Below are 142,654 nucleotides of genomic sequence, written 5' to 3'. Positions count from 1 at the left end.
ACCAATTTTTAAATTTTAAAGTATTACCTTCTGGCTGGAAAGACATTTGAACATTTTCATCGTTTTTACTCACTTAAAGGCAACTTTAACAAACCCTTTCTCCCACCATGCTTCCTGCTCAGGAGGCTGCCAAAATCTACCACACCAACTACGTACGTAACGCCAGGGCTGTGGGTGTGCTGTGGCAGGTGTTCACCATCACCTTCGCCGTCATCACCGTGGTGGTCTTCATCCAGCCGTACTGGATTGGGGACAGCGTGAACACCCCGCAGGCTGGGTACTTCGGCCTCTTCCATTATTGCATCGGGAATGCGCTCACCTCGGAGCTCACGTGCAAAGGCAGCGCGCTGGACTTCGGTTCCATCCCATCCGGAGCTTTTAAGACGGCCATGTTCTTTGTGGGGATCTCCATGCTGCTGGTGGTGGGCAGCATCGTCTGCTTCAGCCTTTTCTTCTTCTGCAACGCAGGCAGCGTCTACAAGATCTGCGCCTGGATGCAGCTGGCCTCCTGTGAGCTCTGAGTGGCACCAAAGTCTGTAGCTGTAGAAACTTGTAGAAACGATTTAGGGGGATGCGTTTTGGAAATATGTATATGTTTATTATTTTTTATTTACATTATTCATTAACACCATAACCTGCAAAATATAGACTATTCTTGACTGATTATTTAATTAGTAGTAAAATGGTATGCCTCTGTATTTTTGAGTTCGTCTGGACTCGAGAATTATCAGAAACAGATTAAAATCTCACGTGTATACCTCACATGCATAAATAAGAGGCTATGACATAGGGCAAGGTTGCAGTGACCTTTGACCTCCAAAATCATATCATTTGTGTAAGTTTATGTCAATATTTTACAAAAAAAACAATCCCTCAAAGCATTTTTGAGAGATCTAATTCAGAAGCATGGGATGGAAATGATGCCTAATGACCATGACCTCCAAAATGGAATCGCTTTATCCTTGAATCAGAAAGGACATTTTAAGCATAAGTTGAAGAAAATTTCATAACCCTTTAACTGGCAAGGAACCATTTTATGGTCACTTCAGTCAACTTCTTTCAGGGCTTCCCCCCAACTCTCACAGTAGAACCAGTATGATTTTCTCAGCCAATCAGTGGAGATCAGTTAACGCCATGACCTTCAAACTTTAAACAGTTCATCCTTGAGTCAGAGTGGATATTCGTGCATAGTCATACAAAAATCACATTCCGAAAGATATGCTCACAAGAATGGCCCTGACAGAAGGTTGGACAACCTTTAACATAATAACTGGTCCTGGCATGATATCATCACATATAACGACCACTAAATGTAGATTTGAAATAGGCTATGAGCTTTGATATGCAACAGTTTGCATTTTGTTCATAGTTGACTTCATCAAAGCTGGAACATATGACATTTACCAAAATGGCATTTTGTATGTCAACTCCCTTTGTTTCCATCCATCCATCCATCCATTTTCTATACCACTTAACCATTTGGGGGTCGCAGGGTCCCTTTGTTTATGAACACTAAATTGTATCAACTGAATTCTTCTTGGGTTGCATCTGTGTGGCTGGGCTCTGTCTTATATTACTGCACACCCATCTAACCTACATAGCCAGAACATGATTGTGAGCAGTTAGTCTTGTGGGGCGAATCTTCCACCCTCCTTACTCTTGAATTTAGCCATGTTGCCTGATTTGAACTCTTTAATGCCTAAATTCACATAAATGTTTCAGAGTTCAGCATGATAGTGTTTTCATCTTGTTATGTATGGCAAAGTTATAAGCCTTATCAGAATTGAAAGAAATATACAGTGAAATATTAGTTTTTTTGCCAATCTACAAAACTTGCATGGCAAGAGGTATAAAGGTGTATGTAAAACAGACAGAAAAGTCTAGCATTCTTTCGAGCACATAGACACAAAACCTGCGGCATAGCAGGTGTGCAGATCATGAAAAAGGAGAGGAGAAAGTGTAACAGCACACCTTCAGGTTAATCTCATTATTTGTCTCATTACAGACTCGTCCTTTCAATTGCAGCTACATCTGTTCACAAGCTGCTTCATGTACCAAAAACAGAATCATATTTTCAGAGTGCTTTTGCATGAGTTTATAGCTGATAGTATGTCTATAGAATAGTATACTGTAAAAGTATAGTGTAATGCTAGTATAGTATAGCAGTTTATAGCATGAGTTTTTAGTAGTTTATCTTTAATTTCCCTCTGGATTAATGAAGTATCTATCTATCTATCTATCTATCTATCTATCTATCTATCTATCTATCTATCTATCTTATACTTCTATGTGCCACTAAAAACGTTATTATCACTACTTCATCAGTGGTGTCCAGACAAACCACTTCATTTGAGAGGGAATTGTACATTTTACTTCATTTAGATAACAGCTGTTAGGCTGAGACAGAGAGAGCTTTTTAAAGGTATAAATGTGTTAAAGGCTCAAGAAGTGAAAGTGAAGTAGGCTAATGTTTCTTCTGGTCACTTGATAGTCTGCGTGGCTCTGCATGCTGACGTAGCAGTCTTTTAGAGTCAATAATAGATGTACAAACTCATCTATCTGGAGTTAAGATGCTATAAAAGTGCTTGGCAGCTCACCTGTTTGTGTTTGTTTGTGTGTACCTAAAGTGTACATGTTAAATTTCTTTGTTAAATGTTTACTTCTCTTCTTTTTTCAGCAGTGGATTTTGACATGTTCACATTCCAACAGCAGCTAGATGCTCTCATTCAAATCAGCTTAAATAAATATCTGTTTACAAAGAATTCCTAGATTTAAATTGTTTAAAGTTAGCATATTTAAATGAATGTTTAGCAGAATTCCTCATTGTGTGTCTTTATCACTGTCAGGTACATGCATGGTGATCGGATGTATGATCTACCCTGATGGCTGGGACTCCGATGAGGTGAAGCGCATGTGTGGCCAGCGGACTGACAAATACACGCTGGGTAACTGTACGGTGCGCTGGGCCTACATCTTGGCCATCATCAGCATCATGGACTCGCTCATTCTCTCCTTCCTGGCCTTCAGCTTGGGCAGCCGACAGGACAAGCTGCTGCCCGAGGACTTCCAGGTGGAGGAGAAAGGTAGGGGTGTGGTGGGAGAAGATGGAGGCTTGAAGAGGATAAAATGAGGAAGTAATGTTTCAGCTTGGAGGAAAAAGATGTACAAGGATAATTAAATGAACAGGTTAAGTTTTCAGAGTGAGCGCTATGTGATCAGCTTAAGGAAAATTTAAAAAGAAGAAGCAGAGTCTGGACTGCCTTAAAATCTCAAGGATGTCAGAAAATTCAATATTGGCATTGATGTTCTGTCATATTATCTGCTACAGCAGCATGTCCTTGTAGGTTCTCTAGTTTATAAGCTTCAAATCAAATGATCTGTTAATGGCTTGCTATAAGAAGCTATACAAGCATTCATGGTTCCCAGAGGATTCATTCCTCTGTAAGGTTGACATGCATAATACCAAAAAACAATTAGATGAATTGCCATTGCCATAAATCCAGCATTAAAACTAGTACACTTTGTAACTTAATGTCACTGTTTGTTTGCAGCACAGAAATGTAGGTTTGCCTTAACTAGTAGGAAATAATGGATAAAAAGTATCAGATTTGATGTTTGAGCAGCAAAAGACATATTTTAATGCAGTGTTTTTTTTTTTACAGTGCTGTCGTTTGTGCTGTATTTTCTCTTAACAGACCAATGACTGAAAGTAACTTTTGCTAATTGACAAATAGCAATGAAAATATATGTAAAATATCACAAATACTGTGATAAGGTGGTAATAAAAACCCACACCCTGAACCTATAGCCTTTGTAATATAGTAGTAGAACTGAATGTTGAATTGGTACTTTATTGTTGGACAGCTATTATGACCTCTGCTCATGGAAATCGAAGGGGCAGGGGTGTATTGAAGAACATATTTCTGAGACCAAACAGCCTTTATAACCCTCTGCTTCTCATCTCTTACCTGGAGAGGTAGGTCCAACCTGTAGCAGGGCCCTGTTTTTATACATTAACTTTGATGGAACATACTCACCATGTGAACAATAAACAAAGATGAAAAAATTACAGGATGTCTTGTTTAACTTATTACAGATGTTCTCAAATTGTCCACCACTGTAACCATGAGTTTTGTGCCTTGCTGACACAACATTATGCTACCTTTAATTAAAAACCTTTCTCTTTCATTGTTCTCTCTTTGTGCAGATAACGCCTAGACCTCCTGTGGACAAAAGGGGCAGAGACCGTCAAGACTTTTTCAGACAGGAATTTAAGAACTGCTTACTTTAGAGATTCAAAGTGTTTTCAGAAGTTTAAATACCATTATAAAGATAACTTACTTTAAGAGACTTACCCTGCTCTTGAGATTTGAAGTTCATCAAAAGACTTGAAATAGCCTGTATACACTTTTAACTTGGACAGTGTGGTCTTAGGTTTTATGAGAACAAGTGAAGACAGTCTGGGATCTACAGCTGGTCATCATTGCTACTTCTGGAAGGATAAATGTAACAAATGCTAAAATGACATTTGTGACACAACTGAACATGTAAAATAAAGATGTCTTTTACACTTTGACAGTAATTACCTGACTGATTAATTTTGTCATTGCTATAAAAAAGCAGTTCATTTGGCATGCTTACACATAAAAGTGATGTTTAGAAAGAGTTAACATTTCAGTTGTCATAATTGGGAAAATACAGAACCTTTACCGGCTTACACACTTAACATTGACTTTAAGAAGTTTAAACCAGACCCAGAACAGGGGAGAGTTTAATTGCCTCAATGTGCCATGGCCAGGCTTTCGTTTTTTTCAGAGTCTGTCCCTTATGTCACAGCAGAGATGCAGACTCACGAGACAAAGCAGCTTTTTCTGATTTTCTTTTATCCAATTTGGTGAGCCCGTATGAATTGTAGCCTCAGTTTCCTGTTCTTATCTGTCTGGGGTGGTGCCTAGTGTGGTCTCCAGCTGCTGTTGGATATCATTTTCAAGGTGGGACATGTTGTGCGGTCAGAGATGCTCTACCTTGGTTGTAATGAATGGTTCAGGTTATTGTTGCCTTTTTATCAGCTTGCATCATGCTGGTCAGTCCACTGCTGCTCACTGAATATTTTCTCTTTTTCTCACCGTTCTCTGTAAACCTTAGTGATAGTTATGTGTGAAAATTCCAGCAGTTGGTGAAACGCTGAGAACAGCCCATTTCGCAAAAAACAACCATGGCACGTTCAAAGTCACGTAAATCATATTTCTTTTCCATTCTGATGGTTGCTGTGAATTTCAAAGGATCACCTGCATGCATGCCTACACGTATGGATTGCTGTTACGTGACTGGCTGATTAGATATTTGCATTAATGAGCAGTTGAACAGATGTACTCAATGAAGTAGTTGGTGTATCTGCATATATTTATAATGTGGCATTGAATTAAAACACTGCAGATATAAGAAGCAAACATGTCATAAGATTTTGAAAAATATTTATTCTTATTGCCTACAAAAAATGACAAATTAAGAGGGTAGACATGGACAGAAGAGAAGTCTGTAGAAAAACAAGCAGAATGGATTGAAGGGTTCTCAAAGCAATAACTACAGCAATAAGTACAATCTATCAGTTTAAGATACAACACCTCCATGTGCAAAGGAAGAAGAACTTGAAATGAAGCTCGGGTTTTTGCACAACTGGAAACTATAACATTCTTTGTGGCATCTTTAAAAGTGTGAAAGGAAAGTTTAGATTGGCTTAAGTCTAGGTCTCTTTTAGAAACTGTTCAAAGCTTTCTTTGTAAAGAGAGAGGGACCAAATCCAGACGCTTTGGTACACTGAACTGTGCACCAGATATTCTAATTAAAGCAGGAGATTTGTGAAGCTTTTATAAACAGGCAAAACGTTGCCCAGGTACAAAACAGTGTGAAGCTGTCTCATGCTGACTCTTGATGTACAGCAGAAGTTTCTCACATTATTCTGCAGTTTTCTCAGAAAAAAGCACTTGCCAAATGCTGAAGCTAAAAAATATGGATGATGTTTTATTCAAATGGTTTGATTTCTGATTTCTCTTCCCAGACCCAGTTGAATTTCTAATAATGATATTTTATCTGTATATAAATGTACAAAACTTGATCAGGTTAAGCCATGACATTACCACAATATGGTTACTACTTCCTCATCATGCCTGTTAGCATTATGCGGTCATCGACTCTCTTTTTTGGAAGATTTGAAAGCAAAAAAGCTGGTACAGCCAGCACGGCAGCTGAACAGAGACAGATTTGGCTGGTATGTGATGACTAGTTTGATGGCAAATTTTAACTCCCTCCTACATCCTGCGTTTTTTGTATTTGTAGGCAAGTGCAAATCCTTTTTCATGTGTTGTTAAAAATACAAAAATTAAATTGGATTCAGAGAAAGAGCTGGAGTAAGAAAAACAAGAGTGAGGTGGATAAGTAAGCAGCCAGTAAAAAAATGTTATAAATAAAGGGAGAAGCCCAATAGTTCCTTCTATCACCAGTGTTATCCAAACAGGACCAAGACTCTGCAGCAGTCTCTCTTTTTATTGTGTTCATGAAAGTATGTGTAGGCGGCCTCTGAGGGCCATGACAGGAGGATGCAGGCACGATGCAGTCACAGGGTCTGTCAGGCATGAATGTGTTTGCTTACTGGATGGTTTTAAGCCCAGGATCTTCAAACCTTATGTATCCTTTCACAATGTGAGACTGTAGGTGTGCACAGGGTGACCTCTATGATGTGAGCCATGGGTGTGAGAGGCACTGGGCTGCTGTGGCCCGCCTTTCAGGCACCAGGTCTAGCATGGGCAGCAGGAAGCTACTGAAGGTGTGCGCCTCCTCTTTGGACCACTCGTACTTTTCTACCAGCACGTCAAATAATCCCCATGGCTTCAGCTTGGTGATGTGACGCAGGTCACCTGGGAGGAAATACAACTTTTAAATTATTGTGCAACGTATCAGAGTTTCAAAACAATCTGCAGTATTTTGATTTTGTACGGTTTATGTTAGCTGAAATACATTTGTTGCACCACCACAATGAACTAGAAATAGCAGCACTAGATTTAATTAGCAAGTTCTGTCCTCAGATGAAGCAGATGGCTGTTCCATGGAGCCTCCAGGTGCTCCAGTCTGAAATATCAACTTATGGACCCCAGTGTATTCTTAGGCTGCACTAGATTAAACTATACCACATGGCATGTGGCAGGATGTTTACCTTTCTTGGTGAAAAACTCCTTGGTGTATTTGCCTGCCAAGATCAGCTTCCTAGGAACTTTACCGAGCAGCTCTATGATCAGCGCGATGTGATCTACAGGGAGGAAAGAAAGAAACAGCAGATGAACATGACCAAACATCTCAAGAGGCTGAAGTCTTCAGTGTATCCATTACATTCAAATTACCCCCCATTAAATCCTCATGTGTGTTTGGACAAAGATAGAGGAAGCTAACTGACCTTCATCTCTGGAGTAGTCTTCTCCGGAGTGGGGCTCAAATAGATAATCTCCAGTGGCAAGCTCAAAGGCCTATGAACAAACACATACACTTTAACTTAATAATCTGAACATTACATTTTCAAAAAATTTGTCACAATCATCGTCATGTATAAAACACTGGCATTGTCTCAGTGTTATCACGTCGTTGGGGTCATTGGTTTCTGAATAGGTACTATAAAAGCCCAGTGACTGCCTGCAGGTGTCAAACTCAATCACAGCAGGGACCGGATTCTGAAATCAGGTCTAACCTGAGAGCCTAACAAGGGTCAACGTTTAAACAGAAACTGTCAACCCCTTTTTTACCAGTGATAAATTATGAGGGAAAAAAATTAAGACTGACGATGAATGATTTTGAGATTGAAATATATATATATATATATATATATATATCAAAAAATACATTGAGGATTAAGTTTAAAGCCTTCAAATCTGAGCGAGAAAGTCAAACATATTAGTTCAAAAAGTCTAAACACAAAATTAAAAGTCAAAATTATGTTTTTAAAAGGCAAGTATACAAGATAAAAAGCCAAATCATGAGTTTTAAAGGTAAAAATATGAGATACAATTTAAAATCATATGTTTTAAAGGGTCAGCATATGAGTTTAAATTTTACTTTGTCAGTAAAAGTTCAAAATATGGGATTAAAAGTCAGGACAAGGGGTTGAAAAAGTCAAAGCATGACATAGGATTCAAAATCATGACAATAAAAGGTCAAAATATTACTTAAAATTTAAACTTGTGAATGTAAAAGTTCAAAATACGAGCTAAAATGTGAAAATTATGAATTGAACAGGCCACACAACAAAAACTATAATCCAAATAATCTCTGTGCAATAAATAATATTTACATGTATCATTTGTACACGTCTGTATATATATATATATATATATATATATATATATATATATTTCTATATATATATATAGAAATATATATATATATATATATATATATATAGAAATATAGTTGTGCGAACAAATATCTCCCCTATCCAATGCATAATATACACAACATGTACACGACAGCTGTAAATACTATTCATATTTTGTATGAATGCTGCCGTTTATTTGGAATTTCCCCTTTGTGGGACTAATAAAGGAATATGTTATCAAAAATATGAAATAAAAACACAAAATCCTGAGTTTAAGTAGTTTCATTTCATTTCGTATTTGTAACTTTGCATCTCACAATTTTTAATTTCTTTTTCAACTTGGGCCAATTATTATAGAGACATGATATGATCTTGTGGGCCAGGTATAATTCTACCATGGGCCAGATTTGGCCCCTCAGGCCTTGAGTTTGACACCCCTGCCGTACTGGAAATGCTGTCTCCAACTTACTTCTAGCTAATCAGGAAGCAGAATATCAGGGGGGACTGGAGCCATACATACAGCCAAATGTATATGTGATATTTAGATTTGGAAATTGTAAGATCTTGGCTGCTGTGACATACTCGTCTTGCTTATGATCCAGGTAGCATATTCCAAACTTAACCCAATTTACCCTTGGGATTAACAAAGTATTTCTGATTCTGAAAATAGCAGTTTAAAATCAGAAACTGATTTTTTAAAAAGTCTAATCATGTCTAATTATACATAACTCCTGACCTTGAAAAAAAAACAAAAACAAATAAATGTAAGTTATTTTAAAAATTCTGGCCTTTTTAGTCTAGAACAGTTGAGAAATGAACTACAATGACCAAAAGCAGGCTGTACATTTGTGTACTTCTTCTGTAAGAATGGGCATATTATGGGGCTGAATGGGGAATTCTTTCCTTTTTTTTTGGAGAACTGCAGTTCCTCAGATGGACACTTGAGTACTGCAGCACATTGCACTTCAGTTTTGGCTTTACTGTTAGACACTTGAGGTTGCTACTTGGTTGTTCCCAAACTTTGGTTGTTTGAAAATATTTTGGGGAAAAAAAAAGTTACCAAACATTTTACAGAGTTATGAATTCAACATGTTTATGAGAACTAATTTGCACACACAATGATGGAACTAAACAGATTTCCTCACTTTTCAAAGCTCTTAATATTTTTACAGGGACTAAAAGTGTTTGCAACAGTGTGCATTTGTGTTTTACCATGCAGGCTGTGCTCCAGATGTCTGCCGGTGTACTATAGCCAGCTCCCATCAGCACCTCAAGAGAACGGTACTGTCGTGTCTGGATGTCGTCTGTGAAATGTTTGTTCTGCAAGTAAAAGGGAGGAAAATGCTGTGTCACATTTTAACAACCTGAGTGGGTGTTTACAAGGCATTTTCCATCTGGTTTAAAATCCCAGTGGGCAAAACTTTCAACGTCACAGTAAGACGCCTTCACTGAAAATACAAAAGTGCCAGTGCATAACTGCACTCACCACCCAGCAGGCGTTTCCGAGGTCAGCAATCTTTACTTGCACCTTGTCTGCATTGAGAGGCTCCAGGGGGTTTACTAACAAACTGCCTGAGGATCCTGTGAAACACACGAAGCAAAGGAGAAGGTAGATAAGAAGCAAGAATAACACAAAAAGAGACAAATAAAATGGTGGCACACAATACCCATTTACCACTTTTTAGTACTGTCCCTTGCGATCTAAATTAAATGTACACTAAATGCTTTTGTCAAACTATAATATGGATCAAGCACAAGAGGAGGTTTTTGACTCCTCCTTCTAATCCGGTCCCTTTTTTCACTGGGGTGTGCAGACTCAAGTACCTCTGCATGCTTTAAAGGCTATGGGTGGATATAACCGGTCACTTTTAGAATTATATAGCATTATTACTGTCATTAGGTGTTTTCAGATAGACATGGTTCTGGTTCTAGCTCTGGTTCCGTTCTGAAGTCTCAGAACCTTGGTGCTTTCTGGTGAACCAGCCTGTGTTCACACCAGTGTGAGCAGAACCAAAGTGGGAGGACATGATGGCCCTGCATCGCCACGCCCAGCTCCACTTTTGCTTAAGTTTTTATTGCCTTCCTGGATTTCCTTCTTCAGTTACTTGAGTTCATTAATTAATTGCTAGCATTGTGGTGAACCCACAAAGCAAAAACTGGAGTGTTGAATTTTTAGTGTTAAACATTTCAGAGTTGATTTTAACCCCCAAAGTGTAATTTAACTACATTCAGAATTACATGGCCTTCAGAGTTGGACTAAGTCGACGATGTTGATCCATTTAGTGTTAATTCAACTTTGTAGAGAGTCAACTGATCTAAGCCCTGCCCACTGCAATTTCAAATCAGGGTGATTGAGTTTTCCCATCATGCTCCACGGCAGTGTTTAGATGTGTAAAGATGTGTTAAGATGTTGGGTGTTGTACAGCAATCATTGCCGGGATTTCTTAGCTTTGTTTCTGGTGGATTATTGTCTTTGATAATAAAGAATTCTGCACCATGAGTGAAATGGTCCACTACATCGGTCAGCTACTGGATATGGCAAGAAATGCGTCTGTACTACAGCTTGAAGTTAGCTTGCAGCTTGTTGCAGTATCTCTGTGCCTGTCTCTCTATTAAAGTTGGTCATAAGAAACCTGACTTCGCACGGATATTTACAATGAAATGGAAATATCAAGCATGAAGAGTGCATTTGTGTATTAAAAATTAAAGTTGTAAAAATATCAAAATAACACAAAAAATGATTAGAAATAACACATTATTATTGTTTTAAGTACACTTAAATGTGTAAAAAATGAAACAACACTGTGTTAAAAATTAATATGAGTGTTAAAATATGAACACTTTTCAAGGTCTTATTTTAAATCAGAACCTGTGAAAATCATATAAACTCATATAAACTGGGAGTTAAATTAACACTGACTTCACCATCTCTTCCACAGCTTCAGCATATAACTTCCTCTTCCTGGTTCTACTCTCCAGCTTCACTTTGAATTCTGTCAATGCCCAGATCACAACCAAACATTTGGTCCCATCAGCAGACCACCTTTTCTCCATTTTCTGTTTGTCTTTACAACCGAGAATATGACATGCCCACTGATGATGTCATGGTTCCCAAGAAAGAACCACTATTTTTTGATACCAGCTGAGAACCAACTTTTTAAGCTCCGAACCAGTTTTTTTCTGGTTTGAACACGCCGGCCGGTTCAAAATTAGGTTCAGGAACCAGAACCGTCACGGAGCCCTCCCAATCTGAAAGGCCTAACTGAGAAGTCAAGAGGAGCACAGATTCTGAAGAAGTTTTAGATTTCATGATTTGAGACATTTGAGACAAGCTGACTCGACTACTTCTGGCTGTAGTTCTGTCCCTCAGTGTAGCAGAAGCTCTAGCATGCAGTTGTGGTGTTAACTGTGAATAAATACAAAATTTTGCATTTCAGTCTTAGGTTTGTGATGCACAAATTCTAAAAGAATTCCATGTGATATGATTTCAGAACTCTTTTTAGCTAACTGTTGCTCCCTAAATTGCTGAAACTAGAAGACACAAAACAGTAATTCTGTCCCTCTTTAACTCACCATTCTGGCCATCTTCTTCTTCTTCTTCTCTTTTGGTTTCCCCCCGAGTGTCCATCTCCTCCTCCTTCTTCTCCTCCTTCTCTGTCTCCTTCAGCTCTACGCTGACAGATTCAGGACACAAAGAGGCTGGGAGCTGCAGCAACTCTGTGTCTGGTTCCTCTGGTGAACCATTGCAGGTCTGATGCTCTTCTTTATGACTTAATGTGTCCTGGGAATCTGTGTTACTGTCAGGTTGGTTGGCGTTCTGTTGATCCTGCTGCTCCTCTGTCAACTGCTTGGTCCCTTGATTCTCTGGACTTTTCTCGCATTCTGGTGTGGAGGCACAGCCATTGCAGTTCACCTCCATGTTCTCTTCCACCTCAGTCTCCCTGTGTTCCTTCGGCGCGGGCATCTGCTGCAGCTCTTCGTCAGGAAGCGAGTCTGCAGCAATGCAGATTATGGGTTATTCAACTCCAGAATGACAAAAAAAGCCTCCTCAAATCCTTGTTAATAATACTTATGATACCTGAGCTAGCCAACTGGAATATTTAAGAATTAAAAATGAACTTGACTAGTGAATGCATGGTATAAAGTAGAGCATAAAACTTGTGCTGTCAGAATTAAGATTAATCACACTCTGTCACTATACAACCGTCCGCAGTAGCTTCTTAAATTTGACAAGAACATGTGCCCAAAATTCTCTTTGCTCTAAATGTATTATTTTAAAGATCATCGTGATCAAAAATTGCAGGCAATCTACCCTCAGCCTCTACTCCCTTTGATTATTTACCAGGATACACACGTGTCATCTTTTCCATTTATCCCTTTTAACCAGGACACAAAATTCACATGTACATATGATTAAGTCTGGATGAGGTGCTGCTGTGCTTCTACCTAAAAGACATGGTGCAATGTCAGGCAATTTTGGATAGTCATTGTTTATAACTGCAAAGTCATTTACTAAAATGCACTCTTAAAGGGGCAGGAGATAAAATATATTTTGGTTTTAGCCTCTTAGGCCTCAACATGGATGATGGCTGGCATTCTGAGTGAAGGGAATGGCATAGATGCAGACTACTGCAGTATTTCAGATGATGAGAACAAGGAGCTGATGAAATCCCAGGTTATGATGTGACTGTGCACCTGCCAGCAAATGCACAGTGAGGGACATGTTGGAAGAGGAGGAAGATGTTGAAGATCTGATTTGATCAATTCATGACAGGCCAATCGGAGCAACAAGAAAAAATGACATTCTGCACATTCAATACTCTTAAGCTGACCGGCTACAGGAGTATCATTACCGCTGCCTCCAATTTTTAACAGTGGGGCTTCTCTGTGATGTGTAGAAACATATTCTCTGCCAAGACAAGCTTTCAGCTTTCTACAGCTACATCTGAGCTAGTAGCTACTGCAGCAGCCACCTTTGGATACGCCAGCAAACCCCACCCATGCTGAAGCAGACCGGGATAAGAATGAAACACATTTTCTGTCACGGAAAGCTTTCAGTGTTGCTCTTTGCTCTTGTTTTGATAAAAAAAAAAAAAAGTAGTTCAGTTCTGACAAAACTGCTGCTGTGGCTAAGTCCGAGCTAATCAACCCACTGGCAGCCGTTGTTTATAACCATTCACAATGAACCCATTCCCCCTGTAACGAACACAATTTCATGCTGAAGCAGGATGTCAGAAGAGCAAAAACATTTTTAACATTATAAACTTGTTGTGTTGCTTTTAGTGTTGTTTATTTCATAAAGAACGCGATCAGTTCCAGTAAAACTGGTGCTATGCAAAAGCTACATCTGAGGAAATCAGTGCATGGAGGCAGCCATTGGAAACAGCTTTGAATACAACTAAATCTGGGCCAACGCCACCACCTCGTTCTCTTCAACTGACAGTGAGTGTTCCGAAAAGTGTTCGGTTCAACACAAATATTGTGGGTTGGAGCTTTTCAAGATGGATTTGCCAGATGACAGACAGAGTCTAGCAAATTCATCTGCTTTGCAAGGATAACAGATCATGACGTCAGCAGAGGTCCACTATGCTCCATGAACCGCCATAAGATGTCACTACTCCTCAGGTGATGCAACTCTGTATGGCTCTGAAAGTAGAGTCAGTCACTCAGTAACCCAGACAGTCACTCAGTGACATACAGACCCATGTATAGTGCTGACCTCAGGCATTCAGCCAAAAAGTTTACATATCAAGAAACACTAATACCAATACCAATATATCTGTGATACAGCCACATCAGCCCATTAACACTGGAAAGCATAGGCATATAGTATATTAGTCTGGCTTTAATTTGTAATATCTAAATTTGATATGTTATAGAGAGGCCTTTATTTTAGGTGATTAAATACAATTTAAACTCTAATTTTGGATTTTTTTTACAACTCTAAGTCTTGAGCTGTTCTATACCTGTGACAACATGGTTAGCGATGTCCTGCATGGTTGCCGACATAGACAGTGTGGCTGATGAGGTGGTGTCTTCTGTGGTCTCAGTTGTCGTTGTCGTTGTGGTCTCCTCCTCATCCTCCTCTTCTCCTCCCTCCGGTGCTGTTTCTCCCTCCATCTCCTGTATCCTCTTCTCCAGCAGCTCTGCCTGCTTCTTTTGCTTCTTCTTCATCTTCTTCTTTTTGTTCTTTGACATTTTGGCCACCTTAGTACACAGAACAAGAGAAGAGTTGACATTTCTATGCAGATTTGTCTTTCACAGGGTTTTGTAAAGTGTCTTTAAAAAGCGGGACTTACTGGTTTGGGTGCTGGAGCTGTGCTCACTAGAGGAAACAAAAAAATTCAGAGGATTACATTAGTGGACAACATATGTGGCGTAAGCGTCGCCTCTCTGTAATTAGTATTCTGTTCGGGTGGCTGAGTTGATTTACTACAAGCTTTGCTAATAGACTGTCTCTGCTGTGGCGCCTTGCTTGGTGGGAGTCACACTCACTCTCCTCTGAGCACGCTGGTAATTTCCATAACCAATCCAGTGGTGACTCATTCTGACACAAAGCTAAATGCTCCTCTTTTAATAGAAACCTCCAGAAGCTTTTAAGTCCAAATCCTCAAGTTTCAGAAGGCTTACATCACATTCATAGAGGATTAAACCCATACAACAGGGAAATCTGTAAATTCACAGTTTATGAGTGGTCTGTGCCTCTTTACAATACAATGTAGAAAATAGGTAAGTCAAAAACCTCGAATAGAATCATTATGCTGTACAAAGTAGGCAACAGTCCAAGGCTTAAAGGCACTGGAGCTGCAAACCTCTTGTTGTCAGCAACATGCCGATCAAAGCACAAACAAAGCTCAGCAGAGTTCTGAGAAAGGAAAAGGTTGTGACCTGCAGATCCAGAGGGAGGTGCAACTCCAGACTTCTGCCACTGTGTCGCTTCAGCAGCCATTTTCTTGATGTAGGGCTCGTTGACGGTCAACAGGATGTTCTCTGGTTTGATGTCTGTGTGGATGATCCTACATTTGGTGTGGAGGTAATCTAAACCCTGCAGGACCTACAGAGAAAAGAGCCAGAATTACAACAATATTAGTCCAGTGATCATAATAAAAAAAAAATCGTATGTTTAGATGTGCACTACCTGTCGTATAATGCTTTTAACACAGGGCAGTGGCAGGCCTTGATAATTTGACTTGATGATCCACTTGAGAAGGTGATATCCAAGCACCTCAAACACCATGCACACATCTGAAGACATACAGAGTTAAGGACTAACAGAAAATGACAAGATGACTAAGATTTGAGAAGCTACACTCCCCTCCAAAAGTACTAAGCAAGTGAGGCCAGTTCCTTTATTTTTGCTGTAGACTGAAAACATTTGGGTTTGACATCAAAAGATTAATATATGAGACAAGGAATCAACATTTTAGCTTTTATTTCCAGGTATTTACATCTGGATCTGATATATAACTTAGAATACAGCATCTTTTGTTTTGAATCCACCCATTTTTGGCTGACCGCTGAGGTCAGCCCTACACATGGCAATGTCTGTGTCTGAGTAAGTAGTCAGTCAGTCAGTCAGTAACTGACTGAGTGAGTGATGCTAATTTATAAGCCTTAGAATACAGAGTTGCGTTTGCTTGTACTGAATGCTGGCAGTGATGGCTGCCTCCACTGTGTTAACTAGAGCTATACATACAGAGTTGCGCTATGGGTGGGGTTTACTTTTGCTGAAAACCCTCTAATCGCTGCCTCCACTGCTGTAAATACTCAGATATAGCTTAAGCCTCTGTTTAACCAGAACTGGGCCACATTTTTGTATGACAAAGAATAAAAACATGACTATGTGATAGTTGAGCAGGAAAGGGTAACTTGTTGTGCTTGTATAAAACGGCTGCTAGCCGAATGTTAGCTCAGCCTTAGCCAGACCAATATATTTCTTCATCACAGTTAGCAGTGCGAGCAACACGGAAAGCTTTCTGCATCAGAAAACGATGTTGACGCTTTTCTGCCGCCCCACTTTGGCATGGCTATGTGATAGTTACAGGGAAAGGGTTAGTTGTTGTGTCCCAGCTAATGACTCTAGCAGGCCTGCTACTCATTAGCTGTGACTGAGCTGCAACAGAGCTTTTGTCTGAACCAGACATCATGTCTTAATCCAAACAAGTGCAGAGAGCAACACTGAAAGCTTTCTGCAACAAACAAAAAGTTCTCGCTCTACTTCCAGTCTGTTATGACATGGCCTTCCGATTATGGCGGTTTCCATATTGTCCGGCGTTAGCTGTTAGCTTGATGTCGCTGTAAGACCGCTGCTGTTTACTCCAACCTGGAACACTGTTCTTGTACTTTATTCGGACTCGTCATTTGAGACTCCTGCACAACCTTCGGTTTTTAATTTTTTCATCATGATCTCCTGTCCCCCGTCACTCTTTCTCCTATCATCTCTTTCTCTTTGATCGTTAGTGCGTCTCTTACGCAGCAGCGTCAGCTGCTCTCCTCTCATTCTCGTCTGCTTTCATGCTGCATAACAACGACACACAAACATGACGCTCACGCACACACCTACACTGAAACGCACGTTAACATGATGGTAGTGTAGACCTCAGGTTTCTATCTGTTGAGGGCAAAAGTTTCAGAATACTGGAGATAAAGACCTGATCTTTCTCTTCTTAAAGCTCCTCTCTGACCACAGAGGACCAGCGCATCAGCGCTGTGTGTGCGCTCCAGCTGTGTCTGTGTTGCTTGCGTGAACCAGGGGTGTGCGCTATGATAAAAAAATACCTCATAAATATTCCATTAATACTATATGATTATGGGGAACAAATTAATGTTAAAATCTCTGCATTTACGTTGTTAAGAAAACGCTACTTTAACGTCTTTATTTGCAGGGAATATGATAAATGTGCTGTTAAATGATAACAGATATAAAAAACAATAGGAACGGTGAAGTAAAAATTCATCTTAATTTTACATATATAAAGACCCTTACAAACCTGTCTGGGGAGAATTAGAACTGTTCATGAAACCTGCTGCAGTTTTTCTTTTATTTTAGAATAAACAGTTCATTAACAGTTAGTGTTTCATTGTCAGTATAAACTTACTACCATTAAAGACTTAGATCTGAAAAAAACACATTTAATCTCCAGTGACACCATCTGTCTCTTTTATTGAAGTATGACACATGTCTCTGCAGTGTTTTATATGTACACAGAGAAGAGCCTTCTGTACATATTTAAAAAAGTTGAACAGTATCAAGTTTTCTTGCAGCATACATCAATGCTCTTAACTTTCCCACTCACATATTTGGAATATAACGACTTTAGAAAAGCTCCAGAGTAATACAAAGGCTCTGCCATGACTGAACAATCCTTCACACTGTTCACAGAAGTTAACTAGATTAACCTGAGGATGTCTGGGCGTGCTGCCTGTACACACAGCAGCAGAGTGGAGGCGTAGGAAAAGAAAGTGTTGTTGCATCAAGGACTGCGACACTTAAAGATGTGCCACAGCCAACAGCAAGGGGACACCAAATAAACATCTGTGAACCACTAATAACAGCAGCAGGTGTGAATCTGGGGGGTGTAATAGAACAGAGACTTTGGACTGCTTACTGAGTAGCAATTGTACCTTGTCACTGCTGTTTAGATTCAGACCCATTCAGTCTGGTAGATAAGCAGCAAATTCATGACGATCTTAAAGGAAATGGAGAGAAAAGAGGCCTTCACTCTAAACAAAAAGGATGATGTTATTTAATGACTAGCCTGGACGGGAGTTGCATCAATGCATATTTATTCAACACTGAACAAGCTATTTTCTCTCAAGTGTGTATAAACAGTATTTCAAGGTCATCAGAATGAGACAAGAAAATAGAAAGACATCACTCATTTAAGGCTGTGCTGCACCAAAACCTTTCACGATGCTTATTTCTACTTAGTTTTACACTTTTCAAAATATAGTTTTAAGAACAACCAGCACAGTATATTATTAGAAGACTATTTAAAAAAGAATACAAAGACAGTTCTGTATACATGAAGTTTGATCCTGAACAAAGGATACGAGTGCCATTCATGCCAGATATTTTGAAGTCATCCAGAAGCTGCACCACTCTCTCTCTGTTGGGGTCATTGGGATCTGTGTTTCTCACCTGTAAAATGCACACACACATACATGCACACACAAAGAAACATAAGCAGGTTTGTGTAAGTAGTGTCAGCAGGATTATCTAGACTTTGAGCCAATGTGAAAATATATCATGAAGAGCGGTGCCTGACAGATTTGAGTAGCTTGATCTCATCCAGAGCCGTTTCTGTGTAATGCTCAGCACTTTTCACAACCTTCATGGCCACAAAGCGCTTTTCCCTGAAAGGCAAAGGAAAAAAAGAAAAAAAAAAAAAAAACACTCATCAGAAAATACAAAGCTGCAACAGATAATGTTACATTTAATACCCAACTTGTCTAAGAGTATCACAAAACCTTTCAAGGTTTTCATTCATTTGAACTTCAGGAAAAATACATCATGCACTTCATAGAAACTAAAACTAAACTAAACTCCTACAGGTCTGTGAGAGTCTGTACTGCACAAGTGTACCAAGATCTTTCAGATCTTTCAACTTATGATCTGTTAGTATCACATACACTATATTGCCAACATTATTCACTCGCACATCCAAATCAGTGAAATCGGGTGCTCCAATCACTTCCATGGCCACAGGTGTATAAAATTAATCACCTAGGCATGCAGACTGTGTCTACAAACATTTGTGAAAGAATGGGTCGCTCTCAGGAGCTCAGTGAATTCCAGCATGGTACTGTGATAGGATGCCACCTGTGCAACAAGTCCAGTCGTGAAATTTCCTCACTCCTAAATATTCCACAGTCAACTGTCAGTGGTATTATAACAAAGTGGAAGTGATTAGGAATGACAACAACTCAGTCACGAAGTGGTAGGCCATGTTAAATGACAGAGCGGGGTCAGCGGATGCTGAGGGGCATAGTTCACAGAGGTTGCCAACTTTCTGCAGAGTCAATCGCTATAGACCTCCAAACTTCATGTGGCCTTCAGATTAGCTCAAGAACAGTGCGTAGAGAGCTTCATGGAATGGGTTTCCATGGCCAAGCAGCTGCATCCAAGCCATACATCACCAAGTGCAATGCAAAGCATCGGATGCAGTGGTGTAAAGCACGCCGCCACTGAACTCCAGAGCAGTGGAGACACATTCTTGACGTTCTTCTGTAGCCAATTGCACTTCTGCATCTGACAATCCGATTGACGAGTCTGGGTTTGGCAGCTGCCAGGAGAACGGTTCTTGTCTGACTGCATTGTGCCACGTGTCAAGTTTGGTGGTGGTGGTGGTGGTGGGAGTGTTATGGTGTGGTGTTGTTTTCAGGAGCTGGGCTTGGCCCCTTAGTTCCAGTGAAAGGAACTCTGAATGCTTCAGCATACAAAGAGAGTTTGGACAATTCCATGCTCCCAACTTTGTGGGAACAGTTTGAGGATGGCCCCCTCCTGTTCCAACATGACTGTGCACCAGTGCACAAAGCAAGGTCCATAAAGACATGGATGACAGTTTGGTGTGGATGAACTTGACTGGCCTACACAGAGTCCTGACCTCAACCCGATAGAACACCTTTGGGACGAATTAGAGCAGAGACTGAGAGCCAGGCCTTCTCATCCAACATCAGTGTGTGACCTCACAAATGCGCTTCTGGAAGAATGGTCAAAAAATCCCATAAACATACTCCAAAACCTTGTGGAAAGCCTTCCTAGAAGAGTTGAAGCAGTTATAACTGCAAAGGGTGGACTGACGTCATATTAAACCCTATGGATTAAGAATGGGATGTCACTTAAGTTCATATACGAGTCAAGGCAGGTGAGCGAATACTTTTGGCAATATAGTGTACGTAATACAAACATTAGAAAAGGCGTGGCATTCCTAGTCTGTCTAGCTTTGTTAAATAAATATGTGAATCACTGTATAAATGTCAAATTGTTATGTTAAAAGAATAAACTTACTGGATGTCCCAGGCCAGCCACACAGTGGAGAAGTGCCCCCAGCCCAGTTTTCGGATCACATGGTATCTTCCATTAAACAGATCTCCAATCTTTACATGGTGATACCCACCTGAGCAAAAGCAAATAAACGGATACACTCAAAACAATGACATCTAATTCCGTTTTTTAATGTGTGATGGTATTTACACAAAGTTGCAAAAGAAAACTGTAATCCAAGATCATGTGTTGTTAAGTGCATGGTATTGCTATCAAAAAAGGAGAAAACATGTATATTTACTGGATTTAAGTTCAGAAAAATATACGATTGCTAACCTGACACGCCACAAAGACATATATTCATTGTTTAGGATCAGAGGTTGCATTGGACTGTTTTGTTGTCCGTCATTTTGGCGGAAAGGGTCGTAAAAATTCTGTCAAACCATTTTTAAAATCCGTCATTATAATTTTGTCTTTGATAACTGTAATATATTTCTATATGACTTTATTAGTAGTGTTGAAATAATGAAGCACCCTTTCCCAACTTATATTTAAAGAAAAATCTTTGACGTTATGCATTTTTAATGGCATTAAGAGAAAGAGGAACACAGCAACACATTTACTCCTCGTCATTTTTTACACAGTGACGATGGAACAACAACCCCTGCCTACAAGCAAGCAACTATGAATTGCGCCGTTCAAGATATCACGCACAGTTTTAAGGATATTTTTAATATCAAGATGTAGTTTGACGACCATAGCTGATAAGTTGTTAAAAGGCTGCACTGTGGAGATGGAACTGTTTTGAACCATCAATCACCCATTTTAATGACTTGGACTGATACGAAATTTTGCATAAAATCGAACCTGTTCTGAAAAAACAGAACGACAATTTCAGCGTCAGTATGCAGACATAATTAGAACATAAAACGGACTCATTGTTCAAAGGCCTTAATACTCTGCATGCTGGCCTGTATCCCTCTGTGACGTACTGAGACACCTGCAGCAGCCTCTCTGTGCTGCCAGCATGGAGACCGACGCACTTTCACTAATCTACAGTGTCGAGGTCAGTGAGAGAGCCCACTGGCTACAAGATATTTTTGTAGATTAAATAACCTCCTTGATAGTTCATGTGTGCAAAATGGAAAAGATCTATTCATCTGTCTCTGTGTGTGCAGTGAAATGCAGGCTCATCCTCATCATTGCAGTCCATCAAAATGACAGAGAGCCATCAAAATTCTCCGTCATCCTTCAAAAAAATCTGTCAATGATGGAGAATATTCGGTTAACATGACCTCTGCATAGAATGTATTTCACATCTAGTCTGAGTGTGGATAGGGCAGAACCTTTGAGAAAATTCTCTGAGGGTGACTGGACGAACATTGTGTCCATCACAATCATAACAGTCAACTCAATGATGAGGTCATGGTAGACAATTTCATGTTTTTAAAGACTTACATAAAGATTGTTATACTTTAACATCTCAACAGTGACTCTCTAACAATTAAGTACAGTATCTCAACCTCCCAAGTCCCTGCATGTACATATGAGGACAGCACATTTTAAGTGTCCTACAACAAAGTTTGAAATTCTGCTATTAGTATTTTTGTGAGAGTTGTTCGGCATATCCATTGAAGTTTAAGTAATTTACTTGAAATACTGGGCGAAATTGCTATGAAATTTTCAGGAATTTACATGGGTTACTTTACAGAATTTATTCTGGAAATTTTTTAAGTGTTTTCATGGAAATTTGGGAATATGTTTGTATTTTTTGGTGTTTCATTGGAAGTTTTTTGGGAAATGTGCTGAGAAAAATTCAAGTTTTTTCAGAATTTGGGAAAATCTTCTGGATGTTTAAAGGAATATGTTTAGAAATTGTAAGGAATTTTTGTGTGACTATGGGAAATGTTTTTTTTAATATATATTATTTAATCACTTTTTGGGGGGCTGGGGTTGCTTTGCAATTTTTAGGTGTATTCATGGAAACTTGGGAAATTCATCTGGTAATTTGGGGAATATGATTGGGAATCATGTTATTTTCATGGAATCTTGGTGAACATATTTGTACTTTTTTGGCATTTTTTGGCTTTGCTTTGAAATTTAAAGGGGAATTGGCTTTGCAGTTTGGGGAGTTTGTTTAAAAATTTCAGGTATTTTCATAGTGATTTTTAGTAATATATCTTGGAACATTTAAGTTTTTCCATGGTGACATTTTTGCGTAAAATTTATAATTTATTTAATTTAGGGGAATTTATTTAAATACAGGGGAAATTGCTTTTAACCTATTATGTATTTTAATGGGTCAGTATTGTTGTTTGTCATCAGTGAAGCCATCTGGTGAGTCAAACATGCTGAAGCCAGTCAGAAGAAGAGCAAAGACATATTTTTCTGCCAAAAGAGCTTTCAGTCTGGTTCTTTGTTCTTCTTGTAAAAGTCTAGTTCTAATAGAACAGCCACTATAGCTATACCGGCAGTTGTCATTGTTTACTGGCTTGCAAAAGAAATAAACCCCGCCCATAGTCACTGCCTTGTTCTCCTCAAATGGTGCTGATTGCTCCATACATTCTTAAACTGAGCACAAACATTCAGATTGGAGCTTTGCAAAATAGATCTGCCAAAAGACAGACACGGAGCCTGACCAATCAATCAGCTTTGCAAGGTTATTTGATTACTAAAGAGAGTCTAAAAGTAAGTGCTGTCCTACCCCTGCAGTAGTCATTGGGGTCCTCCTGCTCATCGTCATCAGAGCCCAGGATCTCCTCGTCCTGTTCTGGGAGCGGAGAGTCTGCCTGGCCTGGTTGAGAGCTGCCTCCACGACCATGAGGCTCTGATCTGACGGACACAGACAGAAAGGGAAGAGTGCTGGTGAGAAAGAGAAGTAATGTGAAAGGAGCAGAAAAGACAGGGAGGGAAAGAAAGTGACAGTCGGAAAAGTTTTCCAAGTTTTTGTCAGAGCAGCTTAGAGAGATACAGAGTGAAAGTTTGACACCGAAAAAAAGGAACACTTGATATTGTGGATTTCATGATAATCATTTTCAGAAAGAAGGGATTTTATTAAAAGGCTTACATCTACGTGTCAACAACAACTAAAATGCCATGAAGAGGATGAGGATTCATTGTTAAATTACCAAGAGCATAGGTGGGCAAAGATCAGGAGGGGATTCTATGCAGTGACAATATTTTAGACACAGAGAGCAAAGTGAGCATTTAAGAGAAAACATGATGCTGTCGGGGCTCAAGGTTGTGACCTTGCTCTCAAAGTAACATGTAAGATCAGGGAAATTACACTCTGAGAGAAGATAAATCACTATCACTCACTGCTGCGTGACTTTTAACATGCCAAAACTAAAAGCTACTTTCTGGGAAAAATCAATGTATTTGTGGGAAGGGATCAACTGACAGCATGCACTACGGGTATATGCTAATGCAAACTTAGAAAGCCTTGCACAGAGACAGCACTAGCCTGTGAAGGGTACAGACACACTGCAGCACTAAAGTGGATCAGACCAGATGAGTGTCCTGGTTAGAGGAGCTGCAGCAGAGAGGGACTTTTTCAACTCAGTCAGGGAGTTTCACTTTTCCTCCTTGTTTAAATCCAAAGTCACTCAAGCTGTTAGGATTAGCTTATACTAGCAGGGGTAAATGTTTAAAGGATGACAACTTATGACATGATTGTAAAAAGAGCAGGAGAAAAAGAGCTTCAAAGCAGTTAAATACAGCTGTTAAAATCTGCTATCATAAATATGGTTCAGATCTTTGCTACCACAAAGCATGTTTGAATTTATCAGCAAATGATGTTTAAGAGCTGCAAAACAGATCAGACAGCTATATTTCATGTGACCCTTGGCAAACAGCAGGACTGATTGTGCCTAACTAGCTTAAAATAGCCCAAAGAGAGTAAGCTAACAAGGTTTCTAAGTGTCTACAGGTTAAAACATGTAAGGTAATACTTCCTTTGAGGCGATAACAATTTATGTGCATACTAGAAAAGCTTGTGGTCCTTTTGCTTTGAAGTATTATTAGCTATGAATAACTCAATTCTATGAATATATCCATTTCAGAAGGACATAATGGCATTTATCCCGAGAGAAATGGGAATTCATTTAAAACAAGATGTAACAGTGGGAAAAGGAGGAAAGGGAGTGATGTGTGATTTTATGTTCAAACCCACCTACTGCGCCTGGAGCATTAGCACTAAACCCATCCATATTAAGCAACTACACTCTGTCAAGCAAGACCTAATATGATTAAACATTCATGGTATTGTTGAATAACTGATGTCAATTTAACAAAGCTTAAATGGGCATGCCTTGTTGTGTGAATCTAAACGTGTCGGTATAAAATATTCAGGCAAATCCTGCAGTCGTTCAAAGAGGAAAGCTTGTTAAAGAGTAACAGAGACAATGTTTGTTTCAATTAAAATCATCACACACAGGATTCATGTTACAAAGTAAACAAGTAAAACAAGAGGATCCTGCAGATGGTAATGATGCAGCATGAAAACTACAACCTGTCCTTCAGCACAGGACAGCATCCAGTTGCACCAACTAGGATCATTTCATACTGCGTCAGTAATACCACGAAGGACATGCCAATTCAAAACACTGGCATATATCATCCTCTTTTCCATGGTTGGTGCTCCATTAAAGAATGATGTTGAGATGTTGGTTTGTGCACACTCTCGGAGCTGTCTATGGTGCTGAAAGAATAGACTGCACTTAAACATTTACAAAACAAGCTAGGACTGGATAATATATTAATATAATGGGCAATATATTTCAGTCAGTCCTAGCCCAAGAATATAAGAATGTATAAACACTTATAACAGTACCGACTCAGGGTGCCTCAAAGCCTAATCTGTTTGGTTCAGCTGAAATTAACTTGAGTCTGTTTGTGGAAATGGTGTGATTTGTTTGAATACAAGTGGTCACCCAAAGCCAGGTGTAAACCAAACAACCATACAAAGACCATTTAAAAAGATGGGTCTGGGTTGACTTTTACTCAAACTCCAGCAAGGTTTGTTTGTTGTGAAAACATGAACCAATCTTCAATCTGACCTACCTGAAAGAAGATTTGCATTTGCTGAATTAAATCAACAACTATAGCGACTCAAACAAGTGCTAAAGACCAAAGACGAGTTAACTGATGCACTCTCTCCACTCAGTGGTTCATATCTCCACATAATACACAGGTATATCATGGTGTCTAAAAGTGAAGGTTCAGTGTTTCAGTGCAAAGGGGAGAGAGAAAGAGAGAGGCAGCAAGAGGGAGCTGCAGCCGCAGCTCTGGATGGTTAGCCACCATTTAAATGACTAGGAGAGATGCAAAAGAATGGAAAACACTAAACCAGCCAGCCAGTCAGTATGCCACCATAATAGGCACAACGTGAGATCATTCCCCATATTTAACATGTAGCAATTCTGGATGAAAACAAAAAAACAGACTCAGTATGCAAAGGCCTTAATTTTTTAACTTCATCTGCTTTGACCAGCTAGTAGAGATGAAGACAGGCAAAATGTGAGAGACAAGGATAAAAAGAGAAAGTTGAATGGACAGTTAGATGCTTTTGCTGCCTGCATGTCTTACAATCTTTTTTATTTAACATTTCTAACATTGTATAAGCCTCCACAGAAAAAAATGAGGTTACATTAAGCTACATTTTTGTGAACTTTTGGACCAGAAACTTGTTTAAAGATTTTTTATGGTACAAAATTAGGCCTGCTGAATATGAGAACTACATGCCATGTGTGATAGATTTGTTTGATATTCTGAATGAGTGATTAAAAAAAAAAAAAAAAAAAAAAAAAATCAAGAATGCATTAGAGCCCGACCGATATGGGATTTTTGGGGCCGATGCCGATACCAATATTGGGGGCTAAAAAAAGCCGATATCCGATATAGGAAAGAAGAACATTGATATGCACAGTATATATACTGTCCACACAAATGTGGACATGTGAATAACCAGTTGCATTTATCTTTGTTTATTTCACAAAGATGCAACTTAGACAACATTAAAATGCTGTATAATAGTCTTATACTGTGGCTGTGGACCATATTAGACAGGAAAATGATAAATGGAGAGCCATATTTACATCGTTGTGGCAAATATGCACATAGAACATGTTTACAATGTGTTTCTTGATAACCCTGAGGAAGGCCATAAGCTTAGATGTGCCTGTTTTATAAAGTTGTTCTCTAAAGATCTACTATCAGTGAAACTTTCTGTCTCCACACTGGTAGAATATGTCACAGGAAAGATAAACTTTGTATGAATGCTTTTCTGGTTTGTGCTTTTCAAAGTGAAAGCCCAGTTTAGCATTGCTATAGAGAAACTCCGTTCACTTGTACAGAATGCTTTTATTTTGAAAAGTTCCCGACACACTTCCTCTGTACACTAAATCAAGTAGCTTTTAGCAGTGTTTACTGAGGTAAAACTTATGAAGAAAGACGGGGTTTTGAGAGCAGGGAGATGCGGCTGACATGAAGAAAACTCGCGCCCTGTGTAAAAGCCGCACCGGCAGGAATTGGAGCTGACACGCGCGGCACATGCGAGCAGCAAAACACGATCCCAGTCTGAAACGAGCGTAAGTCCTCTGCTGCAGTCAAACTGCGCGAGGATGAGGCTGCCTGTGAGTGCTTAGGGACGGGGAGAGGCCCACAGCAGCAGCGCTGCTCACTGAGAAAAGCAACAGCGATATATGCTTTCATGTCAAAGTCTCCACAACTCTCCAGTAACACCAGATAAAGTTGCTAGATTTGTCAGTAGTTGCTTTTTTGAAAAAGAGTCGCCAGAGGGGTCTGAAAACTCGCTAAATATACCAACAAAGTCGCTAAGTTGGCTGCTGCACTCTGTGTGTGAGGGGAAGGGGACAGGCACTCAGGCTGAGTTCAGCATGGAGACACAACACAGGGCATCAGGAGCAGAGACAATCCCCACAAAAAAAGTTAATATATCGGCTATATTTTGGCCGATGGTGATTAATCTGTGAAACGCTATAATCGGCCAATTAATCGGCCCGCCGATAAATCGGTCGGGCTCTAGAATGCATATTACTATACATCAAATAATTTGCCTATTTGTTTAAGTTCAGACTTTTCTTTACATGTTTTTTGTGAATGCTCATGCCATGAAAACACTGTTATTGTGATTAATAACACAGCATTAGCACATATGTGGTTTCTCAACAGATTGAAATTATAAGGTTTTCTTCTTACACAAAAAATACTAAGTCAGGAAAGCTCAAAGAATAATTTTACAATGACTACAAAGCAGCTCTCAAGCCAACTAAAAGTTGTATTTTTTATTTACAAAACGATTTCTGTCTAAAATGTTTCACTGTCGTAGTGCAGAGGGTTGAGAAAACACTCTGCAGGTATTAGCAGCATCATCCTGCTCTTTGCATGCAGAGCACAGGCAGATGTTAAACTTGTTTTTCTCTATCCTCTGTTATTGAAATAAACACGCAAAGGCCATGCCTAACAAAGCTTTTTTCAGTCATCCAGAGAGCACAACTGTCCATCTCATTTGTACATGTGTGCTGCTCGAGAAAAACAGTTAATCCCGGGTGGTGCTGAGGAGGATTTGGAGCTAATTAAAGCAAGTCGCATACTGTATGATCTCTTAAAGCTTTGAAATGAACACATTCTGTCGCCTTTATAATAAAACTTGATAGCTCATACACTATCAGTCTTTTTTAAACTGTAATTTTAAAGTTGAGGCATCAGTCTGCTAATTTGGATTGAGGATGTGATCTGCTTCAACAATTTTAAAGTCACGAGGATTAGCATGACTGAATAATCAGTTCATTGGCTTAACTCTGAGCAGAAGGACCACTTTGGAGGCATCTTAGCAAATCATGCTTACAAAGCTGTGTCATGCTCAGCCGCCTGAACAAACTCGACTGTTTGTTACCACTCCTGAGGGGGGAAAGATGGCTGATAATGACAGGGAAGTCAGAGAGCAACAGCCAATAGGTCTTTGATGAACACCAATATTAAGAGTTATGGTGAATGAAAAGAAGCTTAACTTCTGTTTCCACCCCAACTCCAAAAAAACACACAATAATGTTCCACAGCTATACCCAACTGAGAAAACAAGAGGGAAAGAGATGTTTTATAATAATTCATTCTGTGTTTATGGGTCTACATTTCAACCCATCTGCTGTGCGATTCTTCTCCCAGGCATTGTGAGGAATTGTGTTACTGGAGCATGCTCAAAGATCTTATTTTAAGGGAATGTTTCCAGCCATGTTTTGGGTTTTACTTGGCTTTGTCATACTGTGGTGTGACGACACAAACAACGCTTCCAAAGGTTACAGGCGTCACAGTTGTATTTCATTAAGTATCATGGTTACATAAAGAATAATGTGCAGCCTCCAGTCTTTCTCTGGCCTTGACTGAGATTGTGGCTTATGAATCTTTGGCACTTTCTTGCAGAAGCTTTGTCTGCCCACACAGTGTGCAGCAAAGGAAAATGACACTACATTTGTTTGTTTGTGCACATGGATTCAAACTGTAGCTAGGTCAACCTCCTTTTATTTTCATCCCATCTGCTTGGAAACAGTCAATTCACCATTCAATAGCCTGATTTGTGTCTAAAATACCAAAACCACTTAGCATATATCAGATTTTGAGTCCACAAAGACACAAGAAAAAAGTTGTGAAAAAACATATAAAAGACCTCAAACTCAAAGTAAGATGAGATGATGGCAGGGTGAAAAATATGTCTGCACATTATACAAAACTAGCTAACTTTGATTTTTTTTCATTTAATGATGCCTGCTTTTTTTAATCTGCTTCACACCTGACCTTATCTCCGGGGTAGCTGCAGCACTGACAATCTACTAATCTGAGCTTGGTCACTAGAGGGGGAAAAAAATTAAAATATAAAGTATGAAGCTAGAAACACTAACACATTGACCCCAATCCCCCAAAAGAAACCACATCTAAATAAAGTTGCAAAAGAAGACTATTTTCAGTAAGTAGGGAGCAGAATCAGAGTTGGGGGATAAATCATGGAGGTTAAAAGGGACAAAAAATGTGAGTGACTAAAAAATGAACCATTTTGAACAAGACATTTGCATTAGTACATACAATACCAAAAGAAAGCATGATCGTGCCCCTCAAGCTGTGCATGCAAGTTTTTTCACACTGCAGTACATTGACACTTGGACAGAGACAGTTCAATGCCCTCTGATTGCAACACTGCATGAATAAAAAGCAGGATGCTTCAAGGACTTTTAGATGCTTTAAACACCTGCACCTGTCTAAAGATGCCCTCTAACTGCCCACACTAACACACAAACACATCCAGCTCTTACCTGCAAGAAGCACGGATGCCCATGGGACGTGATGAAGGGAGCAGAGGACAGAAGAGAGAGCAGGTGTTTAAAAAATGTCACTCCATCCAAGAAGGAACCGGAGCGATTAGAGAAGTAAAAGAGGTGAAGGGGATGTAGAGTGAAAAGTAGAGTAGGAAAAGGAGATCAGTGTTGATAACTGAAAAACAGAAATTATGGAAGAAGGGTTTGCAGAGAGGAAAGAAGAGACTGGAAAGGAGCAGTGAGTCTGGAAGACGAGTGCAGAGATGAGAGGAAGAAGTGAGAGAAGATGGGAAATGAAGAAGCTCTGCTGCAGGCTGAGTCCTGGAGCACACGGCACCACTGCACACTGGCTGACTCTGTCTCTCCCTCACTTTTTCTCTCACTCGCTCTCTCTCTTTCTCTCTCTCTCTCTCTCTCTCTCCCTGTCTGTCTGACCGAGAACTCTCCTTGGCTGTCGTCAGCCTCTGGCCCCGCCCCCTTCCCTGACAGCTGGGAGATGATTGGGTGATGCAGACCAGCACTGCATTGCAGGTGAGGAACAACATCAGCCCCCCCTTTCTAACCAAAACAACACCATTCCTCTTCCTCATTCGCTGTCCATCAACATCATCCTCCTCTCATACCTCTGTCAATCAAACTATGTTTTACTCATCCCTCTGTTTTTTAAACAGAAATGATGCTCAGGCTTTCTGCAGTCCACACATTATGCACCGACCTCTGCTGAGCTTGCTTTTTCTGTACAAATGCTAGATGTACCAGGATGTGCATATCCTTTGTATTACTGTAACAATCCTTAATTATGAATACAAAGGAAGAGAGAGAGACAGTGAGAACTCAAGGAGAAATTTCATATAATTTAGATGAGACAGCGCTGTACTCTATGCCTTTTTACTGACTGACATATATCCTCACACATCAGTTTACAAGCACTGAGGTTTGCAGTGAGTGCAGGAGATGAAAGCAAGAAAATATTTGATTCCATGTTGATTCCACTCCTGCTTCCTCCCACAGTCCAAAAGTGTGCTATTTAGGTTCAAGAGTGACTCTAAATTGTCCACAGCTATTGCCTGGTAACAAGTCCAGGATGTACTCTGCCACTTACACAATGACAGCTTGGATCAGCTCAAAGATCCTGGCAACAGAACAAGCGGTATAGATCAGGGGTTCCCAAACTTTTCAGCCCGTGACACCCAAAATAACATTGCCAGAGATCGGGGACCCCTACCGTCCCTTGAGGGGGCTTAAGTGCACAACGTTGTACAAAGCATCATGTATAAAACTTGCATCTTAGGTCATTTTTTTAACTTTTACTCACATTTAACAGATATCACTTGATACCAATGTTTTTATTTAAAATTGAACTCTTTTAACAATATTTTTACAATAATAAATGTAAATGCATGATTTTAATTTACATTAAATTTGTCTTTGTTTTTTAGACAGCATCCCATGACCCCCCTTCACTGTCTTGCGACCCCCTGGGGGTCCCTCCCCCACTTTGGGAACCACTGGTATAGATAATGGGTGGATTTAGTGGTAGAAATATTCTTGTACAGGACATGCCCTCTACAGGTTAAGACCAGGCTACTGCAAAGTTGACTTCTCTTTTGGCTGATCTGGTGGCAGGTGGCTTGTGTGGCAGAGGTTGCGTTAACCGTAAAGTCTCTGTCACAGACTTATTTCATTTAAGAATGACAGAGAATTTGAAGGCTGTCCATCATTTTGACTGACTGCAATGATGAGGATGAGCCTGTTTGAGCACACGCACACAGACAGATGCATAGACCTTTTCCATTTTGCCTACATGGACTATCAAGGAGGTTATTTAATCTATAAAAATATCTTGTCACCAGTGGGCTCTCTCACTGACTTTGACACCGTAGATTAGTGAAAGTGTTCGGTCTCCGTGCTGACAGCGCACTGAGAGGCTGCTGGAGGTGTCTTTCATATCACAGAGGGATACAGATCAGCATGCAGAGTGTTAAGCAATGAGTTTGTTGCACACACTTCAGTTTTTAAGTGTAGCAACACAAGTTTTAACTCCAATGCCACATTTCTAATGACAGTGAGCCACACTTCCCTTTGAGAAAGGTAAAACTCGTGCAGAACTAGTTGACATCCTCATCACTCCTGAGCACACATCTGACATGACAGAGTGTGTCAGTGTCTCCCGGTTTCTTCTGGCTGTGTTGTTTCCACCCATCCAGCTCCATCAGATCTCTTGAGCAAAATAAACAAGGGCACAGAGGGGCTGAAAGCTCTTTGGGATGAAGTGTCCAGTCCAGCCCAGTTCAAACCAAAGATTCACGATGCAACAAGACGGTTTTAAACCATTACTGACGACAGTCGCAGCTGTCTGACCCGAACTGTTGCAGCTCAGAGAAAGCCGTCTGATGGCGTTAAAGGCAATTCAGCTTGTCTTCAACCAGACATGTGGTTGAAGGACGTTGCAAAAATATAAATGTGAAAAAGGGAAATATAAATCTTGTATTCAAAGGCTATAAATGCCAATTTTGTTAGATAAAGTCATGTAATGAATTTGTAAATGATAAGGTCTATCTTTTTAGGGGGGTTAAACGCAGAAGCTTCAGTCTGTAAACACTCCTGTCTCCACCATCGGCTGGACATCATGCTTTTGTGTACAGTTTATGGAACAGACAGGAGTGTTAAGGGACTTGTATTTCCGTGTGAAAAATCAAGCGTAAACCATTTGTTCAGGCAGGCCATGGTGTCGAGTGCTTACGTACAGTGCCGTGAAAAAGTATTTGCCCCCTTTCTGATTCCTGAGTTTTTTGCATTTTTATCACACTTAAATGTTTTGTATTATCAAACCAATTTTTATATTTCACAAAGACAACCCAAGTAAATACAAAATGCAGTTTCTAAATGATTATTACATTTTTTAAGGGGGGAAAGAATCCAAACCTATGTGGTCCTATGTGAAAAAGTCACTTCCCCCTGAACCTAATAACTGGTTGTGCCAGCCTTGGCAGCCATAACTGAAATCAAGTGTTTGTGATAACTGGTGATGAGTCTTTCACATCGCTGTGGAGGAATTTTCGCCCACTCTTCTTTACAGAATTGTTTTAACTCAGCCATATTGGAGGGTTTTCCAGCATGAACTGCCCGTTTAGGGTCACACTATAGCATCTCAATTGGATTGAAGTCTGGACTGTAACTTGGCCACTCCAAAACCTTCATTTTGTTTTTCTTGAGCCATTCAGAGGTGGACTTGCTGCTATGTTTTGGGTCCTTGTCCTGCTGCATAACCCAAGAGCGCTTGAGCTTGAGGGCATGAACTGATGGCCGGATGTTCGCCTTCGGGATTTTCTGGTGGACAGCAGAACTCATTGTTCCATCAATCACAGCAAATGGTCCAGGTCCTGAAGCAGCAAAACAACCCCAGACAATCACACTCCCACCACTATGTTTGACTGTTGGCTTTATGTTCTTTTTATCAAATGCTGTTATTTTTACTCTAGATGTAACGGGCCGCACACCTTCTAAAAAGTTCAACTTTTGTCTCGTGAGTCCACAGAATATTTCTCTAAAAGTCTTGGGGATCATCAAGATATTTTTTTGGCAAATGTGAGACGCGCCTTTGTGTTCTTTTTTTGTCAGCTAGATTTCAACCACTTTGCTTTTCATTTGTTCTTGAATTTCTTTGAAACGTGACATGATGCGTTTCTTTTTGAGATCTTGTAGCCTACTTCACTTTGTCTGACAGCTTCTATTTAAGTGATTTCTTTATTTTACAAATCTAGCAGTAATCAGGCCTGAGTGTGGTTAGTGAAATTGAACTCAGCTTTCTAAATACTGTGGTTAATCACAGTTAATTCATGATTTAACAAGGGGGGCAATTACTTTTTCGTACAGGGCCAGATAGGTTTGGATCTTCACTCCTCTTAAAAAATTAAATAATTATTCAGACATTGCATTTTCTATTTACTTGGGTGGTCTTTGAGAAATGTAAAATATTTTTTTGATGATCCGAAACATTTAAGTATGATAAATATGCAGAAAACTCAGGAATCAGAAAGGGGTAAATACTTTTTCACGGCACTGTATAATTGAGATCAGTTGATCTTACACAAGCTCTCATAAGTTTTTTTTAAAATACAAGCTGTTCTATATTGTTCACATTGTACATATTTGATGTTAGTTATCTCTGCCCAAATTCTATATTTTTTATTGATATATCTCACCAGGGTTAAGAGAGATATGCAATTTTGATCCTCTATATGTCCTGAACATATTGCAGAACTGACAATAAAGACGTTGAATCTTGAATCAGCTGATGGCCAGCTGATTTGCCCTTTAGTTCGCTACTGGCTAATTGCAGTCATGCTGCCATATTTAAACTGCTCTAGCCTGGTTATGCTTTGCTTCCTCTGCCAGCTGCTTAATGCAACCTTCCTCCTCCCCAGCTCCTCCTTAATTCTGCTTCTGGCTTATTCTATACCATTCTGTTGTCACTGATGTCTGCCTGCTCTGGGGTTTTTGCTGCTTCTCTCCCTGCCTCAGGCTTTCTTTGTATGCACAGGAAAGGCAAGAACATGGGTTGCTCCTGCTTGAAGCTTTCAACATACACTCACTGAAGGGCAGGGGGAACCCAGAACAGCCACGCCCCAAATATTAAGAAAAAACAGCAATGAGAGGAAAATTAATAACTGCTACCAATGAGAAAATTTGTTAATCCTGGCAAAGTTGTCCTGGCTGAACTTAAAAAAAATAGCTGCAATCATTTCCACAGGCAGATGAATGTGAAAAAGTGAAACAGAAATATCGTTTGAGAAGAATCTGGTTTATCCAGCTGAGTACGCAAGCAGGATGCACAGCGTTATACGAGATGATGAGAAATTGAAGGCTGTGGGATCTAAATTTGGCCATGTAAATTAATTATTCTCAGCAGATATCTTTGTTATAACAAGACTAAGCAAAGCATTTTTGTATTTTCGTGTGCATTGAAAGTTCGGTGCTAAATTTGTTGTTGATGACGAGTTAGTGATGAATATGGGCTATACAGCCCGGTGTTATGCATAATAATGATGATAAAGACACAGGAAAAAGCACAGTTAATGTGCAGCAATGTCCCTCTTGTATAGATAGATTTATTGCACAGTCACTTCAAAATAAATCACTTTAAACTGAGTGACTGTGTGAGTAGTTGCCATGGTAACGATGCATCGCCCACTTTAGTTGTAGCAGTGTAAAGTGGCAGGTGTTTAGAACTTCACAGAGTGGCCAGTTGCATGCAGTTGCGATCTTCAACTCATCTTGTTGCAAATCTTTGGTCTGATCTGGCCCTAAAATGTCAACATCCTCCTCCCCTCCCTCCAGATAAAATCGATGCCAAGTGCCAGAGCAGCAGAATGAAACAGCAGCATGAGGTCACAGTAGTGAGGGTATAATGCACACAAAGTGTGATGCAGCACATTCACTTTAGTACTAAACACCTGCTGGCAGATGCAAGTAACAGGCAGGACACAATGTGGTTAATATCATACATCTTTTCTTGTGAAATATTTCCAAATATCATCAACTAACATTCAGTTAAACCTTCATGCTAAGGTGAAAGAGTTAAATGTTCATGTAGGAGGCAGAGTTTAATGTTTAAAATCTGTCTCCACGCAGAGAGTGAAGGAGAGGACACTATGGCTTTGTGAACTTGAGCACAAGTTAAACCACTGCCAGTTTTGTGAGGTCAAAAAACAAAGATTCCTTTCACAAAAATCGGAAACATCATCTTCATTGCCTGAAGCCAGCTGTCTCACTTCAACAGTCAACCCACAAATGTTTTAGTGCATCTGTGCCAGCAACGGGACCATGAGAAAGAAGTTAGGTTGCTAACCTGCAGATAACCTGTCAGGACAGAGAGCACGAGAAAGAGGCAGAGGGACAGAGAGCTGTAGTGGGCTGCAGAGGATAAAAGATTTGGGTTATGTAACAAGCTGCAGCTATGGCTGGGAGAGACGAGGGAGACATAAAAGCAAAATACAACAGAGAGCAAAGATGTGGTGAGTGCTCTGCAATGCTGCATATTCCCGTTCAGTCACCTGAGTGCATGCGTTCAAAAATAACATCAGAAGCACAGACAATAAGAATGAAAGTGGTTGTATGTCTAGAAATCATGCATGGAACTACAGTGTTGTAATGTAGAAATAAAATGAAACGAAACAGAAATCTCTATTAGAAGCTGGAAGCACAAATCCTCCAGGGAAATCATCAGCTCTGCTATTGCTTGCCAGCAAAACACACACTGTAAGCAGGTAGTCAGGCACCTCAGAGAGCAACAATAGTCAGCATCTGCACCTTAATGAAAAATGGATCGATACATCAATAAGTCAGCACAACTCTATGCAAATGCTCACTTGCACACTTTAAAACGACTCTGAAACCTTCAGCTATCACAAATTCAACAAGTCTGACACACATGAGCCTAAATTTTGCTTTTACATCACTCTCCTTCAAACTTAAATAAAACCAGCTCTCATGCTTCTACTCACTTGCATGTGAGACCGCTGGCTAGCTTCACCACAGCTGTATTGATGGAGAAGATCCAGTCCAGTAGCCACATGACCCAGATAACACACAGCTACAGCTTTGTTAAAGCAGGCTGTAAACTGAAATGAAGTTTGCTCTTGAAGTAGCTGTGCTCTCCTCTCCCCTGACTCCAGGATTGAGCAGTGGCTGCTGCGTCCTCTCGGCAGAGCACCCACAACAGAACAACTGACACGAGCAAGTGGGAGGGAAAGAGCGTGATGGGTGTAGGGGCAAGAGAGAGAAAAATGAACAAGACAGAGAGAAAGGGGTTGGTTTATGCTGGGATTATCCCCACTAGCCTAGCGATCACTGAGAAAAATATGTGAAAATTGTTGCAAAGGCTAATTTCCCAAATTACATTTTGAAGTGTTGCAATAATGACTATTATACAGGTCTTTTTAAAATTGGAGAATTATCTAGGAAGACTATATTCTTCCCAATAAAATATGAACACACTTATTTCCCAAAATTAACATTTATCCCAGAGGATAAACAAAGCATTTATGATTCTGATTTGATTTATATTTCTTGTTTTTTGTCTCTCCATCAGGGATGGATGGTTAAACTGTGAGGCAACTTTCCCAGTGGGTTGAGATGTGAAGAATTTTGTGCATGCTGTCCTTTAAACAACAATAATTCATTCTTGCTTTTTAGCCCAAGGGTTTGGTGTGTTCATGCACAGAAGCAGAACTGTGTTAACTAACTTAAAAACCATCTGCTCCCTTTTGCCTTGCACATTACAGTTATATTGTTTTCTCCAGTATAGTTATTAGGTGTCTAAACCCACTCGTAGTCATCTGAGCATCCGTGGGCCAACAGAAGCCAACACAACTGCAGCCCTGAGGAGAAACCTAAGCCTAATAAAAGCTGGACAGAATGTGCTTCCAGCTTTAAGTATAATTTAAGATGTGATGATGCTGCCTGGTCAAAAAAAGCATGACCTTTAGACAACCCAAGTGCTCTCAGGCCATTGTACAACAGGGTGATAACTCGGCCTGCATGGTGTGAGAAAAATATGCTGTGCAATAACACTGTTCTATAACACAACAAGGTGTGAAAAACAGATATTAAGGGTGGCTTTTAGCTATATCTCAAATATAATGTGTATCCCATTCTTATGTTTTCATAATACCTTATTGCAGGTTTTTCTCCTATGTATAAAGTTTAGAATAAGCTATTTTTCACCACTAAACTGGCATTAGTTAATCTGTGCTAAGAGCTAACGTATGATTTATCACACTGCATCAAAATAGTGTAAAAAAAATATGGGGCATTGTGCCCAGGTTATAATAAAATAATTAAAATGCATGCTGAGTGAGAGGAGTGTTTATTTATAAAAATATTTTTTCATAATTAGTTTATACGTTAATGTTCTTATTGCAAATGCTCATAGAAATGCAATTAGGATTAATTGTGCAACCCTAGTGACAGTCCTCATAAAAAGGCTTGAGAGGAAACTATCATCAATTGACTTCTAAATATGTATATAATATATAAGATTTTATTAAAATCATTTGAATGCTCTTCTGTCTGTTAAAGTGTTTAACTGTAATTACTTGATTTGTGCAGAAATAACAAAAAGACTTTTGCACAGCTACAGCATGAATGAAGATTTTTTTAGAGAAACAGAAAAGACTGGTGTGGCATTAGAGATGACATGGGTACATTAAACTAACGTGAGAGAGCTAGAGGCAAGGAAGTAAACAATTACCGCTTTTTGAGGTGGGACATTAAAACAGGGTATATGCAGAAAGCCTGAAGTCAACTTTAATACTTTTTAATACCTTTTTTCAAGACCCTCTCCAAACTTTAAGACTGCAATGCATCTTCAATTTCTAACTAACAATTTATATATACTGACCTATCACAGCAGACAGTCTTAATTTGTGATCACTACTTGTAATTGTGAATTTCTGGGCAGTCTCCCAGTCAGGAAACATGGATTTGAAACCTTTAGAATTTCCATTATTCCTATTCGGGGACTGATGTTTGCCTACAGTGTGGACACACCACAGGTACTCTATGCCAGTGGTTCTCAACTGGTGGGTTGGGACCCAAAAGTGGGTTGCAGAGCAGTTTTCAGTGGGTCGCGACTCCATGTCTGGGAAAGAAATGGTGGAAAAAGTCCTGAAGTCCTTATTGGACATGCATCGATACCTTTGATTTTTACCTCTTTTACTGTGAAATTGGGTCAATTTAAGTGTTTGATCAATATTTAAACTAATTTATCTCCTCTTCTTGCAATAAATGGCCAACTTTTTTCATGATAATTAAATAATTTCACAAGCTCTCTAGAACATTGGCAAAAATTCATCAGCTTTGTCCCTTTGTTTTATATCAAGTATTTTGGTCCAATCATGCTCTAAACCGCAACATATTCAATTAAGTAAACATGCGTTGTTGAAATTATTTTGGAAACTTGGGTCACCATCTTTCATCTGCCCAGACTGGTGGGCGCTGAGGCCAGACCAGTTGAGAACCATTGCTCTATGCAGTGTGATGGAGTGCCTCCCATTGCCACTCGGAGGTCAGAAGGTGCAAAAGTGCAGGAGTACGTTTTGCAGGTGGGACTGCCTAAGACTTCCTTCTGACAAACGATCATCTTCATAATCATTCCAGGGTGGGCCCTTTATCCATGTCTCAAACCACTTCTCACAACATTTACATTTCCACATCCTTCACAGACATAGCACATAACCATCTTCCTACAAACAACTTTCTTGTGTGCACTGACAAGTTAGCAGGCTGGAACATATACAACTGAAAATTACATGAGATCTGGCAGAGTCCCAGCAGAATCAAGCTAAAGCAGAGTAAATAACACTAAACATTAGAAAATGACTTAGAAAAACTCAAGCCTGCACCCACTTTTAATAAATGCACAAAATGGAATTATTTGTAAATTTACTACCTTTTAATTTTGCATTCAAGACAAAACACTTTTTAAAAGGCCTTGGTTTTCACTTAATTGATTAATCTGCTTTTTATACTTTTTAAGACCTTGCGGACAGCCTGTAAAAAACAGAAAACAGAATTTAATTAACTTTTTCTGGAAAAAAAGTGTTTTTCATTAATCAATTTTCTGTAAGCTAAAAGAAGCAGGTGACCTCAATCTGATTAGGTTAATGTAAAAGTTATTTGATTTATGCTTTTGCATTTCAATCACATGGTAGCACAAGCCATGGGTTTGTGAAACCTTGTATCAATGCAAAAGCCTGCATACATCGCCTGATGTGCACATTCTTAGAAATGCAACTTTGGCTTAAAACAACACAAACCACAAGAACTTTTGAGTGCCAATCTATTAGTAATGTCTACAGCAGTGATACTTAATGTGTGGCTCTTGAGCCACCAGTGGCTCTTTTGTGATGATTTGTGGTTACGTTATGTCTTAATGTGAAATATTATTCCCTCAGAAAACCTTAAAAAAGGGAAACTTTGACCTCAGAAATTATCCATTGCAAGTTGCATTAATCAGTTTGTTTCCCACTCTTATACAGTGGTCAACTTTTAAATTTGTCTGTATATTTCCATTGCCCTTATTTCCAATTTTTGCCACCTTTAATCCATTTTTAATGCTTTGCCCACTTTCGTCACTTGTTTTAGCCACTATTATTCAATTTTTGCCCGTTTTCCCCCTTTTTTTGGCTTTTATCCTGCTTCCTACTGTTTGCAATTTTCCCCATTTTTTCCACTTTTCATCCATTTAAGCAGCATTTTGCCATTAAATACCATTTTTCTTCCCAAATTTTTGCCACTATTAGCTTCTTTTTACTCATTATCCCTTTTGCTGCCTTTAGCCCAATTTAATCAATTTCCACCCATTTTTTGTCATGTTTTTGCCACTTAGACCATTTTTTTTCCACCTATAACTTCTCATATATCTATATCTTCTCACCCAAATTTTGCCACTTTCTGCCCTTTTATTCACTTTTTCTCTACATTTTTGTCACTTTTCATCCATTTAAGCTGCCTTTTGCCATTAAATGCCACTTTTCTTCCAAAATTTTTGCCACTCTTAGCTGCTTTTTGCCTATTCTCCCACCTTTTGCTGCCTTTTGCCCAATTTAGTCACTTTCCACTCATTTTTTTGTTATGTTTTTGCCACTTTTTGCCATCTGTAACTCATTTTAGTGTCACTTCTCACCCAAATTTTGAGACTTCCTGCCCTTTTTTTGCCACTTTTTCTCCACATTTTTGCCCCTTTTCGCCGCTATTTGACCATTTTGCCCCCTCTGACTTATTTTTATTTCCACTCTAACCCATTTTGCCACTTTTCACCACTAAGATTGATGCTCTTGCAAAGGTACTTAATTTGGCTCTTTGGCTGAGCAGGGTTGGGTAACACTGTTCTACAGGGATTGTGTGTACAAACAGCTGCAAAAAACAAACCAATTCACCAAATCTACTTGCAGAAGGAAGTCAATTTCATCATTCATGTATCTCCCAAAAATTCCCCTGTCCATTGGTGCAACTGATTCCATCATTTGTCTTGACCCATGCCTCCTCTCTTCTCTCCTTTCCAAACAGTTGCAGTATGATCAACTGTTTCTCAAAATTAATCTGCTTCAGCTACCATATAACATGCTTATTTCAGTGGCCATGGCTCCCTGTACACTATTAAGCCGAGAACAGACTAGAATCAGATACAGAAATTACACTGCCAACTGGTGTTTAGGCAGAGAATTGAGGAGGAACACAGACGGACCATCTCATAAGTCTGTCGTGCTCACAACAGCAAAGACAAATCCAGTGCAGTAAACATTCAATACAAAAGAATAAGTCAGGTTAAAGTCAGATTTAAGCTGGTTCATTTGAGTCAGTGCTGAATTTAATCCACTAGTAAAGTCTATTTATCCCAGGATACTCCCAAATGTTTCTGTGCATTTACTTGTCTCTACTTCAGTCCTATAAACTACTGTCCAATCCAGATATACCCCACATGAGTCAACGCATGCTAAACCAAGCATGAGTAATAAGAACAAGGTTTCCTAACCTCACATGTATGCTGTTACACTCATAGCACTCACATTCAGAATAAATACTGACTGCATGTACAAATGCAGCCAAAAGATGTAGCTTAGCGTGTAAAGCTGTCTAACCCCACACTTCTATACATGAACAGACGGGACGTGGATGTGAAACAAGCAGGGGATTCCTTACGACTTACTTTTTCCCAGGTTTTCTGAGCTTTGTCCTCTTCTTCCTTGCTTGCATTGCGAGTACTAAAATTAGAAGAGAAATATATTACTTGGAGGTTTAATAACAAGAGCTGGTTGTTGTATTGTTTTTCACCTGTAAAGGGCTGTTAAGTGCTTTTCGGGATAGAGTACATGGTGTAACCCCAGCAGGTGTAAAACAACACTCGTAGTTACGAGTATCCTCAGGAACTGTCAGCGGCTAACAGGTTACAAAAGTGGAGTCACAGCCTCTCAAAGAGCAGGTTTACCGGCCTTAGCGGAGTGATACTCCATTAAAGAGGCGTTTATAAGTTAGCAGCTAACAGTAACGTGGTGTTTCTTACTGCGGATAACATACATATTTGCTTCATTGTAAAGATGACTTACGATATAAAAGTTACAACTTGTGTGGAGAATATGTCCTATCTTTCTCTGTATGCGTGATAAAAGTTTTGGCGCATTCTTCTCGAGGAGCAGATGCTAGTTTGATGGCTAGAGCTAGCATACACACATACACACACAGGAGCGCATGGTCTTACTTTTACTTTCTGACTGTTACTCGGCTACTTACTACCGTTAGAGTAAAAAAGATGATAAGTTATACAGAAAATAGTGATGTTAATAAAGTGTGCGTGTTTAAGTAGTAGGTTTAAAACACAAAAAGAGCAGTTTGAATATTACCTTTTCTTTCCATGCTGGTAACTAGGCAAGAGTGTTGCGTTCAGGGGCCGATGGAGATGTTGGAATTCTATAGTGCACGCATGAACGACGCAGCAGAGTAGAGCTATAAGGGCGGGAGTGTACAGAAACTGGACCAGTGGTCATTCCCCCAGAAAATTATTAGTGGGGTTGCTGAGTAATTGACGATTAACAATTTGTTTTATTTGTTCAGGTGTGTCTTTATGCACTTATTTCTCATGAAATTCTCTTTCTTTTTGTGGAATAGAAAAAATAATTAGACCTATTTTATTTTAATACCAAAATGTCTGGCTTTTCCCTCCTATTTGAATTTTAACAAAAGTGTCACCATTCACAGTCTAATAATACCTCTGCCAAAGTAACTGAAATTTTCAGCTTTACTTTTGATTATCTGGATTTGAAAATGATAGAGTGAAAAACTTAAAAGGACATGTTTAACTCTGAAATTCAATATCTGAGTACATTCACGTTATATTCTTAGCAAAGCTTGGCGTTCTTATGTGTTGTTCACCCTCTTTCTATGTAAAACTACATAGAAGGAGATATCGATGTGTTGTTGTTATTCTTTTTTTTTTTAATTTATTAGAAATTAAGACAATGAAATATCACATTTACATAAGTATTCAGACCCTTTGCAAAACACTTGAAATTTAGCTCAGGTGCATCCTAATTCTCCTGATCTTTGCAAAGGTGTTTCTACACCTTGCTTAGTCATTTTGTGGTCAAATTTTGTGGTCTCTTTTTGAAAAATACAACTCACACAGAAGCAAGACAACTACAACAGAAATACATGTCAGTGTGTTTTCAGGTCTATGCCCTAATGCCTGGCAACTTCGTCTAAGGTGGAATTCACTCAAAAATTCTCAGACTTGGGGCTTTTCTGTTTCTGCCTTTTCTTAGCATGTAGTTCTGGGATACTGTGTGTTTGGCACAGAACTTCAGATCTCTCATACAGCTCTATGGCAAATGCATCTGTGTGTTTGCACCTGAGTATGTCAAAGACAGCCTCTTTACCCATTAAAGCTTCTGCCAAGAAAGGTTTCCTTCTGAAGGAGCTTGTGAAGCCCAGTTAAAGACAGAAGTGGCTGAAACATCAGTAGGGCATAGAATGTTGAGAATTGGGAGAGCTTTGCTTAATACCAACAATTATGGGAGATGCAGCGACAGAGAGACACTCACAAATGGCATGTAATGTCTCAAGAACTGCATTGATCAATCACTGATAGCATGACCGAGTTTTTGATTGTGTCTCCAGCAAGTCAAAAAACTCCACAATCTCTGGAACAGCCCTACAAGTGTGGCACAATGCTGGGTTATGCTTGTGAGCATAACAGTGGACATAGATAGCCTCATAGGAGCCTTCTCATGTGTGCCTGCATACCTCTTGTGGGCCCACTCATGACCACTGCACCGTCTTATGTTTGTGCTGCACAGTTAAGATCAACTTATTGCAATACTACCTCATCATTGTGCCACCCTATACACCAGTGGTTCCAAACCTTTTCCAACTCAGGGCCCACTTTTAAGTCTCAAAAGTTTTTGCGGCCCACCTCTGACCCCATAAATATGGAGGCCATATTGCATTCTCAGAGCACTTTTTTTATTGAAGATTGAACATATAGGACTGAACTGAATACAGGAGCAACATGTTGGAAGCTCCACAGTCGCTAACACAGCATCTGTAACATGTTGCAACACCTTCAGTATTACAGTTTTCAAGGAGCTGTCCACACAATAACCTCTAGATAACAACAAAAGTTCCTATCTCTCATTTGCTTGTCACATGTCTAACACTTGAAGGAAAAACAAAACAAAATAATGAAAAGAATATTTGAACATTTTTGATATCCTTTTAAACGTAACTGAGTTTTAACATAACACATCAACACCCCATACTATTTTGGAAATGATATGGCGGCCAACTTGCATGGTGGGCCGCGGCCAACAGGTTGGGAATCACTGCTCTACACTATAATAGTGGGAACTATGAGTTTGCTTCTATGCAGGTGATGCAGGATGGCATAACTACAGATCATCCTCCACCTTCAGCCTTGCCTGGTCCTCACATTTAATCATTGTCGATGCCAAAAACCTGCTGTTGCACAAGCTGTCTTAGTGTTTAAGGTGCTAAATGTCTCATTTTTAGTTACCCATATTCCTTTACTTCTTTTTAAAATCCCCCTGGTTTTACCCTCTAGACTTGGTGTTTTTGTCTCAGTCTGACCCCCTGGATGAGGGATCCTAGGTGAACAGGAGCAGTTTAAGTTACTGCTTTGAGTAGAGAGGTGAACAGAGGAGTGACATAAGCTGTCCTGGGTTGGTTGAAGACCAGACGTGCTGCTACGTTCTGGATCATCTGCAGAGGTTTAACTGCGTATGCAGGGAGGCCAGCCAACAATGAGCTGCAGTAGTCAATGCGTGATATTATAAGAGACTGTACCAGGAGCATGCTCTGTCAGGTAGGGTCTGATCCTCTTGATGTTATATAGAGTAAATTGGCAAGACAGAGCAATCGAGGCCATATAAACATTGAAAGTTAGCTGGTGATCAATCATGACACCCAGATTTCTGAGGTGGTGTCACTGAAGCAATCAATAGAGGGTGTGACCGCATTAACTGCCTCTCCTGTTGCTGAGAGAGTTAAACTCAAAAGCTCAGCCTAAACAAAACCTGACAACAACCGACTTCCAACAACAACCCAAAGCAGTTCCTCTTACCAATTAGCTTCTCCTTTTCTATCTCAAAGATCAAAAATTGTTCTGCTGACATATGAAAATCAAACTCTCTTGAAGCCTGGATTTCAGTGAAACTCCACCCCAGCTGTTTTACCTGTAGCAATCAATAGAGGGTTTGAACCACATCAACCACCTCTCCTGTTGTTGCAGAGACAGTGAAACTCAAGTGTAAATCCTAAACAGAACCTGACAATAACCCACTTCCAACAACAACCCAAAGAAGTTCCACTTACCAACTAGTTTCTCCCAGCCCATCTCAAAGATCGGAGCTTGTTCTGCTGGCATACTAAGATCAAACTCTGCTGTTGTCACTGTAAAAATCAATAGAGGGTGCAACCTGCATCAACTGCCTCTATTGTTGCAGAGAGAGTGAAACTCACAAGCTCAGCTTAGACAAAACCTGACAAAGACCCACTTCAAACAACAATTCAATGCAGTTCCACTTACGCAGTAGCTTCTCCTTACCTATCTCGAAGATCAGGGCTTGTTGCATAGTTAATTTTGAACTGCATGCAACAAACCCCTGAGCGAGCAGGACAAGACACTACCCACAGATGCTGCGTGCAAAAGGCACAAGTTGCTACTCTAAAAACTTGCAATCTCTGCCAGTATCGGCAGTGAGATGTCAATAGACACAGCAGTGATCCTGAGTCTGTACTCACTGCCACAAACCATGTCTCTTGCCAAGAAAGCCAAGAGGCTTTTAGAAGCAGTCTGGCACTTATGTGCCAACACACTATTCCCTGTGCTACTACCCTAGGAAAAGACAATGTACTCTTAATAAAGACGTCATCGGCTTACCTTTGATATGACTGAAACAGCTGACTGGAATCCATGTCCTACTGGATCACACAAGACACCAACAGACATGCAAACAGACATACCCGGAGCTTGGTACATGCACATTCCATCTGTGAAATTTGAGTTCCTGCGCACAGTGAAGTGATGATCAACCACAACCTGGTAGTGGTAGGTGGTAGTAGGTTAAAATAGTAGACACATGCACACTAACCAGTCAGCCATCTGCCTACAGGTTGACCTGAGGAGTCTTCTCAAACCCAAATCACCATGCCTGGTATCAGGGACTGTAACTGACTGTATCAACTCAATTTTTATGAATCATGATATCTCTCTTTCCTGCAGTGTAACAAAATAAAATATGCGAACAATTTACAGATCTTTAATTTGCTCACAGTTTCTACAAATTGGGCTGCAATGGGTGATTCAGTGAAAATGCTACAACAATGTAACCTGGCACGCCAGATGGATGTGTGAAATACATCCATCTGGTAAACCACTCATACACAGCATTTGGGAAAGGGCAGAGCCTTTGAAAAAAAATACTCGGAGGATGATTAGATGACGTCAAGTTCTGATAAAACTTGCACTTTAGCAGCATCCACGCTAATGTCTTCCGCCATAACTGCACCAGTTTCTTGTTGCTGCTTGCTTAAGTCACCACTCTGCCGCCCCCAAAAGTACTGCCCGTGACCCTGATTGGTCATGTCACTTTCTAACCGGGCCCAAATGGTTCAGGCAGGGGCTTTGCAAGATGGATTCGCCAGTGAGAAACACAGAAACGGGCGTATCCAACCGCTTTGCAGGGTTAACAACAATGTTGTTGTTGTCCGTTTCATCTAAGAGTTCAGCATAATGAGAATATTTCCTAGATGTAATGCTTTCCACTCTTTAATCTGTTTACTATGTAGCCGTCAATGTTTATCTTCTGCAGGCGCCTTCCCTCGTGCTAACCTGAAAACATGGAGAGAAACAGTGCAGATCCCTCATGATTTTATCCATTGTATTGTATAATAGAACTGTTTTCTTAGTAATGGATTACTTTTATGAAAAAATTACTGATCATTTGAATAACGAAACAATTGACTTAGGTTACTTGTTAAAGGGGACTTATTATGCAAAAATTACTTTTTCAGGCTTTTCTAACACAAATATGTGCCCCTGGCCTGTCCACAATCCCCTCAAGTACAAGACAAAAAAAAATCCATTCCCTTTTCCCTCTTTTTCACCACCTTTCAGAAAATGTGTGCTGAAATAAGTCGAACAAGCTGAAGCACCTGCCCCCAGGTTTGGTTGGCCCTCCCCCACTTAGAGGAAAGTTCCGCCCTCCTCTACTGATCTTCTCAGTTATCAGCTGAGATGCTGGATAGCTCAGTGGGTTAACCTGCTGACTACAGTCTGGGAGATTGATGGTTTCGAATCCCAGTCAGGTCCTAAACCTTGGATAAAAATGTCTGTAACATCCATCACCTGAGAAGGGTGTGGTCAAGGCCGGAGTCAAACAGCCATTTAAAGCCACAGACACAGAAATGGCTCGTTCTGAGAAGGGCTGAAACAGAGGGGGTTTTAGACATGCAAAAATCCAATACTGGAGTGTTTTTTTCAGCAACAAACTTCACAGGTATGTTTTGGGGGCCTCTGAGAAAAATATAAACTTGTCTTGAAAGAGTAAAATATGTCCCCTTTAAATAAAAAAAAGTAATCTTACTACTGACTAGATTATGTTATATGACATTACTACCATTACTGCTTTCAATCGTCTCTCTCACTCACCTTTCTTCACAAAAATGTTGGTCTCAAAGTAAAACAAGGATTTCTAAGCGGCAGCACTACCATAACAGTGCAGAGCTAAAAGCTTCACTTGTCAGGGGAAGAAAGAAAGATCCTGCACATTCCCTACACTCACAAGAAGCTCTGTGTAAAACAGTGATAAATATGTGATGCATTATTAAGTAGACAGTTTCAACCCCAGTCTCAAAACACACAATTCACACGTCACGTTTAATAATGTAAAGCTGATAAGACACACAGAGGAATTTTGTTATCGCTGTAAGGGATTCGGGCCAAATCACAGAAGTAATTCTGGAGTTTAATTTCAGCCATTGATTTTTATTCTAGAGTTTAATTTCTTCAACTCACATGGCAAGAGGCTATCAGTAATGCTGTTTTTTCAGGTGCTCAAACTTACTTTGTTTGCTCTGCTTTCATTCAGCAATCCTAACCATTAGGTTTTAATTAACTTGCACTGTGTTGCCTCCCAGTGGTAAAATAATGACACTACAAGTCATGACACACAGTACACTGTTACAGATTGAAAAATAGTAGCCTTTAATTTCTAATGGTGGTATTTACAGGTGGCGTGCTGCCTTGGTGCATGTGGTAAAGAACATTGTAAAAAGATATAAACACATTTCAGGCAAAGGAAGCGTAACCAAATGAACTACCAACACTGGGATATGGACAAGATAAATAATGTAATGTATGCAGTTGTTTTTAAAACAACACAGATTCAGGCTTCAGCATTGTGCTTCAGCATCTAGTGAGTAAACGTACACTTTTTCCCACAAACATGTGCCTTGCTAGATCATTCAAATGTATGACAAATAGAGTTCAAAAATAATCAATTGTACAGAATCAGAGTAACACCAAATCTTGATTTAACACACAAAGAATAAAATAATTCATGAGAAAAAATATTACATGAAAACAGGGAGATGCAAATGAACTAGTGAAGACACTTCTTAATGTTAGGATGATAATAGTAAGAGGTTTTGTGGAAAGCATTTGTCTCTTGTGGATGTAATCTGACTCCTCGAAATGATGACAAGCAAAAATTTACTTTATCCATAAACGTTTGCACTCTTAGACCTCTTCGGACCTCAGTGTTTACTGATTAGTGGGATGTATGCCAATACAATGTGGACATACTGTAAGACACATTTTGCTTTGATTTTGCTGTTTTTGTCAAGGATTTGAAGTCAGGATAACCTTTGAAGGCTGTACCTTAAAGACAAAAGCAAGAAACGATTATTGAAGGACTTCTCTTGAACACTTATCAAAGAGATTAAAAACTACGTGGTTTGCTGCAATATAAAAACATTGGTTCTGTTACACAAGCTGTAGCTGCAGCCACCACAGCTTTACTGATGTTTGAGATTACTGATGACACATTTGGTTTCTGATACAGTAAGCTCTCTATAAATATTTTTTTAAAAAAGAACCTAAAATTGAGACAAATAATATTCTCTTTGACGCTGATATACAAACAACATAACAACAGATCATAAATAAGAGGTTGACTGGCACCCCAACATTCAATAAACATTAATAGTACTGCGTTTTATAAATGTAATATGATAAAAGTACATTGCCTGTTGGTGTTGTGGTTGGAAACATTACATTTTATAAACTGATGAGCCAAATCTGGCTTGACCATGCATAAGTGGTGAAAATATTGGCTTAAACATTCTTCTGCAACAATACATCAGAAGTGCTTAAAGGTGAATTTATATGGATGGAAAAAAAGAAAACAACAGAAATGTTCAGAAAGGGGAAAGGATACACAATAACCAAGTCTCCATACTTCTGTACTTCTATTTGAGTGTAAAGGGGGGAAATCTAAGCCTTTGTTTTAAACATTAAGCCTTGAATTTTACATTTTTAAGTTGAAGATTTTACATTTTTATACTACCCTATGCATACTTGAATTAAATTACAAAGTGTGTAATTTTTACAGTTCTAAACCAAACTCTAGTGATATAATTCATACTGTCAAAGGGACTGTATGAGGTGTGACTCATCACTTTACTATTACATAATTACTGTAACTGGTTTGACTGAAGTACCTATGTACAGATAATGTTTGACATATATACATAATTCTATGCACTGATAGAAATAAGGTTTGATTTTGAAGTATGGAGGAAAGAAAAACTTGAGACTTTTCGCAATTGAAATGTGAAAGTTTCCCACAGGTGACAATAATTACTGCTAAGGAGAATTTTTATAAAATGCACATCAAGGGTTTTGCATCTTTCATTTTCTCAAAGATACTAACGTGAAGTTTCCAGTTTTTTAATTAAAGAGGGGATCAGTGCAACCAATAAATGTCTGAGATTAAAAAAAAACCTTGCTAAAAATATAAGAGGGGACTACGAGTCTGCCTTAGTGCGCTGGGGTGTAGAGATTACAAAAGTAAAAACAGCAAAGTAAAGTCGGGTGATAGAAGGAACAGGATGCCAAGTTTTATCCCTGATATCGCAACGTCCCCCGGAGATGAATGGCGGCAGGCACTTGAATGTCATGGTTGTGTGCATGTGTGAAAAAAGTGATGGATAGTCACATGAGATTGATAGTCCTTAAAATAAAAGATGGAAGAAAAAGATGCCTTCTCCTCCTCCTTCTCATGACTCCATCTCATCTCCATCAAATGTCGGTGGCACGAAGCTGATGACCTCCTCATAAGTTAGCCCTAAGAGAAGAAAAAACATGTCATTATTTTCTAAACAGTTCAGTTAGAGTCCTTTAAGTTGGCTGATACACACCTGTACGCAGGATCACCACTTCTTAATTTTGACAGGACTTTCAGCTTTTATGGATGACTAATATTGGCATCTAAAAAACTTCTCACTGTGTGCCATGGCATTCATCTCTGTGTACAGATTCCTTTGAACTTGCCAGTCAATGTGCTGGAGGCACAAGTGAAAAATGTTCCCCTCTCCTAGCAGTCCAGTACTAACATGACAAAGCATGCAAGCAGCAGCGCTTCTGTCAAGGAGCCGGATGCTCTCCTAACACCTGTTCCTGCAAACACTGCCGCTGAATGAGAGGTCAACAATAACAATATTCAGTAACAATAACTTTATTAAAAAATGAAGCTGGACTGTTGGTCAAAGGATCAAGGGCAGTATTTTTGCTGGGCTTTCACCTATGCCTGCACTTTTTAGGAGGATTGGGATTTACAAAGAGAACAATGCGTGAAGATGTGCGTCAGTAGAGTTTCATAAATCTGATTTACTTTTTGGGTTGGGTAGAAGTACGCTTTTAGTCAAGATTCTATGCACTGTTTTACTAATGAGACCCCTGGTCTGTTGTATACACTCTTTGCTTATGTAGGCTCACAATGGTTTCATACTCACTCTTCCATTCCTCAATTTCCAGCTCACGGCTTTCAAAGCTCTGGTCGTATGGCTCTGCTTCAGGCTCATCGTCTGGATCATGGTACTGAGCAAAGTACGGGTGAGCCAAGGCCTCAGACGCTGTGATCCGCTTATCTGTGTCCAGCACGAGCATTTTTTCCAGCAGGTCCACAGCTTGAACAAGACAGCACGGATTTATATGTGGAAGGGGAAGAAAGGAAGAAGGAAAAAAAATAAAAAATTCATTTAAATCATTATCAGTGAGAGACTTCGAGGCATGATCCCTGCAAGTGTCAGTCAAACAACTGTCAAACATGAGGGCTCTGATTGGACTTCTCAACAGCAAATTACACATTTTCTGTGAGTGCACATTTAAATGGACCAGTGAGATTTATGCAAAGTCCATTGCTAAATTAGTTAAGTAAATGGTAAATAGACAAGAGCTTTTACAGTGCTACTGATGTACTCCACATTCACACACTGGTGGTGAAGGCTGCTATGTAAAGTGGCCAACAGTATTAACTCATCCTCTTCATACAGAGCTACACACATTGACATGCTAACACAGCAGTGGGAGCTATATAAGGTCTTGCCCAAGGACACGCTGACATAAGACTGCAGGAGCTGGGGATCAAACCCCAAACCTTCAAGTTAAGAGACAAGTAAGTAGACCTACTGAGGCATAGTCGCCCTAAGAGAAGGGTGTGATCAGTCTGCCATCACATGTCAACAAATGTTTGTATGTTGAAGAAGTAATCAGTAAAGTTTGAAATAGAATACCTTAAATACAATAAAGAGAGCACCGATGTGACAGATAACCTGAACGTATGTAATAATGTACCATTTAAAGCCCTCAGACACTCACACATAGCAAACTTAACGCCCTCGAGTGATCAGCTCTGGCATCTGAGTCATATTTGGCTGAGAATAATCGTTAACTCTGAAGTCACACTGGGCAATTCGGTTTCAACTTCAATCACAATTTTTCCTTCCCATGATCACAGAAACAAGATAAAAATGATTGAGCAATTACTGCACCACATGTCATGTGATACTAATGTTGTTATACTAAAGTATCCTGGTTTCTGTTTGTGCATGTAGACCTTATCAGAAACCAATATATGCCAGTATCCCGGTTTTGAGAACCCTGGTTTTGGTACCTGGAGAACTCCAAAAGGAAACAGGATACTGTGCCATGTATATGCTGCCATTTTTATCAGCTACCTGTGCAACATGACTTTGGTTTAACTGTTCATTATACTTCTGATACTTTGAAATATTGACAGCTGGTCAGTTTCTGCCCAGATAGAGTGAGTGACAACCTGACTGCGGTGTTGTATTAAGACGCTCATATGTAGATGAACGATGAACTGAACAGTTTGATTTTTCAGCCGCTAATGAAACGTGACCATAGTTTAAGCACGAGACAGAGAGTGATGGCTCATGCTACGAGTTACTGAACATTCAGAGTAAACCGAAGTTTGATAGAGGGCACTTGGGAAGCATCCAAATAAGTCTGTCAAGATTCCCGGGCCTAAAATGCAGATGTGATAGCTTTCCAGTGTTGTTTTCAAAATAAAAGCTTAAGCTGCCCACGTTTTAACATAATATTATTATTCTGAGTCTGTTTCTGGGTCTGTTATTTGGTGAAAACATTTAATTACAACATTGTTTAAGTCTGTCTTGGAGTCTCGACTAAATTTTCTTAGTGATTAAAAATATTTATGATCACCTCATATTCATAAAAGCTGGAACATTTTTAAAAGAGGTAAATATATAATATCTTTAACCTGATGTTGACTTCTGATCGGGTTATTATAATTCTATAATATAATATAATTATATACTAATTAAAAGTTGTCTTTTTTTCTCAGATTTAAAAAAATGCCATGGTTTGTGTTGTAAAAATAACATCACAGACACCTGTGCAAATATGATTCAGGGATCAGAAACCTGGATAATAGTATTTCCCATGTATACAGGTATATGAATAACAAGGTTTCTCTGTGCGCATGTACATGCAGTATCCCAAATATGATCGAAACTGGAATATGACTCATTACCAGGATACTAAAGTCCATGCAAACACAGTCATTGACTTGATGAAACCACTAGAGGGAATATGTGAGTCAGGATTAGTGCCAGTTATTTTGTGACGCTGAAACAGGAACTTACCTTGAGGGTTGGCACCAATAAACACATCAGCAAAGTTCCTCTTGGGCGTCTGGGGAAGTGAGTTAATGTAGTTCCTTGCCTGTGAAAAACATTACAAAAAGCAAAACTATGATTATCTTCCTGTTATATGGAAGGGAAAGGGTCAGTTGATATTGAACCACAAAACCTTACAAAACATGATTCACTAGATATGCCTGGTGCAGAAACTAATGCATTTTTTCCAGTAAAGCATGCTTCAAGCACTCAATTAGAGTGCAAATCTCCCACATTTCTCCCACATTTGCCAAGCTTAGTGCCCTATTTTTCAGAACCAATATGTCACCACAGACAGCTCATCAGAAAACACTTGCAAAGCACTCTGGGAAGCCTTGCTGAGACAAGCATGGTGAGTCAGAGAGGAAACTGGGAGTGAGTGGAGTGAGAGCAGAGAAAGCTGACTTAAACACAACAGATCAGGTCTGACTGTATCTGTTTAACCAGACTGGCGGTATGTCGGCTGGTGCCCTGACTCCTGCTGGGGGTGTGGTGTTTGAGCTGGGACACATGAGATGGCAGAAGGGGGCGTGTCTCACCTCATGGCTGGGCATCCTGCTTATGAGGGAGGCTGGGGGCGTCCCGGTCAGTCGCATTATCTGCTGCAGCTGGTTTATATCTACAGCGCCTGAGTCAAGGGGCATCGTAACATGGTGGTCAAAGAGTAGGGGGGTGTGGGTGAAGTTTGTGGTTGGAGGGATGGGATGAGGGGGGCTGATGGAGGATGAAGAGGATGCGACAGAAGAAGATTAAGCTACAGTTACAATTGTCAGAGATTTCAGAGTGACTGACAAATCAGAAGATTTGCTTTACATGCAAGACTCAACGCCTTGTACTGTACAGCAAATGAAGCCTCAAGAAAACACACGTTCAGGAGAAAACAGGTGCAGCTTTGGAAAAAGTAGAGCAAATACAGAGAAGTAGACCATCCAACTCTTGCAGCACAAACAACAGGCATGAGGGTCAGTGCAGAGAGCTTGGCAGGATGGTGTTTGACACTCACAGACTCTGAAGAGACTTTCATCGAGAGCTCGGGCCCTGGGGTTCCAACGATTTTCATTATAAGCTTCAACTGATCAATGTCTACCACACTCACATGAAGGAAAACAGGAAGGGATGGAGGGTGATGGAGAGGGAGTAGAGGAGTTCAGAGGTACAACAGTCAAAGCTGTCATCTGTGCCTGGAAATGTAAGACCAGCCAAGGTATTTACAGCTACTAAAATGTACCCATGATAACAATGGTATAACAAAGTGATACATTCTGAATGTCCATATTCCTCTATTTAGAGGTAGATTGTGCTTGTGACAATAGCTGCTGTGCCATGCCACAATGGGTTACTTTTATTATGTTTTTAAAAATTATAATTTAGTGGGCTGTCAAAATACATGGAAGCCCAAAGTGAACATATACCCGAACAGTTATTCTCCATTTTCCTATTCTAGAAATTTCCTGATGTTTCCCCCTGATCTTGATTTGCTCACCCCATTATCTCAAGACAATACTGTTATATTTGCTATCGAGAAAAGATAATAAATAACATGTATGGATGCATGTCAGCTTGGGGCTTCTAAACTCACATGAGAAAAAGCTCATCTGCACTTTAAAAACACAACGAATTCACAACTTTCATGAAAAACAGAAACGCAAATCACTACATTGAAGAAGCCAAAAGCTGAGTATGTATCTAATGAGTGAATCTCATTTTTTAAATGGCTATCAAAATGATTTGAATCAGATTCTTTTTTTCCCCATGAAATCATCAGTTAATCACTGCCTCTAGCCAGAATTATAAGCTTAAAAGGAACCTTGCGTGATCAGACAAATTCACCAAATTGGATAGATATCTGTATCTCTCATATGTACACAGAACAAAAAAAAATCACTAGATATCTGCATTTTGAGTAAATTTTGGGCTTATAACCTCACCAGGAGACCGCCACGTTTTGGTCTGCACTGGTAGTGTCACGTCATTTGGACAGACCGCTCTGAATTTGTCTGATCACGCAAGGTTCCTTTCAAAGCAAGCTGAACTGCTATGAGTTCCCAGTGATTTAGACAAAGCAGTGATCTATTATACCAAACAACAACAGGTTAGGTACATGGTGCATATCTTTTATTTCATCTGGCACAAATGTGCAGGGGCTGGGGGCTTTTGTTCTTTACTTTTATCCACTTGATCTAAATAGCTCCCACCTGTAGTCTCTATAGATGTGTTCAAAGACCACATTACATTAAGAGAGGTAGAATAGGACTGACTAACAAAGATTTGGCTGCTGAGGACAGCTCCACCAGGAGATGACTTACAAATTGCTTGGTTGGAGGCAAAAATTCAAACAAACACAAAACAGGAGCGTGATTTCTACCTGTTTCAGGACCTTAGTGTGTCGCCTTCAGGTGCGTCAGTGTGTGGTGGGGTCTGTGTGTTTCAGATAAACTGTTTAGTTTTGCCACTGTGCATGCGAAGCTTTGTGGGAGGAAACAGGAAGATGTGTGCATTGTATCTGAAGAAACATGGAGACAACAGTGGGCAGAACTGAGTCATAGACCCCAGAGGACTCACTCTGATCACATGCACACACACACACTTAAGTATTCTGGCACACTGCTTACAAAAGTCAATACTTTGCTCAGCTCACAAGTGTGGCATTGAATATAGGGATTTCTAAATCTAATGCAAGAAATATGAAGTTCTGATCACACATATGTACACAAAGAGAGCATCCAACAACACAGCTCAGTCACATATACACAACACCTGCAGGACAGGTACACTTGTTTCATCTTTGCATGTGGAAGGATACGGTCTGTGCCAGGGAAGAGCGTCCGTCCTGTAAGTAGTTCAGCCATGATGCAGCCCACTGACCAAATGTCCACTATTGCAAAAAAAAAAAAAAAAAGAAAAAGAAAAAGAAAAACATCTTAAGAACATGATACTTTATGTTCAGTATCAAATATATCACAAACACTCATTTTAACTGTTTTTCACATAATGTTCAGTGGGAGGATCATTAATAGTTATGTCAAGTTATTAATTTGATAGGTTTTATCAGTATCTCTTCTGAAAGCTAATGTTTAGCTTTAAATGTCTGGCATTATATCATTGTGTTGTTGATTTGTGCTTTGTATTTGCTGCAATTCCACCCCAAAACTCAAGTGTACAACCTCTGTTTTTAACCTACACATTCAATTAAAAAAAAAAAGTTAAAAGTTCTCAAAACTATGAGGTTAAGAAAACAGGAACCCTGTCAATGATGACAAAGTAACTGACAGTGCCACTACATCTTAGACCAGGTCCTTAAAGCCCTGTTACACAACTGATCTGGGTGCTTTGGCCACTACTGAACATTGTTGTCATGTTGTATCCACCAGAAAATTGAAAGCTGGCCTAGATTCTCTATAATACCCTCATCATTTCTTATGTCATAAATTCATAACAGGTTTCTCTCAGAACAAAGACCAACATATATCAGGTGAAATTACTGATTTTTATCAACATTTTATGAATCATAGCAACCCTTGACACAATGACGACAGAAAGCTATTTTAGTGTAGTTTCAAAGAGTGAAATTCAAACATGTGATGATGCATTTAGTTACACTTATAATCACTTTGACATAATCTGTGTGCGTGTGTGCACCTGTCATGTTGTAGTGCATCCAGTTGAGCATGATCTCTGGGGCTCTGTACCACCGTGTTGCCACGTAGCCCGTCATTTCATCATCCGTGTGCCGTGCCAAGCCAAAATCCAAGATCTGAGGAATGAAGGGGGTTTTATTTTGAAGGAGGTCGGAGGAGAGAAAAAACATCTTACTTTCTAAATCATATATGGTAACACTTTGTTCAATTGAACTTTCTCTCACCTTGAGTTCACAGTCTTCATTCACAGCCAGATTACTGGGCTTCAGGTCCTGAAGAGTAAAGAGGAAGAAAGGGAAATCAAGACAGAAAACGGAGAGCTATTGTGTCAAACAAATGATCTATAGGATGATGTGAAGTATTAATTATAATTCTGGACATCATAAAAAGAGCAATAAGGGAGTTTTAACAGGTTTTTAGAGACATTTCCTCTTAACAAAGGACTATACTAGACTAAAGAATATGAGTGTAAATATAAAAGAGTCTGAACTTACTCTGTGGATAATGTCTGCAGAATGGATGTACTGAGGGCAGAAAAGAACAAAATAATGTTTATTAAACTGAAATCACACTTAATTCAAGCACAGCACAGCTGATTGTCAATTTATTAGCATCATTTTTAAAGATCCAGTGAGAAACTTTAAATCAGTTTGTGGGCTAGGAGGTACCGATCTCATTTCATCTTTTTGCATCTGCAAAAAGTTTAGCAGGCTTTATTTTAGCCTTCTACAAACTTTGGTTGAGCCACGTCAGCATCCCCTGCAATCACAGTGATATAAAATAAGCCCACCACTGCTCCTTAATGTCTCATTTAGTTTAAAAATACTCACAGACAGAAGTCAGAAGTCACCTGAACCTTGTGTTATCAAACATGAACTTTTTTACTGTTTAGATTGTTCCTTCGCAACGTAGCAAGTTCCTTTTCTCTGTGGTTAAGTTCATGTTTAAATCTTCAATCTAACTATAAATGCAGGCTTGTTTTGAAACTAGAAGTCAGCTACCCTTAGTCCAGGACAGTAGAAAAACCCAAAATGGCACAAAAACAGATTTGAATACAAAATAGAAATACATTTTAGGACGTCATAAATCATAAAAGGGGGTGATTTCCTAAGATTAATCTAAATTAAAAATGTTAATCTTTTTGACAGCCTTTGTTTTTTTATAAACAAAAACAAATCCTGCTTTTTTTTTCAATAGTCAGTTGTTGTATCACTTTTTGAGGAATCACCTGTGAAGATTGTGAAAATAAAAGGTTGCTTAGGCAGGAGTCAGTTTGTATCCTTGTTTTACAACCAGGCATCAAAGATTACAAAAAGAAGTAGTCAGCCTTGAGGCTGATAAATGAATTATGATTGTGTTAATTTTAGCCATAAGCCATGGGTAAAACTAATCCAAGTTTTACCAATCATTTTATTGCTACACTGGGGGAACTTGTTGTAAAATATAAGGATATTTCAAACTGTATTTTTATTTCAATGAAATAATAGAACAGCTGAATTTAAAGCCCATTTTACAGTACATTTTGTGCACCATAGACTGCACAGTAAGCAACCTTTTCTCAAAAAATCTCTCACTTGGTTCTATTGATATAGAAAATTCTGATAAAAATGAGGTCTATTTCTAAACTGTGACAAAGAAGAGTTTAGGAGCCTAGTGTAAGTCCAGTCAATAAGTCTACAATAACAGGGAATAAGACAGAATGTCTAAAGTGAGCTCTTGTGTCACTAACCTTTAAGCCCCGTAGGATCTGGTAGATGAGGAACTGGACGTGGTCATCGGTCAACTTTTGACACTTGACTATGTTGTTGAGGTCTGCACCCATTAGGTGTGTCACCAGATAGCTGTGAATCATAGGGTACAAAATAAGACGAGAGGGATCACTTTTTCCTCTTGGGTTTGTCTTCTTTGGATATCTGTTTATTATTTTCATGATTTTAGTTTTACTTAGTGTGTTGTTTTTGTTTATGAAAGGCTTTGTTCCTTTCTAGGAGACAAATCTGCAGTATGACTACATAAAACTACAAGCATTGAGACTTCTTTACAAGTATTTAATGCATCTTTTGCTTGAATCAAAGAATATACAGTTGTTCATGCATAATTATAAGTGAGGGAGTGTAGAAAGTAAACTAATAAAAAGTAAATTAAGGATTTTCCCAACCTTATCTTATTCTTGATAGTGGATAGTTTTAAAAGTGCACAGAACAACTTAGTTTAAATAAAGTTAGTTGTTTATTATATAAATGCTTAATCTAACCTCATGCCCTAGTAAACCAGTCACTGTCATCTTTGAACACATGTGCATGTCTGCTGCTCTTGACTGATTTGATTTTGTTTTACATTTTATTAACAGAGGTGTGATGAGATCTCATGAGTCTAAAACGTTGTGAGATTCCTTGTCAAGTTGAAAAATGTGTTACAAGATTAACAGGAAGACAAGAAGTGGTTCAATATAAGCACTCTTCTATAGCTCCTGACACTTTAAAATCATTTGTGTGGAGCTAGTAAAGAAATAGAGCACAGCTGATTCTCTGTGATCCATTTGAGACACCGCTGACACCCTCCTTAACACGTGCACTCACTGGAGCTACACACTACCTGCGGACTAAGAAAAATAAGTCATCTGTGAAATAAATCTGTTGCTGCTGAAGACCTGTGTGTAGTCACAGTGAGAGGAATAGTGTTCAATCAGTGCATATATGCATGCAGATTCTCCCTCAGAGTGGCTTGTTAAGTGATAATGAGCCTTACTTCCTCATCTCTTGCTCTTCTCCTCTCCTGGTGCCTCAACTTTCCTCTGTTTATCTCACCACATCTGTGTCACTCATCTATCTCTGCTGCAAGCCATATCAATCAGAAACTTAACATAAGTAACAGCCCCCAGCTCTGCTGGATTGAAATCTGGTGACTGTGGAGGCCACTGGAGTACAGCCGTGTTCAATCAGCTATTTTCATGTTCAAGAAACCATTTTGACAAGATCTGAGCTTCGTGACATGGTGCATTATCATGCTGGAAGTAGCCGTCAGATGATGGGTACACTGTGGTCATAAAGGATAGACATGGTCAGTAACAACTCAGGTAGGTTTAAATGATGCTTAATTGGTACTAAGGGGCTCAGACTATGCCAAAAAAATTATCCCTTACACCATAACACTACCAGCAGCAGCCTGAACTGTTGATACAAAGCAGGGTGGATCCATGCTTTCATGTTGTTTATGCCAAATTCTGATCCTACCATCTGAATCTTGCAGCTGAAATTGAAACTCATCAGACCAGCCTGTCTGACACCAACAATCATGCCATGTTCAAAGTCACTAAAACCCCCTCTCTTCCTCATTCTGATGCTCAGTTTGAACTTCAGCAGCTTAGTCTTGACCATATCTACATGCCTAAATGCACTGAGTTGCTGCCATGATTGGCTGATTAGCTATTTGTGTTAACACGCAATTGAACAGGTGTACCTAATAAAGTGGCCAGTGAGTGTATATTCACTGTGATGATGAGTACAAGAGGGTTAAAAGTTGAAGCTTTTTAAAATGGACTTGCAAACTTTGAATTTTATGTGTTTTACTTGATTTAAAGAAACATTTTCTCGTCATATATTCTGCTATCAAAGTTCAAAAACAGTGTAAAATCATCTCATGATTTAAGTGTCTCGTCACACCCCCATTTACTAACGAGCACAAGAAAAATGCCAGAAATATTTGATGTATAACTTCAATGATGTGTAAGCCTGCTAACATGTTTGTGTAGCTCAATCTCACATTTCCACAAATGTGCAACATGCTGATGACGCCACAGCGTGTGGAGAATTCAAGGACGCTGATTGAGTATTCTGTACACACATAGACACTGTAGCCCCAGAGACTGCCAGATGGCTGTTACCATGGAGACTACCAGTGATGTGTGTGGTGCACATGTCCACCCTACATTCACCTTGGTGAAACCTGCTACATGGATGACTTCATTCAAGTCATGAGGAGAATAACTACGACTAGTTTGTAAACCCAGTTTCATTATGATGTTAATGCTGCAGTCATCTGCTGTCTTAAAGCTTTTCTTTTGAACAGAGGGAGACTGAGAAACAAACTGAGTAGTAGAGATGGAGGAAAATCTTAAAGACAAGGGGTCAAGGGTGAGAAAAATTTTACTTACACATCGTTGAACTCCTCTAAGGTCATCGCTGGCGTAAAGACATCTAAAAGACCAATGACCTGGAGGCAAAAAGGCACAAACCACATTTATTCTTGTGAAGAAGATTCAGACAATCCATCAACATCTATGTGACATTTCTTCATTTTAATTATCCCTCTTAAATGGACCTTAAGTTTAAGTTTTATCTTAAGTTCTTTACTGTAATATTATTACCGTCATTCAAACAGGTACTTTTTATTCTATATTTACAATGTACTTACTGCTTATACTCATTATGCTGTAAATGCTGCATATATTGTATATTATATTTTGCACCTTAACTTTTCACTCACACATGCTTTTTCTATTATTCCATACATACTTATTAGTGATTAAACATCCATACTAAAATACCAAACTGCCCTGTTTATCTGTATATGTTTGTGTTATCTATACATCTTACTCCTCCATGCTGTACATATAACTACTAGGGATGCACAATATCATCAGCCAGATATCGGTATCTGCAGATATCAAAATTTCTGCCAATATCAAAATATGATATTTTGTCTGTGCATATCAGCATATATTGACTCTAATTCTTGCTATTTGTACTAAAAAGTTTGTAAAGTTTGAAGCTAGAGCAACAGGCTTATGCAGGCTGAGGCCTTTTTCTTTGTTCATTCTCAATCTTTAAAGTTCAAAGTGTGTTTTAAGTACTCAAGTTTGTTTCTATGTTCATCCTTATGTATGGAAATGTCTTCTGAAGACTGAAATCTTAGGTCTGAAATACATATTTCAATATCAGTATCGATATTGGCTAATTTAATCTGTAAATATCAGCATATTGGATATCGGCAAAAATTCCAATATAGTGCATCCCTAATAACTTCCCATGTTTATTGGACCATTTCTGCATTACCATGTTCATGTCATACCACTGCTCTGTATAGACCTTTTGCTTTTGACGTTATACAGTTTGTTCCGTCCAGCCCCGCCCCCACCTGAACACCAAAAAAGATGTTCTATGTATTGGAAGCAGTGCAACAGAAATGCATCAGTCCACAAACGTGTTGGTGCAATGCCAGAATTTCCCCTCTGGGGAAACTCCTTTGAGAAACTTTAGGTCTGTGTCAACTTTGGTGCCCCCTGTGGACAAAGTGGTTCCCCCTAACTCTGATTACTTTGTCCTGTTGATGTGCAATTAACATTGTAGAGTTCTGCTGTGTTATCCTGCTTCAGCTTCAATGCCCAGTGAAAGCTAATACAGTATGTGTAATGACGTATATGAAGTTGGCCTTGTGCTCTGCTCTGATTATGAAGTAGTTAAATCAAATATAAAGGAGCTGGTAACATTCTGGGGTAAAACAGCAGAATTATCTATAACAGATTGTGTATCAGGCTTACAGGACAGGCACCAGCAGCATGTCAAAACTGTGACTGAGTGTGAAGAAAAGCTCCAGAAGCAATGTGTTGCATTTGTTTTATTCAGTATAACAGGCCTTAAATGCTTTTCACAACTAAAACAATCACTTGACATTTTGAGCATGTTGTCTTTCTTTTCAATCATTAATATTACAGCAGCTATGAATAAAGTGTAAAAGTGAAAAAGTATGACAGGTTGCATAGGTTAGGTTAGGGTTTGAGCTTAGCAAGATGGAGGAGAAAAGAATGTAAATGGAAACATATAAGGGGATAATCATGTGTGTTTGTGTGTCTCTTCTGTTCATGTATGAGCACAAATTCCTACGCTGCACACAGGCAGACAGTTGCCCTGAGTGCCCTCCCTGCCCCCCGCCCCCTGGAGAGAAGAGACTGAGGTTTGCTAGGTATTGTAAAAAAAAATAGTGGAGCACCCCGCCCACACAGGGCGCAAACCCACAGCTGATTGGTGGGCTGCTGCCACAACAAACAGCTGATTGGTCCACACAGGCTCTCGAAAATCAAAACCCAGGGAGTCTCCTGGCAACAGCATGAGCAATACACAGAATCCCTCTCTGAGTGAGGATGAGGTAGGTATTAAAACACAGGGATGATTAAAAAACAAAATGCATGGCTTGGGCATCTTTGTCTGTTCTGACTAAACTGAGTGTTGCAACAACATCACCGTTAATAATCACAACCCTTCATAGGGAGACTTCTTTTGGACGCTGACACCTTGCATAATCTGGAATTAAACCTGTAAAATATCATTTTCCAAATAAATATACAGTGCATGTTATCTGTTGCACTAGTGCACCATGCAATACAAAGCTGCACTGCAGATATTTAAGCTGTTCATGTAGTGAACTAGAAAAGAGGATCTAGGAAATATGATGTGTGAACTCTAAAACAACATTCACAGGAAATTAAATTAACAGGGCATTTTGCCATTGGTCTCTGCCCCTTTAAGACCTTCTGCAGTTGTTTTGTTCTTCTGAGGAAATATCATCTTAAACTGCATCTCTCTGCAGATGGCAGTGACGACACTCCTACCGTGACACTAATCAGAAAGCCATGATAACATGCTATTTCTCCCTATTATCATGTCTGACAGCAAACTACTGACTAAATCTTTACAATTCAAACATGAAGCATCAGCAGCCACATCACATCTTACTCACTGGCTCTTACACATCATTCAGCAGTGTAGTTGCTCCCACACAACACACTATCTCACATCAGCTGCTCTTCAGCTTGAGAAATCAGAACCACTAACATTATGTAACAAAGGAGGATCCAGAGCGTTTGGTTTGAGTGTTTACTGGATACTGCAACAGCACATAAGAGGAAGAAGTGGTTTTTGTGTATCATATGAGGAAGGACTGACATGATACCAGAATCTTAAACCCAGATAAGATACTGGCAAAAATTGAATTATTTGTATACTTGTTTCAATTCAACAGAAACAAAAATAGAAGGGCTGCAGCAATTATAGAAAATACAATTATCACAATTATTTGGGTTGATATTGAGATCATGATTATTGTACCTAATTACTCATAGATTTTGAGGCACCTGCATCTGTATGAGTTTCAAATGATGATATACATTTTTCATTTTGCATTCAGGGGGCAGTCACAAGCATATAACAAATTCTGCGTGTTATTTTGCATTGTTCCAGGGGTGACTCTCTAAGAGGACTTAGGCCATTGTGCCTTTTTTGTTGACTAACAGCTGTCTTGCTCTCATCTAGTTTAGCCCCCTCAGCAAATTGTACATTAAGTTGAAACTTCATTAACTGCCCAGCACTACTCAGTGTTGGGACATTCAAATTCCTAAAAACAGTGAGCAATATCCAGCACACTGTAAATTTGTTTTGCAATTTGGGCAGTGCTCTCTCTTTCATTCACATCAGCTTTTGGTTAAAAATGACTGAAGATCCTATGATCTTTCTACAGCTTTAACCCCTGTTTTTAAATTATTTTTAATGGGGCTTTTTGTCTTTTTTTGACAGGACAGTTGCAAAGAGACAGGAAATTAGGAGGGGGATAATGGGGGAAGACATGCACCAAACAGCAGCAGGATCGAGATTCAATTCTGCAACCACTTATTCAAAGACTGCAGCCATTTTATATGGCAACCTGCTCTAACAACTGAGCTAAACCATCGACCAAAGCTTTGGTACTTTTTTTATGATTTAAACATTTTTAGCAGTTGTCAAAAAACTTTTAAGTGTCAAAATGTTGACAACCTTAATACATGGGCAGTGTGTGCAACTACAGTGAAGGTTGAATGAATGAAAGTATTATGATTAAAAGCTGCTGCAGCAACAAAATGAAACCTATGAATAAAAGGTGTTCAAGCTGCAGTTGTAAACCTGTTTGGTGAGCCGCTTCACTAAACACAGTCAACAATGTGCTTCATTACTCACAAGGAAACCTTTTTAACTAAGTATCCCCACGCTGGAGGCCAGTGTAATTGTTTGTGTGTTTTTACAGGGTCAAACATAAAAGAACTTCCCTCTTTAAATGTACCTACACTGTTTGACTTCTTTTGTTACTGCATGCTCTATAGTTTTTGTCTTCTTACTGATGAATTCATGTACATTAGAGCACCAGAGTTAGGGCACTGCCTGCAGAATATTTTAACAACTCTCTCAAACATCTTGAACTCTGAGTGTCAGTTTCCTTTTTTTTAGTCCCTCATCATTCCCGAGTCTGCATGGCTGCCACACACACAGCTGCATTCCTAAAGGCGGACCTAAAGCATGGATCTGCACAGACTGAGTAGTTAGTACATACTGTGCAAATCTTGTGTGTAACTTCATGTGCATACATAGCAATCCTTTCTGAAGAGCTAAACTACAAAACAATGCGTATATTATTCACAGGAGGCCAGAGGGAGGAGAAGGAGGGGGGGTTGTTGTTTGCAGGTGACTTACATTCTCGTGCTTCATGTGTTTGAGCAGCCGCAGCTCTCTATAGGTCCTCTTTGCATGGATGATAGACTGGAAGGGTCGAGACAACTTCTTTACTGCTATCTTCAGGCCTGTTTTCACATCAAATGCCGAACTGAAAGACATACAAAGAAGGGGTGCAACTTGTTAGATTTGTATAAAGGAATAGCCCTATATCAGGCTAAAAAGCATGGCTGTATTCAAGTTCTGTGCCATTCTTTTTTTGATTAAGAATGAGATTTTTTCCCAGAATGTGTTGGTTGCTTTAACCCAGTAAACAGAGAAAATAATTGTGTAACAAGTAGCCTTAAATTTCACTTCTTATTTTACTCTGCAGCCTGAGGCTGTTTGGCTAACATGACTGAACCTGCTGCATTGTTAAAAACAGCACAAAGGTGAGAAAATACAACAAGAGTTGACTGATAGAAGAATAAATAGGACAACATGTCAGTCAGTGAGTATTTTCTTTCAAAAAGCAATGTTCAGACAGAGATGAGGACAATTATACTTCATATTTTCTAAGTTCTCCAGGAGATCTGCTCACTAGTGAAACCAATAATAAACGGTCTGATTTAGTCCATGCTGTCTGTGGATTCTTGATATCTGTTGTACCTTCAACAATGTTTTTCAGCCTCTTCTGGATGTGAACTGCTGGCCTGAACACATCAGACTTTAGATTAAATCAGTCATTTTGACAGCATTTCTGTAACAAGGATGTAACCACAGAAGCATTATGAAATATATCATAAAGGAAATCTGAAAGAGAGAAATGACAAGCAGAAAAACTGCTGATAAATGCTGATGTTACTTTGCGTCTAGAGCCTTAATGACAGCTTGTTACAGTTGAATTTAGCTCAAAGAATCAAAGTTAACTTTGAGTCAGCAACTCCCATGTAATTACGCCTAAGTTAAGTCATCATTCATCCCATCATTCATTATTTTTCTCTGTCATTGTAAGGGTGTAACAGAATACAATATTCATCACCAAAGAGCCAATGCAAAGGAAAAGAAAATAATACAGCTGGGTGTGGCTAAAAGGAATGTGACAATAAGACAAAAATGCAACACAACAGCAGAGAAAGATCTCACCTTCTGCCAGCTGATGTTAAATAATAAATGATCCCAACCCTGACAGAGAAATTGTGAGGGTGGTAGAAAGAGAGGCAGATGGTACTAGCCCCCCAAATAAGTGTGACATTGCTACATTTCCTGTATCTGTGAGGAAACACAACCCACTTACAATAAACCACTTTTTTCAGGTCAGTAGATTTAGTGCCATCATTAACAGCAGACTGCAAAATGAGATCAACAAAAAACATATTTTTTGTCATGAAAAGTGCTTCTTCCTCTTTTATAGGGGAGGACAGCCCAGGTCTGGGTCAGGCCTGTGACTTCTTCCCTTCATGTTATTCCCTATTATCTCTCTCTCCACAGTTTCCTCAGTAGGCAAATAACACTATCTAAATATTCTGGAATAGAGATTGTGCAATGTGGAATCTGACAATTGAAAACTTTTGCACTTTTAGATGGCACAAAAACTACCTCAAAATCTGGTTCTTCTTTATATCTAAGAAGTTGGCGGCACCCTTTGGTGAGACCAATATACAAATTTAACATGCTGGGACACTTGAGGTCATTACCACAGGTGCAGCTATCACCCACAGCACGTGACCTGACACAACTGGAAATTTGCACCCATTCATTGTGTATATTGTAAATGCAACTTCACTGCTCAAAATGTACTGGGATACAAAGCAGACAAGGCCGGAAGCACCACTTTTCAGCTTCTCTCCCTCATCAGGTCATAATTATGTGTGCAAAGAAAACTTCTTAAGTTAAAAAAAAAAAAAAACTCCATGAGCACTGATTTGATTTAAAGGACTCCTTGGGTAGAGACAAAATGTGGAGAGGAGGTGGGCGGTGTGGGTCAGTACTTCACAACTGTTGCTATCAAAGGCTGAAAGCTCAGCTACCATACCACTAGCTAGAAGGATTGTAAATTCAACATGAAAAAAGCAGATGTATGGCAAAAACTACGTTTAAGGGTATAAGTATGACATTTAGAAAAGTCCTCTTCCGTCCACACATACCGCATCATGTTGTCTTGGGGTGAGCTGGTCATGTGACACTGTACCTTACATCCTGTGACCTGCAAATGCAGAAAAAGTGTTTCCATTGCATTTTTGTGATGCATTTCTATATCTAAACATCTGAAAAACCTCCTCATGAAAGCATTATTTAAGAGGTTTTTTCGAAATTCAGGTGTTTTCATTGCCAGTCTTTTACCACGCGTGTTGGATTTTGTGCATTTCTAAGGGTAATGGAAACACAGCTAATGTCTCACAAGCTCCTGAAACTTATAATATGGGCTTTACTGTACAAGTTAGTGAAACCAATTAATAATAATAATAGATTTTTATTAAGGTGAGCCAACAATGTGGTTCAAATGTAGTTTCTAGGCTGTAATGCAGCCACCAGCCACTACAGAGGGCTGTAGCTCTGGTAAATGGACTACATTCGCCACTCTGCTGCCCATAAGTAGACCAGCACAATAGTCAGTGCTAAACTTGAGCATTGCACAAACAACATGGGCATGTGGACGTCAAGCTGCAAGCAGTGCTAGCACTGACAACAACAGTCACACTGAGGTAACAAATATGATGTAGATTACCCACAAATACCGCAAACCTGTCTTAAAGTTCTCAATTTTACTTTGACATGGTTTTTTCTTAATTCAATGAGAAGTCACGTGATCATCAAAAATAAATGCTCTAAAAATCTTTTTCAGACTACTGACCTAGTCTCATTCTGCACCGTGATCACTCAGCTTAGAGTTGAATTCAAGGACATGTCTAACACAACTAGAGACTGGAGAAGAGGGAGTCATTTTCTCTCACTAACTTACTGAGAGATTCAAACTTTTGACCCCTTCACCACAAGACTGAAAAATCTGTGTAACCGTGTATTCAGTACTCACACAGATTTACTGCTATTGCTACTATTGGTTGTGCTGTACAGTAAAAAACAAGGCCCTGAGTTCCAAGCATTCATTATGAAAACATTAAGATAAGCAGTTTATTTGTTCCAGTAAGTGAGAGATTATCTCCCTCACTCAATGAACCCCATGGTCCAGGCCTACAGAACAACATGCAAATGTCTCACTTCTGAGGGAAATCCCTTACACTGTCTGTAAGCGTAGTATACCGAAGCTAAAATCACATGCATACTGTCTTTTAAACTGCAGCTAATCCACAAGACAAACAAGATGGGTCTAAGCATACACCATCCAATTAGTGTGTAATAAATGGGAGTGCAATAAGAGGTGGTCATAAAAATGTGGGCTGTAAAATGGAGCATTATGAGATGTAGATCTTAGCAAAGGAGGGATCGTCAGCACAGCAGTGCATCAACTAGCAGATACATGGCTGAGCACACGGGCTAAAGGCATGTTCAGATGTTTTCTGTGATTCTCTTCATCACAACATGGTCACTACAAATACCTGTGATATTTGGAGAGACACTGTTTTAAAGGGCAGTAGTAACTCTGCAACATTTAAACAGAGGCCTGGAAAGATGACGCTTTCCTTATAAGCAAAAAATGCTTTCAAACAAGGTGTTCATTGAAGTTCCAGTGTGTATGGATTTTGGTGGCCCCAAAGCATTAAAACAATGCATCATGTTTTTCCTTTACACAAGTATGAAGTATTCTTGTTGCAAAATGTAATACTGTTTTGTCTGGTTTGTACCCCACAGCAGCAGTTTTAGCCATTAAAGATAGCTAAATAGAGAGTCCATCTTGTAGCTGGGTGTCTCAGTTGCATTTGTATGTCATAAAGTGGCATCTACAATAATTTTCATCGATTTAACAACTAGCTAACAGACTCCTCGTGGGAGCTTGAATAACTAATTCTCAGAGAAATAAACTTTAACACTAGAGTAGTGTTCTGCATTTTTTGTGCAGCTTTTAAAAGAATGAGGCAATGCATTGATGGTACTGTCACTGTATTTCTCTGTCATCCGATCTTATCACAGGTTTACACATGGGCACATTTATGCTGACAAACATAACAGGAAGTATGAGGTCATGCCACACACATAATAAGCCTCAGCTTCACTATCAGAGATCTGACTGAGTGCTCTAACAAGAAGTTAGAAATTTAACAATTATTAAGTTGCATTGTCATAATAATTAGCGGGCAGTGACGCAAACAAGTAACCATTGAAAGGGTCAGGGGGTTCTTCGAGTTCAATATTGGACCATGTCCTGGTAGCATAGTTTAGCTGCTGCTTTGTATCCGTGCAACTCATTGATGAGAAATCTTGTGATGTTTTCACTCTTGTCACACCCTTACTGAAGGGGCATTTATTCATTTATTCAGCACCTTTTTCAGGTTCACAACAGTATGGAACCAAACATTTTACATGCATGTATCCATGCACATTTCTGAGGCCAGCTTGATTATGAAATGTCCATATAACACACACTCTCTCTGTGTAAGATCGGAAATTGCACCAACCGTAATAAAGGCCTGTAGTTATTAAGTTTTTTAATGTCTTTATGGTTATGACAGGAACAAACAGCTGTGCGATGACAGTCAGAGAGAACATCGTGAGCTCAAATATAACAGGAGGGGAGAAGCAGATCTTTATGGTGAAAAAGTATTTTAAATGTTAAGCAGTGAGCCACTCCAAAGTCTATCTGCTACATCTTCCTCTTCTTATTCGTCTCTGCACACACATGATGAACATATGATTTTTTCAGCATGGCAGTGTTTCAAAACAACCACGCTCTCTGTGAGTAAAAAGAAGACAACCTAGTTACCTTGGTACGAGCAATAATCTCTTCATGTTTCTAACATCTAGTTATAATTATCTAGGGGCATACAAATGCAGTGATTTTCCCAAGAGCGGTGACAATGTAAGTGAACCACCCTCCTATATCTCCCAGATAAACTGGTTTTGTGCTGTTTGTGATCAAGTGATCATCCCAAGTCTGGCAATCAAGACTGGCAAGTTATAAGTGCCTTTTTTATCTTTAGTGCTTTTAAAATGCTAAGATTAGTTGATTTACAACTGCCATTTACAAACTGTCTGGTTTGTTTACTGAAGGGATTTCATGAAGAAATTACAAGGTGTTGAGCAGACTATGAACACATTTTGTTCCAGTATTACAACCTGAACAAGTAAAGAATAAAAATCTCTTTTATTAACTGAACTAAAAATTAAAATGAAGCTTTGCAAAAAATAAAACTAATTAAAACTGTGTTGTGTTTTTGGAAAACTATTTAAAATTGATGGGATGCACTGTTTTTTACGAGTGTCTCACTAGAAACTGTCTGCGCTTTTCCAAGCATTTAAGGACAAGGAGGCCAGGCAGAAAGATTCCACACTACCTCCTGTCTTTCCTACTTTGGTTTGAATTTCAGTCTAGCTCATAAACTAACTCGTGTTTTTACAGTTGTGAAATTAGATGTGACTATCAGCAGAGACAGTGTTGTAAGTTGTCTATTTATCCCCAGACAAAAGTCAAGTCCCTTTCCTTATCCTATTCTGTCCCATCAACAGAACTGTGCACAGATCCATCACCTGTTGAGTTAAGACCATGGTGTGACTGCAGGGGCACTCATGTTTGACAAGCAGGGGTCAATCAACAACTTTCTGAAGGGGGGACTAAACCCTGATCCTGGCCACCTGAGTCTGGAAAGTCTGCAATGTTCAAGAATTAACACAAAAGGAATTTTGGGTCTTAAGTCATTTTAAATATTAAAACATTAATAGCTAAAAGAAAAGAAAAATTAAACAGTGTTTGGATATTTTCTTAAAATTATTTAATGGTTACATTTCTCACCACTTACCTTTGAGAAGTTTACTAAAACTAGCACTAAAATGGATTAAAAGAGAACAAAAAGTAAGTATTTTTCAAAAAATGACAATTAAACTAGTCCACCAACATTAAAAATGAAATAAAACTGAACTGAAATTGAAAACATAAAGTTGAAAACAACACAATGCAAAAACAGCACTCACGTTTTCAGGTTATTTTGGAGCCATAAAACCCTTCTTCCAATAATTAATGGTATTCTTGCCCACTTAAGTCACTATTAGGCCTGTGCTCAAACATTGATATGACAATATATGTATTGTCCCATGGTCCTTGCCAATACACATATCCATACAGATGTAACAGAATCAATACCGCATTAAATGCTGTGATGGCAGTTTTAAAATACACATCTCCATGGTGTAGTTAATACACAAGCCAACAGATGACAACAGACAGTGAAGTGCATCATTCAGCGTAGCCTCAGTCCTCACACCAAGAAAATGTTTCAGATGTTCCTCACTCTGGTATGGCCGGCCACACACCACACGATTTTTAGCCTGATTTGATGCCCCCCCGCCCCCCCCCCCCCCCCCCCCCGATGATAGTGAGGATGTATCCCGACCTAGTGGAGGCTAGTCACAAACAATTATTTGTCTGATCATAAATATTAAACATGTTTGATATTTATGATTCAAGGTCATTATGCCTCCGACAGCATACCCACAACAACCAGTAAGGGGGAGCAGACCAGGCAGCGTCACCAGCTGGATGTTACATACTTAAACTGCAAATATAAACACAACTGTGCCTTAATTTCCAACAGGATTTCATTCATATTCCTTTAATTGTTTTATTATTTTTGTTGCAACTGTAACACATGCCAGAACAGCCTGTTGTGATGGGACAGGATGGATGTAGTTAGTAATCCAAGTTTGTTCTTCTTCTCATGTCATGTTGATCACAAGGTTTTTGTGAAATCTTGTGTATGGTGAATCTTTATTGTTAGGTCGTTGGCAGGTGTGTGGTCTCCAGTGGTATGGCAATTTGGCCAAGTTGTCCAGTGTATACGCTCAGATGAAAAATCCTTTTAAATTGTTCTCATGTCTGTGGTCTCCCACGTTCTTAAAATCGTCAGATTTAGAAATCATCTAGTGTGTAGCCAGCCTTACATGGATTATCTATTGCCAGCAAGACAAAAAGCAAAGGAATTTGGGGTTTCTTCACCAGAGAGTCAGGAGTTTGACATGAGTCATGCAAGCAGTGCAATAAACAAGCTAAAACACTACTGCAACACCAATCTTCATAGGCACTTAACACCAAGCTAATTAGCAGTTAGCAACAACAGCCAGGCTCACTAGGCTAATCTGTATCACCCCCAACCAGCATTGAATAATGCCGTGAAGTCAAAATTTCCATCATCTTCTTAACAGGATCGGGATAAAGTGCTGCATAAAGCACCACTTTATGCTTTTTTTTGTAAAGACATGATATGAACAGCGACACTGATAACAAAGGCCAGCTGCTCAAGGACTGTGAGTAATGCTGGTTAATCTTCATTCATCACAGAAACTGCAGCACCTCCTTTTTACTGTATGTAGATGTGAAGCAGAAAGCCATTCTTACAAATGCAATACGGCTTATAGTAAAGTGAAAACAAAACAGTATGTAAAGTATGAAAACCAAAGGATCTGATTTTATGTGTCTTAAAGAGTAGGAGTCGTATAACTATTAAACTATCCCTTTGCTATTATTGTCTACAACAGGGGTGTCCAAACTATGGCCCCGGGGCCAAATGTGGCCCTCAGCCTATTTCTGATTGGCCCTCAGCAAAATCTAAACAGGAAACGAAATATGGCCTGCATTTGAACATGAAGCTTGACTGTATCGTATTTCTTTGTTTCAACACAAGGCAGTGTTGCCATGCTATTTCTGTAAACAAACATTTTGACAAGAAGACTTTATTGATTTTTGTTTGTTGTGACTAAATGAAGACAACACTGTTAACGGAAAACATATTGGCAACCAACATAACAACAATATTTTGATTTATAATGCCTTGATGGATTACGAAGGCTTGTACCAGTACTGATGGTGTTTTAGGGGCAGAACCAGTAGTGACCAGGGCTGACCAGGGCCCCCTGAAATCTGACTGGTCTCCCTAAAATCCTTAAGATGACTGGCTATTTGCCGTGTCAGCCATTAACTAGCCATTTAAGCATACCCAATAACTGAGCATATCTTAACCATCATAAGATTGGTTTTACTAACTTTACAATCCTCAGGACGAGGCATATGAAAGTGTCCCCACCATCCTTATATATTTTCGTATGCGGCCCCCAGTGGAAAAAGTTTGGACACCCCTGGTCTACAAGAAAGGTGAATTCTGGGCATGTTCTATTAAGACATGTTTATTATCACAAATCAACACTTATAGCGATATGTATCATATTTTGGCCTCCGTGTAGTGATGAAACCGTATTGTGAGGCAGTGGGAAATACCCAGCCCTGGTTTTAATGCATTTTGTCGTAAGGAACACGTCTGAATACTGGAGCTAAATTGCTGGTTTTAAATGTAAGCCTGCTGTTGTTTGGAGCATTGACAAGTCAGTGCACATGTCTGCTGCTGGGTTAAAACCAACTGCGTCAGCCAGAAATGGCCACAATATTACACCTTCTCACCCAATAAGCCTCTCCATACAATCCTCTCTTAATCAGAAAAATATCTATTGCTACATATTGTTTGCAAGGACGAAAGAAATAAGCTGTTAATAGCACATAAAGGCATGACATCAGTAAAAGGCAAACTGATGAAGAAATGCATGTACAGCTGCATGCTGAAACCAGTGATAGAGACTCAGCTGGGGCCATAAAAAACACCTTTGAAATCCCTCCCTGGACAGAAAGGGGTAGAAATTCTTTCATGCAGTATTTGACTGCAAAACATTTAAATACACAGAGAAAATAAAAAGCGAGGGCTTTGCTCTGAAAACCTGTTGTGTTCTTTGTGTGCTTTCTGCACAAAATCATTTGAAGTATTAAATGTCAATGTGCAATGAGAACAAGGAAATGTCTGAAGAATTATTACATATCCTACTATTGCACAAGTTCCAAATTCTGCTTCTGATGATTCATCTCATGCCATTTGTCAAAGCCCAGAGAAATATTATCATTATTTCATCAATGTCTCAAATATTTAGATGTTGTCTTTAAGTAATAATTCATTATCCTCCATAAGGCATGGGTTTAATATGCATGCATGCCTCGTGGGCCTGAATCTGCTACGCAGTGGTTTCTGCTCCAGTGGGAAACACACAGACTACAACACGAGGCTCTAAGTAGCACATAGTCCATACTGTATTCCAAATCAGCAGCATTTCCTATAAAACATTTTTTCCACATTAATGCTGGATCTCCTCAAAGTCTGACATTTAAAAATGGAATAAAGGCCATTTGGAGAAAACTGGTGGGGTTTTTTTTGTTTTGTTTTTTTTTTTTATAAAAGTCCTGCAAGTTCAGTTGCAGGCTGGTGTGGAAAACAGTTTAAAAGAACGCGTTGTACATGCTTTGTATATTAAGAATCTGTGAGGAATTCAAGCTGAAAGCCTGATGAACGTTATGGCAGCAACAACAAAGAGCTGGTTGGCTGAGCCAATGAGAGTGTGTGTCCAGCTGACCAGCAGCCTTGCCATGCTGGAGGAGCTGCTTTGAGGTTATTTATACTTTTCTTCTGAAGGGTTTTAATGGCACCCTGCTTTTTGGATGGCTTTGCTAGCAGAATATATATTATTATTCAAAAGGCTTTGTGACCCTGGGCTTATGTTGGCAATGTAGTCTGAAACAGTTAAAACTAAGAGGAATCTCTCCAAAAAGACAACTACAAAGTAAGATGTAGTTTGCCTTTTATTTGGCCCAAATGCCGAGAAATCAGATTACTCTACAGTTTATAAAATTTGATCTCTGCCTGAGAGAGTATTTTTAAATTGGCAAGTATATGCCTGCATAGTATACAGAAATGAACGATGTGCATTAAAATGGTTAAATACTGCACTAGCAATATGAGGTGTGATAAACAAAATACATCTGATTTACAGATATTTCCAAACTCATTACAGCCCAAACCAAGACACATTTTTATTCTAAAGAATACAAAGTATCATGAATGCAAAGAGACTTAGTCAAGAAAAGCTGAGAAAGGAGCAGGAAAGTAGATGGTCTGGTCTGGTAGTTGTTTTATATTATAGGCCTGTTTAAATGGTTCAGCGTTAAAGCTGGGCCTCCTTAAGTGTGTAGCACCATAGGCATTCACCTACACTTGATGATACACTTGAAATTTTACCAATTTTTCAGGCTGTTATATGGCATATACTCCTGATATATACACCTCATATACAGGTTGTAAATATCAGCAGACATTTTCATATCTGCCGTTATTTATCTTTCTAGACGACCTCTGCTGATGTCAAACATATCAATAATACTGTGTTAAATCCATTTTTTTAGCCACTGAATTGGAACCAAAACTTAGAAATAACTAGGGTCGAAGTATACTGGAAAAAACTAAAAGGAAATATTAGTTTTCATGATACATTGCAGTGGTGGCATACGGAGCCCCTTAAGGGACATGGGAGAAAAAAATGGGAGAAAAAAAATTATTTGAAACAGTTCACAAGATATCGCAAAAGTTTTGCAAGATCTCGCAAAACTAGATTGTAATGATGGGAGAAAAAAACAATTTTTTGAAACGGTTTGCGAGATCTCGCAAAAGTAGATTGAAATGACGCAGCAGTAACTATTTCCAGGTCAAACCAACCAAAACAACAGAGGGCAAGCATCTGTGGGGGAGATTCATTGAATTTTACTTCAAAATTGGCTTAAATATAAAGACATTTAATCCATGCTTAGTCACAGGCATGCGTTTTGTCCCAGAGACAGGCATTTGAAGGCATTTTAGGTGAAAGGGGACTTACTTGGACCTGGCGTACCTGGTCGAATTCATAAGCAACCAGTTGCAATCCTCTGGACTGCTGCATGGTACAGATGGGTGTGTGCCAAATGCAGAGAGCTAATATTATGTGTCAGTAAAGAAAATGCACTAATGGGTTTGAAAAAGATGGATCCAACAGGGCATTCAATAAGACGATCGAGTGGTTTAAGAAGACGGAACGACTTTGCAAAAGGAGCTCACTTCATCTGGCACTTGGATTCATACGATAAAATGAAGCCATATGGAATATATATCAATGGGAGCATTGGTGCCTTTTCAAGGAAGGTCAAATGACTTAATGCCTACACAACATTTGGCACACACCCATCTGTACCTGTGCAGCTGTCTGGAGGATTACAACTGGTTGCTGATGAATTCGACCAGGTCCAAGTGTTATGACGAGAGTCACATTTCACCCCAAAATCTAGCTATTGCGAAAATATGAAAAGCGTGCCTGCGACTAAGCACGGATTTAATGTCTTTTCATTCAAGGCTAATTTCAAACTTAGGTAAAGTTAGAAAGATATTCACAGATGCGGCCTTACCGCCATAATAACTCAGCAGAGAATCCTCACATTTACAAAAACCCTCAATCACCATACATATTATGTCTATGATTTTAATCTGCGGGATCTCGCAAACTGTTAAAAAATAAATAAATTCTCCCATTTTTGTTTTCTCCCATGTCCCTTAAGGGGCTCCACAGTAGCATGTCTGCTTCAGGTCATGATATTAATTTTGCAAATTCTGCAATGCAATTATTGCACATGCACACATTGTAATAGTAAAACATATAATGTTCATGTCTCTACAAAATTTGACAATCATTAAAAAATGTTTAAAAAATAATATTGTGAGAGTTTTGTGCCAATGTATCGTTACAGTATTGTGTGATACATATTGTTGCATGAGCTAAGTGTATCACTCAAAACCTAATCAAAATAGCGTTGGTGAAAGCATGGCCATTATACTCACAGCTCCACCGTGTAGTAAACATGTACCTCATATCAAACTGAGTAAAGAATAAAACATTGTTTGCTTACATTTAAAAAGTTTGTTTTTTGGCATATATCATACTTTTGGGAAATGTTTAATGATAAAAATTTCTTCATCTAAGCTCTATGAGAGTGTGCAGCTTTTCTAAGGTCAAAACATTAATGTCATGACTTTAAGTTTTCTGTATAAGAACAAGAACAATGGATGAACGTGCAAATCAATGGTATCTACCATTTGGTCCTATTTTGAAAACCAGAAGTTAATTTGTGTTGCAAAATAATGGGTCTAGTGCACACAGATGTATATGTCTGCCAAAAGATTTGAAAGCGCACAAAACAATTTCTCAATACAAAGTGTCTGCAAGTCACCACTGTTGGAGAAACAGAATGGACTGATCCCAGGAGATCACAGGAGTGTGTTGTTTCTGATATCAAATCTTGGTTTTGTGCATCTTTTTCTCTTTTTGACACACAAACATCTGGACATCAGGATCACAAGAGAAAAAAATCTGCTTTTGAATATACTGCTTCACAAAAAGAAAGATTGACAATCATATGAATTTTTCAAATGGCAATTATAAATTGAACACTGATGAGCAGTGCTGAGCCCACAATTTCATCATTGTGATTTTGCATACGCACTCTAGAACCAAGTTCAGTTAAATTCTGGCAATAACCCTGATCCCCTTACCGTCAGGTTGTTTATTAATACCAGTAAACTGGATTATTCTGAAAACACAGTACATCTGAATGCCGCCAAAGCACATGATAATCTTAGTCCCTGTTTTTATGAACCATTCATTTCTATATCCCACATGTAACCTGGCCAGATGAAAACAAACTTAGTAATTGTAATCTGTAAAACAGTAATCCTATGTTGTTGTTTTTTTAATTAGCAAAAATTGAAGGCAACATCATGCACAGTGTCCACTACATATTAAAGCAATGCTCCACTTTTCTTTTGGGGAAGGTTTTGGTTAAAAATGTGTCTAAAGATTCTGTACTTTTTGATACAAATGGCCTTCAGAGTAACAGAGAAGCAAAGAAAATTCTGACAAGCCTTGAACTAACTATATTCCAATAATATTAGCAACAGCCTTCAAAAAGCAATATTTTCATCCGTTAGTTGATTCAACCGTAGAGTGTGACCTCACCCTTTGTTTTAAGCAACTATAATTGCATTTTATTGTATTTATCTAGAATTCTGCATTATACAAATACTGGACATATCCACGTTTCGCACGAGCTCGTTGTCTTGAAGTCCAAACAGTGCATGGTTTACCTGCTAAACACCACTCATAATTACCAATACCGCGCATAACTAAGCAGTTACCATGTGGGGCGACACTTTAGATGCGAGTTTAAATTAAGGTTCAAACCCATTCCATCCATGACTTCATGATGACTACAAAATCGTCACAGCTGAGGCCACTACCTAACCTCGGGACTGTGAGTCATAGGTGTACTACAACGGGACAAAGGGTGACATCATTCTAGAGTCATCATCCTCTTCGGATGGGCTCCTATAGAAAAGCTCTCTCGCTATGCACGAGGGGGGCCTACTTTCTGAAAAACACGTGACCTTCTGGTACTCTGCAAGCTGCACCCAACTAGAAAATGCAAAGTGCATGCAATGTGCGGGTGTGTAAAGTGCCAGGTTGTGCGAGTATGACTACAATACTCCTCTGGTGTGAGGCGATTGTTTCAGTAGTTGTATGTGGAGACGAAATGTTCAATCGCGTCTCAGATGATGCAAGCTCGGGCATGCATCCGCTGTGCCTTCTTCGTAACAGACTGATAAACAATTTAGCAGTAGCTCTTCCACACGTTCAACACTATCGCCTATCTAATCGTGACACTGAAAGCGACCCTGTTTGCTGACTGAAACGATGGGTGCAAAGAGGTGTTGACAGGACGAGAGCCAGGCGAACAGCAAAACAAAAAAATATGCACGAAAACAAAAATAATCCCCACCCGCCGAAGAAAAACGATCAGCGCCGAAGCGTGCACGATGTGCCATCAGTTCAAAACAGCCAAGGTATGAAAATGTAAACAAGAAATACATGTAAGACTTTGAGTATCCCCCTCTCGCAGCCTTTACAGACTGATAAGCAGCCCGTAGGGAGGTTACTCTGACGGGCCGATGTGGGTGGTGGAAACCCGCTCGGTCGTTGTGCAATGAAGCTATTTCGACTGTGCTCTGCAACAACTGCTTACCATACAGATCCGTAAGCACCAGAACCGACGGGAGATAAGTGCTGGTATCGCTCTGGGACTTCCCACACTGTTTTGTTGAGCTCCTGTCGGTAGAAAGTGGGTCTCTCCTTCTGCGACATTCCTGCGGATTTACCAGCCGCGCAGCGACAAAACAAGCCAGCGGAAACTTCTGCCCTCTCTCTCCTCTCCTCCCCGTGTGGCACGACGTGGTGTGCTGCTGTTCCCTGCTAAAACTCAAACACCGAGGCGGAGAGGAATCTCCCGGAACTTCCAACAGCACCGTCGGTGCAGCTGTTGCAAGAAAATCACCACTTCTCCGTGCACGTCGGTCCCCTTTGAGACAACTTCCTTCACTAGCTGAACTCTGGTCAGGAAGCTCACTCCCTCCAGACGAGCTTTCGTTTAATTTTTTTTCGCCCCGTTCTCTTCTAGGGCGCGCGGAAACGTGAACGCGTACGTCGCTTCGTCATTGCGCGTTCGCGGTAACCTATATTTCCTCGCGAGAAGTGGGTAACTATTGGGAAACCAGGGGATATCCCGTCCCTGCTGTGGACATGAGTGGGAATCTCCCTCTGTCGGTCACATAACATGTTTAGCCTGTTTGAATGACTCATGGGTAATTTATATGCACACCCGTGTTAAAAGAAAGCGAACTAATAAAGCCCCTACTAATCAGGCGTAAACAATCCAGCATAAAAGCATCAAAATATGCAAAATAACACACTGATTGACAACTTCATCACGAAGATGCCTTTATATTTTTGATTGGTTAAAAAATTTTGAGGCAATTTAATTATAAGCCCTTCAATATAATGATTATAAAATAATTTCACATTAAGTACTGATATTTTCTCTTTGGTGCAGAACATTCCTAGAAATCCTGGCATATTTCATGAGCTGCATAATTATTGACACATATAAAAATCATTTGTGTGTAATTAAGGTGGGGCAAGGAATGCAATCCTTTTTCTAAGTGTTTTATAAATTAGTATCTTTGTAAATAATCACACAGACAAGGCCTTACATCATGTGAAGAAAAATGTCATTGTAGTAGAGAAAACAGCCATAAATATCATGGCTTGATTCCATTTCTGTGCTTTTATTTTTAAGATCTTGATTTGGACAAAGACATTGTTTATCTTATCAATAAGATCTGTGGTTTTTCTATGACATCAAGTCAAATGGAAGTGTGCATGTAATAGGGCAGTAAAATAAATTAATTAAAAAAGAAAGAAAACATGACTCTGTAAGACATCTCCACATGTCTTACAGAGTCATGTTTTCTTTCTTGGGCGTTTGTAGCATGGCTATTAGCGGAAAAAGTACGAAAAGTTTCGGAGGGTTGAGAGATTCGAAGTCTCGCTTTTTTTTTCTGCGCACCGCATGTGGCTGTGGACCATATTAGACAGGAAAATGATAAATAGAGAGCCATATTTACGTCGTTGTGGCAAATATGCACATAGAATATGTTTACAATGTGTCTTGATAACCCTGAGGAAGGCCACAAGCTTAAATGCGCCTGTTTGATAAAGTTGTTCTCTAAAGGGCAACTATTAGTGAAGCTTTATGTCCCCACGCTGGTTGAATATGTCACGGGAAAGATAAACACAGTATAAATGCCTTTCTGGTTTGTGCTTTTCAAAGTAAAAGCCCGGTTTAGTAGTTCTGTAGAGAAACTCCTTTCACTTGTACAGAATGCTTTTGTTTTGAATAGTTCCCGACAAACTTCCGCAATACGCTGAATCAATAAGCTTGTAAGGGGGGTTATTCAGGTAAAACTCGTAAAGAAGGACAGGGCTTTGAGAGCAGGAAAATGTGGCTGACACGCAGTAAACTCGCGCCCTGTGTGAAAGCCGCACCGGCAGGAGCCGGAGCTGACACGCGCGACACACGCAAGCAGCAAAACACGCTCCCAGTCTGAAACGGGAGATCAGGGTGAGATCAGCATTACTGCATACAGGAACTACAGCCAAGTCCCAGGGAGATAAACCTCAATTACACTTGGTCTCTTTTTAGGAACTTAGTACAAAGAAAAAGGCAAACTAAGTTTGAATGGCTTTAAGTGACCAACAGAGGTGTTTGACTCTTTCACTAAAAGCTTTGTTAAGTGGAAATTATGTCAACATGATCAAATGTACAGTAAGCCCACCATGATGGGGACTAAAACACAGTGGGGATGTCTCTGGGGTTTGTCTGCATGACTCAGAGTCTAACAACCAAAAATGACCTAAAGTATTAATTTCAGAGAAGTACATCATATTTAATTATTCTGAGCAACTTTTGTGTTCTATCAACTGTTGCAAAAAATAATCTACTACACCAAAGCTACAAAAACTCTAGTGGCATGGGATGACCTGTTAAGACTGTGAATATCAATTTTGATCTTACTTTGTTATAAAGATGAAGACACAGAAATTGTCTGATTAATATTTTACTTAAAATTGCATTGCATCCCTTTCCCCAAACATCTTTCTTTAAAAAATTAAAAAAAAAACAAAGTGGCAGAAATTAACCTTAAGTTATAGAATGTAATTGAGATTGCATGAAAATCATGTGGCATTGCATTTAAATCTTCAGGCATGTCTGTTATCCAATTTACATGACAAAGTGACACATTACTTTTCTTTCTTCAGTGTCCTACAATTGTAACTTTGATACCAACATGACCAACAGTTTCATTTGTAACAACTTGACATATAAAATATGTTATCTTTTATAATAAAGTAAAAGCAGCATATGCCTGGGCAAAATGCTTATTTCAAACTTAAAACAAAGTTTAAGAAATGCCAAATAGCACTGTTAAGTAAAGATGAGTTATGCAAAAAATGGAAAATATGATGTACACAATAGCATCTTCATATATTAGCTTTGTTTCTCTTCCCCCTCAAACCTTAACAGAAGTGACAGATAAAACAGCACAGCTGGGAGCAAGCAGAATTGATCAATTTCAGTTTGATCACACATAACCTGGCAAATCTCTATTGGTCATATTCCAAATATATACAGCTAGGCTACTTTCAGGTTGTATACAGCTTTAATTAGTTGTGCACACACACTGCCCCCATATCCTCTGCATCCTTCATTATAAATATTCATGGGTTGTGGATGGAGACAATAAACAGTGTTACGGTACAACAGAATGATGACATGTGACCCGGCAGGCTCCCTGTGGAGTATATTCGGGATGCCCTTCATGTCTGTAGTGCACACACATCACTAAGGGAAGAGTTATGTACCCAGTCACCAGAAGGGGGCAGCACCGGCTAGTCTTCCACATGGGGCCACCCAACAGGGCCTTTGAGGTTTCATCAGTCATGTAATCCAAGAGATGTCCCACAACAAGGATTATTAGCACATGACCACAGAGATGGGTCCATCCCCAGCCAGCACCAAGCTAGTCTTCTCCAGTCCATTCTCAATCTATCATTTTAAAAAGACAATGTAGAAAGCCATGGCCAAACAGGATACTGCCACAGCGATGTGAAGCCGTGTCCCAATTATTGCAGCTGGGAAGAAAAAAAGAGGATTAAAATTATAAGTGAAGAAAAAAAATGTCCCAAATAAAAAACATAGATCAACACAAGTACAGTGAACCATGTCAGATGTGTTATCAATGCGTTAGGTGAGTGGTGTAAACATGAAGCTTTAACAAGAGAATGTAGTCTGTAAATATGTAGACTTACAGTATTTACTGCTGTTGAAAAAAAACCAATAAACAAAACTGATATCAAAGCTCTGATTTTTAGTTTAGATTTTTGGGAGTTTACCTCCACATGTGACTTTACACCAAAGGCAAAAGTCCTCGCTATGGTAGGAACAGAACATATGGCACTAACAACTTCATTACAGCTAAGGTCCGTTGAATTATAAAGACACACATGACCAGATACTAATGAGCCATAAAGCTTTTACTTTACGTCTATGATATGTCAAAATGATTATGTATGCAAGAGCTGTTGTTTTTTTTTTAATCAAGTTCAAAGAACACGTAAGCTTTTGATCGTTAAGTTTGCACTGAATCATTCTACAGTCTGCTTCAATTAAAAGTGACCATTGAGGTTTTTAAACAACGTTACACACATTAAAAAAAACAAAAACAAGGTAGGTTAGAAGTTATTTTATTCACTGGTTAAGGTGCTGCAATACATTGTCATCATGAAAAATACATAGTACTAGGCTAAACTCTGTAGATGTTTCAGCTATATCATCTTGATGAGATTAAAGCCGAGATAATCAATGATGGGTGACTAACACATATTTTCTCCAGTTGCATCCCTAACCCTTCTGCACTGTGAAAGGTAGCTTTATCTTCAACTGACAGAAAATGACCAAACACACTATTGACATCTTCCATTTTCTTAAATCTTTATCAAATTAATTGTTAGTTACCATAGCATAGGCATTTCTTATTACTAAGGACAAGTTTTAATCTTTATTTAAGTACCTTTGTAGAAAACACCCCACACTCCTTTCTTCTCTGACAGCAGCCAGCTGTTGAGTCGAGGGACCTTTTTAAGGTACGCACAAGTGCAGATGAACAGCAGCCCAAATACCAGGATGCCATCGAAAGAATACACTGTTAAAACAGGAAATGAGTAGATTAGTAGCGTAGATTAAATTAGATTGGTTATGTTATTGTTCCTAAGGGGAAATCTCCATGAGCCAAAGTGAAAAGAAAACAAACAAACAAAAAACTCCATGCAATGTACACATATATAAAACACACCAGATAAAGCATAAAAATACAATACAATAAAATATAATATCTATTGTCTTATTCTGAGAAAAGAATACAAATAAAAGACTAGAGATTGAAAAATTCTGAATTATAAATAAAAACTAAAGAGTAAGATATTGTGACTAGATTAAATCGACCAGGGTCAGGTTCGGTGTAGGCTCATTCAGCGATGTGGCTGATGTTGGAAGGAAAGATGGGATTAAATGGTTACTCTTGCTCTAAAATGCTCTAATGGCTGCCTAAAGTTAATCTGCAACATCAAAAGTCTGTTGTTCTAGTAAGTTGACTGAATAATTACTCACCTTTTCACAGGGCAAAATATATAAGCCACGTCTTGGAGAGAAAATCAAATTAAACAAGATCTATCTATATAAAATAGGAATAAGAAAGAAGGGGCTGTAGAATTAAGTGATTCTTGAGGCATTAATAGATATGCTACTCTTTGTGATAGCTGTTAAGTATATAAAGACAGACTACCTCCACTATTTAACAGTAGAAAAAGGAGCAACAAATACATGTATTCACCATCAATTCTTTCTGATTTCCTCAGGAAAATGCAATACAGCTATACAACCCGTAGTTCAGCACGCTTACCTTCTGAACTGCTCTGACTAAATAGTTACAGAGAAAGACGTTTATTTTTCTGCTGCTTCCGTCAGTATGTCCAATATTTCTAAAGTATTTAAATATTCTGCTGCTGCTTTTCAACCCAGTCACATTCACAAGCAGTGATGTTGACTCCAAGTCTCGAGTGGCTTGAAGTTGTACCAACCCCAATAATTACGCACAACGGCAAAAGACAACACATTTTAAAGAGATGAACTGAGGAGTTACTGTCACTTCCCTGCCACCACCTTTATTCCTTGTCTTATCTTGTTATCTGTGAAATTATGATTCTAGCATTAGCTCCTAAAACCTGACGTTTGCCAAAGCTAGTTAGCAAGAAACATTCTAGCTTCTCTGAACACAGTAATATCAGCACAAAAGGTTTAAAGACAACATACTTTGAGAGAAGATGGCAAACCGTGGGCTAAAGCTGAAATGTAGTTTTCAAAAGTAGTTGAGAATAATTTGTTTAGGTGCTACACACAGCGCAGCCCTGGGCCACGTCTACAGCTAACCTAGCTTCAGTGTTAGCCTAACTAACATCTGCAGCTACCCCCGCATAGCTACTAGCATAACACAGCAAACCTACCATTTGTCATATTCGCTGTTTGCTCTGAGACGATGTTGTATCACTCCTTTATCTTTTAAATTAGCATTTCATCATGTATTACAAAGGGAAAATATAGTTAATGCAGCCACTTCGATTCGCAGTCATTCGGTTGACATTTCCGGTTTCGTTAGTTTAGCATCTTCTTTTCTGTTTAAGATTTGTTGTTGTCATTACAGCATTACTGCCACCTAGTGGAATGTATGGTTCTTATCGGTTCATATGTTGCAACAGTATATTGGACCTCAATTAAAAAAAATCCACAAATTGCTGTCACTGATCATCAAAATGTGCAGTTTAAATGTCATATATTTATATTACTGTATTATATGCTCTATTAAAAAAACATAGATCTGTGATTATTCTGTATGTTTCAGAGAATAAAATTTCCTTTTTGTTGGGATTTACCCTCATAGAATATTATGTAACTCAAACAATTTAACAAAAAATACATTGAGGGATTAAAAAACACATTTTCTTTGCCTTAATGTGTGTGCAAGGAGGCAACACCCATGGAGGACAAGAAATACATTTCAAACAGTCTTATTTCTGCTTCAGTTCTGAACCAAAATACTCCTTGGCTGTACCGTGAGACAAATTTGGGATTAAAATGAGATTCCACCATGATTACAATGAGTCAATGTGATGATAAAGCCACCCTTATCCATTCCTAGAGCTCAAAAACAGAGCACTTTGCATATACAACCAGCCATTTCAAAGTGCTTTCTGTCTGAATAACTTGATGTTCAGGTAGAACTGAGTAAGAGTGCGGCAATGCGTAATTCCTCTTTTTATTACATGAACATTTGCTCTCCACATTGTACATGTTTCTAAATTTGCATATCTTTGTCTGTAATGGACTGAGTACAATTATTTACAATAAGACCTACTCCTTTTTTCCCTATTTTCTGTTGTTGTTTTTTTATTTTGCATCAAAAGCAACATCATATGTCATCACTCTGTTGTATTAACACTTTGCACCTGCTTAATCCGCTTGATTCTATGCTTGTTTCCACAACTGTGCATCTTTTATTTTGATCTCAACTATAATTTCAAGGCAGCTATGTAACTCTATTATGCAACTCAAATAGATACAAGATAGATTACAGACCTAAGAGTAGCATTAAAAACAGATCATCTACACACATGGCTAGATTGAGCTAGAGCTGCTAAAACTAAATTGGGTTTGTTGGTATTTTATTTTCCTCTCAGCTAATCATACAATACACTATTGTAAACTCCTTTTTCAAAACAAAGAGAAAAAATATGCTCCAAAATGGCAAAACTGGAATAAAAAAGTGCCCGAAGCATGATCTCACACTGCAGCCTCTACATGTAGAGTTAATGAAATAATGATCATCTATTGTGACTTATTTTTCCATGATTGCTGGCGTGATGGTTGCAGCCCTTCATCAAGGGCTGCAACTCTGCCACAGGAGGTGTGATAATACTGGGCACAGCGCCTGCCGTTCCTCATCAGATACATGTAAATAAATAACCTTTAAGTAGATCGTTCAGTATCCTTTCACTTCTACCATGTAGTAACATTTTAGTACAATAACAGCTCTCCAGATTTCCTGATCGGCACTTTATTTACTTCCTGTCTCAAGTCAGAGAATCCTCTTAGGTTTGTTTAACATTGACCATGTTAAAGCATCAACACCTTGCTAGAGATCACAGCTAATCTTTCAACAGAAATCAGTGCTTTCACTTCATTTTCATATTTTTCCCTAAAGCATTGGTGTTCTAAATTATCTGAATCAATTGCAAAATGGCACTTTGGGAAGGAATTTGTATGCTGTTGTCAGGGTAGATATTTTTTATTAAGTCTTTCTTGTTGCATAAGGGTGTTGTGTGTATTGGTAAATGCACAACCTTGGATGTTCACACAGATGTTTCCCATCTTTCAGTGCTAGCTGGAAAAGAAGAAGTGAATACTACATAGAGTTTAGACAAGCATTTGTCAGTTAAGAGGGGATTCATCTTTGATTGTCAGCTTTTTCAGATTTTAAATGATCAAAACGTGTCAGACAAACTTTAAGAGAAATATTTCAGGCCCCTGCTTTGTTTGCATCAATCCTTGGAAACAATTCTGTTTCTAATTTGATAACCTGGGTGCATCTGACTTTGATACCTAATTCACATCAAGAGTCACAACAATACATTTATAGGTTTTAATAAAACATTGAAGACAGTCCATTTACAGAAAACAAACACTGAGACTTGACTTGTACCAAATAAAAATCTGCAAATCCGTTACGGTGTGAAAACTCAATTCTGTTCTTCACAAAACTGAGCAGAAGTAACAGTTTTCTTTTTTGCTCCCAACATTTCATACCTCTTTAAACATTGCTGGACACAGCTGTTGAAATCCAGAGGAAACGTTCATGCGGAAGATAAAGAAATGCAACATTGAATATCCATGGACCTTGAAATTAACGCTCTATTTTCAAAAAGTGATAAAGTGCCAGCTGTTTGTTCATCTGAATCTGTGCAGAGCTGCAAACAAAAAACACAAAACATCTTAATACCATATCTCAGAAAACACATCTGTAAGAGTCACTGGTGCCTGTAAAAGCCATCAAACTATTCACATACGCTCCAGTATCAGGAAAAAGAAGGCCTGTTGAATAAACCACATTCAGACATTTCTCTTACACATTCAGTGCACTCTCAAACACATGACGCCTTGTGTACCGTAAAGGCAAAGTTTTACAGTGAAAAAGCAAACATTTCTCTTCCCCGGAGCAGTTTATAAATATGAAGTTGAATCACTAGCAGCAACAGCAGCTACCGTGCTTCTGTCCCAAATCAATACCAGTGTGTTTGTATTTTCTGCAGAATAAATTAACAATAAATAAAATACAAAATTGCTTTCACAATAAATGTGTAAAAAAATGTCCCATCAGTGTTACCCTGGATTCTCTTTTACAATTAAACAACCTTAAAACATAGTTCATAGTCTTGGAAAGTATTTAGTAAGAGGAACAGCAGGAAAAGTGCAGACAGGGAAGATGAGGCCACCAGTATGACTGAAGGAGCACGTCAACAAGGGTCCACGTAACGAGGCCAAAGGAGTTCACCTGTACAACACAAGGCTTAAGGGGGAATTTCTTGAGCTAATTCTCTATCACTACGGCAAAGATGCAAAACTAGTTGGACATCATTGCTGAAGGTTTTATACTGTTTAGAATCACATTCTCTTGAAGATACAACTCTGTTAAATTACCTGTTCTCTGCACAGTCATTAAAAAATAGATTTTTTGACAATCACATCTTGAATTCATTTTCACAAGCAATTTTTCAAGATTCCATGGGACTTATTTAATTCCGTAAAGCAAAAAACAAGAAGTGTCACAGTCATTTCCAGGTGTGGCTCAAAACATGTCTAAAAGGGGACATATTATGCAAAATCACTTTTTGGGGCTTTTCTAACAAAAATATGTGCCCCTGGCCTGTCCACAGTTCCCTCACGTACCAGAAAAATTCAAACCCTCCCCGTCTTTCTCCACCTTTCAGAAAATGTGTGCTAAAATGAGCCAATCTCAGATTATTTCCCCTCATGATGTTATGTGGGGAGTTAGCACTGCCTCCAGGTGTGGTTGGCCCTCCTCGCTTGGAAGAAAGATCTGCCCTCCTATCCTGATATTTTTCTCAGCTGCCAGCTGAGAGGATCAGGAGAGCCACATCCATCTCCTGAGAGGGGCGCGGTCAGGGAGTCAGATAGCTCATTAATATTTAAAGCCACAGACACAGAAACAGCTCGTTCTGAGAAGGGCTGTAACAGAAAGTTTTTATGAAAAACATGCAAAAATCTAATACTGGAGTGTTTTTACTGCAACAAACTTCACAGGCATGTTTTGGGGACCTCTGAGACCAGTAAAAACTTGTCTTAAAAGGGTAAAATATGCCCCTTTTAAGTAGATCTGCATCCCTACAATTTATTTTACTCCTTGATTTACAAGCAATTTTTTTGACATCTCAAATATCGATGTCCTTATTTTGAGATAACAATGATTTCCCCAGCTCATTTCCACAGTTTTAGAGCAACCAACTGAAATTAATCTGCTGGACAACCAGTGTTGTAATCCTGCAGTACATACATCAAGATCTTGAGAAAGTAAACAAAATTGACCTAGTGTAGAAAAAAAGATATATGAACACATGTCCACACAGAGCTTCTGTGTGAACAGATTCAAATTGAAAATGGAAACTTAAAATAATTAAAAACAAGGTCTAAAATAGTTTTAGCTGAAAGGAAGGGCAGAGCATGGCCTGGCCTTATATAACAAGAAATAGTAGTGAAATTCATATTGTTTGTTGTCACTATCAGAATAAGTATTTCCAGATTTTAAATGACATTTTCAGCAGTTACAAGTCATATATTTTAACGTCTGGGGTCCATTACAAAACTTTAACAGTATCTCTATGAAGACTTGACTGACCATTTTTGCTTTTTACTTTTTCAGCGAAGTCTGTCATTAAACAGATGGCACCTTTAATCTCATTTAAAGAACATATTTAAGGAATGCCATCCTTCCTTTGGCAGCACTGTGAGGGTGGGACACTCCAGTCATAAATATAGGACAATCGCAACTTGACTTCCTCTTTGCAGAGCCTGCCATCTCGCTGCAGAGTCTGGTGTTTTTCTAACATGTCCTCCAAGCTCTGCTTATGTGTCACCAAGTATTTGTTGTTGCAACCACGCGATTTGTACTCTGTGTCAAAGCGTGGGTCATGTGTCCTCCGAACATCCACTGGTGCCAGCCAGGCTCCCAGTGACACATCCTCACTCTGCCAGGTTTTTAAGTAACCCACGTTTATGTGAATATAATGCACCAGGTCCGCTGAGAGGATGTAGCCCCCACCCAGTGCATAGGGAAGGTAGTAGTCACAGAGCTCCCATGAGCTTTCACGCCATTTTCCAGCTGTTTTCACCCGTCCCCGCCCTGAGAAAAAGCCCCAGTACAACCGGCTGGGCTCTTTCCCCTTAAGCTCATCCTTCAGGAGGTCCAAGCGAGCAAATGTGTCATCATCTGCTTTGAGGACAAACTTAAACTCTACGTTCTGGTCCAGCCAGGAGTACATGTGCAGCAGCTTGAGTGTTAAATTCTCATAAGAGTCTCGCAAATCAGGCAGTAAGAGCAGGTCCTTGTGTCGACCCTGCTCTGTGTTCAGGTTCTGTAGGTCCTCACTGGGAAGCCCTTGAGTTCCCACCACAAACATGGCCAGGACATCAGAGTCCCGCTTAGCCAGCCAGGTGCTGCGGATGATACTCCTTCTCTCTGTGTATTTTGGTCCAGTTGTGATGAGGACCACCAGCATTGCTGAAAAGTCTTTGGATGGGGAGGGGGGATTCTGATGTTCCTGATGGGACTGTAATGCAATTGCACGAGGGGCAAGGCCTGGAGGATCCTGATGGCCCTGTTTCAGAGTTTCAGAGGTACATTTGGCCAAGAATACCAGAACGACAGCAAAGCTGCACACAGTGCCGATGACAAGGGCTGTCTTGTGGCGGCACAATAGACGTACCAGATGCATGGCGATGAGTCTGGAGAGAAAAAAAAAAAGACATCATGGCACATAAGTCAAAGAAGTCTAACATTTTGACAAGCATGATCCAGAAAACCGTGGAGGGGAAAATGCAGGGTTAACAAGCAAAGTGTGACATATTAGGGATAAAACTTTACTTAGTGCTTCTCATTGTTAACTAAATTAAATATAGTCTTTTGTATTACCCACAAAGCCCTAAATATTGGCTTGTAGTTGTTTAAAGATGCTGGTATGGATAGTCACAGATTTAAACAACCGTTCATGACCTAATCGGTAAATTAAGTGCAATGACAGCGTTAATTTGTTCATTTTCTTAGTCATATTTATTTAAATTCCCATTATTTTAAAGTTTGGTAGTGAGGTTTTGCAGAGTATAATACCATCAACAAACAAGTCCTGAGCAGCACACGCAGGTGCGTCGCATCATTTACTCCTGTAATAAATAGAAATACGTATGAGTTACCTTTGTTTATTCACAGCACCAGTCCAGTGTGTGATACAGGCAGCCACACAGCGGGCCACAGACAGCAGCTTTGCAGGGCTAGCGCTAGCTACCGTAGTAAGACCTTCTGCGCACTTGGTAAGCTCACTCCGCTGAATACTAACATGCCCACGATGTTCATATTGGTTTAAAATGGAGAACAAAATCAGTAAGATAAATATATCACGCAGGTAAAGCAATTCGCCGGGCAAGTAGTGCAAGTTATCGACGTATTCATCTTTTTTGTCTCGTTGAGAAAAAGCAAATCAGTTCTTTATGGCTGTGACGAAAGCGGAAACGGAACTGAAGCCGTAACAGAGAGAAAAAAGTAAAAAGAAAAAAAAAATACGTTTTTGTTTCTCAATATATTTTTAAAACGAATTTTCAATAACCATATCATATTTCAAACTTCACGCCCTCTGTTGATTTATTTATTTTTGCTACGTAGTAAAGAAACAAACGAAAAGAAAGGTAATTTATCAAATACAAATATATATTATAATATATATTGATCATAAATATTTAACTCGGATAGGTCTTTAAGAAAAATACATATCATAAGCGAGGAATATATTAAGGTAACAGCAGCATCAGGATTCGAGCGCAGCTGCTGCCTGGAGCATGCGCATTTTGCGTGTGGCGTTGCAGAATCAAGTTTGGGGAGATAAGCACAACAGAACCAGATATTACGTTTCCTTGACACAGAATAAAAGCACAGAAATAGCCGAAGCAAGAGGTTTTTATTAACTGTGAAATTGTCGAAACCTCACCAACGTATCTAATTTACGTTATCTGGCAGCATAGTGTGTTGCAATAGTACAGCTTCGTTTTCGCATTGTGAATTGGCGGATTACATGAAAGCTCAGAAATCTATGTACTTTGCATGTATCTGCTGCATGTGTTTACATTTCATACTACCATACGATTACAACTAAATACGATCATACCTTTTTATATAAAGAGAAAATACATGGTGAAATTCACGTATCTCGAGATTTGAAATGGTTAACAGATACTTTATTTTGAAGTAAATTTGCGGAAGTTTAACCTTTCATTTCGCTAAAGAGACTGACGAAATGCGTTAGCTGAAAAAATAATGGCCTCATCGTAGTAAACTGCCAGTATGTCGTTTGTAATTAGCTTAAAACTGAAGCCGTGAAGCGACCCGAACATGTAGCCTACTGGTTTAATATATCTGTGTGTTACAGACTGCTTTTGTAACGTTATCTGACCGGGAAGCTCCTGTAACTGTCACAGACGTTGGACGAGGAGGACAGATGGAAGCGATGACGGTTAGCAGGACCAGCCGACATCCTCGGATATGTCCAGCAATTCTTGCAGTTTTTCTGTTAATTTTGACTGTGCAGGTTGTAAAAACATCCTCCGAATTTGACCCCTACAAAATGTTGGGTGTCAGCAGGAGTGCGAGTCAAGCAGAAATCAAAAAGGCTTACAAGAACCTCGCAAAGGAATGGTGAGTGATTGACAGTATGTCCCCCCATATGTTGTCACATCTTTGAAGTAGGAGATGGGCCTATTCATTGAATATCTGTGCATTTTAATATATCTAATGTAAACGCTGAGCAGACCACTCTCTCAACCTCTGATTTTCTTTTGTCCTGTATGGACTCTTAGGCACCCAGACAAGAACAAGGACCCCAAAGCTGAGGACATGTTCATAAAGATTTCCAAATCATATGAGGTAGGTGTCATGACTCATAGCATGCCAGGTTCTATATGTCAAACAAACAACTCATGAAACTCTTGAAAAAACAGCTTTCTTCGTGGCTCACTTTTTAGTTTTCTTTTCTGTTTTATATACTCTCTACAATCATAATAACAAGATCGTCCCTGTTTCCTCTTACAGATTCTGTCCAATGAGGAACGGAGGTCCAACTTTGACCGTTATGGACAGATGGATGAAAACCAGCCCTTTGGGCAGTCACAGCATCATGGTTTCCGTGGCTTCCACAACAGCTTCTATTTTGATGAGTCCTTTTTCCATTTCCCCAGGTACTACATGGTCAGATTTGTTTTGTCCTTCATTGTGGGCAGAATCAGTACCAGCAGACTATGGACCAAACTGAGTTTGCCAAGATTTCTTCTTTTTTTTCCCTGTATGCCCCCATATGCTTATTCATAATTATTTATATCTCAGCATTTTACCTCGTCCAGTCCACTGGTTGGTTGTCAGGTTTTCACTACTTCTTCACACCACATGTTTTGAAACAATAACATCTCTGTTAACTTAATAGTTTTCTTTGTATAATCTGCAGTTTCAGCTGTAGATCTCCACTTATGTTTTAACCCAATATTTATAGCAGCAAGAGACAGACAGTCATGTCTACATTGCACAAATATGTTGCTGCAAACATATTGGTGCAACCCTGACAGTGTGCAGGAGTTTGCTTACAATTTTGGCAATCAAAAAGAGGATTGTTCCACATATAGGATGCAGAGGACCTATTGAAAGAAAAGTACCAATATCTTTCATCTTTACAAGTATATCCAAATTTAAAATTTTGGTATTTTGGCAACCTTGATCAAAAGTTATTAGTATACTTAAGGCTCCTTGTTTGTCTTTGCTTTTTTGTTATGAAGATCAATAAATACATAGAAAGATGACTGATGTAGATGGAAGATTTGTGGTTGCAAGCAATCATTGTCCTATTCTTAGTCTTCAGTCATGTTTAGTGGACTTAAATCTCAAAGTCTATGTATCTTATTAGCCAATCTGATAGCAATTTAAAGGCAATAAATGCAGTTTTTCCTCTTGTAAATTAGTATTAGTGTAAGTATTTGTCTTCAAAGACTCTAGCTTATTGAAAAATCCCAAAATTATTGAAGCGTAATAATCAGATCCTGATTTGATTTGCTCAGAATCAAGCCATTTTTTTCTTATAATCCAATTTTTAGACATCATCACAATTCTAAGAAAAGGAACTATTTAATTCAATACTTTGATAGATTGAAAGTCTAAATGGTGCAACAATGTGCCACAAGATGTAGAAAGGATGAACAGAAATTACTGACAGTTTTCCTCTGAGGTCATGGCCTAGAAGCACAGCACCCTGTGGGTTTTTTCTATAAAAAGGCTCACTATCTTGTTTCCAATCCTCATCTTCCAGGTCCAGGGACTTTGCAGACAGCAAGTACCTGCTTCACCATGCACAGTTTAACAGCGATGTCCTACCAGACAGCCACAAGAGGCCGTACCTCATCAAAGTGACCTCTGAGTGGTGCTTCGCATGCATCCATATAGAGCCTGTGTGGAAGGAGACAGTGCTGGAGCTGGAGCCTCTGGGTAATCTGCTCTCTTTAGACACCCATGGGTGTACACCCACACACTCACAGAGTCAGAGCTGGTTTTCCTTAAAGCATCATAACAGGGTTGAGGTTGATGTCTGCTCCGCTGCAGGCTGTTAAATGTCATTCTTAGTGTTAAGAGGCTTTACAAAAAGTCATTTCTTTAATTATTCATCAGGGTTTATTTGTTATTTTGGTTTCTTGGAACACCGATTAAAGCCAAGGGAGGGAGAGAGCATTGTGTAACAAAGTGCTGGCACTGGGGGTAAATTTAAAGTTGTTGAGTTAATTTTGCAAAGTACAACTGCAGTTACAAGTGCCCCATTGGTTTAATCTCATCCTTGGTCTGTCATAACCAAGTGGTTGACCCTCGAGAAATATCCTGCATATTTATGTAACCCAGTGGACCTTTTGTTAGTCATCAGGATGTATCACAGGAGTTGGTCATACATTAAGCTTTCTATAGCTAAGCTGAATGTGTTTAGAAAAAAAGTATAGAAATATATTGCATTTGAATTTGAAGCCTTAGTTTAAATCAGCAGTTTAGCTGCCTTGGGGCTGAAAACCACAACAAGCACATACAATAAAAAGTCTGACACATTATGACCTTATAGGGGGACCGTTAAATACACTTGTCCAACCCATCTTGTTGACATGAACTTTCTTTTTTTTTGTATGCAGTTGTTGAGAACCTGATGAAAGTGGTTTCCTTTTCAGTCCTGCAAACTGATTAGGAATATGCCAGCCTGCATGTTCTGGTATGCAGGTCCAGGTATGCTGCTCGAGATGAGTACTAAATTCCAAAACATCCGGCCAAATCAAAACACAGATTTCAGTGCTTCATCTTGGCACTCCACCACCCAAGCACAACCCCCGGTCAGTCCAAATGAAAGGCACAAAATGACTTTTTGAAATTCTCCTAATTTAAGTGATGGATTCATTTAAACTGATGGATTGGCCAGATTTCCTGTCTGTCATTGGGCGGATCCATAATGTCAGAAAATGATTTGACCAATCAGCTTCATTTGAGAAGAATGAGGTGGTAGCAAAGGGCATAATTTAGTTGTTCTGCAAGCAAGGCTGTAAACAATGGTGGGCAGTGATGAGATTATTATGGATGCATATACAGTGTAACCTTGCAAAGCAGATAGATACCCCCATTTCTGTGTTTCTCACTGGCGAATCCATCTTGCAAAGCTCCTGCCTGAACCATTTGGGCCCGGTTAGAAAGTGACAGGATCAATCAGCGTTGGGGGCAGTACTTTCAGAGTCGTGACATAAGCAACCAGCGACAAGAGGCTGGTGCAACTGTGGTGGAAGACATTAGTGTGGATGCTGCTAAAGTGCCAGTTTTACTAGAACTTGATGACATTTTTCGTTAAAAGAAGAACAATGAACAGCATTGAGTTGTTTTCTTCTCAAAAATAACAAAAGTCGTGTACTGACATCATGTCTAGAGTTGCCATGGTTCGTGGCGTTATGCAGTTCTCTATGGAGTTTACTCTTTGGTAGGGGTGCAGGCACGCAGCTCGGTAGTGGCTACGTCACGTGTTTTTTTGCCCTGATTTGCCCATAAAGATGTGACAGACAGAACATTCATCCAATCACCCTCCGAGTTTTTTCAAAGGCTCTGCCCTTTCCCAAACGCTGTCTGTGGGTGGTTTTCCCGATGGATGTGTGAAACAAATCCATCTGGCGTGCCAGGTTATCTATAGTGGTAGTTTTATTGGGTATGGACATTATCACTTTATTAGAATTGCACTAAAAGCTTTTCTTGGTGGAAAAGATGTTTTTCTCCTCTCCAAAAAAGAGTGCAATTTAATATCTAGCTTCACTGATAGTGAAGAATCATGTTTTCACATGACTGCCTGTTGAGATTGTTTTATGTGGTTTACTAAACTTTGAAAGATTATGAATATTTGAACTGGTACCCAAGTTGATATGAAATACATCTCATGCCATGGATATGTACGATAGTCCATCTTGTTGGTGAGGTTAATTATTATTATTATTATTATTATTATTATTATTATTATTATTATTATGTCATTAGTTCATTCATTACTGAGACCATGCTCAGTAATGGCTTTGCATTGAACCACAATAAACCAAAGTCCAGATTAATACACAGCTGGTTGATTCTATTGCTCTGTGTAGTTTATTGAACACCTCTTTTATAACTGACAAAAATAAGAACAACTGAAGGCCTCTTAATATCATGTAGGCTTGGCTCTGGTGCTTAAATTTATCACTATATTGACGCATACGCCTCTGCTGAACTCTAAAAGCAGATTTGTGCATCATTTATGAGCCCATTCACTAGACAGCCCCCCACTCATTTTAAAGCTGATACTTTCAAGTGGTTGTTTGGTGAAAGACAGGACTTGCTTCAAAACATTATCCTATTTTATTGCATCTATAGCAGAAATGCAGCAAAAATGTTATTCAGTCAAGATCAGCTACGTGCAGACCAACCCAATAGAGCATGTCACTCCATTGTTCATCTCTCTACATTGGCTTCCAGTAACTGCTCACGTCAAAGTCAAACTTCTAATCATTGCTTACAAAGCAGTAACTAAAACTGCCCCTGTTTACCTGGAATCCCTCATACAGGTCTACAGGTCTCTTGCCCACTCCACTTGGCCAGCAAAAGACAATGGGTACTTTCATCACATCAGGGCCTTTAGGTCACTAGCTCCTGCACCAGAACAGGACCATTCTTGGTGCATCCATGTGTGGAAAAACTGGTGTTGGAAAAGTAAATCAACAAATTTGGCTCAGGCTGACCAAAAGTCATAGTGGAAAAGCCCCATAGCTTGAATCTTTTCTTCTGTTTCCCTCGATGGTGGAATGAATTACCCTTAGCATAGCAGCGCCTTCATCAGATTGGACTTGAACACCTCGTGGCACTTACTGATCTTGTTTTCTCCTGTCTAGGTCTTTGCTCTCAGGTGTATGTTGCTTTGGTTTGCTAAATGGCATTGTAACGTTCTAACAATGATGCCAGTCTAGTGTTAAGAATATATATTTTAAATTGATTTGGATTCAGATGGTACATAATGCAAATGTAAGTATCTTGTAAAATATGAACAACAGATAGACATGTAAACTTCTAATTACCTCCGCCAAGAAGGTTATGTGATCGGGTGGGTTTGTTATTTTTTTTGTTAGCAACATAACTCAAGAGGTTATGGACAGATTTTGATGAAAATTTCAGGAAATGTCAGAAATGACATAAGGAAGAACTGATTAGATTTTGGGACTGATCCGGTTCACCATCTAGATCCAGGAATTTTTTAAAGGATTCTTTGGGAGATAGGGCTAATGGCAGAGGTCTACGCTGTTACCACTTTACACCAGGAGATGACAGACATGAGTAACTTCAATCCCAGCAGCATTTGTGGGTGTGTTTCTGTTCAGAGTTTTGGAGTTTATAGAGTTTGAAAGGTGCACGCCCGGTTGAGGAGACGAGTCGGAGCATAACAGAGAGAAAGACAGCGAACTGTAGCGAGAATACTCACAATGCTGGGAGGAATAGAGGAATATTCACCCTCTACCATGACTTCCAGTCGTCCAGTGAGACCATGGGTGAGACTGTCAGTGCATCTGTTGGCACCGGCAGGCAATTCTTCCACCATGACAGTCCACCCATAGTGAAGCCAATGCTTTACCTCACTGTGTTTCCACCCCATCGGGGAGGGAGTACTTGGCGATTGCTGTGGTGGGGGGCGCATGGGGACAAATCCAGGAATTTTTTTAAAGGGTTCTTCACATTTGGGAGATAGGGTTGATGGCGGAGGTCAGTACTCTTTGAGTGCTTTTCTAGTTATACATGGGTTTTTAACTACTGTAACTGATTTTTTATGCTTACACCAGGTGTTGGCATCGGCATTGTGGATTTGGGATATGAGCGCCGCCTGGCCAACCAGCTGGGAGCCCACCGTGCACCCTCCATCATTGGGCTGGTGAACGGCAGGGTGACCTTCTTCCATCAAGCGGTGGTTCGTGAACACCTGCGACAGTTCATAGAAGATCTGCTGCCTCAGAAACTGGTGGAAAAGGCAAGTACAGCTGTTATACTGCTACAAAAATTTGTGTAATCTTTTTCCCCATGAAATTACAGATCTTAAATTTAAGGCCTCATAAGATTTAAAGATATCATTTGTCAAGCGCAGTTGACAAAGAGTGAAGTGCAAAAAACAAGCCTTAAACTCAGCCCCTCATGACACTTCTACCTATTGATATTAAATTTTGTACTCATTTTCAGCTTTGTGGGACACACAAGAAAGTCTCTTATCATCACAGTAGATTTCATGAAGTCCACCATTTTGAGTCAAAGCATAAAATTAAGTGGGGTTTTTTTGTTCCCACATCCAGGGGTCCTTTGAGGATGAACTCAACTGAGGGTGTTAGTCTGTGGCAATGGCGAGCCCTCAAACTTGCATATTTTTCCTAAAACAGGAAATAGCCTGTTACTCAGCTGTGAATTGTTCAATCTGACTGAAACTTTCAACATACATATGGGGTCCACACGTGAATGCATTCATATTTTAGACATCATAGCGCCTCCTAGTGGTGGCAAAAATACCATGACTAACAGCACAAACCACAGTTTCAAGCCATTTCAAGATATTAATATGAAATTTGTGTCAGGAGGGTCCCAAATAGATGATTCAACACTGTGCAAAGATCTGTTACTTTTTGTCAGAGGGCTTGGCCTCAGTGGGGTCAAAACCAAAAATGTTCCTGTTGTGTCTTGCAATGAATTTTTAAACAGTCATAACTCTGGCAAAGCGCATTGTATCTTAGACAAATTTCATGTGCTTGATAACTGTCTGGGCCTGAACACATTCATACTGAAAATTTTGATAAATTGCACAGCACCACCCTCTGGCAACTGGAAGTCACTGTCTGTGAATTTTACACCACAGTTCCAAAGTGGTTGCCCAAATCATGCTAAAAAATGGCCCAGGGGGCATGCCAAGACATTAACCATGGTCTGACAGGTCAAAAGCAACATTTTTTGTTTGCCATGAAACAGGAAGTAGTTTTGTTCAGGTGCTTAACATACATTTACAGCCATGAAATTTGGTAGTAAAATCCTTGTGAGAATGATATCGGTTTAGCTGGCGTGTGTGACCAACAGGCTCAATAGCGCCCCCTACAGATTTTAAAAGCTCAGCCCCCACTCCATGTTTGACCTAGAATTTTGAAATTTGGTACAGTGTTCAGTGTCAGTCAAAATATTTTTATTTTGATATAAAATCCGTGTGACTTTATAAAACATCTTTTGCACATTAGAGAAAATACAGTATATTTCAAAAGGTCACCTGTTGCTAAGATCACCTTATATCTTTGAGACATATTTTGGTCCATTGTACTGTGTGCTCTTATTTAATGTTGGCTGTGACAAAAACCTATTGTGCACCAAACTCTGTTATGCACCAAGGTGCAAGGGCCCATTTAGTGCTGCTTGCAGGCTTGCAGCCCTAGTTTAACTATGTTCTTTTGTTTTCTTCAGGTCACTGACAACAACTATCTGACTTTTCTGGATAACTGGCATGCTGAAAATAAGCCAAGTATTCTCTTGTTTGACCAAGTCCCTTCTGCCCCTCTAATGTACAAAGTAAGTTTAAAGACATTTTGTTATTCCATTATTTTATGTATTTGTTTCATATATGTACAACTTTGAATTGCACATCTTACTTCTGCTTCATTCTATTATTACATTCCCATGCATGCATGCTAGACTACCACACAGACACACCCAAACTTTTCCTCTTACAGCATCTTGTCCCACACACACTCATGCCATCCTCACAAAAAGTTTGGCTTGATATTTAAGCAGCTGTGAGTACATCCAGGCAGCCCAGCTGTCTGTGTGGGAAACACTAGACTTAATGTATGAGGTTTTGAGTAGCATAAAAGTGCATAAGCTGTGTAGATAAAAATGTCTTTTCAAGAATATCACCTGCCCACCTTCGCTCTCCAGTTAACAGCGTTTGCCTTCAGAGAATATGTCCGCTTCGGCTATGTGGATCAGGGTGAAATGCATAACACTCGAATGCTGCGTCAGTTCAACATAAACACATACGCCCCCACCATGCTGCTCTTTAAGGAGGATACAGAGAGGCCAGTCGACATCATCCAGGTACATCTATAACTGCTTGTAGTATGAATCGTTGTTGAAGTCTTTATTAATTAAGTCTTTATAATTTTTTTCTGACAGTGAAACATTTCAAGTTTTTGGAAAAACTGCTGAAATATTTTGCACCTTTTTTTCTCTCCTCTCAGGCCAGAGGGATGAAGCGACAGATCATGGATGAGTTTGTCTCTAACAACAAGTTCCTGCAGGTGCCGCGGCTGGTCAACCAGCAGCTGTTTGACGAGCTCTGTCCTATTAAACAGTTTCATCGTCGGAGGAAGTAAGACATTTTTACAAGCAGAATCCTGGCCTCTGGTCCTGCTATAAATATCTCACTGAAATTGAACTCTTGTGTAATAAGATAATGTGTCTTTATTGTCTCTCCACTGCATTTCTTTTCCACTGAATTTGTTATAAGAAGAAAGGACACAAGCAAGACAAAGTTCCCATGATTTGAACTGATATCTTGTGATCTCTAAAAAGCTGGAGTGTTTTGTGATGTGATCTGTTTGCAGGTACTGTGTGCTTCTGATCACAGGGGAAGACCAAGCCTTTCTCTCAGGCAATAAGGCCTTCCTGGACTTTGCAACAGCTAACAGTAAAGAGGTGCTGCGGTTTGCATATGTCTACCAGCGACTCCAGCAGCCTCTCTGTCAGGCTCTGCTCCACAATCAGGCTGCTTTCTCACCTCAGGCCAGTAATGATACCACACACAACCTCACTAATATGCCTCTTTAAATGCATAAGGCAACAGTGGAAAGGCAGGGATAGAATTTTCCATGTATAGATATCCAACAAGGACAGCGTGAGGAAATCTTTTATCTCCAGACCAGAACATACTGAGTCTGATATGTGTCAGATTACCAATATGCCCTCTGCACATTCTCTCTTTACTGTAAAGTGACTTTTAACTCCGCTTACAGGTTGTGATTCTGGAGAGGCGAAGCCAGGCTGGCAGGGTTCTTTACCGCTCTGTGAGTGGTGGCTGGAACGGCAGTGAAGAAGATAAATACCGTCTACACGAACAGCTAGAGCTCCTTCAGAAAGACCCTACCTACCTGACCTCAGACGCCACCCTGCCTGAACTGAACAACGAGATGGCTCCAGTAAGTTACACTGACACACTCACTTCCTCTCTGGACTGTGGATGAAACATGCCTTCAATGTGATTGTTTCCTTTTTATTCTAAACCTTCCAGATGTTTATAATTCAGTGGATGAATGCTGCCTATGATTACATCCTTCAAGTATATGATGACCTCCTCTACTCAAACTGGTAAGACATCAATGCCCAGTTTTCGTAGTATTGTTCTAAGTATTGCTATCATCTGATATGCACCTTCCTCACATGTTTTATTATAACATTCCTCTCCTCTAGGCGAGAGATGATGCCCATCCTGTCATTGATCTTCTCTGCCCTCTTCATCCTTTTTGGCACAGTCATTATTCAGGCCTTCAGGTAGGAACAATGCTGCCTATTTTAGTCTTATCTGTCTTGTAAATTCGTAATGGTAGTTTACATTTTCTACTTCAGATTAGATTTTTACAACAGTCATAGTTATGGGTGTCATAATGTGTCATAAATCCTCTATTTGTGATGCTTTTTCAGTGAGCCTGGTGAAAGCAAACCACGGAAATCCAAGCCAAAGGAGCAACCACAAACTGAGGAGGATGCTTCAAGCAGAGCCAGTACAACAAGGTAAAGTATTTTGATCAAGATGTGGGCAACATATTTTGGCCTAAAGGTTTCAGCAACATACCTTGCTGAGAAAAGCAAAAAAAAAAAAACAGTTTAATGTGAGCACCAGAAGAATGTTTTAATCCTTATACAGACTCCTTGAATGAACAAACATTGAATGATATGTTGTTGAAACTAATTTTTCAAAAGTGGCTGTCTATGCAACTGGCAGGACTATGGAGAGTTAGTGGTTTGTTCTATTTGAAGGACGTCCTTGAGTTGTCAAAGCAGCCTCACAAGAATTCTCCCTATTAGAAACCAAACATGACTCAGCAGTATAGTGTTAATGAATTCAGCCTAAAGTGTGATTTATGGAGAGGAAACAAATCTGTGCAAGGTATGGCAGAAAACAGACACATGGCAAACTGTCAGTATTAATCTACATCTTGCTGATGCATACTGTTTTCTGTGAGGGTGAGGTTTACAGCTTGGTAAACCATCACAGCTTTTCTTTGCTTTTCCTCTGCGCTGTTGTATGCATGAAGTATCAGTTGTCCAGTGAAAGTCTCAGCTAAATTTAGTATAATTACTCATCCCAAGCATTGTTTTTGCTTTATATGTTTTTTAAACAAAATTTTGAATTGAGATATTATTGAGGGATACACTGCAAGGCAATACGACAGAGTTATGCAGCCTTGTGTGTACACTTAAGGAGCTATGTTAATTTGAGCACACAGCAATAATTAACGTGCTCCAAAAAAATTCTTTTAACTGAATTATCCACAAAGAAAATTAGCCCAAGCTATTAGCAGAGTGTTTTAAAAACCCCTACAGCAATCCACTCTTGACAGAACTAAATTGTAAGAAGTCAGGGATAAACTTCGCAATCCATAAAAATGTAATCTAAGTTTCTCTCCCTCTATCTCTCTCACTGGTCCATACAGCCGTGCTCCTAAGAAAGACTTTGTAGAAGTGACAGAGCTGACAGATCTCACATATACCAGCAATTTGGTCAAACTAAGGCCAGGACACATCAACGTTGTTCTGGTTCTCACCAACGCCTCCAAGACAGCCCTGCTTAGGAAATTTGCAAAGGAGGTTTTCTCTTTCTCTGGGTAAGTGCCAATGCTACATTAAAGCTTCTGTCTTCTTTTTTATGCACACTTGATAATCTATAACCCTTTAGAGATCCACGTTTTGTGCCATTCACCCTTTTTTTCATTTTAAAGCCATTTAGGCTGTGTTGAATGAATAAAGCTCAAATTTGCCAAAGGATTAATTTCTAAAGAATGCTAGAATTGTTGTCTCAGTTCCTTAGATTAGCCCAAAAGGGCTAAACTACACAAAAACGGACACATTTATTCCTAAGGACAAAATGTCCCATTAAAAACCCTTGAAAATGCCATTTTTGATCCCACATTTATCTGAACATAAACTCTACTACATTCCTTTATGTTAAGATTTAATTTTGGAGCATTTAGAGCTTTCACTTTTTACACTTTTCCACTAGATGGCACTAACTTTTCTCCATTCAAAGCATGCCGCAAAATTTCACACTTTTACTTTCACTTGCATCTGAAATGATAAGTGTGTGTTGTTACTGATGTGGGGTAACTGTGTCTGTATATTTTATTTTAGTTTTTGTGATGTAGCTCTTTTAAAAGCGTCCGAGTTGTGTGATATACTTCCTGAAATGTTTTGATGGAAATTATTATTTATTTATTTATTTTCGATTAAAAAAATGGGTTAAAATCCCCAAAATGTAATTTATATTTATATGTTTATTTCAGGCTGAAGTTGTATTATTTAAAGGGGAACAATATTAATATATATTACTGAACAGCAGTTTTTGGGAAGCTGAAATTTTTGTTCTTAGGAACAAACTCATTAGATAGTAAAGGAACTCTAAAGGGTTAAACCTCTCTACCTCTATGTACTATATATACCATCTTAAATGATACAATATCTGTCTTTTTTATGCTCCTTAGTATCAAAAAATATATATACGAAAAACGTAGACTTATTTCTGACCCAAGGCTGCTGCAAGTAGAGTGAGAGAGAATGAGAGCATGGGGGATCAACTAGCAAGATGCAGAGACATTTTCTGATTATTTCACAGCCGTTAGACTATAGACACAACGACAGCTCCACACAAACATGCTAAAGTGCTGCTTCTCTCTGCCATTTATGTCTCTGCTCTGCTCTGTCTACATGTTTGACCATTTTCTTCACCAGTTGGTTAATCTATTTTAATAATTCCTTTTATTTAGCATCTTATAAAGAGTCTTACTTTACCATAAGTGTCTGCTGCAGACGGATAGTAAGCAGAGGAGACAGGCAGCAATGTCACAAATTTTTTGTCTAAGTCCTTACATGCAGACTTTTGACTGTAGGCTTCAAGAAATTAAAGGTATGCCAGAATGCACCACAGACTTCTCATGGATTATTAATAATAATCTGGAGCAATTTTTTAAATTAAGGTATACATTTGTTTTTTTTTTTTGTTTTTTTTGTTTTTTTTTTTAATGAAAATGTCCATTTGGCCTTTCATCATAGTAAGCAACTATAATTTTGGTATGTTTTAGATGACCCTCTCTAATTTGCAGGACTGAAATCACTATATTGAAAATCAAAATTCTGATATCATGACAACTTTACCTCTACAGGACTCATAACCTGCACTTTTCCTTCCTCAACGCTGATAAACACCAACACTGGATGCCATCGCTCCTTCGCTCATCCCTTGCTGCTCAGGACCAGGGCCGTGATGATTACGAGGAGTCGTCAGACTACTCCGGCCATGTTCTGGCTCTCAATGGCCACAAGAAATACTTCTGCCTCTTTAAACCTGTCTTCACAGGGGATGATCCCCACGACTCTTTATCCGAGACCTCGTTCTCCTCTGACAGCAGGAGACAATCTAGGTCAAGGTCCAGATCCAGCTCCCACTCTAGGTCCCGGTCCCATTCCAGGGACAATGGGGCTGGAGGGAAGAGAGGCTCCAGCAGGGCCACGAGCATCGAGGTTCACCACAAGCTGGATAGGCTGGGACTGTGGATGGAGAGGCTAATGGAGGGGACACTGCCCAGACTACAGGTGCCTGCATGGCCCATACTGGATGAAACTACAAACAACTTTTCTGCAGAGAGCTGAGGTCTTACTAACAGAGGTACAAATGGAAGAAGCCGTATGTGGTCTCACCTCCTGATTAAGTCCTTTAGCAAAAAAGTACAGTAAGGAAATGATTATTTATGTTCTCTTTTGCACAGGTAGGCGGCTGCTGCACTGAACAGTTTAAACCTGTTTACAGAATGTCATTTTATTTATGTGTCACAGAGCGTGGAGCAGATAGAAATCAACGGCTTAGAGTTTTGTTCTACCAAACCTTTAAAATGCAGTTTTGTGCATGTTAAGAGCTGCAGTGAATGCATCAACAAGCAAAGGCAGCATTTGAGCTGAAATATGACTGCTGCACAAAGACAGAAGGAGGAAAACAACAAAGTAGCTTCTCCTCCTCCACACATGCACGCCCAGTTTTCTCACACACACAGGCAGGTGGTAAGTGCTGTTAACAAGCTGCAGATAGATCACCTCACTGCTCAAGTGTTCTTTACTGCCGCTGTGTATAGCCCACAAACATTCAGAAGCATCAAGGGACAGACATTGGCTGTGCTTTGCAGTGTGTGGACTGTATGTGTGCATTAGAGATTCAACTTACAGTAGATTTCCCTTCTTTTATTTCTTGTCTCTATTCATATATAAAGTGAGGTCATACAGGAAAGACCAGGTGCAAGCTTTTTATTTCTGTAGTTGAGTCTTTTAACACCAAATTTCCTCACATTACCTTTAAGCCTGAAAACATTTTTACAGTTAAAAGCTCTTTACTCTGACTTCTGGCAGCATGTCAGATTTCTGATTTGGTTTTTGATCAGATTTCTACTTAGTCCAAAAACAGGCATGGAAACTGAGCCTGATGCACTGACTTAATTCATAAATTATTTAAACACACTGGTTTTTTTTTTAATTTGTGGAAGCCTTTTGTTGGTCTTGGATATTGGTCATTTATTATCACACAACATTTTTTGATTCCAGATATGAGAGCAGAGAGCAGAGAATTGAGTGGCACTGAAAGTTGCAATAATCAGATAACATTAATATGGTTTTAAGAATTGCTTAGTAAGAAACTGATTATACTTCTTGAAACAAGTTGCCACTTTTGCTGCTTTTTTGGTTTAAGTATGTGAGCAATGTGTGAGTTTAAAGCTGCCTTTGATATCACTAGTTTTTGAGTTATTGTTTGTTTGAATCAGGGAGCAGCAACAAATGCTACTGTATTGAATTGGCCATTTTTAGACTTCCCCTTTAGATTTTTGAGAACTTGAATGCATGGAATAAGTAAACTAATAAATTTAAAGAGAATCTGCATTTGCAGCAAATGTGTGATTCCTTTTGTCTTCTCCTTTTACTTTCACTTTGTGATTGAATAATTTGCTGCTTAACAATGAGTCATATTTGCAGTACACTGTAACTCTAAATAATTTAGATTTCATGTCCTTTGAACTTTTATTATGTGAACATGAAATTGTATGAAATGAAGTGTAACCTATTAAAGAAACTTCTTTTAAAACATATAATTTATTAAAACTTGCAACCTGCTTAAATATTTGTCATTTTTATTATTTTTTATATATATGTTTATTTCATTCAATAAAACAATTCATATCCAGCATTAAATCTTCATTCTGAATGAAAAGGAGGAGAAAGAATAATAATCTTATAATATCTGCCCTGTTTTCACAAAACATTGATCAACAAATCATATACATACATGGTTAAAAATCTGACATAAAACAAACAAGCTGAAGACCAAAACAACTGCTCATATCCTGCAAGCAGTTCATAAGCTAGAATTAATATTACACCAAATCATAAAGTCAAGATCTGTCACCACGACGGTTTTTCCGTCAAGATTGTTCCATAAACTGATTCCAAAGAAACACATCAGTTTGGTTCTGAATCTTGTTTTTTAAAAGATCTCTGTTCCTTTTAAGTTATAGTCACTTTCTCTTTTTTTTCCAAATCTCTGCTGGATGTTGGCTGGCAATAAGTTCTTAGGAGTGTTAAACATAATTTGCAGAATACTGAAGTCAATTATTTCATTAACAGTTTTTACTGAATAAAAAAACAGGTTTGATGGATCCCTATATTGACTTCTACTGATAATTCTTGAAGCTTTTTTTTGTAAAATAAAGATTGAATGAGAAAATGTTCAACACAGTAGGTCAGATATAAACAAAAAATAAGCTATGTAAGACATGCAATGCTTTATTATCTGATGAATCCTTCCCTTTGTGTAACAGGGCTATTTTTATATTTTCACCTTGAAGTGATCTGTATGCGATTTCCAGCTTAGTATTTCATCAATTATAATAACAAATAATTTAGTTTACTTCTCAGTGAATTTCAATACCCTCTAGGTTAATCATTTATACTTTTATAAAGTTTGTTTTTATAAAGATTCACTGATAATTTATTTACATCAAATTACTGTTTCCATTTTGAGTTATTTTTTAACCATAGCAAATAGAATAGAAATAGAATACGCTTGACAAATATGGAAACATTTTAGCAATATCATTAACATACAAAATTAAATGTTAAGGTTCAAGGATCGACCCCTGAGGCACACCACAATTTAAACTGTATGCTTCTGATCTTGTTTCATTTATCTGAACAAACTTTTCTGTGTTTTAAATAACATGAAATCCATTGGAGTGCCACAACTCTTATGCTGTATTTGCTAAGTTTTTCAAGAAGAACGGTATGATCTGTGGTGTTAAATGCTTTCTTTTGATCAACAAAAACACTTATTAAATTATGTGGGTTTTTTATTCCCTCCAGTGGATATTTCTCAGTTAGTTCCCTAAGTACTACACTGTGGAGTGGTTTTTCCTAATCCATATTGACTGCTACTTAAAGTATTATGCCTTTCTTGAAATTTGTCCAACCTGGCAATGAATAATTTCTCTAATATTTTTGGAAATTGTGGCAACAAGGATACTAGTTGGAAAAAAACGTGTTTGTCACCATTGTTATAAAGCAGTACTGCTTTAGCTGTTTTCATCAGATCAGGAAACTCCTGATAAGTACGGTAAATTACAAAAATGGCTCAATAACATTTAAATTCTTTTATTATATCATATCCATGCCCTCACAATCAGTTGGTCATTAGCTGTAGCAATTTTTTACAATGTTAAGTATTTCTTCCTTTTTAACCATACCAAGAAAAAGACTACTAGTAGTATTAGTCCCTAATTGTGGTATCACCTGCCTTATCATCTTTTATTTAGGAAATATTCATTGCAAGACAAGTGCCAACATTTACAAAGAATTGATTGAACTTATTTATGCCATAAATTTCTTAAACATAGCTTTTAGTAGAAGTTCACACTGTTAATTATTCCCCACGTAGCATTTGTTGCCCTTATTTTTACAGAGTAAATCACTATAGTATTCTTCATTGTGTCTTCTTTAAACCATAACAGTTTGTTTTGACATTTGTTGCACTTGTCTTTTGCCTTTTAACTCTAAAAATCTTCTATATAAATGATTTTTCTTCTTTCTTTTTACTCCTTTTGTTATCTAAGGTTTATAACCCAATTTTTTTTAGTGATTCATTTAAATTTTTGATGTTTTGTTAACTTACAAGTCCAAATAATAAAGCATTCAATAAATGTAAGTAGGTAAACGTTTTTAATGATAGTGAAATTTTAAGTCTACAACAATAGCCTAAATGGTGTGAAAAGCTTCAATGAGTACACAGTAAATTGTGAATATAGGACACAGTTGCAATCAACATTTCATACAGAAACAAATATTTACCATAAATAAAACTGCCAAAAACACTTTGAGCACCACTGAACACAAAACTAGTCATAAGGGTCAAATACCAAACACTTGTATTTGTTTCATTAAAGTCCAGGCTCAGTACTCGTTGGGAATGTCAATCACTTTCTTCATGGACAGATCCTCAGGGCCAAAGGAAAGAGGCAGCAACTCGTTCACAGTCATCTTCAGGTATGAGCCATCAGGTTTGGACAGGTACACAGTCCAGTTTGACCCAAACTGAGAAGGAAACCCAGAAATAAAAGGCAAAACAGTAAATAACTGTGCACTTGTGTTCTTAAGAGCTGTTATCTTAATATTCAGCTTAAATTCAGATTTTTGATCATGAAAAAGTAAACTACAGGACCATACCTCTCTCATGAACTGCCTGCAGCCACCACATGGGGAGATGAACTGGTCGTTCAGGTCACTGCAGGGGAAGCAGGAAGTAAAAACAAAGTAAGAGCTTTTAGAATTAGTCACTGATTATTGCCAAGTAGTATTTCAAATACTGAAAGAGCCACAGTTGAAAAATACTAGTAATTTATAAAGTATTACAATTCTTATTGTGCACAACTTTTACTTTAAGTTTTGTGTTTTGCACATGCTACCTTTAAGAAACTGTGTTACATCACATAGAGATGGAAAGAGTAGGAGAGAGGGGTGGATTAGGCAGGGGAGCACATAGCTTTTCTTCTGTGTGATGATATAACGAACAAACTTTTTAATTTAATCGGTTTAACCTGGATTAAAGAGCTATTTTTATTTTACCTGGATTCAAAAAACATTCAGATACATGCAGCTGGTGTTTAGAGAAATTTAAGTTGGACATCAAGTTGTAACCTTAGTTTGGTGTTTGCATTGACAACAGTTTAAGTCTGGGTCAAATTAACAGCTGTTTCATTGTGATCACAATATGAGCATTTGCAATTAGCACATGATAAATGCCCAAATTTATCCCTACAAATAAAAATATAACGTCATGTAAGAAAGCAGTGGTTTTGCACAATTTTGATGCAGCCAGATGAAGCTCAAGCTCTGCTACAATAAGATTTGTTGATGCCACTGAAATGCACAGTGTATAAATCCTGCCACCAGGGGGCACTCATTCAAAACAATAACAAAAGATAAGAGGTGGAAGAAGAGAAGCGCTGCTTAGCCTGCTTAATTGTTTTTTTTTTGTTTGTTTGTTTGTTTTTTTTAATTGAGGACTGTGATAAACCAAAAAACTGCACTCAAAAGTGTTTATTTACAAACATTAAAAGGGACATATTATGAAAAAATCACTTTTCAGGATTTTCTATCAAAAATATGGGCCCCTGGCCTGTCCACAATCCCCTCAAGTCAGAGGGGTTTATAGGCATGCAAAAATGCAATACTGGGGTGTTTTTCAGCAACACACTTCACAGGCATGGTTTGGGGACCTCTGAGACCAATACAAACTTGTCTTAAAAGGGTAAAATATGTCCCCTTTAATCAACAGCTTTTGTAGCAGGATTTATTTCACGTATCGACAGAGAAAAGCTGCTAAAAGTGGGCTTCCTTATATGCACTGCCTGCTACAAAGTATGATGGGATTGCTGGTAGGGTTAACCAAGAATGCTTTTTTTAGCAGCTTTTCTTCCTCATTGTTTAAAAGTCATCAGTGAAAGGTTTTGTACTCAGTAAATAAACTTCAGTTTTTGATAAAATATTTTTAAAAAATCTCCATGATTCAAAATGAATTGCAGTCTTTGATTTAACATTCCATTATTCCATGGCAACAAAAACATATTGTGCCTGTCATGGTGACTATATGACAAACAGGCCTTGGTACAGCATTCAAAATTAAGAATTTCACTGACTTTGGTAGCTGTTTGAAATTTCTGTAAAAATGTGTTTAATTTGGTTTCAGGAGGGATATTGCAAGCACAGGTATTGAATTTCAAATGAGGAATAACAATATGTTTTTTAATACCTCTACAATTATTCATAATGTTCTCCTGACACAGACCCAATCTTGATTACAATATTTTAAAAGTGTTCTGAGACTTCTTCTACCATATCTCTATTTTCTGTATAAAGGCTTTTCCTGAAGATGCAGTATGTGGAATCTGCTTCACAAAGACTCATTTCCAACTCTGTCTTGCTTCACCTGTAGGTCAACATTTGACCAAACATTTTACGTAATCCTGACATGTGTCTGGTCTTATGTAAGGGGGGCATGTTTGATAAGTTTGGTGACGTACAAAAACAATGAGAACACAAGTACAGTGAGTCCTGGTTTTAACACGCAGGAGAGATGACTGTAGGCTTGTGCAATAACAGAAAATGATTTCTTTCTGTTTAACTGTCTGATTCACTTAAAAGTGGCAGTTACCTTGCAATTGCAATAGCCTTGAAGCTTCTGTAGCCTTCTGACACTGCCTTTGAGATAGCATTTCTTTCAGCACACACTCCTAGGTTGTAACAAGCGTTCTCCACATTGCACCCTGTAAGAGAAACATTATGGCAATTATGGGTGAGGTTGATACACTTAACTTAAACAGGAACATCAAGGGAGAGGGGAGGGATGGGCAGTGAACGAGCTGTCTATTTACTTCAGTCCTGGTCAAATAGTTACTCAGTGGGTCATTACTCTCACAGCTGTTTGCCAGCTATTTGCCCCCCAGGGACCTGTGACCTGTGAGCTTTGCTGAGTTCAGCAATGGGCAGGAGAGTTGAGTCTTTTTTTGACTGTTGACAGTGATTTGACAACCCTGTCTGGGCAAACAGCCCTGATGATGCAACAACACAAGGCCTCCTTAGTTCATGAGAATGTTTTTATTTGTTGTTCCTGTCAAATTTGATGATTTTTACACCTCTAAGGATGATGCAGAATTATCTTGGTAAGGTAGGCCATATAATAATGAAACTTGTACTTTGACTCTATTTTGATGTATCAAAATGAAATTGCAGTTAAGGTAATGTTCAACTTCCTTAAAACTTCCTCATTCTTTAAATTTTTATAATCATTTCCAGAAAATGCTCACGGGGCAGACTTGCTCAAACAAGCTACAAACCACTGAATTCTGCTTCTATTGTACTAATGCTTGATGGGTGAGTATTTGGAAATCAATAAACTGAAAGAAATGCAGTTTTGTTAAAAACTTTACAATGAAATGAGCAGATATGCACTAATTTTGTTAACATGTTGATCCTAAACATTCATGTTAAAACTCAAGCCAAACATGTACTATATTAAACTTGCCAAGAGGTACTTTTTCACCTGTTTCTTACCTGTAAACACACAGTTGTCATGGGTCAGTAGAGCAGCTCCCACTCTGAACTTGCTGTATGGACAGTAGGCTTGCTTCTTGGCTTCCTGAGACCGCTGGATGAGCTCCTTCACCACGTCCGAGGACAAGTGTCTAGAGCCGTGCTCCTTAACATGAATCATCTCACCGTTAAACATTAAGCACTCCATACCTGCTGCTGGCTTTGTGTGGCTATTTGTGAGTCAGTGAATGCATCTTTTGTGACTCTGTTTTAAATGTTAAAGGGAGTGGGTGAGAGGAGGTGGAGAGGGAGCTGTCACAGCCAATCACTGGCAGGGATGTCAACATGCTGTCATATGGAAACTTAAGGCAGCTGCTCTGCTGTTGCTGTTTTTTTTTTTTTTTTTGTGCGGACATGATGATTCAAGGGTGGGAGGGTCTGACCGGTTGCTAGTCTGGCTAGTTGTTTATGATCTACAGAGTTTAATACAGTTTATTACAGAGGATTTATAGACAGGACAGTTTGGGTAAAGATGCCCTTAGTGTCAAGTCTGTCTACTCTGTGAGTCCAAGAGATGAGGAGGAGACTGTCAGACCTACAATAATAAGCTCAATTAATTAAAAAAAAAAAAATGCAAACTGGTTTTAAATTATTTATATCATTATATCATATTTCAAGAAATAAACTTTTAGGCCCAAGCTTCTTTAATAAAAAGTATGTTCTGCTTTTCTCTGACATTTATATGAGTAAAGTCCCAGTAAAGTGATATCCAAACCTTGAAAACCATTAAATCATGTCCAATCTATAGAATTTACCACAAGGGGACTCCAAGCAAGGTGTAGAAAAATCTCAGCAACGATCCAGAGAATAGGAAGAACCTGAGCTATATTACAGGTGTCTGAATACTTATGTCAATGTGACATTTCAGTTTGTTATTGCTAAAAAAATTGCAGAAATGTCTAAAATTCTGGTTTCACTTTATCATGGTGGGGTACTGAGTGTAGATTAATGAGAATAAAAATGTTTTTTTTTTTACTGTAGCATCAGGCTGATCATAAAATTGAAAAAAGTGAAGGGGGTCTTAATACTTCCTCAATAAACTGTACGTCCATGTTTTATAAAAGTTAACTCAAAGTCAGCCCTGGGTTACCTCATGTGATATTAAAGAGATCTTGTACATGTTTGCTTGTATATTTTGCTTTTTATTTCCTTCTATTCATGTCTTTATAAAAGAACTTGATCAAAAAGAAAACATAAAAAGTAATTTAAGTCTTTTGAGTCCGTCAGCAAAGTGAGAGGGTCATTAAGGGTCTTTTTATTTGCTCTGGATGATTCCGTTGATCCAGCCCAGGTAGTTTCTGACTTTGGTGTAGACCCCAGGGTAGTGAGCGATGGCGCAGCCAAAACCCCAGGACACAATACCTTCAAACTTACCGCCACAGACAAGAGGTCCTCCTGAGTCCCCCTGAGCATGGAAAAACACATTTTCAGTGTTTGTTGAGGTACAGGCTGGAAATCCAAAGCTTGACAGATTTTAATTAGGTGTATTTGCACAGATGATAATAGTTGAAAACACATGATTGAGGTGTGTTTTGGGTCTTTTATGCCTTTATTTAGATAGGATGGGAGATAGAGTTGGAAACTGGGCAGGAAGAGGGTTGGAATGACATGCAGGAAAGGAGCCACAGGCTGGATTTCAACTTTGGCTGCTCATTGTTGTCTCACTAAAAATGATGTTTAGCACTGTTTGGCTTGAATTTTGATGGTGGATTAATTAGAATTCCTTTGAAATACTGCCCAAGTTAATGCTATGACAACGTCATTATTCTGCATGTTACATTTACCTTGTAAGTAATTTCAGTTTAACATTATACCATCATTAGTCCTTATAACATAGACAGCTTTATCACACTAAAACTGCAAATAAAAGACTAGTAACACACACAGTCGTGTGCCTCACCTGACAGGAGTCTTTCCCTCCATTGACTGAGCCGGCACACACCATGTTGTTTGTGATTCGGAAGTAGTAGTAGCGCCAGCAGTCAGGGAAGATATCCACATCAACAGACCTGAGCACAGGTGACAGTTTGTAGCTGTTCAGCCACGTCACACCCCAGCCGCTCACCGTGCACAGGCGGCTGCTGTACAAAGGCTGTGAGTTTGGATCAGGCAGAGAAATCGGCTCCACCAAGGAGTTGATGACAGCTGGACGGTCTAACTGTTCAAAGAGAACAATTTCCACAATGTGAGTGGAAAGGGTTAAATCTCTCTGGTGATTAGAAACACATTATACATTACAGGAACATAAAAACACTGCTGTAAACTGAACATGATGACTTAAGAAGATCAAATGAGACAGAAAAAAACACAATAAGTCAGCATTTTGAGACAATTTTTCACTAACAGGGTTAGGGCTGCACTGTGTGCCAAAACAGGTCTGTAACTCAGTAGCTACAGAGAATAATCAAAACACCTCTTAATGGAAAAAGTGCAACTCTTTGACCCAAACTTCCAGTATTTCAAAATCCTCACAGTTCAAGATGAAAAGCTGAGTCACTTTTCTTACTGACAGGAAGTGAAGTCCCTACACGTCACTAGGATTGTCTCAGCATGTCAAGGGCAGGTCAAAACTGAGGCAAGTGATGAAACAGACAAAAGGTACAGGGAAATTCCACTGTTTCCAAATACACTTTTAAAATTCTGATGAAAGAAGCACTTGAAATACTTGCTCTGTGCTACAAAATAAGGATTTTAGAGGTCAAACATAAAACTATCCAGCACATTAAAAAATAGTCCCCAAAAGTTTCACCTCAACCAGTTAAGATGGGATATAGTTGCTTGGCAAGTTGCATCCTGTAAAAATAAACTTGTGGACATTCTGTATAAGACAATCAGGAGGAAGAATGATAAACATCGCATCTTTATTTTATAATGCCTGAAACTGCTGCTACAGGGTCGTTGTCAGATAAAGTGATTAACAGCACATTTTTTTTTCTGTTCCCCCCAAAATCACAGTTAGTTATTTGACTTTTAAAATATGACGATGTTACAATGTTACAGTGTCATTTCAAAGCGATGTACATTTGAGAGCAAGAACAACACAAGCAAAGATCTAGACGAGAAGAAACAACATCAGTAAGTGCCACAAAGTGCTTCAGGTCCAATTGGACGCAGGTGCTGCCATGCAGTGTTTAAGGCAGAGCACCTAAAAAATACTTTGTTTTGGTTTTTTTGTTTTGGTTTTTTTGTTATAGTTTTTAGTTTTTTTCTTTGTTTGTTTGTTTGTTTGTTGCTTTTTTTTGTTTGTTTTTAAACACCAACAATTAATCAAGCAAAATGTGAGTTTCCCAAGTGCTGGGTCATTCACAAGAGCTGGGCAAAGAAATCCCAGAAGTAGAGCGGGACAGTGCGAGCCAACTGTGGTTGGGAGACTCATTCAACCTCTGGGGACAGCAGTGGAGAATAGTCTGGCTCAGACTCAATCTATTACTGGGGACAACAGTAGAGAATAGTCTAGCTAAGTGCATAGTGTTCTCTGAATAGCTGAGTCTTTAGCTTTCTCTTGAAAGTAGAGAGGGATACTGCAGATCGAATGGAGTTTGGTAATTCATTCCACCATTTAGGGACAACAGAGGAGAAGAGTCGAGCTTGTGACTCAGGAGCATGATGCGCTGGAAGTACCAGGCACCTTTCGCTGGCTGAGCGTAGTGGGCGAGAAGGAGTGTAGACCTGGATGAGGGACTCCAGGTAAACAGAAGCAGTTTTAGTTACTGCTTTGTAAACAATGATTAGAGATTTGAATTTAATGCGAGCTGCAACTGGAAGCCAGTGTAGAGAGATTAAAAGAGGCGTGACATGAGCTCTCTTGGGTTGGTTGAAGACCAGACGTGCTGCTGCGTTCTGGATCAACTGCAGAGGTATAACTGTGCATGCAGGTAGGGCTGCCAGTATTGAGTTACAGTAGTCAACGCGTGATATAATAAGAGCCTGTACCAGGAGTTGTGTAGCATGCTCTATCAAGTAGGGTCTGATCCTCTTGATGTTGTAGAGGGCGAATCGGCGGGACCGAGCAACTAAGGGCCACATGAACCTTGAAGGTTAGCTGGTCATCAATCATGACACCCAGATTTCAGGCTGACTTAGTGGGCAAGAGATTATTTGATCCAAGCTGGATACTGATCTGCGGTTCCATAGTGGGACTGGCTGGGATGATAATAAGCTCAGGTTTGGGCAGGTTGAGCTGAAGGTGACGTTCCCTCATCCATTTAGAATTATCAGCAAGGCAGGATGAGATCCGAGCTGAGACAGTTGTGTCATCTGGTGGAAAGAACAGGAATAGCTGTGTATCGTCTGCATAGCAGTGATAAGAAAAGCCATGGGAGCAGATGATTGCACCAAGTGAGGTGGTGTATATTGAGAAAAGTAGGGGACCAAGCACAGACCCTTGAGGCACCCCTGTTGATAAGCCATGCAGTTTGGACACTCCTTCCTTCCATGATACTCTAAAAGATCTCCCTGTGAAGTAGGACTTAAACCACTGTAGGGTAGATCCTGAGATACCAAGTGAAGAGAGTGTGGAGAGGAGGATTTGGTGGTTTACTGTGTCAAAGGCAGCAGACGGATCCAACAGTAAGAGAACTGAGGACTGACCAGCTGCTCTAGCCAAGTGAAGTGATTCCATTACTGACAAAAGTGCAGTTTAAGTAGAGTGGCCCTGCCTAAAGCCAGACTGATTCTGATCAAGTAGATCATTGTTCTGCAAGTATTCTGAGAGCTGGTTGAAGACTGAGAGCTGAGACAAGAAGGGAGGCGGGAAAGGGGGGAAGTTCCTCACATGAGCTTTACCTACTAGCTGCTTCATTTGAACCTTTTTTACCCTGTTGTATTAGATGTTTCACTTAAGTGAAGTACGGATTAACACTCTCTATATACCTAAAACAGCCAATGGGTCAGTTTTACCTGTCATGAAAATGCCTTAATTTTCATACATAGCACTGATCAGGGACTGTTAATTAACAACAGACATTGAATAGCTTATTAACCACAGATGGAGAACTAGATTACTGTTGGAAGATGATCCTGAAATTGCAATTGCTAAGCCTGAAACTTCCTCATCACCAGATTTTTCTTCATTTAAAAGAACTGAGATTACCTTTTGACATTTAACAATGGTGAATGTCTTTTTTCTGTTGTATCCATGTATCCATACCCTGTTGAAGTTTGATTTATGACTTTTGATAAGGCATTGATGCAATAGAGAGAAGGTATTTCCATGGTGCTGTCTATTTATCGCAGGTGTGAAATAAAACAGTGGGAAAATCAAGGCTTCTCATGGGTTAATTTGACCTGCATGGTGGTTCTAGATATAAATGTCCATTAATAAAATTTGGGTTTAGCAAAGATTTTTTTATGACACCAGGTGCTATAAAACAAACTTTTAGAAAAAGCTAAAGACTTAAGGTCTTTAAAATTGTATACAAATTAAGCAAGATACAACTAAAGAAGAGCCTCAGGTAAATTTAACCCATTTGCAGTTTTAGTGTTAAGTGCTACAGATCTATAAAAGACAGCACTAACTTCAGCCTGCGGAAGTGGATTCTGAAATACTTCTGCATTGAGGCACGTGCCATAAAAAGCACTGTTGATATGCATTATGGGAAATTGAGGATTCAGCTCTTTTTGAATTTGATCTATACTAAGACTACAGCGATTACAACGTTTGTTGCATCCATTTAGATTGCTGAATTTGGCCAAATTCTGACCTTTATGAATCAAGAAACTTAAACATTACAGCAGCACACTAATAAGTTAAATATCGCTGGTGTCAGACCAAAATTGTGTATCTCAATTCCTGATTTCAATTTTTTCTTTTATAAATTAGTGCTATTGGTCACCCTTTACATTTGTCAGCAGGTTTTAAATTAATTTAAAGTAAAAAAGTTTTAAAAAAGACTCTGACTATGACCATTTAGTGTTACATTAATTAAAAAATACGGCACTTTTTTTATTCCCTGACAGAGGTGACTTTGGAGATAAGACGTTTTGACCTTATGCTATGTATGCTAGTAAACAGGTTACATGTTTTATGAATATTTCAGTAAACTGAAAAAAGCATTTCCTCTTATGTGCTAAAATGTTAGATTTGAATCATCCCTCAACTTAATCTGACACGCCACATGGATTCGCCAGTGAAAACAAGGAAACGGGCGAATCCATCTGCTTTGCAAGGTTACCCTCAACTCATAACAAACCAAGAATAAGTAAGGAATTAAAACATTTTTATAACCCTATATTGAAGGGTTTGAAGGTTTCTTGCATTTTTATTAGAGCACTGATTTCTAAAATCCTTCTCACAAAAGGTCTGAGTTTATTTAGTTATCTTCATCAACCCTAGCAGTGTCTGAAATTGGATTTACCTTAGGCCCAGATCCACCAGGACATAAATAAAATCCAGGTCAGTGTGTAAACACAGCTGTGTGATTTAGTCCACAGTCATCCCTTACCTTCAGCAGCATGATGTCATTGTTAAATGTCCAGGGATTATACTGGCTGTGTCTGATGACTATGGAGACACCAAACTCCTGCTCAAAGCCTGCTGCCTCTTTAAGGTTGTGCTGACCCAGGACCACTTTGAGCAGGTGAGCTCTAAAATAACAGGAAAGTGGCTGAATGTTTTTTTGTTTATAAATCAAACAAAATATCAGATAATATCAAAAAGCATTCAAATGGTCTCTCTTTCATGCATGTTATGATCATTGATCAGTAAGTCTGGCTCTGAGTGAGTGCAGGTGTTCAGCCGCAGTGACTTACGGTCTCCAGCAGTGGGCAGCAGACACCACCCACAGTGGGTTGATGAGGGTGCCTCCGCAGACGTGGAAGTTTCTGAAAAGGAGGGAGGCCTGATATTTGATGGAGTAGGGGGATACCTCGAAACCACCAATGATTCTTTTTCCATACACACCTTGGAGCAGAGGACAGAATTATAGGTGTGTTTATGGAATAAAGGCCATTATACTGTATATAAGATAAGAATGTGGCTTTTACTTTTTAATGAGAAAAGGGTTACTGAAGTGTGCTGCTAATGGATTTAAGGTTAAAAAGATAGTTTGTAATGTGAATGGATTCATTGCAATGGTCTCCCACCTGTTAACTGTACAATAAGCAGAAGGAGCAAAGAGAGTTGACATGACAGATCCAGGTTCATCGTAGTAGCTGGAACAAAAGAGAGAAGAGAGGGAGTCAGTGTCAGAGACCATGAACTGTCAGGTAACTGTCAAATTTAAACACTCTTTACATCATTCCTTTTAAATAAAAAATTTTCACTTAACCAGCACAACAGTGAAAAAATACATCATGCACCATAACATCATTCAATATTGTCATAACAGTATTAGACGATATTATTTTATATATCATTATATTATTATTATTATTATTATTTATATTGCATAAATGAACACTTTACAAATGCATATTAGTCTGTCTCACTGCTGTTGTAAGTTTTATACCAGGGGTTTCAAACACAAGGCCAGGGGGGCAAATCCGGCCCGTGGTACAGTTATATGCAGCCCGCAAGATCAAATCATATTTTATTATAACTGGCCCACCAGTATGAGGTCTGCAGACTTCATCCAGTATAAAAGGGAGCTCCTAACCTTTATTATCTAAAATGTCCTTGTTAAGTCAATAAAATGTGAAAGTAAATAGTAAAAACATAAAAAGTCAGGAATGTGGGAAAGAAATTAATTTTTGTTTTTTTATTTCATTTTTGCATCTCACAATTATGACTTAAACTTATGATTTTGACTTTTTATTACACATTTGTTATTTTCAATTCATAATTTTAACTTTTTATATCATAATTTAACCTTTAAAAGTCATCTTTTTAAATTTTAGGCCACGTATTGACCTTTTAAACTTCTAACTTTGACTTTTAATCCCATATTTTGACCTTTGAGACATATAATTTAAAATTTTAACTAATATTTTGACCTTTCAAACTCATGATTTTGAATTTTAATCAAATTTTGCCCTTTAAAACTCATGATTTCACCTTTCTAGCTCATTTATTTGTCTTGTAAAAACATTATTTTGACTTCTGATTTTGTGTTTTCAACCTTTTGAACAAGTTAGACTTTTTATCTGAGGTTTTGAGCCTTTTCACTTACCATTATGAATTTCTAATCTCCAACTCATTCATCAGTGCTTGGTTTTTTTCCCCATAATTCATTGCTGGTGAAAATGAGGTTGACAGTTTTTGGTTAAATGTTGACCCTGCTAGGCTTAAGGTTAGACCTAAATTCAGAATCTGACCCTGCTGTGATTGAGTTTGACAACCCTGTTCAATACAACTCTTCTGAATGTCTTTCCTAAGTCTAAAATTAATCTAAAAAGCGGATTTTTTCATCATGAAATTGGTGCCAGGCCAGTTCATTGCTCACTAGAGCTAAATCCAACTGGATCAAAACGCTGTTAAAAATATTCATTATACCCTGGACTCCATTAATGGGTAAATGTATATATACACAGTGTAGAAACACAGATTATATCTATTTTTTTCCTTTTTGATGCAATAAATTCATACTTTTGCAGCCCATGCTGCATTAATGATAAGTTGTGATTAATTTATACTTCCTAATTATAAGTTTCTATGAAAATAGCTTGAATTATCAACCAGAGTAAACAACAGGTGCTTGATTTTAAATTTAAAGTCCTGACTTACATACTTTTATCCCTGCACTAAAGATTGTTCTTCAGTTCCAAAGGAAAACATCTTCTAACATCCACATTTACAGTGCAAATCTGGAAATAAAGTACAAACTGAAGTACAAATAGGGAAGATTCCTGGACGTTGCGTGCTTAAGGTATAAAATCCTAGTTAGTAGTTCTGCACACTTACCTTGGTCCCACAATTCGCAACACAATGTAAAAAAAGTTTTTTCAGTTGTTAAATTGTTCAACTTCTTTCTCACCTTATCAAGAATCAATTCAAAACTGTTCTAGACCTGCATCCACACACACCCTCACACACACGCTCACACACTTCTCTCATGCCAGGTACAGAGCAAAGATGGAGAACATCCATCCATTTTTATACTGTAACCATACCTGCTGCTTTCATTGTTCTCCTCCATTGTCCACCATAAGGAAAGCAGAGAGTGTGACCTAGTACATGACAAAAACAATAACAATAGCCTTGGCTTTCACTGAACCTCTCTCTCTATGGCCTTTGTTGTCAGATTCACTCTTTTGTCTGAGTGTAGAGACAAAGTCAAGAAAAATGATGAGAAGACTTGCCAGACATGTCGGAGTATCCAGTGATGCTACAGAGAGCAGGACAAAGGATAATGTGATGTCTGGGAATGAAATATTTCCCTCTAGTGAGCTATCAACCTGAGATGTAGCAGACATAACAGCTTTTATTCCCCACTTGAACGAGTCATTTCAGAAACATGCTTAATTGAAGGGAGACTTTGAGGAGGCCGGCAGGTGTTTCTTGTACTGTTGTTGAGGGTCAGCATAAAACAATGAGAGCAAACAGTGTTAAATCAGTATCACAGCCCGCTGAGTGTTCACGCTGATGAAACAGGATGCATGGCTCCTAGCATTCACTGAGTTCCAACATACAGAAGTATTTGATTTCTAACTCATAGCCTTCACACAGTCTGCTCTCCCTAAGGTGTTGTTCCAACTGTTGAGGTGAAAGGTGATAGTCTGCTCCGATCCGCCTCAGGTGCAAAGCAGTGTTGCCAAAAAAGATGTCTCTTGTTGTGTATGTGTGCTTGTGAGTCACATACATGAGCTATAATGAGAGGCATTACTTGCACAGAACTTCATGTGGACACATCAACCACAAGTCCTAGTGATAGCCCTGTCACTCAAATAACTCTCAATAAGACCTCTGCACCTGTCCACAGGTATTTTGGTCCACCCCTTGTGAGCAAACTGCTCCAGCTGTCTCAGGTTTGAAGGGTGTCTCTCCAGACAGCATGTTTTATGCCTAGACAGTTTTGAGATTTCATTATACCCTGCATATATTCAAGACACCCTGTGCCAGATGCAGCAAAGCAGCCCCAGCACATAACCGAGCCTCCTCCATGTTTCTTTGTATGTTTCATTTTTGTGTCTGTGAGCATGGAGCTGATGTGACCAGACAAAAAGCTCCTGTTTTGTCTCATCTGTCCAAAGGACATTCTTCCACAAGCTTTATGTCTTGTCAATATGAATTCTGGCAAATTCCAGTCTTGATTTTTGATGATTTGCTTTCAACAGTAGTCTTCCTCCGTCATCTTTCATTAAGTCCACTTTGGCTCAAACAGCGACAGATGGTGTGTCTGACACTGATGTACCTTGACCTCGGAGTTCACCTCTAATGTCTTTGGAATTTGTTCTGGGCTCTTTGGTTACCATTCACTTTATCCATCTCATCAATTTGTCATCAATTTTGGATGGCTTCAGTCCTGTGGATCTTAAACTTCTGAATAATAAATGCAACTGTAGTCGCAGGAACATCAAGCTGCTTGGAGATGGTCTTATTGCCCTTACTGTTAACATGCTTGTCTATAATGTTCTTTCTAATCTCCTGGAACAACTGTCTCCTTAGCTTTCTGTGGTCCATGTTACCAAGCATCACAGTGACTACTTTTCTCCCTTTAAATAGGCAGACTAACTGATTACAAGTTTGAAGACACCTGTGATGATAATATATAGGGGTACCATCAGTTTTGCCCAGGCCAGCTTTGTTAGTTTGTTTTTAAAATGATTCTCTGAATCACAATTCAAAAGCAATTTCTGATTTTCATTAGTAAATTTTCAGTATTTTTTAAATCAATGCTTTTGTCAATTTCAAGTTATTACAGTGACCATTATGGTGACAATTCTTTCTTTAACAGAAGGGTACCAACAATTTGTCTGGGTGTGTAAGGTGAAAATACAAGACTGAAAGAATTACTGTTAAAGATTTGATCTCTGTAATGTATTGACATATTTTCACATAATTAGAGCTGCTTGTTAAGAACTTACTATTTGAAAACATTAGTTCAACAAACCATACATCCTGACAATAAAGGCAGAGATCTCTCTTTTAGGGTTGGATGTGGCTATGATGAGCTACATATATTATCTATTGTCCTGGCAGTAACAGTTAATATTAGGTATTATTAGTAGTATTTTACTGTCAACCAAATCTAGTTCATAAAATAATAGAAATCCAGTAGTAAGACATTTTAGGATAAATGATTCTTAAGTACCTGCGAATGTCAGAGCGAGGGTTGATACAAGGGCACTTACATGTTTGTCTTTGGAGTATGAATCTAATAGCTAGCCTTGTTAACAGTAAGCCATGGAAACAGTTAGCAAACAGAATAGTTTAGGACACAATGAGCTTGAGAAACAGTCTCATTTGAAATACAGTCAACCAAAACAGCCAAGAAATCAGTTTAGCGTAGGAAAAGAATTAGCTTAGGAAACTAGGAAGCAGATAGAGACAGTTTAGCACAAAAACAGGCAAGCTTAGAAAAACAAATTAGCTTAGGAAGCAGTTTAGCATTGGAAACAACTATCCTGACCGCAGGAAAACAGTTTCTCACAGGAATAATTCAGTTCAGAAAACAGTTAGCAAAGATAACAGTTTCACTTAACAATTTAGCTTTGATCAGCTCATGGGAAATAGCCGAGGAAATATTTAAGTTATGGAATAAATTAGCTTAGAAAGAAGAAATCTTAAGAAACAGCTGTGGAAACCCATAAGCAAGTTTATTGTTGTAAACTACTCATTTAGATGACCAAACAACCTGTGAATCTTGCAAAACTGATGGGAAAACTTTGAAAACAGCCTGACAACACAGTTTAGCTTGAGAAATAGCTTGTCTAAGGAATAGTTTGCCTTGGAAAAAGTTAAAGAAGAAAAATAGCTTATACTTCTGTTAGTATTCTGTTATACAGTACACTTTAGTGCAGTACAAGGCACTTCATCACAGCGGGTTAGTACTGTCCCAAACCATGCACTGTCGTTTTGCACTAGCAGGAAGTGACAATGGTTTAACCGCCTCTGTATTCTTCTTCTACTTCTTTTTAATAGCAGACTCCTAGTAGATGCCTATCAGACATCAGGCGATTATATTAATCAAAATTTCACAGCTTTCTTCACTCACCATAGGGTTTGGGAACCTACATCATGCCGCGCTGCAATTTTGGGTACAGTCACCGTGTTTTGGGCTACGGTAGTAAACAGAGATAGAAAGAGCTTGAAAGAGACTGACATAGCTCTCAGATAAGCAGCTTTGTTAGGCAGAATGAGAGGCAGCTATTTGGTTCCATGCTCCCCACCTGTGGAACAAGCTTCGGGAATACCTGAGGTCTGTTACATAGTCTGTGCTGAAGTATTTAGATATAACTGAACATGTATTTTATGTTTACATTATTCGCTTTACTAAAACATAGTTATTATGCCTTTAATGCCCTTTTTTCTTGATTGAAAACTGGTGCTGTTGCTTATTTCAGGTTAGCTAGCTAGCAGATTCTAACATTAGCAAGCACAGTCCAAGTATTAACAGTACAACATCCACTATGTCACATTCATTTAGGTTAAAAATTATTATAGCACATTAGCTGGGTGACTTTATTCTAAAGTGGCAGATGATGTCAAATGGCACCAGCTCAGCCGATAGAAAAATTCTGCTGCAGAGGCCTGGTATGAACCAGCAGAGTGCGGCCACTACGCACCTTTCTCAAACAAAATAAAAGGCTCAAAACAATAGGCTATATTAATATATTATATAAATATAAATATTGAGAGGCACACAGAAATTATTAAAACTATTAAATTACAATATACACCACTTTTCAGCAAATACTTCAAACTGAAACATGCAACACAGCTTTAAAAAAAATTGAGCTTCATTAAATACAGGTCAGCAACAGTATGTTTAGCCTGAAGAATTAGTTTAAAATATTTTGATTTTTCTTCATTGCTAAGAGAAACAAACAAGGCAGATAACAAATACAGCAGGCTTAATCAGAGGCAACAATTTGAAAAAGACTAGCTTCAGACAAAATTGTATTTCTACATATTTACACAATAAATGGTAACTTTATTGTAAAAATAATTTTTAAAAAAAGTATATTTTGAATGTGATCCGGGAAGCCGGTTGAGTGTTAGTCCAGGAAACACCTGACAGCAGGAAGCCACACAAAGCTGTCTCTCCCGCCCTACTGGGTGAAGCATCAATTATTCAGCTCGCTCTAAATGTGGGACATGAGGAGGTCAGGCGAGATTCTCCTCACATGCTGCGGAGGATGCTGACTCGCCAGAAGGTGGATGATGAAGAAGACAATGATGATAATAATGATGATCGGCTTGGTAATAGTGACTTATTACCACTGCAGACACAGATTCAATCATGAGTCATGACTCATACTCAAACAGAGGAACGCTTGTGTGTAGAATACCCCCTCAGCTACAAAACAAAGATGAGCACACACATTGAGGCCGTTGAAACATTTCAGCACGGATAAGCCTGGATGATGACACAGACAGAGCGTGCTGATACAGTATAGATGAACCTGCTCGGCACAGTAGCCTGTGTTGCCATGGCAACAGTGTAAGGCCCTCTCATCAAGTCAGGAGGGTCAGGAGAAATCTGTGTGATAGAGCTGGGATGGCAGAGAGGAGGGGAGGGGTGCTGGAAAGTTTCTGAAGGTGAACTTTGTGGCTCTCTTTCCTTTTCAATCAATGCTTCATGTCATGGTCAAGGATGAAATTGAAAACTTCTGTTTTTTCCTCAGAGGAAACTGGAGGATAACAGTTGATGTGACTTCTAATGTTCCCTGAAAGGAGGGGAAGTACAAGGCTGGACATGCAGACAGGAGCACAGGACATTGGCTGTCTGAATGCAGTGGTTCAGTGTGGTGTAGGGAAACTGCCTCTACAGCTATGAGGAGCCTGCTTCTGTGTTTATGTTGTGCACTCCTGGACCTCCTAAGAGCCCACAGTGAGTACGACTTATAATCCTCATTGTTAAAGAAGAATTCAATGGCTTGGGTCATAGGAAAGTTAATTTTTTTCTGAGTGTTTGGGGAGAAATCAATATCACTTTCATATTTGATAGCTAGCTTTGCTCACTTTTAAATTTCCTATAGTGTAACATACTTTTCTGGCAAGCTGTCTCACACATAACCCCCTGTAAAATTATTTTCTTATGTTTTATTTTTCTGGATAAAATTAACATCTTTAACAAGAAAGCAACATTATGCCTCTTTGAAGGTAAAACTATTCCTCTAGTTGCTTGATTACAGCAAAAGTCTGCAGAGACTTTACAGAAGTAGGTCTTTACTGTTCCCATCACGTCTCCTATATATCCTGAGGCCAATGTACAGTAGTTGAGCTGTTGCATAACAGAGTCATGGAGAGCCCCCTTCTCTTATGTTTCAGAGCCCAGAGTGAGGTGGTGACACTAGAAGGTCAGGTTAGATTGGATTACCTTCATTATGCTGTGGCCTCCCAGGTGACAGAAAACCACTAATTGTTAGTCCGAGTCAATGGGCTTCAAGGGGGGATTTAAAGGGCCTCACTCTTTATGTCTCCCTTTTGTTCACCTAAAGGCTCTTCATGTTTAGAAGATGGACTTTTTAAGAGTCTGAAATCAATACCTTGGGTAACTTTTACTATAAACATGGGCTGTTTCGAGTATTTAGAGGAAAACGTATCATTATACCATATCATTTTTGTATTATATAGTACATCTTGCACTTTAAAAAAGGGGGAAACAATTTTTTGGAGGTGAAGTGGTTCTTATGTTTTTGGATATGACACAATCATCTCAAAGGATCTACAAAAAATATCCAAGTCTTTTCATTCCTCTACAGGCCATGTGCTCAAGCAAGGACGAATCATAGGTGGTCACACAGCTGCACCAAACTCCATCAGATACATCGTCTCGCTGCAGACCACCAGGGGTCAACACTTCTGCGGTGGATCATTGGTTCACAGGTACTGGGTGCTGACTGCAGCACACTGTAACATTGGGTAAGAATCACTAAGAAGACATTGATCTCTTTTTGCTGCTACAGTTTACTGACAACTCACAAAACTTTATTGCTATAATTCTTTGCACCCAAGATCTCAGGGAGCTCTAATGTGTCAAAATTAGATGTGAACATATTTTTTTAAAAATGATGATTAGAAACATAATGATGGTGTATTAAGGCTACCCCTGAAGATAAAAAATAAGGAGGATCTTTTACTTTTTGAGGAAATTTTTCAATAAATAAATAAATAAATAAATAAAAAATATTTGGGATTATATATTTGCATGTTTTTAAGAAATCAAACTCATAGTTTTAGAATTTCAAGTTTTTAGCACCATAGGCTTACAGTAGTCTAAAGTCAAAAATTCACAAGAAACCAAACTGAAAACAGTCGTTGACTTTCAACTTTTCAACTTTTCACGTGTTTTGGTTCAAATACATTTATGACGTTAAATGTAAAAAAAATCATTTTAGTCTCTTGCACTGATGACTTTAAACTTGAGAGTTTTTTTCTTGAAAATCCCTGGATCCTCTTTATGTTTACAGTATTTTTCCCCCATGTTGCCCTAATACGGTTACATCCAAGTTTATACATAGATCTTTTGTCAAAAACAAGTGTATGTAGGCATATCATGTTGGGGTATTCTCAATGAAAACAACTAAAATTGATGGTTAACTTTTCCAAGTGGGTCCTAGTACGGGGGCCCTAAGGAAAAAAGGTAAGGAACCGCTGTTCTAGGGGACAGCATTGGTTGGCTGGTTGTTCCCCCCTTTTGACCATGAAACTGTTTGAACTGTGGGATGCAGTTATGGGTGTGACTTGATTATTTGATATATGTCATTATTTGAGTAACTTTTCACTTTTTTGTTTAGGCTTCAAAAGCCCAAAACAGTTAGCATTACATGCACCATGTTAGCTGTACCCAAGAAGAGTCACAAAAAAGATGCTAGTATTCAAAAAATCCTGAGACGTTTAACTTTAATCTTTTATAGAGATACTTGTTTGTTGCTAAACCAGATGCACTAAACTGGAGAAAACCAGTGGAGACATACAACAGTCACTCGATGGTGTTTTATGGTGTTTTGTCTTCCGTTAAGGTGAAGCCATGAGCTTAAAGGGGACATATCTTTCCCTTGAAAGACAAGTTTATATTGGTCTCAGAGGTCCCAGAACATGCCTGTGAAGTCTGGTGCTGAAAAAACACTCCAGTATTGGCTTTTTGCATGTCTGAAAAAACCCTCTCTTTCAGCCCTGTTTAGAACGAGCTGTTTCTGTCTGTGGCTTTAATTCTTACTGAGCTGTTTGACCCCGCCCCTCACAGGAAATGCACGTGGCTTAATGGAGCCAGCTATGAAGAGGATCAGGAGAGGAGGGCAGAACCTTTTTACAAGAGGGGAGGGCCAACCGGGGGGGGGGGGGGTACTTGGGGGGATTGTGGACAGGCCAGGGTACATATTTTTGTTAGAAAAGCCTGAAATAGGGATTTTTGCATAATATGTCCCCTTTAATCTCTCATCCAGTCACCATGCCTGCCCCTGGCCAAAGTGAAGCCCTAAGCAGACTCTGATATCGGCCTAGCTGACTTCAAGATAGCTAAAGACATGGTTGGGACTCATAATGTCTTCCAGACTGCTGGTAGTTGCTACCTGCCAGGCAACCCGTTGGTTGTGGGTAACTATAAGGAAGCTAGGCTTAGATAGCACATGCCTTGCCATGTAACACATAAATACTATCTTTTATCTATTTATTAAGTTTATTTGATAGGGTCAATGCAAATTACATAGTGCAACTTCAGCCTGTTATAAACAAGCTAAAAGTAACTGATATTAATTTAAAAGCCAAAATAGTATATTTTAGATCATAGTTACTTAAAATTACAGCAAAACATGGAGTAGTTGAATGCTCACATCTCTGATTTTGTTTTAGCCACTCTTAAACATTTTTGTTAAAAGTCTTTGTGTCTTGTGTTAATTTCATATCAGTTGGTAATGCATTCCACGTCTGAGAGCCTCGTATAGAAAAAGCTGACCAGGGAGGTCTTACGGTGGGCAGTTTTACAATTACCACTAGCTGAGCCCCAGGTGGTTCTACCACCAGTTTGCCTTTTAAAAAGTTTACACAAAATTTCTGGTGCTAAACTTTGCAAACATTTAAAAACCAGTTTCAAACAGGAGAATTTTGTAAAATTATCAAAGCTGAGAAAATAAAACTGCTTTAGCATGTGATAGTGGTGCCACCTCCTGGGTTTTTTATCCATTATTTTTAATGTTTGGTTATAGAAAGATGAAACAGGCTGAATCATAGTCAAGGAGGCTTGGCTCCACACTGTGACACAACAGGACATGTGTGAAAAAAATCACTGCATGCATATACAGCTGTGCTGCTTTTATTGGTATATGATGCCTTATTAATTTGAAGCAGTTGAGACTTCTTTTTACTGTCTTTGTGGCCTGTTTGACATGTTTAGCAAATTTAAGTCTGGAATCTAGAACTACACCCAAACACTTTAATTCATTAACCATCTCTATTTCTTCTCCCTGGACTGTTACTCTGGGTTTTGCTGATTGTATTGTTTTTTTGATAGAAAAACACACGGAAATTGTCTTTTTACTAGCTACCTGCAAGGTAGCAGGTAGGTACCTAGTCCCTTTCTGTTATCCACAACCAACAGACTGCCTAGCAGGAAGCCAGTACACATAGGCAGATACAATGGTGACTGGTGATTGGATGAGAGGTTATGACTTCACCTGATTGGAAGGCAGTAGGAAGGATGTGCTTTCCAGGCAGCATCTGCCTTCCAGGTGAAGTTGAGGGCAAAAAACACCACCAAGCACAGCACTGTTCAACTCAGTATTATCTCACATCTTAGTTTTTTTTTTTTTTTTTTTTTTTTAGCACTGATTAGCACATGGTGTTTTGATGAAACAAAAGCAGAAAAAGATGAGCCTGCTGATAACACAAATAGTGACTGGAGCTATGCACTCAGTAGCAAAGGTTTGGAGCTGATTTAGCCCAGAGCTCCATTGTGCCTATTTACAACTAAACAGAGAAGCTAGCATGTCTGTAGCATCTGTATTTTCTTTTATTAACCTTTCTTACAAATGTAACTAGTAAAAAAACAGGTGTATGTAGTTTTCATAAATAATACTACCCTCATAAATCTGTGACCTGAGAGCTGAAACTGTTTTTGCAACACTTGCTCAGTCACTGACGTTCCTCTGCTGTGCTCATAGTGAACCTTGTAGAAGTCAGTGTGTAGAGGCTAACTTGGCATGATATTATAGTGAGAGCAGATGGTCCCAACAGATGCCTTAAAAGAAAACATCCACTCTGCTATGAGTAGCTAACGTCAAAATGATGCCGCTTGATCATGACGCAGGGTATACGAGCCACTTGGAAGACTAACAGCCCACAGATGTAGTCGAGTCAGGTGACCTTGGCACATCATTGGTGAGCCTGTGCAAGAGAGGGGGAAGTGTAAGCTTAACTCCATCCTGGATATTGGCTGTAATACTGTCCCTCCTCCGTCTGGAGACAGTAATCCATCATTTCCTTGAAGAAAAACTTATTCAACTGCATGTGCTCACTCTGTGCCGTGACGTTGACACCATGCTGTGTGCTTTTCTTGTCTCCTCTTTCTCCCTGTATGACAAAGACTGAGTATCGTGTCTGTGATCTAATCTGTTTCAATAAATGTGAGGTTAAAAGAAAATGCTCTGTCATTAAGAGCAGAGCACATGATGATCGTGGCTGGCGACTACATTGTGAATTCCTTCGAGGGCACTGAGCAGTACGCTAAACCCCACAGGCTGGTCACCCATCCGCTCTACAACGAGAGCACCAACAATGCTGACATCATGCTCATTAAGGTACTGCAGACACAATGCAGAGATTTTAACATACCACTGTTTTTGCCGTATGAAACTAATTTATATATTAATTTATGCCTGCTACTAAAAATATTTTAAATATTTTGACTGCAAGCAGATTTGTAGAATTTGAGTCACAGTTTATTTCATTGTGGGCCAAGTAGTGTACAGTGGGTTTATGGGTTTATTTTTTTAAGAGTAAATATTTAATTTGAGAACTCTCATTAAATAGAAATGACTTTGAGCAGAGTGTGCAAGCTGGAAATACAAAACAAAAATGCAAAATAAGGTTTAATGGAGACAATCAAGACTGAAGGGGTGATGTTACCCCACATTTCAGACCATCCAGTTGCAGCAGATCGCTGTTCACCAGTAAACTTGGATGTGTTTGAGGTTTCTGCCTGTTTAAATGCAGTTTTTATGCAATTGTTACCAAATGTTTTCAGGTGCTTGATCATTATTGGCTCATTTCAGTTAAATTAAGGTCAAATAACAAAGAGTATGTTCTAGACCTTCTTGTTCGTCTACTGTAATACCTCTTGCAACAAAGTTTGTTATGATTCAGGGTTATACAAAGTATTTCATTCATCCATACACACTTATCCCATTTGTGTTCATGGAGGGTGGAGGATTCATAAGGGGAAGGGGGGGGCTGGATCCCATCCCTGCTGTCATTGGGCATGAGGTGGGATCCACCCCGGACTGATCGCCAGTCAATCATAGGGATGACATACAGACAAATTGCCAGTCATGCTCAGACTCACACCTAAGAGCAATTTAGAGTCACTCAGTAACCCAACAAGCATGTCTTTTTGGTCCGGGAGGAAGCCAGAGTATATGAAGAGAACACCATGCCTGGGAAGAATGTGCAAACTCCTCACAGAAAGGCCCTGTCCAACAGCAGTTTAAACCAAGACCTTTCCTGTCATGAAGCAACTTTGCTATTAACTGTTTAACTGTGTAGCCACTAAATGAATTTGATGTAATTTAATGATGATCAGCCAAGTTACTGAAGGTTTTTTTTTATATCAATCAGTTAAGTTTGTGCCAAATTGTAATCCAGTTTCTGAATGAAATTTAACACAGAGAGCATGGTCTAGACTGTATTCTTTTTAAGATCATGAAGAGATGCTCTACAGTATCCAACCATGAGCAAGCATTGAACAACAATGACAGAAACTTTGTTCTAACAGGCAGAAACCTGCAGCACAACTGGTGTCCATGGTGAATAACCATTTGCCTCTACGTGTTTTTAATCTTTTTATATCCTCCAGCCCAGCAGCCACGGATGTAAATTAGCTTTATGTTTAATTCTGCCTCAAAAGCTCTGTTGTGCATGGCCCCTGTCAAAAAAACCCAAGACAGTCTGGTTGCAGAATGTTCATCTCTGCAGGCCTGTCTCACAGATTGTTCATCTGAGACGCTGTATATCTTAGAGCAGAAATGCACACTAAAACTTTATCAATTAAATCAGATTAAACTTATGTTCAGAATTAGGGTAAAGGTTTAGTTAACCGTTAAGATACCAAAAGTTAACATCTTAAAAGCTTGACCTGCAAAAACCTGATCACAAAAAGTTTTATAAAGCAGAGACAACAATCTACTTACAGGAAAATAGCTTGTCGACCATAAAATCATTCTAACCCCAGAAGCATTGCTTATGTTGCTCTATCAGCCACGAAAGCTACGTAGGTAATGGAAATATTTAGCTAACATAACTAAAGCTCATAAAGCAGCTACAATAACTACATATCTACATTATCTACGTAGCCACGGTTGTTTTGGCTATGTTTTGTAAAGCGCACATTGCTAAAGCTAATAGCTACATTGGCTTATGTAGAAACATTACTTTCATAGCTAGCGTATCTTTCAGCTTTAGCTAAAGCTTATGAAGCCAAAGCAAACCACCATTACTTTAACTATATCTCAAATAGACCTGTACATAATACAGTCTCGGATTAAACCTCTGACGTTTTTCTCAATTTTATTTATGAAATGTTGCTTAATCTGTGATATTTACAATGTGGTAATTTCATGTATGTAACAAACTTGGTTAAAAGTTAAATATAAAAATCTAAAACTGGAAACATGTCGTATATACTGGCATATTACAGCACTTCCTTTCTGAGATATACCTTTGCAGATGAACGGTCCATGAGAGTGGCCATCAGAAATGAATGGTCCACAGCCAGACCCCTCTCAAGATAAGGATGATGGTTAGAAGAACACAGGCACAGAGTGCAAATGAAGATAATGGAGGAGAAAAAGAACGGACAGAGTGCAAGATGAAGATAATGGAGGAGAAAAAGAAGGGACAGAGTGCAAGATGAAGATAATGGAGGAGAAAAAGAAGGGACAGAGTGCAGGATAAGTATGAAGAAAGTAGGGATAGAGAGAAAGAGGAGGATGATGGAGGAGAAGAAAGCAGAGACAGAGAGCAATAAGAGACTTAAAAACACATTAACCAATGTGAAGGAAACAATATGAGTAAATTTAATTAACCAGCAAGAATTGGGCTCATTGATGTAGAGAAATTATAGTTCAGAAATACATTAAAATGCATAATTATTGGTAAAACAGGGCAACATTTTTTGCTTGGCTGGCTGTTAAAGGGAGGTCCTGAGTAATTTGATTTGTGGGGTCTCCAAACCCCTTGCTACGGCCCTAAAAGCCAGTTGTACATATGTACAGTATTACACTTGCAAGTCTCCTTGATAATGTCATGAAATTTCCAGTGCAGTGAGTGTTGGAAAGGGGCTTGAGAGACTTGAGAAAAGCAGACAGTCATGGAGACAAACATACAGCTTCACAATAGATAAAACAGACTTATTTGTGGTTTGAAGGGTGTTGGTTTTGTATTTTCCCTGCTATATACTCTTAAACCGTGTTTCTCAACTGGTCTGGCTTCAGGACCCACCATTTAAAATGGGATGGTTGAAAATGAGATGGAACAAAATGATCTGAAGGAGCATAGCAATAGACATATCCTTCAAAATAAAAGCACACAATAGACTTTTTGCCACATATTTTCTTTTGGGCACACATCCACAACCCACTGAAAATAGTTTTGCAACCCACCTTTGGGTCCCGACCCACCAGTTGAGAACCAAGGCTCTAAAACTCTCCTTTGGTTTCTCATCCAGTTGCGAGCACCCATGGTGCTGAACCGATATGTTTCGCTGGCGCCTCTGCCCAGGCAGGGGACAGGAGTGGTGGAAGGCCAAGTGTGTCGGGTGTCTGGATGGGGCTACAACGGTGCGGGAGGAGGCCAAGCCCCCTTCACCCTCAGGACGGTCACAGTGCCCATTGTTTCAACTGCAAGGTGTAACAGCAGTGAATCCTTTAATGGAAACATCACAGCAAACATGATCTGTGCTGGCCACAGGAATGGAGGAAGAGATGCATGCAAGGTTTGCTCTTTCACTGTTACCAGCAATGATTAGATCTTTGCAAAGTGATAGGAGCATACTAGAAATTCTAAATTCTCCAAGTGAGCAGCCCTGATTCTCAGTGTGTGTATCAAACAGCACGGGGTCGTCCTCTTTCATCAGCTCATATCAAAGGGATACAATAACACAGTTTTGGGAAGCTCATCCCCTAGACAGTAAGAGGATGTAGTTCATCATGTCAGTGTTGGTTCAACAACAAGCTTTTATTAAGCAGACGTGGCAGCCCACCCTCAGGAGTTCTGATAGTTACAGCAAAGATAAAGGAAGCCTGAAATAGCAGCAGGACAGAGAACCGTGTTGTGTATTTGTAGAGCTGGCATTTGTAGCCACTGCCAACATCATTGTCTGATTTTGTTAATTTGTATTATGAAAGAATTTTTGCTCCTGTATTTGGTGTGAGAAGAAAATAACATGAAATTCAATGTGTGATATACCAGTAGGCTACATTGTGCCTTAGGTAAAGAGCTGAATGACTAATTAAAATGAGCTATATTTAACCCTGCAGTAGGCAACTTTGTGCGCCGGCATTTCCAAGTAGCAGCGAGAGCTTATGATTTTATGTTTTCAACCATCCTGAGAGAAGACTCTTTATTCTCTGTTGGCTTTTTATTTTCATTTACATTTCCCTTAGAAACTCAGACATTATTCATATCTTTATCAAATCTGTAAAATTTTCCACATGTGATTTACTAGCTGGTGCATATGACTTTCAGATATAGGACAGGGCTCATCATAGCTTAAACATTACCATTTTTGCTTTTAAGGGTAAAAAATATAATGATCAATAAAACACAGCCAGTATAGATTAAGCAGCTTTTATGGATCATTTTGTTTTTCTTAAGTTGCCTTTTACTGAGTCTAGATGCTTAATTCTAAAGGAAAGCTTAACCTGATCTTAAATTATCAAAACATCTTGAAATTTAAGTAAAAATGGACCATTGTGCTCGAATGTTTTGACTGTTTTACAAAAAGTGACCTAAAGGTGCTGATATTTCTCAGACATCATAGTTGAAAATTCGTCTATATAGCAACTCAACAAGTCCCAATCGGCCTACTGACTACAGGCCGAGTCAACTATGCTTTTTGAGTGAACTAGGAGTATAAGGGGTAATACAGTACAGAGCAATGGAATAGTGAACTCAGATCACTTTTTGTTGCCTTTCTCTGCTTTGGGTTTAGAAGTGGGTATACTCTATACTAAAAAGTATATTACATTTACCTTGGTGTACCCTGTATGTTTCTTTCTTTTATCCTGTAATTGTGCTTTAAAAACAAAACAAAACAAAATAAAAAAACATCAAAGACATATGCACAAGGCCCCTCAAAAAGGGGAAGCTTTCTGGGGTCCAGCCAATCTGGGGCCCATGTAGATCAAGATAACCATGGTCTATTGTGAAGCTAAGCTGTTATCACCATATTTTAGTTTAACCTGACTAATATTAACTCCTATCAGAGCAACAAAAAGTGAATTTTGTTTGTCCCTGTTTATCAATGCTACAATATAGCCTTTTCATGAAGTAAACCCCTTTTCACAAAACAAAACGACCTTTCTATTGGCAATTTTAACAACATGGAGGAGCACACTGAACTAAACTGTTAGGGAAGTAATGTCAGACTTCATAGCTAAGCCAGGATGCCTGGGAAAAAAGTAGACAGATGAAATAATTGCAAAAAGAAAAAAAGACAAAAATTGGCTGTGAAAAATGTTATAAAGTGATTACTGAGAGGCAAAAATTGGTTGAAACAAGCAACAATTGGTTAAAAGATGCAAAAATGTGTTAAGAAAGGCAACAATGGGCAGAAAAAGGCCAAAGAGCAGATAAACAAGTGGCCAAAAATGGTCAAAGTGGAAAAAAAATATACCAAATATCATGACTTTCAAGAAATGTAAAAAATTGTCCTCAAATCTTAAAGAAAGTTTGTCTTTTCCCTTTAGTAGTGTCTGAATACAAATACAGCTGCAGAAGTGGTGAGGGTATATCCTGTACTACACCACTGACCAAGCTATAAAAACTGATATTTCTATTTCATGTTTTATTCAGTGTGTGATCTTGTCCTTGCAGGGAGACTCTGGAGGGCCTCTGCTGTGTGGGGGGCGGGTCTACGGTGTGGTGTCCTGGGGCAATGGCTGTGGTAGCGCTAAGTTTCCAGGAGTCTACACGGCGGTGTCAAGATTCCGCCGATGGATTGACCAAACCATCTACCGCTCACACTATCGCTGTACCAGATACTGATGAGATCATGACAAAACTGAGATCAGGAGAAACCACATGAGTATGGAATCTTTAGCGTTGGTTTAAACCAATGTGGCTGAAAGGAAAGTTCTCTTTAAAGTAGTCTGAAACATGGCTCTAAATATTTTGATCATGTTTTCAGTGTCAGTGGTATCTCATTTTTGTCATGCTGTCTAAAAGCATCTGTTTCGACCAGTTATAGTTATTACTGAATTTACTAAAAATGACACTTTCCAAACATATCTGTACATCCAGTGATGTGAAGCTCATAACTTGTCATAAGTACCTTTGAATAAATACTTGACGCTGGCCAAGTTGAGATTTGCTATAGCTGAAATCTTCAGTGTATAGCTATTTCTTGGAATACTTTGCATCTGTGCATCTGTGTTCTCCTGGAAACATGTTTTTTCCCCATCCACTTTGATTTAGTATTTTTTCATGAGATATTTCTTCAAGGAATTTTTTTTTGGTCATACTTTATCAATCCCTGAAGGGAAATTCAGTTTACACTCTATTGTTATATAGGTACATCTCAAAAAATTAGAATCATGAAGAAGTTCAGCATTTTTTTTCACTCATTTCAGAAAGTGAAACCCATATATTATATAGACTCATTACACATAGAGTAAAATATTTCAAGCCTTTATTTCTTGAAATGTTGATGATTATGGCTTACAGATAATGAAAACCCAAAATTCAGTGTCTCAGAAAATTAGAATATTGTGAAAATATTCAATATTAGAAAGTCATTGTGTTACACCTCAATCAGCTAATTAACTCAAAACACCTGCAAAGGTTTCCTGAGCCTTTAAATGATCTCTCAGTCTGGGTCAGTAGGCTAAACAATCATGGGGAAGACTGCAGACTTGACAGATGTACAGAAGACAGTCATTATGCCACAAAAGGTCATTGCTAAAGAAGCTGGTTGTTCACAGAGTGCTGTATCCAAGCATATTCATAGAAAGTTGAGTGGAAGGGAAAAGTGTGGTAGGAAAAGGTGCACCAGCATAAGTGATAGCCGCAGCCTTGAGAGGATTGTCAAGCAAAATCCATTCAAGAATTTGGGGGAGCTTCACAAGGAGTGGACTGAGGCTGGAGTCAGCGCATCAAGAGCCACTACGCACAGACGAATCCTAGACATGGGCTACAAATGTTGCATTCCTGTCAATCCACTCCTGAACCAGAGACAATGTCAGAAGCGTCTTACCTGGGCTGTGGAGAAAAAGAACTGGACTGTTGCTCAGTGGTCCAAAGTCCTCTTTTCAGATGAAGAGCACTTCATGCTTCCTTCTGCTGACAAGCTTTATGGAGATGTTGATTTCATTTTCCAGCAGGACTTAGCACCTGCCCACATTGCCAAAGGTACCAAAAGCTGGTTCACTGACCATGGTGTTACTGTGATTGACTGACCAGCAAACTGGCCTGACCTGAACCCCATAGAGACTCTATGGGGTATTGTCAAGAGGAAGATAGAGACACCAGACCCAACAATGCAGATGACCTGAAGGCTGCTATCAAAGCAATCTGGGCTTCCATTACACCTGAGCAGTGCCACAGGCTGATTGCCTCCATGCCACGCTGCATTGATGCAGTAATTCATGCAAACAGAGGCCCAACCAAGTATTGAGTGCATAGAAATGAACATATTTTTCAGAAGACTGACATTTCTGTTTAAAATATCCTTTTTTAAATTGATCTTATGTAATATTCTAACTTTCTGAGACACTGAATTTTGGGTTTTCATCATCTGTAAGCCATAATCATCAACATTTCAAGAAGTAAAGGCTTGAAATATTTCAATCTATGTGTAACAAGTCTATATAATATATGGGTTTCACTTTCAGAAACAAGTGACAAAAAGTATTGAGCTTTTTCATGATATTCTAATTTTTTTTTAGATGTACCTGTACATGCTACACACATAGGCTGAATTACATGCAAATACACATGCACAAACAGGATCCCCTGTATCATGCACTGATGGAGAGATGTCAGAGTGATGGCCTTGCTGCCCTCATTGGAGCGCTGCTGTGAGCTGTTGGGGGTTCAGTGCCTTGGTCAAGGGCACTTCGGCAGTGCTCAGGAAGTGACCTGGCACCTCGCCAGCTACCAGGCCAAGGTCCAGATATGGTCTGACCAGGACTTGAACCTCCAATTCCCAGCCCAAGTCCTTCTAGACTGAGCTACTACCACCCCGTTGAACCATCTCACGCAATGGTGTATAAATAGCAAACTATTTTAAGGAGAAGTTCCCCCCTCCATTTCAAACCTTTAACACGTAACTCACTGCAACATTTCATATTGTTTAAATGGGAAGAGTAGAAAAAAGTTGACTTTCACCATTGATGTATTGGTGGCAATTACAAATACACAGTTAAGAATGTAGATGATTGGAGTTTTCCAGGTATTAACTCAGTAAAAACAGCATTTGAGAGGAACATATGGTTTTGGGAGTGCCGGGAGTCGGGTCATTATGTCGACACACCACAGTCTACAGAGGCTGTTGTCCTTATGGTGGGCGACTTTGGTTCATATCTGGCCTGTGGCTCTTTTCCTACATGTTATTCCCCACTTTCTTTCTCTCCAGTTTTTAACTCTGTTAACTGTCCTTTCCGAATAAAGGCATAAAAGCCCTAAAAGAAATCTTAAAGAAAATATGGTATGTGTTCTAAGTCAATGCTTCCTAAAGTGTGGGCCTGGAGGGCACTGCAGGAGGGCACTGGGAGGTCATTTACAAGAGATTTAAGGTATGAACATGATTTTAAAAAATTAACTCATGATTAAATGAATTCAGCTGACAACATACAATTGATTGCATTAACTTAGGCTTCATGTCCAATTTTTTTATCATTATTTTGTCTGACATACAGAACCAGTGTCATCTTTAATGGCTGTGATACTCCTCAATACTATCATGCCAGTTTGTCTTATGACTATAAGAATTTATTAGTGCTGCAGACATAAGCAGTCTTACTAGGAAAAGAGTTTTCAAATTGGATTTGAAGATGAAAGAATGTTGATGAATATTGTATAAAAACAACATACACAGTCGCCCCCGACGTCTGGACCAGCCCACTTGGTCCTGAGCACCCAGCATGTGTGAGCTGGATCAGGCCTGTGAAACAGACCAAGTGCCCGTAAGAGCACAGCTGCCATTCCAGTCTCAGGCAGCTGACCCTTCCCATCCTGCTCTTCTGAGGGCATCTGCATTAGATGCTATTGCCAATGATGCCCACATATGCACCGGAGAGAAGTTGTCACAAAGGAGTCCAGTCGGCACATCTGGGCATCAGTCAACATCCAGGCCTCACAAGGTTAAAGGAAGACTGGAAAGACCAAGGACTGAAAAACTCGGACTTTCGTCTGCATGCTCAGATATGGTTAGCAAACCCATTGCCCCAATGTGTGAGTCCAAGCCGGCGGTTGATCTCAGTTTTGCAGTCAGCAGATTCATGAATTACACTGCCAAGGTAGGTGAACTGCTCTAGAACTTCCACGCTTCACCATCCACACACACAGATTCGATCTTTATTTTGGCCCAGGAGACACCAACCTCCTCCCTCAGCAGGTTAAGAGCCCCCTCAAGGACATCTACAGTCTCTGCAAGGATCACAGCATCATCAGCACAGTCCAGATCAGTGATCTGGACATCGCCAAATGACATTCCACAGTTCGCTGCCCCTTTAACCAGCCACATTATCCAGTCCATACAGGTACCGAATCAACCGGGAAGAAGTCAGAGATGGAGCCCCCACACAACACTTAGATAAACTATAGTAGCCATCAACTGCACTCTGACTTTGTAGATGCTTTCCTAGTGATAACATCTCCAAGACTAAGCATACACATTAAATTTCTCTGTTTATACAGAGGATTAAGTCTCATATGATGTGTGTATGAGGGTTTTGGAGGACCCCAGAAGGTTTGGGCACATGGTTTCTCTGCACAATTTGAGGAGCTTGTACACGTGCAAGGCGGCTTCAGTCCTTGTTACATTTCTGCAATCTAATTAGGGGCAACCCCCCCCACCCCCCAACCAGAACCCTAATCTCACTTTTTTGGCAACTTGCTTTCTTACTCCACATTTAATTTATTTGTAATATTTTGTATAATGTTCATCTTTATGTTATTTTCAGTAAAAAAACCTGTTATTTCCTTGAGGAAGCACAATTTCCCATATATGCATGTTTGTTTAGGTTTGACAAGCTGATATGATACAATCTGATGACAATAATCACATGCTGTTCAGCATTGTGTGAACCTGATATTGAGATGTTCTGATATGAAAGGTGATCCTCTAATAACATCATGTGTCTGCAGGGAGGAGGTGTGTCATAGCTGCACCTCCTCAGTGAATAGTTGATGGTGCTTTAAAGTTAACTCAGTTGGCCCTCTTATCACGTTTCATGTCATTGTCTGTGTCATGATATTTGGTAGTTCCTCTGAGAAAGGTTACAATGTGTCAAGATTAAATAATGCTTTATTCTCTTTTTCTCTGTTCAATGCTCTCTTTGTGCAGCTGTTCCTGAAGAGGATGGATTAATGTAAACAGTACAGGTTGTGATGGGCGGAAACCCCAAAGAGAGTTCGTTTCAACCTCAAGAAAATCTCTTGAGGGTAGGTGGCTTTATATTCTGCATGTGATCTGGTAACTTTACACTAAAATAGTCTCAAACTGGAGCCTTTTAGATGTTAGGATATGTCAATTTGTTTGTGTGAATCATCATCTAATCTACTATGAGGCTGTCTACTATGAGTCATTTTCAATGAAAATGTAGAGTGGTATCTGAATCATTTAACCTGGAGGAAAATCAAAACTAGAGTGATGATTGATGATAAAAAAACACTCCAGTTAATTCAGTAACACTGCTTCTGAGAGAAAGGCACTAAAGCTGTCTTCGTGGGAAGGATGCATCCTTTCTGCTATGATGTTCTCTGGAGATTGCTGTGAAAAAAACAGCGCAGGCCCTGAGCACTGAAGCTGGAAGTGCGCCATGGGGCCAAAAGTCACACCTCAGCCTATGAAAACACTGCCATCCTCCGGTGAGGTCACACTCTTTGGACGCATGACATGCTCAAAAATCCCTCCGACTGAAATAAATTCACTAATGTGTCATATTCTTAAACAGGTTGAAACATTTGACGTCTCTAACTCGTCGTGTGGTAGCGCGTAAACTGCCCCCCCCCTCCTCTGTCTCAGCGCACATTAGTGTGCCATCTTTGATCAGCCTATAGAATCGCCACTGTTTGATTGCATCTAGATCCCGGAGAGTGGAGCGTTATTACCACACCACGACTCCAACTGGAAGCTTCTCTGGGCTGCGCCAGAAAACCCCCGTGCAGCTCCCTTTGCCAGGTCTCCCCGGAATCCGTGTTTTGCATCGCTCCTCAATTTGCATTTCTTCCTCAGATTTTCCGTGCGACGGGTTCAGCCGCTCGAAACCAGCGGGCGCTCCACGGCTGTGTTGTACGTGCGCCTCCATTTCCAAAGCAATACGCACAGAGAAAGAAGAGACCCTCTGGAAATTCTTATTGAAATAATGTTGCCGAAGCTGCACGGACGAGGAAACTGAGGACATTTTTTATTTAGCGTTATTTCTGTTGCGTACCTACGGAGACAGACACGTGTCTTCGGGGTAAACAGAAAGGGCTAGATCGTGTCAACAGATATCCTTGTGTTATTTTTTTTCTCCCCCCTC

At 39.1% G+C, this 142,654-nt stretch overlaps 10 protein-coding genes across 17 annotated transcripts in view; 4 read left to right on the top strand and 6 right to left on the bottom strand.

Moving 5' to 3' along the window:
- Window positions 1-4,576, top strand: part of lhfpl5a (LHFPL tetraspan subfamily member 5a) — a 4,822-nt gene extending 246 nt beyond the window's left edge. Inside the window, exons 2-4 of one of the 2 annotated variants that reach the window (XM_041783306.1) lie at window positions 123-510; window positions 2,847-3,083; window positions 4,208-4,576. In XM_041783306.1, coding sequence (XP_041639240.1) covers window positions 123-510; window positions 2,847-3,083; window positions 4,208-4,218 — 636 coding nt within the window. In that variant the 3' untranslated portion in view covers window positions 4,219-4,576. Of the gene's footprint in view, window positions 511-2,846; window positions 3,084-4,207 lie in introns of both variants that reach the window. The other variant, XM_041783307.1, reaches the window with a different exon arrangement.
- An 881-nt stretch (window positions 4,577-5,457) lies between these two features.
- On the bottom strand, window positions 5,458-42,159 carry srpk1b (SRSF protein kinase 1b). 4 transcript variants are annotated; one of them, XM_041783177.1, is made up of 16 exons: window positions 42,076-42,159; window positions 41,385-41,439; window positions 23,050-23,177; window positions 20,370-20,478; window positions 18,628-18,715; window positions 18,413-18,500; window positions 15,498-15,604; window positions 15,248-15,413; window positions 14,659-14,684; window positions 14,326-14,566; window positions 11,933-12,352; window positions 9,846-9,940; window positions 9,572-9,679; window positions 7,448-7,517; window positions 7,211-7,303; window positions 5,458-6,914 (listed from the first exon to the last, which is right to left on the bottom strand). In XM_041783177.1, exons 1-16 carry the CDS (start codon window positions 42,086-42,088, stop codon window positions 6,730-6,732), a joined length of 1,992 nt encoding a protein of 663 aa, XP_041639111.1. In that variant the 5' UTR covers window positions 42,089-42,159; the 3' UTR covers window positions 5,458-6,729. The 4 variants fall into 4 exon arrangements, with proteins under 4 accessions (XP_041639111.1, XP_041639112.1, XP_041639113.1 ...); XM_041783178.1 differs by lacking the exon at window positions 42,076-42,159 and adding an exon at window positions 41,782-41,802; XM_041783179.1 differs by lacking the exon at window positions 42,076-42,159 and adding an exon at window positions 41,510-41,528.
- A 5,778-nt stretch (window positions 42,160-47,937) lies between these two features.
- Window positions 47,938-79,571, bottom strand: mapk14b (mitogen-activated protein kinase 14b). Of its 3 annotated transcripts, XR_005991469.1 has the most exons (13): window positions 79,141-79,571; window positions 65,106-65,235; window positions 60,764-60,822; window positions 58,340-58,451; window positions 57,105-57,134; window positions 56,835-56,882; window positions 56,612-56,726; window positions 55,776-55,847; window positions 53,512-53,591; window positions 52,940-53,018; window positions 50,765-50,938; window positions 49,969-50,097; window positions 47,938-48,629 (listed from the first exon to the last, which is right to left on the bottom strand). XR_005991469.1 is itself a non-coding variant. In XM_041779257.1 (12 exons), the coding sequence occupies exons 1-12, from the start codon at window positions 79,257-79,259 to the stop codon at window positions 50,030-50,032; spliced, it is 1,086 nt and encodes a 361-aa protein (XP_041635191.1). In that variant the 5' UTR covers window positions 79,260-79,571; the 3' UTR covers window positions 47,938-50,029. The 3 variants fall into 3 exon arrangements, 2 of the variants coding, with proteins under 2 accessions (XP_041635191.1, XP_041635184.1); XM_041779257.1 differs by lacking the exon at window positions 53,512-53,591 and adding an exon at window positions 53,976-54,055 and having other exon boundaries at window positions 47,938-50,097; XM_041779250.1 differs by having other exon boundaries at window positions 47,938-50,097.
- A 1,933-nt stretch (window positions 79,572-81,504) lies between these two features.
- Window positions 81,505-85,216, bottom strand: tmem167b (transmembrane protein 167B). Its single transcript, XM_041778547.1, has 3 exons — window positions 85,074-85,216; window positions 83,585-83,716; window positions 81,505-82,646 (listed from the first exon to the last, which is right to left on the bottom strand). Exons 1-3 carry the CDS (start codon window positions 85,081-85,083, stop codon window positions 82,564-82,566), a joined length of 225 nt encoding a protein of 74 aa, XP_041634481.1. The 5' UTR covers window positions 85,084-85,216; the 3' UTR covers window positions 81,505-82,563.
- A 2,035-nt stretch (window positions 85,217-87,251) lies between these two features.
- b3galt6 (UDP-Gal:betaGal beta 1,3-galactosyltransferase polypeptide 6) lies at window positions 87,252-91,234 on the bottom strand. Its single transcript, XM_041816876.1, has 2 exons — window positions 91,108-91,234; window positions 87,252-90,642 (listed from the first exon to the last, which is right to left on the bottom strand). The coding sequence occupies exon 2, from the start codon at window positions 90,630-90,632 to the stop codon at window positions 89,613-89,615; it is 1,020 nt and encodes a 339-aa protein (XP_041672810.1). The 5' UTR covers window positions 90,633-90,642; window positions 91,108-91,234; the 3' UTR covers window positions 87,252-89,612.
- dnajc16l (DnaJ (Hsp40) homolog, subfamily C, member 16 like) lies at window positions 91,138-106,911 on the top strand. 2 transcript variants are annotated; one of them, XM_041816855.1, is made up of 16 exons: window positions 91,138-91,224; window positions 92,334-92,599; window positions 92,761-92,827; window positions 92,993-93,138; window positions 94,254-94,429; window positions 98,308-98,492; window positions 99,953-100,057; window positions 100,424-100,582; window positions 100,726-100,856; window positions 101,092-101,269; window positions 101,500-101,682; window positions 101,775-101,851; window positions 101,954-102,034; window positions 102,185-102,274; window positions 103,198-103,368; window positions 104,920-106,911. In XM_041816855.1, the coding sequence occupies exons 2-16, from the start codon at window positions 92,403-92,405 to the stop codon at window positions 105,404-105,406; spliced, it is 2,433 nt and encodes an 810-aa protein (XP_041672789.1). In that variant the 5' UTR covers window positions 91,138-91,224; window positions 92,334-92,402; the 3' UTR covers window positions 105,407-106,911. The 2 variants fall into 2 exon arrangements, with proteins under 2 accessions (XP_041672789.1, XP_041672799.1); XM_041816865.1 differs by lacking the exon at window positions 91,138-91,224 and having other exon boundaries at window positions 92,202-92,599; window positions 104,920-105,422; window positions 105,523-106,911.
- Window positions 106,912-108,989: 2,078 nt separating this feature from the next.
- Window positions 108,990-112,651, bottom strand: cdab (cytidine deaminase b). The gene is made up of 4 exons (XM_041816889.1): window positions 112,397-112,651; window positions 111,498-111,609; window positions 109,511-109,568; window positions 108,990-109,378 (listed from the first exon to the last, which is right to left on the bottom strand). Exons 1-4 carry the CDS (start codon window positions 112,581-112,583, stop codon window positions 109,238-109,240), a joined length of 498 nt encoding a protein of 165 aa, XP_041672823.1. The 5' UTR covers window positions 112,584-112,651; the 3' UTR covers window positions 108,990-109,237.
- A 955-nt stretch (window positions 112,652-113,606) lies between these two features.
- LOC121507058 (anionic trypsin-1-like) lies at window positions 113,607-119,579 on the bottom strand. The gene is made up of 5 exons (XM_041783202.1): window positions 119,519-119,579; window positions 119,186-119,336; window positions 118,879-119,020; window positions 114,336-114,593; window positions 113,607-113,840 (listed from the first exon to the last, which is right to left on the bottom strand). Exons 1-5 carry the CDS (start codon window positions 119,577-119,579, stop codon window positions 113,691-113,693), a joined length of 762 nt encoding a protein of 253 aa, XP_041639136.1. The 3' UTR covers window positions 113,607-113,690.
- Window positions 119,580-126,239: 6,660 nt separating this feature from the next.
- LOC121507468 (trypsin-like) lies at window positions 126,240-136,955 on the top strand. Its single transcript, XM_041783810.1, has 5 exons — window positions 126,240-126,366; window positions 127,241-127,400; window positions 131,131-131,272; window positions 134,416-134,682; window positions 136,785-136,955. Exons 1-5 carry the CDS (start codon window positions 126,309-126,311, stop codon window positions 136,953-136,955), a joined length of 798 nt encoding a protein of 265 aa, XP_041639744.1. The 5' UTR covers window positions 126,240-126,308.
- A 5,242-nt stretch (window positions 136,956-142,197) lies between these two features.
- Window positions 142,198-142,654, top strand: part of camk2n1 (calcium/calmodulin dependent protein kinase II inhibitor 1) — a 2,724-nt gene continuing 2,267 nt past the window's right edge. Inside the window, exon 1 of the mRNA XM_041779064.1 lies at window positions 142,198-142,654. This exon is cut by the window's right edge and continues 258 nt beyond it. The gene's annotated coding sequence lies outside the window, so the exon portion shown is untranslated.

Source organism: Cheilinus undulatus, linkage group 3, assembly GCF_018320785.1.
Source record: "Cheilinus undulatus linkage group 3, ASM1832078v1, whole genome shotgun sequence".
NCBI lineage: Eukaryota > Metazoa > Chordata > Actinopteri > Labriformes > Labridae > Cheilinus > Cheilinus undulatus.
This window is presented reverse-complemented; position numbering and strand designations above follow the sequence as displayed.

Excerpts from the sequence above, each read along its gene's own strand:
- tmem167b (XM_041778547.1), bottom strand. Across the intron at positions 82,647-83,584 it reads GTGGGGTGTTTTCTACAAAG|CTGCAATAATTGGGACACGG; the intron begins GTACTTAAATAA and ends TTTTCTTCCCAG.
- mapk14b (XM_041779257.1), bottom strand. The coding sequence starts at position 79,259 with ATGTCGCAGAAGGAGAGACCCACTTTCTACCGACAGGAGCTCAACAAA. Across the intron at positions 60,823-65,105 it reads AACACATGAAGCACGAGAAT|GTCATTGGTCTTTTAGATGT; the intron begins GTAAGTCACCTG and ends TTTTGCCTCCAG. Across the intron at positions 57,135-58,339 it reads AGATCCTACGGGGCTTAAAG|TACATCCATTCTGCAGACAT; the intron begins GTTAGTGACACA and ends TTCTGCCCTCAG.
- LOC121507468 (XM_041783810.1), top strand. The coding sequence starts at position 126,309 with ATGAGGAGCCTGCTTCTGTGTTTATGTTGTGCACTCCTGGACCTCCTA. Across the intron at positions 126,367-127,240 it reads GGACCTCCTAAGAGCCCACA|GCCATGTGCTCAAGCAAGGA; the intron begins GTGAGTACGACT and ends ATTCCTCTACAG. Across the intron at positions 134,683-136,784 it reads GAGGAAGAGATGCATGCAAG|GGAGACTCTGGAGGGCCTCT; the intron begins GTTTGCTCTTTC and ends TTGTCCTTGCAG.
- dnajc16l (XM_041816855.1), top strand. The coding sequence starts at position 92,403 with ATGGAAGCGATGACGGTTAGCAGGACCAGCCGACATCCTCGGATATGT. Across the intron at positions 93,139-94,253 it reads TCCTTTTTCCATTTCCCCAG|GTCCAGGGACTTTGCAGACA; the intron begins GTACTACATGGT and ends CTCATCTTCCAG. Across the intron at positions 94,430-98,307 it reads GCTGGAGCTGGAGCCTCTGG|GTGTTGGCATCGGCATTGTG; the intron begins GTAATCTGCTCT and ends TGCTTACACCAG.
- LOC121507058 (XM_041783202.1), bottom strand. The coding sequence starts at position 119,579 with ATGAACCTGGATCTGTCATGTCAACTCTCTTTGCTCCTTCTGCTTATT. Across the intron at positions 114,594-118,878 it reads ATGACATCATGCTGCTGAAG|TTAGACCGTCCAGCTGTCAT; the intron begins GTAAGGGATGAC and ends CTCTTTGAACAG. Across the intron at positions 113,841-114,335 it reads GAGGGAAAGACTCCTGTCAG|GGGGACTCAGGAGGACCTCT; the intron begins GTGAGGCACACG and ends TTCCATGCTCAG.
- srpk1b (XM_041783176.1), bottom strand. The coding sequence starts at position 36,248 with ATGTGGCTACTGGACTGGATCTTCTCCATCAATACAGCTGTGGTGAAG. Across the intron at positions 12,353-14,325 it reads CGCTAACCATGTTGTCACAG|ACTCGCTTCCTGACGAAGAG; the intron begins GTATAGAACAGC and ends GCATTGCTGCAG. Across the intron at positions 7,518-9,571 it reads TCTGGAGCACAGCCTGCATG|GCCTTTGAGCTTGCCACTGG; the intron begins GTAAAACACAAA and ends GTTTGTTCATAG.
- b3galt6 (XM_041816876.1), bottom strand. The coding sequence starts at position 90,632 with ATGCATCTGGTACGTCTATTGTGCCGCCACAAGACAGCCCTTGTCATC.
- cdab (XM_041816889.1), bottom strand. The coding sequence starts at position 112,583 with ATGGAGTGCTTAATGTTTAACGGTGAGATGATTCATGTTAAGGAGCAC. Across the intron at positions 111,610-112,396 it reads TGACAACTGTGTGTTTACAG|GGTGCAATGTGGAGAACGCT; the intron begins GTAAGAAACAGG and ends TTTCTCTTACAG. Across the intron at positions 109,569-111,497 it reads AAGGCTATTGCAATTGCAAG|TGACCTGAACGACCAGTTCA; the intron begins GTAACTGCCACT and ends CTTCCCCTGCAG.